Genomic DNA, 144,179 nt, shown 5'->3' on the forward strand with positions numbered 1-144,179 from the left:
AGGCTGTTCCACAAATGTATTGAGATGAGATATAAGGACAATCTTGAAAATGTCTACTTGCGTTTTCAAAGCATTTTAATCTTCATAAACATGAGATCCTATCCTTCCTCATCAAAGGCATTCACTACGAATTTGTCATATTGAACTGCGTTTGGGTTTTATTACTTGAGATCTGGGCATTGTCTTACTAGTACTCAGATTAGGGTTATCTGTTCCAAGTACAAAGGACATCCCTGACTTCTTTAAATAGCACCAGCAAGATGTTAGATATGGAAGTCAGCACACTTATCTTGGAACAAATTCTTTTAATTTTATGTCATTTGGATAGATAAATGCACACTGCTCATAACAACTAACAACGCGGCCAAAACAGAGCAGTCACCTACATTCAGAGAACTGATTCGTGTGATTTGTACGTTTTGAAGTTTCAACATCCCTCCCTCATCCTCCATAAGGAAAGACACCGAGCAGAAGCGTGAAGAAATGATAAGGACCGGCCATCAGTTGCTTCTCATCTGGCCGGACATCAACCATGCCCAATAAGACGAACTGTTGTCACCTAATACGGTTAAGACCCTATTAACCGTAATCAGAAGCATCAAGAACCCAATAAAGTTTCACAGCGCAAGGACAGAGAGAATGTCAGGAGTCTATTCCTTTTTTTACCGTTCTCTCTCAGCCAGCATAACAGTGGAATTTTGGGGAATATTGATCGAATTTTCCCATGAACTATTAAACAACACCCACATTGTCATACTGCAAGGGTAGGGCTAAAGAGATTGTTTTAGCAGTAGTAAGGTGCTCACAGCTATGCTGTCTAGGGGGTAGTGAATGATGGTAACCTTGAGGTCTGTGAGATATTTCTTGATCCTCTAGTAATGCATGAGAAAACTTAGCTAATCGGAATCTATACCCAGGAAGGACCCAGTCACGGATACTAATGATTCATCCAAAGAATCCAGAAACACACATTCATCGTGAAGACTCCGGTCTTCTTCGTCAGGGGTTGTGGGGGAGTGGAAGGGTCAGGGTTGTAGCTCAGTGATAGGAGTACCTGCTTCACATGGAGGGACCCTGAGTTCAGCATGAGTTGGGGATCAAGGAAGACTAGGGGAAGGAGGAGGCAGAGGATCAAACACTGGGAGGGGCCTTCGGGATTTAGGCTCACTAAGCGGGTTAAGTGGTTTATTGGTTTTAGTAGCGAACAAGAAACTCAAACATTCCATTTACAAAGACTCTAGAGCCAGATGCCTGCTAGCTCAGAGAGGCAGAGAAAGCACCCAGATGACCTTCCTCCTCAGCTGACATCCCAAAAGGAAGATCTCTTTCTCCACATCGTCTCAAAACCCCTTCATACTCAATGTTTGGGCCCACAATGGGCTGGGTTCTCCACCATCAATAATTAATTAAGAAAATGTGTTGTGGTCATTATTATTCTGGGTTTTGCTATATCCCCTTGTTCTCTTTTATCTATCCATTAGGGGTTTCTACCCAACTTTGACCACATAATTCCCAAATAAAAGACACAACAGCCTTTAGATTTTTAATAAGCTTAAAAGCACTAGAGCTAGGCAGATGCAAACCCTCTGTGCTAATTTGTCGACGTCACTGTGCTGAACTCTGAGCTATCACTTGCCGTGATGGGATGTTCCTACACCATCAGGCCATGATGGTCCTTACTGCCCCATGGCAATGTCCTTCCTTTACTTCCTCTTCTCCTGGTGGCCCCTGCCTGAGGCCTCAAACCCAAGAACCTTCACTCTACCCTCGTCTCTTCTGCCCAGCCAAGGTTGTAGACATCTTTATTAACCTGTCAAGGATAACGTAGGGAGCAAGATTTACATACTATCATTTGATACATGTGAGGATCTCCTCACCAGCCGGATCTTGGGGGCCAGTACTCAGCATTTAAATACATAGCAGGACCAGGCTAGTCCCCTACATTAACCTTCGTGGAATGGTCAAGAGGTCTGAAACCCCAACCTAGCCAAGCATGGCAGGACACACCATACGGGCTTGGGTTGTCAACAGACAGGAACCCCCAGACAGCAGTCTGAGACTGTTCAGAGATAGGACAACAGAATGTCCTAGAGGCTCCCACAGAACAGTGAAATCAGGGCAAAACCCCTGCTGATAGATACAGCACTTTGCAATCTAAAATACCAATCAGTAGGAATGTCTTTATTAATTTAAATACATATATATTTAATTTATATAAAGAGAAAGGAGAATAGAAGTATATCTGTAATTTCAATTTGAAAGATAATGCATTTTCTGTTGCCAAAAGCAATTTACCCTAGGAAAGATATGTCTGACTTGGCACAGGTAGTCAGCCGTGTGGCAGAATGTAGATTAGAATAAATGGGTTATTTTTTAAGTTATGATCTAGTCAGAGAAGAACCTAGCTACACAGCCAAGGTATTTGTAAATATATTTTGAGTCTGAGTCTTATTTCTGGGAGCATGGGGGGTGGGGGTGGGAAATGAACTAGACGAACTTCTACAAAAATGCCTTACAGGCTTGCACAGCCTGATCTAATAAAGGCATTTTCTTAATTGGGGCTTCTTTCTCTCAGATGTCTCCGTTTTGGGTCAAGTTAACATAAAATTATCCAGCACAAAGAAGATAAATTTCTTCATCATGAGATCTGGAAAAGGTTCTTCTGCTCAGACTATGACTCCAGAAAGTTTCTATCTTGCTGCTCACAGCTGCAGAGCATACTTCCTTTACTCCAGCATTGCTCTGTGAGGTCTCCTGTGGTCCCTGGATACCTTTAGGTCAGCTACTGTGTACTTGAAGGCCAAGCTGCAACACGGTCAGCTCTCATTAAATGGCAAACACTTCTGTAGCAATAACATGAAGAGACTGAAGAAAAGTGTGATTTTTATTCACACCCAAAAGCTGATGAGATATTCTAAAGGCCTAGATCGAATTATCATTCCTCATGTCTGAATATTCTATTCATGGATCAGTGAAATTGGTATACTCACTGTGTTGCTAGACTAAAGATCTTTCATGAAAGTTGAGACCCACTGACAATCATGATCTGATAACTGAAAATTCAAATGTAGCCTAGTGGTGGTAGGAGAGGCAGGCAGATATCTGGGATCTTGAGTCCAGCCTGGTCGACAGAGTACAGAGGCCAAGACAGCTAAGGCTATACAGAGACACCCTGTCTTAAAACGCCAAATAAATAAATAAATAATAAATAAATAAATAAAATGTAGTTATTTTCTTGGGATATAAAGTTGGAAACTTTACTTAAAGCTATGTATATTTTTTAAAGCTATTGCTTTTTCTAATACCAAAATTGTATGGAAATCAAAAGACAAAATAAAAGCATTATTTAATATCAGAATAACAACTTAAAATTATCAAACAAAAATCACATAAGTAAAAAAAAAATCTAATTGAATACTTTTTAAAAATATGGTTGAAACTGGGTGCAATGAATGGCGTGTATCAATAATCCAAAGCTACTGAGATGTCTGAGGTAGGAAACCAAACCTCTTGAGCTCACAAGCCCAAGACCAGCTTAGACATCAAGGTAAGTTGCCATCTAAAAATAAATGCATAAAAATTAAGTAAACACAAATATGTCTTATACAGTATATTTATAGAAGTCCAGCTATTTATAACTCTAATGTACAAAGCCCATCTAGCTGCCAATATCAGAGGATTGTTGTCACCCTTCAACAATGCTACATCTAGCCCTATGTGCAGAAAATGTGAGAGGAACCGTAATTGAAGTGCTGAGAATGGAAAGCCGTCCTCGGCGGTCATGAAGAGACTGTTGGAGACATTCTGCTGTGGTCACAAATAGCTCATGAGAAAATGGGTTTTCAGAACTAGCAGGAAATGATTCCTGACCCAGGAGACTGTTAACATCCTTCCATCCCCTAAACGAAAGGGTTTGATAAGTTTGTTTCATCTTACCTAAGTTCTCTGACCATTGGAATTCCTCTGGCATACTGACCTGGTTTTCACCTCTGCTGTTGGCAGCAGGACAGCCACATGGGCTACAGACAGAGGTATTTTTGTTAGAGGACAGAGGAGAAGCCACATGGGAAGCATTTCACTGAGGCATGGACTGTGCTAGTCATGAAAGCAGATATCTGCAGCTATGGGTCTCGCTATAACCTCCAGAATGGGGGTGGGGATAGGGGGACACAAAGGTGCTTTTGTGTCCTTTAAGATGTTGACTTTGTCTATCTGGGATAAACCAGGTCTCCACAACATGGGTCTTCATACAGAGTTCTCTGCTGTGCAGACCTTAGGGATGAATCTTCCTCATCTCTTTCAAAATCACTAGGTTTAAATCGAGAAAAGTACCAGCCCAAGAATCTTTACAAAACACGGTATGAATAAAAGAAGTTCCCCAGGGGAAAAGGAACAAAGGAATTTAGGAACCAGAAATCATTGGGGCCACTGGGGGCAGGGGAGCAGGGTTGGAAGATACACAAGAATCACTGACTGTGTGTGGCTGTGTAGCACTGGCACTTGCTAAGTGGCAGGCACTGTAGCCTCTTCACTGAATTGCTGATTTTGAGGGATAGCTGATCCCTGAGTAAAGTGACCTTAGAGACTCAGCTTATAGACTATCCTGAGTGGTTGGCATGGAGAATTCAAAGGATATTTAGAAAAAGGAAAATCACGGCCCCACTCAGTCTCAGAAGCAGGTATTAGCCCATCCTATAGTTGACCTGGCAGGCATGCCACACTGTTAACCAATCAGCAAATGACCAGCTTGTGTCTTATCCTACCCCCCCCCAGAGCTATCTGTACATGAGACAGAAGCAAAGCATGAGATAACTCATAACCCAGAATACGCATGGGGGAAAAATGTAATCCTACAATGTTAATCAACTTCTACAATTCCACCCTACCCATTCATTCTTCCCCAGTACATACCATTTCACATTCTTAAAGATATTCACGTTTCGAAGAGGCACACATGGGCTGGGAAGTAACCCAGTCTATGGTAAATAAAATGGACCGAGGGTCCACCCCCCAATACCATTTCCTGGTAACTTCCTCTCCTTCTAGAGGATGCAATGTCCTTTAATTAAATTTCAAAATATGTAGGACATAGGATCCAATGCTAAAGTTGCAAAGGTGACTTAACTGTCTTCCCCCTCAGAGTTCACCAGAAGACACCTTGAAATGCCTTTCTCTCAATATTGAAATGTTCCTTTCTTAAACCCCAGTGGCTAGGACAGGTACAGTTAGATCACCTAGTTACACCATAACCGTCTTAGTTTCTGTGAGTTCGCTCTATGGTATTTATATAAGGTTAAAATCGCCTAATACAGTGGTCTGTGGAACGTGTCTCCATCGTGAAATGATGTATTCCGTGGTTTCTGAGGTAGGGCGTAGAGAACCATCTCCCAGTTGCACTTTGCACAGAATCATAAAGTTCAGAAATGGATGATGGATGTTGAGGTTCTGTGAAATTTATTTAAGAATCTTAAGGATCTCCTGGGAATTGCCTAGTCTGAGAGGGGGGGAAAAACGAGTTTCTAGAAACCAGCAGGTTTTAATGTTTTATTTTTTAATCCTGCTACTTAGCTTCATGAGAATCACAACAGTCAAAAAGCAGATTTCTCCTTTTCCTTTTTCTTTTTGAGCCAGCAGACACTGTGTTGGTTCAATGGGAAAGGAAGCAATTGTCACATTGCCCATAATCCCAAGGACGCCAGAGGTTGCTGTAACAAGTGCTGGCACAGCTGTGGGCTGGCAGGAATTGGGAATCCGGTCATGATTCTGGTCTCCTGTTGGCCTTGTGCTGGCAGTGCAGTCCTTGTTTAAGTACTGTAATGAGCAGAGAGTCACACCTCCCTGTCCTTTGCTGTCCAAAGTGGACATTAACTTGTGCTAAGGTAGCATTTTGAATAGAATGAAATATTCAGAGGAAAGGCCTATTGGCCAGGTCACCATAAATGTGGGCAGAAAATTACTACCCTCTTTTGGTAGCACTTCTAATTTAGACTTTGATGCTGCTGAAGAAGCCCACAAACAGCAAGAATCACCCTTCAGAGTCAAAGGAGAATGAGAGAAAAGGCCCTGGGGCATGAAGAAAAGGTCAGTCTATTTCTAAATAAGCCAATTCATAAAGGTATATCTGTCTAAGCCATTGGAAAACTACAGAAGGCATTTGCTTCACGTTCACGGTACTTTGTAAATGGAGGCTTTTTAATTATATATGCAGGTATAGCCTAATGAATTGAGCAAGAACCGCATCTCTCATCGCAGCAAGGAAGCAGAATGGCTACACAGGCTTAGAATCACAGCAGAGTCACATCCTCTATGGCCTTTCACATATTCAGGTACCTAAATGTACCAGCATGAGTTGCATTAGGGTGAGTCGGAGGCAATCTACTCTGAGTAATATGTCTTCATTTTTCTTTCTATAAGGAAAAAGTTTTCATAGATATATAAGCAAATAGACACACACACACACACACACACACACACACACACACACGACCTTTGGTCTTCAAAGTAAAGAACATGTAAAGCAAGTGTAGTGACACTCCTCTTTAATTCTAGCACTTGGAAGGCAGAGGCAGGCAGGTCTCTGTGAGTTTGAGGCCAGCCTGGTCTATACAGTATTTTCCAGGACAGCCCTGTTTCAAGCAATAAAATAAAATAATAAAACAATCGCAGAGACGATCTTCCATATGTTGTATGTTAGTTACTTTCCCTATCACACACTCCCCATAAAAACTGAAGCCCACATACAGAACATACTTGATTTTCCCTTACGCATTCAGATTAATGATGTCCGAATGAAAGCTGGGCTGTTTTACGAGCTCCTAAATATAACAACCCCTTTAGGCATAACAGTGAGATGAGAGTGGACCCAGGCTATAATGTCACCCACATTTGGAGCCACCAAAGGCTTGCCAGCTACATCAAACATCAATGAATCTCACAGACATAAAACCAAACATTAAAAGTCAGACCAAAGTACACATGCCATGCAACTGCACTTATATAAAGTTTTACAAGCAAAAGAAACTGAGCTAGTATTGGGGGTGTATACTTCAATGATAAAACTATAAATAAAAGCAATACTGTGGTTTCCTCAGCAAGGAACCGGGTGGGGGACAGGGGACGACTGACCAGCAGGGGTGTGAGGGCATGGCTCCAGCAATGGCAATATAAGTAAACTAGGCTTTACTTTGCTATTCAAAAAAATAAATGAAAAAGAAATAAGCTACGCTTGTGGCTATGTGTAATTTTCTACTTGTGTAGAAATCTGACTGTGTGATGTGAAAGCTAGAAATAATTTGCACAACCAATTTTATGTGGGTTTAAAAAAAAAAACGATGGGCTAATGCTCTCTCTGCCATACTAATTCTACTTTTAGGAATCTACCTTACAGGTATTTTATACTCTTTAAAAAGATTTATCCCCAGCTACCATAGTTGCTTATGCTTGTAGTTCTGACACTTGGGATGCTGAAGCAAGAGGTTTGTTTGTCATGAGTTCAATGACAGGCTACAGTGAAAGATGCTATCTCAGAAACAAAAGACTTATCTCTCATGATCTATGGCAAATCACTAGTATTTTGAAAATGCATATAACCTAAAACCCAACAATAAGGAAATGGCTAAAATAAAGTATGTTCACACAGTCAAAACTAAAGAGACATAGAATATAATCATGATTACATATTTTTAAAAGACCTATTCATGAAAACAAGACTTGGAAGCATGCATCAGATATTAAAAGAGCATTTGTAGTGAGATAGTAACTGATTTCTTCTTATTTTAACTGACATCGCTACTTTTCCAAACTTAGAAGTTTCTAACTGGAAATTTACAGTGCACAGCTGTGTGGTATTAGCAGAATTTTTACATAAAACTGTGACTTACCAAAGTCTGCTTATAGTTCAGTGTAGAGTTTGTTACCTTGTATGCTAATCAAGAAATTGAGATATTGAAAGATTTATTGACATAGGAAATAAAGGCTGGGTGGGCATTTCTTTCAAGCGTCCTGTGAGCTACAGAAGGAAGAACTCCTGGAGAAAATGAGGAATCGGAGATGCAGTGCTTAAGTAATTGGGCCCAAGTCACGTGATCACAACGATGAAGGATCAGTGTCTGAAGCCTTATTGACAATTCTGATTTCCAAAACTCATTGGATTATACCATTCACCTGTGCAGAGTTATGTAAACAAGATCAGTTCCAAATAATAGTGGTTACGTTCTTCTAAATAATACAGTATGGACACACAATGGCGCGATCCAATATAGCCAGGCTGAGCCATTCTATCCAGTGATTTCCAGCATGTCAAGAGTGGGGGCAGGAGCAATATAGACACATGTAGGAATCTTTTACAATCCATAGGAAAATGCACACATAAATATGCATGCAAATATATGAGTGGTTTGGGTTTTTAATAATTTGAGGGGGACATGAAATGTATGCAGCTTACTCACATAGCCCAGGTTTGACATTCTGGCAGAAAACTAGAAGACTAGAATTGAGTATGAGAGGCTAGAAAAAGACTGCTTCGGAATACAGGGAATAGCCAAAGCAAACACTTCCCCTCCTAAACTTCCCTACACCCCCTATGATAAAAAGCATAGAAAGGCCCATCTTGTCTGACCTCCATGAACTTTTCCAAGATGGTAGACCTTATTCTCTCCTTCTACTTCCTCAGAGAGTAGAAGTCTTATCAAGAGCTCCTCAAGACCACTGGGTAAATGCTGGTGGCCTTCCACGCTGACTGAAGACAAGGCTGATGGCTCTCTTTGATACTACATTTTCCTCATGTATAGTCTGGACTCAGAAGGATGAAACTAGAAATATAGGATATAAAGCTGATGAGACAGTTCCAGGCACAAGACCAACCTTTCTTGCTCAGATATTCCTTGGCTAGTGAATCTGAGAAAACAAAGAAGAGCCCCAAAGCCCTGACGTGCTCTTTGCCAAGGAGCTCCTAGTACCACTCCAGGCCAGATCATCCGTCATGCTTTAGATTTATCTTTCCCTTCCAACCCCTTATCCCAAAATAGATTCCACGGATTACGACAATAAGCCTCCCACCCACAATCTTTATCTCTGTAAGACTCAAAGGCTGGCTTAAAGTTGGTGTTATTTCGTGTTACAAATCTACCTAGAATTCCACATGCTTAGTGTCACAGCACGGAGATGAGAGATCAGGCTGCTGTCCTTCAAGCCGTGTTCCTTACGTGTCCGTAGCCCAGATCACCTTCTCTCACCACTGAGACAGAGTCACAGGATCCAACTAGGAGACATAGGACAACTCCCAGAGAATCCAGTGAATCTTTGTGAACCCCATCTGATGTACCAGAAACTGTGAGTGAACTGCTTCCAGATATTTTACCTCACCAAACCCTGAATCTCTCATCAAATGAGCAAGACAACTGAGAAGTGAAGAGACCTTCTAAGAAAACATTTGGTTATTGCTTCTTGAGGAATTAGGACATCTAATTCAAGATCTTGCTATGTTTAAGCCTCCTACTCTGACCCACTCCATCTTAGCAGTCAAGGACACTGTTTCCACTAAAAAGCAAAGTCCCTTGACAATGCTTTGGTTGGAGATCTTTTTCAGATTGTTCTCTGTGTGTCTTGAGGACCCAAGTACTGTGACAATGGCTGGCATGACAGTCATAGTTGGGGCTATTGTGCTTGGGAAAGCCACTATCAGAGTGACAAAGGTAAATGATATGCACAAGACTGAACAGGAATTCCCATTTCAGTGCCTGGTTTGGCTCAAGCATGGAAAAATTGATTTGTGTCATGATTCTGAGCTGTCAGATTAAGAAACACAGTTCCATTGGATGGTACTAAAATAACTTTAAGCTAAAGCACAAGATATCTCTGACTACCATCTTCATGTTGTCCTGATTTCTACATTTACTTGTTTTATCATTTCTTCTATGAACCCTAATAACTTAAACATTTTCAAAAAATCAAGAAACTGTTGAAATGTTATGATAAAGAATGACTGAACACTCCTTGATCCCTGTAACTCCTCTTGAGAACTGAGGGAAATGGCGTTCCTTGGAGTTAGGTTGCAGTCATGTGTCTGACAATGGCTGAGGGAACATGTGGGGAGTAACCTCAGCAGCTCTTGAGTCTTGTCATAAGGTCCCAAATGAACATTCCCTTCATCACATGTCCTCTACAGCCAGTGATAGAGCCAAGACCTGGGATGGTTTTCTTGTTTTTGTGTGTTTGCTGTTCTCAGGAAGTCTTGGACCCAGGACCTTGCATTCCACCACAGAACTAATCCCCAGGAAGACCCATGTAGTAAGATAGGCTGATCTAAAGTCAGGAAACAGCAGTTTCTCTGCCAGGCCACTAGGATGGAGATGGGTACATTAGCAGTGTCTATCCTGATTATAGACGAAGAATAGTTATTTTGTTTCACTGTTCAAGGACTGCAAGCAAGACAAGAAGGTAAAACATTTTTTTGAGCCAAAGTTTTGTATTATTATTATTATTTTATTTTTAAGTAGGTACTTTCTTCATTTCATTTCCAATGCTATCCCAAAAGTCCCCCATACCCTCCCCCCCCCCCAAATCCCCTACCCACCCACTCCCACTTCTTGGCCCTGGCGTTCCCCTGTACTGAGGCATATAAAGTTTGCAAGACCAATGGGCCTCTCTTTCCACTGATGACCAACCAGGCCATCTTCTGCTACATATGCAGCTAGAGACAAGAGCTCCGAGGTACTGGTTAGTTCATATTGTTGTTCTACCTATAGGGTTGCAGATCCCTTTAGCTCCTTGGTTAGTTTCTCTAGCTCCTCCACTGGGGGCCCTGTGATCCATCCAATAGCTGACTGTGAGCATCCACTTCTGTGTTTGCTAGACCCCGGCATAGTCTCACAAGAGACAGCTATATCAGGGTCCTTTCAGCAAAATCTTGCTAGTGTATGCAATGGTGTCAGCTTTTGGAGGCTGATTATGGGATGGATCCCCGTTTAAACCCTAGGAAAGAACAATCCACAGCCTTTGAGCTACTGAGCCTCAAGGCATGATAAGGGCTCAGGCAGAATTCCCAACATGACCCACTGTTATCCACTTGTGATTCTACACACTTAGGTTTTTCTATGAAAAGATCCTATTCCTTCTAATATCCTTGAGTTCATTGACTGGAGTCTCTTCCTTGGAACCTAAGAATGTGACCTCTTCGGGGGGGAAAAAAGTTACAATACAATACAGGCTGAACAAGTCATGGAGAACAAGCCAGTAAGCAACATTCCTGGTGTCTACATCAGCTCGGGCCTCCAGGTTCCTGCCCTGACTTCCTTCGTCGATGGACTATGATGTGGTAGTATAAGCCAAATAAACCCTTCCATCCCCCTGCCCTCAAACTTGTTTTTGATCATGGTGTTTTATGAAAGCAATAGTAACCCTCACTAAGACAACCCCCAAAGGGGCAGAAGCAAGAATAATCCAATACCTACTATGTCCAGGGTTCTGGGACAATCTAGAACAGGTTAAGTACACACTGTTTCAAAGTGTGACATATTACTCAAACTCTGCTATAAACAGACATTCCTGGATTGACCACACCATCTCTGGGTCTCCTTCGGATTTACCATAATAGGAATGATCACTCTGGACCATTTTCTAAAATAAATAAATAAATTAATTAAGTATTTTAATGTAACCTTAACCATTCAGAATTGAGTTTTCGGGAGCTAGAGAGTTAAGTAGTTGGGGGCACTTGCTGCTCTTGAGACCTCTGGGTTTTGGTTCTCAGCACCATGTAGAGACTCACAACTATCTCTGATTCCGATTCCAGGGGATTTGATGCCTCCCTCTGGCTTCTGAGGGTACTGCATGCACATGGTGCACACGAACACAGGAAGACAAACATACAGCTCAAAGAAAAAAGAATTTCACTTGAGCTTTCAAGTCTGTCTTTACGGTGTGCTCATTACCGAAGCTCTCTGTTGTCTTTTGGTTATTTCTGTCAGTAGGAGAAGAAAATTATGTAAACTTTAAGCATCATACTTTTAATCTATAGAAATATGAGTAAAGCCAACAGCATCCCTTCCCTCTTCTTCCAAAGTCAAAAGTATAAAATACTTTGAGCCTCTCCCACCCACAATATACCTCGTAGATGTTATCTTGTCATTTCCCTGAGAGATTAGCATTTGGAGTCCACTGTCCTCATGTTTTCAAAGGATCTAAACGTGAGGGAAATGTTAATATAGCACACAGGATTCAAATGAAGATGCAGGCGTCATGAAATCCAGAAGTGATTGTTCCCAACTGTCAGCTCCACACACTTGGTGCTTCTGATAGGCATTAACTCATGGAAATCAATACTTTCCTAAACAGATATTACAAATGTAAAAGTGGGGGGGGGGAAGCCTCCTGCTAGAATCATTGTCTGGTAAAAATTGTATTTATTTTTATTCCTCATACTATGTTTTAAAACTACATCCTTACAAGCTTTTAGTTCCCATTGCAGGAACTGCTGTAGCAGCACCATGCTTTAAATGCTCTGGTCGCCTGCGTGAAGAACTCCCATGGACCCGAGTGGCAGCATTTCATCTGTCCTATCCTTAACGGACCTGTCGGACAGCCTCACAGTCACTGGTGCCCAATGACAGAACAGAGACACCTGTGCATGATCTTTCAAGGACAAACCTGTAGGAAGGTTCTGATCTCTTCTCCTTTGACATCTCCATCCACTCCCCAGCTCCTCAGTAAGTTGGAGAAAGGAACAAAAAGGTGATTATCTACAAACTAATAACCATGTGTTCTCCGAGTCTGCCCCTTTCTTTCACAGGCTGGCGGGGCTGGGGTGGGGTTCTGATATGGGGATCCCATGCTATGGATGTAATTCTTGGGTCAGAAGAGAAGTCAGCAGACTTTTTGTCAAGGGCAAGATATCAAGTAGTCCCAGCTGATGAGACATGAGGTCTTTCTCTGAACTACTCAACTCTGCTGTTAGAGACATGATGTGTACAAAGGAATGTGATGGTGCTACTGTACTTCTGCAAAGCCAGGCAGCAGGCTAGGTCACTTTAGTCACTTGGCTCTAGAGCGGGGGTTCTCAACTGTGGGTCCGAAACCCTTTGCAATCTGAAAGACCTTTTCACAGGGGTTACATATCAGATATTTGCATTACGATTCATAACAGTAGCAGATTTACAGTTACAAAGTAGCAAGGAAATAGTTTTATGGATGGGGGTCACCACCGCATGAGAAACAATATTAAAGGGGCTCAGCATTAGAACAGTTGAGAACCACACTCTAGAGAACTATTCTTGCTGGCCCATTTTGGTTTTTCCTTCCTGTACTAAATTATATTCCATTTTATAGTTTCCTAACTGCTTCGTTTTAAGCACTGTTGCTCAATTTCAATGTATCTCAGTCATTCTAATGGTCCAAGCTTTCTCCAGATCCTACTTCAAATTGTTTTCTTTACTTTCAAAAGGAGCACATAGCCTAAATCAGTGTGGAGAACAAGAGTATGCCACCCCAACATACAATGCTGTCATACAGGTCATTTTGAGCAGAGATTCATGACAACCAACAGATGTAGAAGGAGGCCTTCCTAGGACTTCTCTTACATGAAAAAACAAACATTCTGGAGAAACAAGTGCTCTGACTCCCATTCCTTGACAGGCATGAAAAAGATGGGGAGCCAGTTCAGAGAGACTGACGCCACGATTTCACTCTGACCCAGTCTGGTCTCCAGCCCTCAGTATCCCAGCTATGACCTATAAGCCCACATCCTGACTTCAACTGCTTATCAGTGCCAGGTCCTAAACCCTACTGCAGTTTTCCTTGGGGATCTGGGGAGGGAGGACAGGAAGGTAAGAGAACTACAGTCCACAAATATGTAGTTTTCGGGAAGTTAGATTTCACTTCAGTCCAGGGAAATAATTAAGAGTTGGGTGGGCAGAGCGGTCTTTGCAAGACAAAGATAATTAGGTTTGGAACAAGACCATGTGGAATCAGGAATGGCATCTAGCAGCAATATGTACAAAGAGATCTGGAGGCTAAAAAGGATGCTGTGCATATGAGAGGCCCAGTGGGCAAATACCTCCTTACCTTGGGAGCCGACCATTCCTGGGTGCATGATATGTGCTCATAACAATATGTGCTCATAACGATATGTGCTCATAACGATAGGCCGTTTGCAGAAGCATGACCTCCGGATCTTTCCTGATTAAGTATCTGAAGGCTGACTTCCAAGAGACAGGTATGATTTGCCCCTCTCTTGGATGGAAATTAAACTCAAATATGTGGTCTTGATTATTGCTGTGGAAGGAGAACGGGCAGATTTAAGATGCTCTTACTTCTGCCAAGAGTATCACACTTTCTTTTCCTTCTTTCTTAAAAAAAAAAAAAATATTTTTCCATTCCCGTCTCCAGTTGATGAATAGATTAAAAGGCACTTAGATTTCTGAAACCACTTGGCAGGAGACATTCCCCCAGAAGAGCTGGATGTTTTAAAGATCGGGTTGGTCTCTTTTTATAAACTAGGAAGGGGAAGAATAAAGTTTCCACATTTGTCAGCTTTAGGAACACAATGCCAGTGTAGGGAGCTGACGGCAGTCATGGGTTGCGTTTATGTCTTCTGTGTTTTTCTAAAACACACAAGTAGGTGGCTAAGCCCAAGGGAATGGGGTCTGGAGTCGTGGGTTTACCACATATCTTTCTAGTGGGCAGAGGCCCAGGACAGCTACCTAATTGCAAGGTGACTTTTTGGATGACAATTCATCTGTTAGTCTTGTTTCTGCCGCATCATCTTAATTCTGTAAGAATTTGTTCACAAATGGAAAGGGGACTATGAAAACAATCAGAATCAAACTGGAGTGATCGACTAAGCCCTAAGAAAGTGGAATTGATAAACTATGACGTGGAATTGTGAGGGTGGTCCTCACACGTATTTGCCTGATATCAAAAATGCTCATGAGGAGCCTGCCAAACCACAACTTGGCACACTACTTCTACAAAGATGTTTGTCCAGCAACTGCCCTTTGACTCTGGACTGTGTCCATCGCCAAAAACAGTTATTTCGAAACAATTTACATCACCTTGCCTATTTACATGTAAAACTCCTTGCTTCTGGAATTTACACATAACCCAACATGGCACCCTACACCAGGCTGTAACCCTGCCATCCCTAAGTAAGATCAATGACTTGCCGAGACTTTTCCTCCTCCTCCTCCTCCTCCTCCTCCTCCTCTTCCTTCTGCTGCCTCTGCCTCCTCCTCTTCCTTCTTCTCCTCTTCTTCTCTCCTCCTCCTCCACCTCAGTTTTATTTTTCGATGGAGACATGGTCTCTGGGCAACCCCAATCTGGAACTTGTTATGTAGTCCATGTTGGCCTTAAATTCAGTCTCCCTGCTTCTAAGACCTAGGATCATAAGTGTGCACAACACCCAAGGGTCAATGCTGGTTTATGGATGACATTTTTAAAACATCTTTTTTTTCCTAAATGTTAACTTTTAAAAGGAGTTTGGCAGCATGATTTTGAAGTTTGGCAGCTCCAGCAACCTTCCTGTGGTAGAAGTCGTCTTTTCAGATCCCTCATTACATGGGAGAGGGACTGTGAGGCCAGCTTTGCCCACTAACTCAGCAGCTAACACAGACACTTCTCTGTACTCTCTGAATACTTCAGAGCCTGTGTGTGACGTTCTTTGAGGCAAGGCCTTGCTTTGATTTTTTGGGTTCATTTGTTACTCTTGTAAACCTGCCTTGGCCTCCTAAATGTCTGGGACGCACATACAGGCACGTGGCACCATGCCTGGATTTGAACATTATTTTTATGCTGTTTTCCTTTGAAACCTCTCACTGCCATAGACACACAAAGTGGCAGAGATGGATGCATGGGTGTGAACTTCTCTAAGGGCGTTCAGGATATACCAAAGTGTAGGTATTGGCTGCGCAAGGGACAGCCACTGTTAATTAGCTTAGCACAAACCAGAGGGGCCATTTTGGTGGCTCTCAAAATACACCTCAAAAAGCTACTGAACCCCCCCTCAGTATTTTTCTTTGATAAGTGAGATTAAAGGGTGGCTCTGAAGGTGTCTTTGACAGTGTTATAATCTAATGAGATAAAACCAGAAGCCAGTAGGTTTGTGCAAGGGTTCTGGTACAAGTCCCTTACCGATAAACCAGTTTCCTGGTGGAATTCCTAGAAAACTGTAGTTTTGAGGCGAAAGGGGCAGGGGCTTCAGTAGTTCTCCATGTGCTGAGATTCTTGCTTCTCTTGCCGGCAAGAGGCTTCAGTCAGATTCCGGGGAGAAGGGCTCCTCTTTTCATGCTCCCAGCAGTTTCCCTGTCCTAGTCTGCCTCCCAGCCACAGCCTGAATGATCAAAGCAACAAAGCACACAAGCATATGTCCATCCATGGGGAAGGAACAGGGAATGAAGGAGCAGCCTTCTCTACTTCCACGGAGGCAACAGCTTTCAAAGCAGTGACTCTCCCTTACCATCCCAATCTTAGTGTTTGAGAATACTGGAGAGGTATGTTGCAGAACTGAGATTTCAGATGGACTGGGGATCCCTTCTTAATTTTCTCACTTGTAATTACAGAGCACAGGTTCTTGCTACACAGAACTTCAGCAAACATCAAGGTACTGGGAGCTGGGTACCAGACCCAGAAGTTAAAGATGCTTTCATAATCCACCTCTGCCAGGAATTCTTCACATTGAAATTTTTTCACAACCAAGGGGGTATATGCACACAAAACATAAATAAGTCAAAAATTAATTTTATTGAATCAAGGCATTCATTCAGTACTTAACACAGATTGCAAGAGAACCTCAACACGTAGGGCTGCAAGGGAGAGGGGGAGCAGTTTACATTTTTAATGTAAAATAAAAACCCTAATTGCTACAGATAGTTTGTAAAATTTGTAAAATTCCCCAGACAAGGTCTAGCCAACTTTATTGTTTAGTGATTTTTCCCCCCTTACTTAAAGAATGAAAAGCTAGATGACGTGTGTATTACTGGTTATAACTAATAAATCAGCTTGGAAAAATCGTAAGACAGAAGCATAAATACAATATAAAAAGGCGAGATTTTTAAAATCGTATTATAAGAATATTAACAATAAGTGGAAAAGATACATTAGAGCCAGCATGGTGTTACACTAGTTTGAAACAGAACTGAAAGGCAGACCAAAACCAATGCACGCGGAGGGAAACGGCCTGATTTCAGGAAGTGTGTCCAGTCAGACAACCGCAGAGAAGGGCTGTCGGTGGCTGCGTGGTCCCCTCTGTTACTCGGCCATGCGTCCCAGGCAGAGTGCCCAGCTCAGCAGTTAGGCTTTCTCTAAGGACTTGTAGTACTCTACCAACACAGCCCAGGCCTTGGGGGCCATGAAGCCCTCTGGAGGTTTCTGGCCTTCTCGGGCCAGCTTGCGCATCCTTGTTCCTGAAATAAACTCGAAGTCTTCGTGGCTGAAAGAGAAAAAGGCCAGTTACTTCACTATTTTACAAAGCTAACAGGAAAACACAAGGGGAATTTGTCCCTTCAGTTCATGTTGGGTGACTAGACCAGTGAGAAAAAGCATCGCCTAGGTCTAATGTGTCGCTGAGCTAAGCCACCGCACAATTCTTCAGCTTTAGAGCTAGGAAAAACGGACAAACAAAAACTGAAATTATTATTGAAATCAATTAATGTTTTACAACATCCTTCCCAGCAGGGACATCCTGTACAGCATGGCGGGTGCACTATTTGTCACAGAGAGGAAATGGACGGAAAGAAGCAGCCATGACTCTCAGGCCTACCTGGCTGCCCTTCTCTCTTCTTTTCTCTTAGGTTCAGGGAATTGCCACTGCACAGTCACAGGGCAGGTCCCAAGCCTGCTGGGAACCTCTGGTGCCCTTTTCTAGTCACACCCTATCTTCCTGTCTTGCTCACCTCTTCCCCTCACCCCTAGGAATGCTAAATTAGAATTAGCATTTCTTTTAAGATTTATGTATTTAATGTACAGTGTGAGCACCTGAGTACATCTGCATGCACCACAAATACGCTGCGCCTGCCAAGGCCTGAAGATAACACTGCAGCCCGAGAATCAGAGCTACAGGTGGTTGTTATGGCTGATGGGAACAAACTCAGGCCCTCTGGAAGAGCAGCTAGTGCTCAGAACCACTGAGCCATCTCTCCAGCCCTGGATTCATTTACTATCTATTCTTAAGAAACACAAGGTGGAATCTGCCTAGTGCAGAGGTAACATTTTAGAAAGCTATAATCTGAAAGTCTGAATGCCTCTGGGATACGGCGCAACACACACATGGTAACCACCAACACTGTCCCTTCGATGAAGTACCAAAGGGAAAATAGACATCCTTGTCTTTTAAATGCACAAAAACACATGAAAGCCTATTAGGCCATAAACACGGAGCATCTACAGTTACAGCACATGCTGCTCACCTATAATTTACCTGCTTCCGTCAAAAATGGAACCAACTTAGAAAGCTGGTTAGACCCAGAGAGAGTTCCAGGTCTCTTTCATTACCACCTCTTAAGTAATCTAGTGCCTGCTCTGATTAGAATATTACCATAGGCATCGAATAAAATATTTAAGATGTAATTAGCAGTTATAAATGAAGTTATAAATAAAGGATATTACATATTGTGAACAGTAGTTCTACAGACTGAAGGTTGTGTCCCCCAAGTTCACACTGAAGGCCTGATTGATTCCCAGTGAGACAGAAGTGGGGAGTGGGGCTTTTGGGAGATGACAGGAGTTAGATGAGGTCATGAGAGCAAGGTCCCATGGCCAAACTAACCCATCTCTAAACAAAGAGACTCAGGATCCCCCATGGCCTTTAAGGACATAGCTGGCTTTGTGCAAATAGCTGGTTGGCTGCCTGCAAACAGCTCATGGCCCTCAGATGGCAATCGTCTGCACTTTGATCCTGATAACTGCAATGAAGCCACTCGGACCAGGGCAATTTGTTACAGTGGCCCAAATTCAGTCAGATTCTATAATTCTGTCAAAATATGGAGAAAGAAAGGAGGCAATTTCTGTGACATGATACTGCAGGTCTTTATGCTGCGCTCGCTCACTCTGCCTCCAACGGGATTTTCTATCACAATCAAGTGCCATACAAATTTATCAGTAGTAAGCATGCGTTTGTCCAGTGACAAAACAAACCATCTGTCCATGAGACCAAAAGTGTCTGATCATTCATGCTACACTCTGGAGGCTGAGGCTGGGGGATTGCTACAAGTTCCAGGACAGCCATGGCTAGAAAAGGAGACCCATTCAAAGAAATAGATATATAATAAATAATCGGTAATCGTTTTTTTTCCCTAGTGAGTAAAACTTATTGTTAAGATTTATAAAGTTATTTTAAATCATTTCAAGTATGGTAACCTTAAATTAAGCAGAATCCTCAATTACCAGGACATCTTCCCTGAGAAGCTATTCACTAGGGGCTGCTACAGCACCCTGTCCCCACAGTGGTCACAGGAGCTACTGCCCACCCCGCCCCTGCCCATCCCCTCATGACAGATAAGAGCCGACAGTGCCAGGGACACAGGGCACAGATAGTAAATGTTTACTGACTAGTTTACTGACTAGAGATCAAATACTTTATGATCTTTTCACTGGAGGGGCTCAGTAAACCCTAGGCAAATATGAAGCCATGGAAAGGCAGTGTGCACATGCAGAAGTCTGGCTAGAGCAACAGAATTCTTGTGTTCTTTTTGTTTTTTCAGTTTTTTTTTTTCTTCACAGAACTCTTGCTGTCCTAAGTTTTACAAATGTTTGGGTTTATTTGAGCTATTTTCCTGTTTCCTTTTTCTCTAAATCTGAACTACTTACATTCAGGACCGTTCACAATGATTTCCTCATGACCCCTTCAGATCTAACTTCCTTCAGACCTTGCTTGCCTCCTCTGTGAGGGACCTGGCAGGCCATCTTCCTAGCCTCAGCCATTTGGTCTATCCCACATGCAAGAGCTCTTAGTCGGTCGTTTACTGGAAACAGTTTCTACACAAGATGAACCTTCTTGGTGATCACACTGGACATGTGCCTTCTGCTGTTCTGGTGTGTGCTCAACGTCCAGACTGCTCACGGGGACAGGGGGTCTTACCATCAGTGTTCTTACCATCAGCCTCTAAGCACCAAGGCCACCTGGCAGGACTACACATCTCCTTACCACGATTGTCTTTTCCTAAGACCACCTGATCCTTGCGCCTACATCTACTTTACCTGTTGTTAGATCACTGAGACAACCCAACTCCACGCAGTGACTCTGAGTGACCCACTCCCCTCTGGAGTATGTCTAGGTTTGGGTCTGGAACACAGAGAATGTGAAGCTAAGTGCTCTGACTCATTTAAGCAATGCAGGACGACCGGTGTGGATGCTAACCATTACCAGAAGGCACTGCCTCCCCCTGAACTCCCCATGCCTGGGTGCTCCTCCATTTCTCAGCACTCCTACACAGAAGGCATACACACACTTTGGACCCGATATTTTAAGACCTCTACCCTTCTCAGGTAGAGGACTTTTGAAACGATTATAGAAAATGAGCAAAGATGTCCTGTGAAATGGAAGCATTAGCCAAATGCTGCCTCAAAAAAAAAATTCTAGTAGCTTAAATATGGGGTTCATCTCCCAGTTCTTTGTCTTATAAGAAAAGTAAACTTGGGGGCCAGAGAGATGGCTCAGGTCAAGAGTACTGACTGCCCTTGCAGAGAACCCAGATTCAGTTCCTAGCACCCACATACAGGTTCACAACCATAACTGTGAATGGCCAGCTCCAGGGAATCTGACACCCTCTTCTGGCCTCTGTGTGCAACAGACGTGTGGTATACAGACAGACATGTAGGCCCAACATGCATAAACATGGCAACTTGACCTTAAAGTATTGGCCTCTAAATGGGCTGGCTACTGTGGGTAGTATATAGAAAGTTTATCTCCCCTTTCACATGTAAACTGAAAAGTATTGGCAACATAATTTGTATACTTCTAATACCAGAATGAAAAATGAATTTGAGAAAGTAAGGTTTCAAAGATGTAAAACTCAGTGCTAAGGAAAAGCTCTTGCCAGAGGATGGGGAGAAAGCCAGAATGGCGAGCAGAGGCGAGGGCTTAAAATCTGAAACCCATGGGGGACCCAGGGCACAGCAACCACCGCAACCCACAACTGCAAGTCAGAACTTACAAGTCTCTTCAGGAGGAGAAGTGACCCATGGTGACGAAGGAAAGAGGCCAGTCACACAAATGCCCCACAAGGGGTAAAGGCATGATCTGTTCCCAAGAAAGTAGGATACTTAACAAGTATCCAGGCAGACGAAAAGAAATGTCAGGAAAATGGAAAGAAAGGAGGGGAACAAAGCCCGGAACACAGCAGCCGGAGAAGAGAGTGCGAGCAAGCTCTAGGACAGGCTTTTCCAAGAAGCACAAAAGATAGGCAGGGAGCAGCTGGGAGCTAGAACACCATGGTCCCCACCCTCTCAAAGATGGCCACAAGCACCCGTGTGGGAACAAATCTGTCAGCACAATCAACTGTGTCACCTTCAGGCCAGAGAATACCCATGAGACCTAAGCCAGCTCACCATGACCAGAGGGAAAACTCAGTGTAGCTGAGAAGCATTGTCTCCGTTCCAGAGGATACTCTACCTACAGTTCCCCTGAGGAGACAGAGCTTCTGCTCTGTAAAACTGAAGGTTACCTCCAGGAGTGAGAGCCCGAGTCACACACCAGAACTGCTGGTTCGTGGTTATAAACAAGAGAGCAAGCTGCTCCTAGAAGACTCTGCCTGAACTTCGAGACTGAGAGGAAAAAGCCAGACCAATTAAAGTCCTTTCCTCCTTCCAGAATGCTACACTGTCCAAAATCCAGACTTGCCTGCATTCCTTTTGAAATTGCATTTGTAAGCCAAGGTGCCTGGGCATCTCTTCCTGAACCCCCTTCACACCTTCGCCCTGCATTGCACGCCACAGGCATCTCTGCATCTCGTGAGATGGGAGTTTCTGCTTCCGTACACTGGTGGCTCTCCACCCCGGCTACGGACAGCGCACTGCCCTGGCCTCAGCCCAGCGTGTCTGTCTCCCTTACGTGAGGAAGATGCCAGGTTCAGGGACTTGACCCCAAGAGTCACTGTCTATAATTAAATCAGAGTTTCACAACAGGATGGTTTTATAGAAATAGTTCTATAAAATAAAATCTGGGAGATTTCTAGGATGATCTAAAGTTAGCTCTAAACTTTACCTATGAATAATGAGGAATCGTCCAGAAACAGAAAAGGCCCTTCCCTTCCACAACAGAGGAGTTTAATTTGGGTCGTTTCATAACACCACCAAGCTAACCCTGCACAGCAACCTGGAAAGAAGAAACTCCACGTATGTTTGCCTTTCTTTTTCCCCTGCAAAGCCACTGGATTACAGATTCTTTATAATCTTCAGCAGACAGACAAAACGCTAGCTCTCAAAAACAAAGGGGAAGGGTTGGGACACCAGCGAGGGTAGAGTGAGCTAGCAGCCTCCGTGGAACCATTAACACACTACCCACATGTGGCCAGCAGCTTGAAGGGCTTCAAGGCATGATGACTTCTGGCCACTTGCTGATGGCTGTAAATCTTCATGACCATCTGCTGTCCTTCAGTCCACATCCGCAGCCTGCAGAGCTACAAGGACAATGACCAGCTCTCCACTCAGATAAGAGGAGGGTCAGCAGGAGGGCTTTACCAGCTTTCTCGGGATGCAAATTAGGTGAACAGCAATTCAGAAGAGCAAAAGAGACTTTCTCCCTTGACAGAAATAAAACTAATGATGGTGACTTGTAAGTGGGTCTAATTATTTTTATTCTAATTAATGTCTTATCCAACTTGAAAGTGGGTCATTTATAAACACATCAAAACACTAAAAATTCTTGACACTGTGGTTTAAAATGATCTTTTCCAAACCAGATAAACATTTGTGGCTTTCTTTTAGAGACCAAGAAGCACTGGACAGCATCATATACAATTTTATTTATTATTTTTTCTTATTATTTTCTAACCAAAGACTACATGAAATACATGAAAAGTGTAAATCCAGGGCCCAGGCAGGCGGCTCCACTAGTAAAGGGCTTGCCACACACTTGTCCTTGAGTGTGAGGACCTCACTTTGAACTACTAGGTCCCACATGAGGCCAGCCATGGCAGACCACATCTGCAGGTCCAGTGTTCCTGTGCTAAGACAAGGAGCAGTCAGGAAACTCTCTGGAAGCAGTGCCAAGCAGAACAACAAACAGCCCCTGTCTCAAACAAGGCTGAAAGGCCAGGGCTGTGTGTGTTGTCCTGTGGCTTCTCCATGTGCACCAGTAAGTGTGTGCACCTGCGCTCACACACATGGAGTTCTTTTAAGTTTAATTATTTTGAATCTAATTTTTTCGGGGGGGGAGGGGTTGAGACAAGGTCTCATAATGTAGCCCCGGCCGTCTTAGCCCTATGTGGACCAGACTGGTCTCAAACTCAAAGATATCCACATGCCTCTGCCTCCTGCGTGCTAGGATCAAAGGCCTGTGCCACTACACCCCACTTGAACCTAAATTTATTAACATGTGCTTTCCATCTAGAGCCTCACTCTTTTAATTGGCTTGATTTGCTTATTTATTTATTTATTATTTATTTTTACAGTGTGGACGGTAAGCAGGGTGTGAGTCTCGCCAGCCAAGTGCTATGTTACCGAGCTATAGCCCAGCCAGCATCTGAGTTCACACAATCTTTAACAGAACTCTTCCCAGACATTCAAATCTCAAACTGCTAGGAAGTGCAGGACTTCCCAAGTACCCAGGGCCTAACCCCAAGTCAAACCTTATCTCCACCCAAATTGCTGATCAGCTGACTATAAAATTATTCAGGTAATTTTAATTATGTAAGAATTTTCCCAGCTAGAAGCAAAAAAGTTGGGGAGGGGTGCACTGAGGAGAGATCTGAGGCATTAGAAAGATTTGTGTGGAGCGGAGAAGGCCACATGCTGAGATGGTGAGGCTTCAGGAACTGCTTAAAGTCGCTTCCAGGAGCAGGTGCAATCCTCAGCCAATGGCTAGCAGACAGGGATTCAGATCTGACATCTTCAAGGAAATGAATCACCAGGGGAGGAGACTGCAGAGACAGGAGGCACAGAAGAGCCTGGCCTCGCTAGAGGACAAACATCCTGGTTTTCTGATCTAACCAGCTACACATGTTGTTTTGTACAAAGATTATTATTTTAGCAATATAAAACTGATAATTAGCAACAGAGGGACATTGACACACAGGTTTAAGAGTCCTAGCTCAGAAACCATCGTACTAGGTGGGCTTGCCACTGGAAGGACAAAAGAAAGAAACCTTAAAGATACCTTGAAGGACTGGTACAGCCATCACTCCCAAAATCAAACAGTTTTTCATCTAGGTGGTAAGGGGCCGTCTTCTAGATGGCAAGGGGAGCTTCTAGATGGTAAGGGGTTGTCTTCTATACTTACTGTATACAGTGTAAACTTACTATAAATATAGCGTATAGTCTAAGTATATAGTGTGTATATACTTACTGCCTGATGGGCAGGTTCAATGGCTGAGACTCTCACTGTAGCAGGCCATCAGGCTAAGTACACTCTATCATTACAAACAGGAACAAACTCTGCTAAGATGCAATGATGCCAGGACAGGAACACTTGCCCCTCAACCCCTTCACTTACTCAGCTCCGTGGGCACTTTGTACTCATGTACTCTCCTTCTACAGAGTCTGTTATTTTTATAATCTAAATAGCTTTGCATTTGTCCACCAGAATACAAATATTTGCCCTTTAAAGGAGTAAAAAAGAAAAGAAAAGAAAAGAAAAGAAAAGAAAAGAAAAGAAAAGAAAGGAAAAGGCCAGGGCAGCTGGGGCGCAGGGTCGGCTGACACTCGCCAGCTACCCACAACACCCGCCACAGGATCTTAAGACTTCTGGTGAGTGGAGCACAGCTTCTGCTCCAATCCAAGTGCTCGGGACCTGAGACTGCATTAGTTAGGGAAGCAGAAACCCGCCTGAGTAGGGCCACAGGCCTCATCCGGCCTGATCAGCTCCAGGGTAGCAGGAGAGCAGGGTTGCCTGACACCCGCCAGCTACCCACGACCCCCGCCGCAGGATTTTGGGACTGCTGGTGAGTGGAACACAGCTTCTGCTCCAGTCCAATCACGCGGGACCTGAGACTGCTCTGGTTGGGGAGAGAGAAATCCGGCATACATAGGGCCACAACCCTCCTCCGGTCAGAAAAGCACCGGGGCAGCTGGGGCGCAGGGTCGACTGACACTCGCCAGCTACCCACAACACCCGCCACAGGATCTTAAGACTTCTGGTGAGTGGAGCACAGCTTCTGCTCCAATCCAATTGCGCGGGACCTGAGACTGCATTAGTTAGGGAAGCAGAAACCGGCCTGAGCAGGGCCACAGGCCTCATCCGGCCAGATCAGCGCCAGGGTAGCGGGAGCGCAGGGTTGCCTGACACCCGCCAGCTACCCACGACCCCCGCCGCAGGATTTTGGGACTGCTGGTGAGTGGAGCACAGCTTCTGCTCCAATCCAAGTGCTCGTGCTCAGGACCTGAGACTGCATTAGTTAGGGAAGCAGAAACCTGCCTGAGTAGGGCCACAGGCCTCATCCGGCCGGATCAGCGCCAGGGTAGTGGGAGAGCAGGGTTGCCTGACACCCGCCAGCTACCCACGACCCCCGCCGCAGGATTTTGGGACTGCTGGTGAGTGGAACACAGCTTCTGCTCCAATCTTTAAACAGTGACAACGATAACAACTAACCCCAGAGATTACCAGATGGCGAAAGGTAAACGTAATAATCTTACTAACAGAAACCAAGACCACTCACCATCATCAGAACCCAGCACCCCCACTTCGCCCAATCCAAGGCACCCCAACACACCGGAAAAGCTAGACACGGATTTAAAAGCATATCTCCTGATGATGATAGAGGACTTCAAGAAGGACTTTAATAACACACTTAAAGAAATGCAGGAGAACACTGCTAAACAGGCAGAAGACAATAAAGAGGAAGCACAAAAATCCCTTAAAGAATTGCAGGAGAACACTGCTAAAGAGTTACAAATCCTTAAAGAAAAACAGGATAACATAATCAAACAGGTAGAAGTCCTTACAGAAAAACAGGAAAACACATCCAAACAGATGATGGAAATGAACAAAACCATACTAGACCTAAAAAGGGAAGTAGACACAATAAAGAAAACCCAAAATGAGGCAACACTGGAGATAGAAACCCTAGGAAAGAAATCTGGAACCATAGATACGAGCATCAGCAACAGAATACAAGAGATGGAAGAGAGAATCTCAGGTGCAGAAGATTCCATAGAGAACATCGGCACAACAATCAAGGAAAATGTAAAATGCAAAAAGATCCTAACTCAAAACATCCAAGAAATACAGGACACAATGAGAAGACCAAACCTACGGATAATAGGAGTGGATGAGAATGAAGATTTTCAACTCAAAGGACCAGCAAACATCTTCAACAAAATTATAGAAGAAAACTTCCCAAATCTAAAGAAAGAGATGCCCATGAACATACAAGAAGCCTACAGAACTCCAAATAGTCTGGACCAGAAAAGAAATACCTCCCGACATATTATAATCAGAAAAACAAATGCTCTAAATAAAGATAGAATACTAAAAGCAGTAAGAGAAAAAGGCCAAGTAACATATAAAGGCAAGCCTATCAGAATTACACCAGATTTTTCACCAGAGACTATGAAAGCCAGAAGATCCTGGACGGATGTTATACAGACACTAAAAGAACACAAATTCCAGCCCAGGCTACTATACCCAGACAAACTCTCAATTAACATAGATGGAGAAACCAAAGTATTCCACGACAAAACCAAATTCACACATTATCTCTCCACGAATCCAGCCCTTCAAAGGATAATAACAGAAAAAAACCAATACAAGGACAGGAACCACGCCCTAGAAACAACAAGAAGGTAATCCCTCAACAAACCTAAAAGAAGACAGCCACAAGAATAGAATGCCAACTTTAACAACAAAAATAACAGGAAACAACAATTACTTTTCCTTAATATCTCTTAATATCAATGGACTCAACTCCCCGATAAAAAGACATAGACTAACAAACTGGCTACACAAACAAGACCCAACATTTTGCTGCTTACAGGAAACTCATCTCAGAGAAAAGGATAGACACTACCTCAGAATGAAAGGCTGGAAAACAATTTTCCAAGCAAATGGCATGAAGAAACAAGCTGGAGTAGCCATTCTAATATCTGATAAGATTGACTTCCAACTCAAAGTCATGAAAAAAGACAGGGAGGGACACTTCATACTCATCAAAGGTAAAATCCTCCAAGAGGAACTATCAATCCTGAATGTCTATGCTCCAAATACAAAGGCAGCCACATTCATTAAAGAAACCTTAGTAAATCTCAAAGCACACATTGCACCTCATACAATAATAGTGGGAGACTTCAACACACCACTTTCACCAATGGACAGATCATGGAAACAGAAACTAAACAGGGACACAGTGAAACTAAGAGAAATTATGAATCAAATGGATCTGGCAGATATCTACAGAACATTCTATCCTAAAACAAAAGGATATACCTTCTTCTCAGCACCTCATGGTACCTTCTCCAAAATTGACCACATAATTGGTCACAAAGCAGGCCTCAACAGATACAAAAATATTGAAATTGTCCCATGCATCCTATCAGATCACCATGGACTAAGGCTGATCTTCAATAACAAAATAAATAATAGAAAGCCAACCTTCACGTGGAAACTGAACAACACTCTTCTCAATGATACCTTGGTCAAGGAAGGAATAAAGAAAGAAATTAAGGACTTTTTAGAGTTCAATGAAAATGAAGCCACAACATACCCAAACTTATGGGACGCAATGAAAGCATTTCTAAGAGGAAAACTCATAGCTCTGAGTGCCTCCAAAAGGAAACTAGAGAGAGCACACATTAGCAGCTTGACAACACACCTAAAAGCACTAGAACAAAAGGAAGCAAATTCACCCAAGAGGAGTAGACGGCAGGAAATAATCAAACTCAGGGGTGAAATCAACCAAGTGGAAACAAGAAAAACTATTCAAAGAATCAACCAATCAAGGAGCTGGTTCTTTGAGAAAATCAACAAGATAGATAAACCCTTAGCCAGACTCACTAGAGGGCACAGGGAAAGCATCCTAATTAACAAAATCAGAAATGAAAAAGGAGACATAACAACAGATCCTGAAGACATCCAAAACACCATCAGATCCTTCTACCAAAGGCTATACTCAACAAAACTGGAGAACCTGGATGAAATGGAGAAGTTCCTAGACAGATACCAGGTACCAAAGTTGAATCAAGATCAGGTTAATGATCTAAACAGCCCTATATCCCCCAAAGAAATAGAAGCAGTCATTAATAGTCTCCCAACTAAAAAAAGCCCAGGACCAGATGGGTTTAGTGCAGAGTTCTATCAGACCTTCAAAGAAGATCTAATCCCAGTTCTTCACAAACTATTCCACAAAATAGAAACAGAAGGTACTCTACCCAACTCATTCTATGAAGCCACAATTACTCTGATACCTAAACCACAAAAAGACCCAACAAAGATAGAAAACTTCAGACCAATATCCCTTATGAATATTGATGCAAAAATCCTCAATAAAGTTCTTGCTAACCGAATCCAAGAACACCTCAAAACAATCATCCATCCTGACCAAGTAGGTTTCATCCCAGGGATGCAGGGATGGTTCAATATACGGAAATCCATCAACGTAATCCAGTATATAAACAAACTCAAAGACAAAAACCACATAGTCATCTCGTTAGATGCGGAAAAAGCATTTGACAAGATCCAACACCCATTCATGATAAAAGTCTTGGAAAGATCAGGAATTCAAGGCCCATACCTAAACATGATAAAAGCAATCTACAGCAAACCAGTAGCCAACATCAAAGTAAATGGTCAGAAGCTTGAAGCAATCCCTCTAAAATCAGGGACTAGACAAGGCTGTCCACTTTCTCCATACCTATTCAACATTGTACTTGAAGTCCTAGCCAGAGCAATTCGACAACAAAAGGAGATCAAAGGGATACAAATTGGAAAAGATGAAGTGAAAATATCACTTTTTGCAGATGATATGATAGTATATATAAGTGACCCTAAAAATTCCACCAGAGAACTCCTAAGCCTGATAAACAGCTTCGGTGAAGTAGCTGGATATAAAATTAACTCAAACAAATCAATGGCCTTTCTCTACACAAAGAATAAACAGGCTGAGAAAGAAATTAGGGAAACAACACCCTTCTCAATAGTCACAAATAATATAAAATATCTTGGCGTGACTCTAACTAAGGAAGTGAAAGATCTGTATAATAAAAACTTCAAGTCTCTGAAGAAAGAAATTATAGAAGATCTCAGAAGATGGAAAGATCTCCCATGCTCATGGATTGGCAGGATCAACATTGTAAAAATGGCTATCTTGCCAAAAGCAATCTACAGATTCAATGCAATCCCCATCAAAATTCCAAATCAATTCTTCAACGAATTAGAAAGTGCAATCTGCAAATTCATCTGGAATAACTAAAAACCTAGGATAGCAAAAACTCTTCTCAAGGATAAAAAAACCTCTGGTGGAATCACCATGCGGGACTTAAAGCTCTACTACAGAGCAATTGTGATAAAAACTGCATGGTACTGGTATAGTGACAGACAAATAGACCAATGGAATAGAATTGAAGACCCAGAAATGAACCCACACACCTACGGTCACTTGATCTTCGACAAGGGAGCTAAAAACATCCAGTGGAAGAAAGACAGCATTTTCAACAAATGGTGCTGGCACAACTGGTTGTTAACATGTAGAAGAATGCGAATCGATCCATTCCTATCTCCTTGTACTAAGGTCAAGTCTAAGTGGATCAAGGAACTTCACATAAAACCAGAGACACTGAAACTTATAGAGGAGAAAGTGGGGAAAAGCCTTGAAGATATGGGCACAGGGGAAAAATTCCTGAATAGAACAGTAATGGCTTGTGCTGTAAGATCGAGAATTGACAAGTGGGACCTCATGAAACTACAAAGCTTCTGCAAGGCTAAAGACACCATCAATAAGACAAAAAAACCACCAACAGATTGGGAAAGGATCTTCACCTATCCTAAATCAGATAAGGGACTAATATCCAATATATATAAAGAACTCAAGAAGGTGGACTCCAGAAAGTCAAATAACCCCATTAAAAAATGGGGCTCAGAACTGAACAAAGAATTCTCACCTGAGGAATACCGAATGGCAGAGAAACACCTGAAAAAATGTTCAACATCCTTAATCATCAGGGAAATGCAAATCAAAACAACCCTGAGATTCCACCTCACACCAGTCAGAATGGCTAAGATCAAAAATTCAGGTGACAGCAGATGCTGGCGAGGATGTGGAGAAAGAGGAACACTCCTCCATTGTTGGTGGGATTGCAAGCTTGTACAACCACTCTGGAAATCAGTCTGGCGGTTCCTCAGAAAATTGGACATAGTACTACCGGAGGATCCAGCAATACCTCTCCTGGGCATATATCCAGAAGATGTCCCAACCGGTAAAAAGGACACATGCTCCACTATGTTCATAGCAGCCCTATTTATAATAGCCAGAAGCTGGAAAGAACCCAGATGTCCCTCAACAGAGGAATGGATACAGAAATTATGGTACATTTACACAATGGAGTACTACTCAGCTATTAAAAAGAATGAATTTATGAAATTCCTAGCCAAATGGATGGACCTGGAGGACATCATCTTGAGTGAAGTAACACAATCACAAAAGAACTCACACAATATGTATTCATTGATAAGTGGATATTAGCCCAAAACTTAGGATACCCAAGATATATGATACAATTTGATAAACGCATGAAACTCAAGAAGAATGAAGACCAAAGTGTGGACACTGTGCACCTTCTTAGAATTGGGAACAAAACACCCAGGGAAGGAGTTACAGAGACAAAGTTCGTAGCTGTGATGAAAGGATGGACCATCTAGAGACTGCCATACCCAGGGATCCATCCCATAATCAGCTCCTAAACGCTGACACCATTGCATACACTAGCAAGATTTTGCTGAAAGGACCCAAATATAGCTGTCTCTTGTGAGACGATGCCGGGGCCTAGCAAACACAGGAGTGGATGTTCACAGTCAGCTATTGGATGTATCACAGGGCTCCCAATGGAGAAGCTAGAGAAAGTACCCAAGGAGCTAAAGGGATCTGCAACCCTATTGTTGGAACAACATGATGTACTAACCAGAACCCCGGAGCTCTTGTCTCTAGCTGCATATGTATCAAAAGATGGCCTAGTTGGCCATCAATGGAAAGAGAGGCCCATTGGACTTGCAAACTTTATATGCTCCAATATAGGGGAATGCCAGGGTCAAAAGAATGGGAATGGGTGGGTAGGGAAGTGGGGGGCGCTATGGGGGACTTTTGGGATAGCATTGGAAATGTAATTGAGGAAAATATGTAATAAAAATATTAAAAATCAAAAAAAAATAAAAAAAAATAAAAATGGAAAAAAAAAAAGGAAAAGAAGACCAAATAAACAATAACCTAATAGCTGGTAATATCTGTAATAGGACTGAAATCCTACAACTAGATGTCTCTGAGTCACTTCTAAAGCTAACACAGTTTTCTTGACTTCTTAAACATAAACAGATGACTTTTATCATAATTCCTATTAATAATTATCTTGCATGAAATCTTCAGGATATGTCCCTCCCTAAGCCTTGTCTTACACTACCATTCAATCAATCCAAAAGCTACAAAATCATTAATTACATAAAGGCTGGCATTGAGTAACACCCATTAATCAAACATGGACGAGCTCATATGTGCCTAATTAATAACTGTTTTCTCGCCACATCAAAGACGATCGCCTTCTCACAAAATTTTAATCACTTTCCAACATATTCCCATCAGCTTAATTATATTGGACCACAAATACAGAAAAAAAAATTTAAAACTAAGGCATTTTTAAAGCTTCCCAAGTTAACTTATTAAGATTTGGTAACTCAAAAAAAAAAAAAAAATTCCAAGGAAATGAGCTACTCATGCGACTAACATAGAATTCATCTCTGGAAAATCTTATGAGAACTGATGTAATTATTTAGCTTTTAAATGATTAAAAGAGAAACTTAAAGCGGTACTACACAGATTCGGTCAAACATCAAAGTTATCAGGGGCCTTAGCAGCACATTAATCAACTGCACGCAGATGGGGTCGTGGGTCCGGTGTATGATTAAAGCACTGACCACGCCGAGGGACCACGGGGATGAAACACGTCAGCCCATGAGCTGGAAGAGAGTGGTGTGTTTTTATTTTCCTTGGTTTTCTTCATGTACAGAGACTGTGTGTGTGTATGTGTGTGTGGTGTTGGGGGAGGGGCTCATATGTATGCAGCTGCAAGTGCAGGTGTGTGGGTGTACACGTACACACATACGTCGTACGTACATTATCTGCGTGGCTGCAGAGGTCAGAGGTCAAGCTCAGACACTGTTCCTCAGGAACCATTCACCTTGCTTACCGAGATGAGGACTCTTGCTAGCCTGACTAGAAAAGGCTGAGCTGGTCAGGGGACACAAGAGACCTGTGTCTGTGGACACGCTACCACATCAGGTTTGTTTGGTTTTATTATGATTTATTTTTCATTATGTATGTGTATCTGTCTGTGTGCATATGTGTATGTGCTTGGTGTGCAGATGCCCACAGAAGTCTGAGGTGACAGATCCCCCCAGAAGCTTGAGTTACAGATGGTTATAAGCCACCTGCGGTAGGTGCTAAGAACCCAAGTTGAATCCTCTCTGCAAGAGCAGTGCCTGCTCCTAAAATGCTGAGCTACCTACCCATGCAGCCCCACCACACCGGGCTCTCCACCTGGGTACTGGGGATCAAACGCCACTCTTCATGCTTGCACAGCAAGCGCCTCTACCCATGAAACTGTCTCCCAGGCCCTTGCTCAGTTTTCTTAATGTCACATTATGGGAACTATGCTAAGTTAAAGTGTGTAGACTGGCAGAAGGGATCTGTTTCTCTCTCCTTGCTCACCCTCACCACTACCATAACCCAGTAAGCAAAGTTCACCACAGTTCTCAGAAAAATCAAGTTCCGGAATACTGTACACAAACTGGCCAAACTGCACTTGGGGTAAAAAGCAGAAAGTGCCATACCCCACACCTGCCACTGGCACCACGTGGCTTCCAGGTCTGCAGGAAGGCCCTTCCCCTTCAGGAGCCTGAGTGGGGCTTCAAAGGGGCTGCTGACAGGCAGGTCTCCCACAGACTAAGCAGGGCTCTCTGGTGGAGATTTACATAAATTCATCCACAAAAGGGCAGGACTGTGCCCAAACTGCTTTCACCTTTCTCTGTCATTTCTACTTAGATTTCCAGGGCCTTTTCAGGTAATATAGTTTATCATAATTGATAACATCTTCTTTTAAAAGGCTCTGTGCTATCTCCTTGGAGCTTCACTTTACCATGGTACAATTCTGCATGCATACATACATACATACATGTCCATATACAAATATGTATGTGCATACACAGGCATCTTTAACAAGCCCACATGGTTAGGAACCCAATTTTGTGCTAAGAGTAAAACCATTTACTACTTATTGATTTTTAATTTTTTAAGATGGGGTTTCACGTAGCCCAGGCTGGTCTCCAATTCTCTATATAGTAAGGATGACCCCGAACCACTGGGCCTCCTGTCTCTCCCTTCCAAGCAAGTGCTGGGATAAGAATGTGTGCTTATATGCCTTTTAGAAACAAAAGTGTGTTGTTTTAATTTTTCACAAGATTTCTTTTTCCTTTCCTGTCCCCTCTGTGGCAAAATGGGTCACACTGAATAAGGACACTGGGTCAGGGTTCATATTATTCCTAAACATGAAGCCCATGTAGAAACCCATGGGAAGGGATGCTCCGAATGGAGGTGTCTAAGCCAGTGTCAGCTTTCAGATAGCGCTGTCAGTGCAGCTAAAACTGTTAAGACACAAATTAAAACTGATGATACTCTACGTGAATTATCGGTTTTACTTGTTGACTATGAATTATAATAACTTGTACTAAAAAGGTAAACTAAGAGGTAATCAACAAATTTCGTATGTGTACATTACATACAAACATCAGCCGACGGTGTGTACCTTTAACCCCAGCACTCAGGAGGTAGAGGCAGATGGATCCTGAGTTGAGGCCTGCCTGATCTGCACAGTGTATGCCAGGCCAGCTGGGGCTACGTAGTGAGACGCTGCTGTGAGTGTCACGATCCTGTAGAAGAACTATAGACAGATGTAGGAAGAAATACCTTGTTCCCTGCCCCATTCCACTGATCAAGTATCCCAGGGAACACAGGGAACAAAAGAATTCAGGTCATGTAGCTGAAACAGGACTAGACCCTGCAACTTAGCTTTACACTGCTACTTTAAGTTTAAACAGACACCATCCATGGACAGGAATGATTATAATTCTATCCATCCAAAAGAAATAGACACATACTTAATATTACCATGATGCATGTACACACACGCACACACACATACATGTATGTATATGGTGTGTTTGTATGTATATATATGTGTATATATATGTATACACACACACATACATATATATACATATATACATGTGTGTGTACATGTGTATGTATATGGTGTGTTTGTATGTATATATATGTATACACACACACATACATATACATACATATATACATGTGTGTGTGTGTACATATGTATGAATGCTCATATTGGCCATACTAAGAACTGAACCAAGGCCTTACTTATGTGTGCTAAGAAGCGATCATTGAACTATATCCCAGCCCTTCTGCTTTTTAGTCTGTTTCCTAGGCTATTCTTAAACTTGGGATCCTACTGCCTCAGCCTTCTGATAAGCTGGGACTTCCAGCCTCTGCAACAAGGCCTGGCACTCCAATCGCATAATCTAGAAGTTGCTAGTAATCATACAAACACATAAATATGAATATGCCCCTTAGGACCACACAACAAAGTCCCCCAAAGCACCAACTCTGAAATTAGAGATTCTGAAACTAGATCCAGTATGTATGTATGTATGTATGTATGTATGCATGCATGTATGTATATATGTGGGGAGGGTTTGCTTGTTTGCAAACTTGCTATTATAATGGACTGGCCTCAAACTCAAAGAGCTGCACCTGCCTCTGCCTCCCAAATGCTTAGATGAGAAACTGTGTGCACCACCCCATCCAGCTTAGACCAATGCTAACTTTTACTTCTAGCTCCAGGCCAATGAGAGTTAACTTCCTTAATGTAACTTTTCCTGAGATGGCTCCAACAAAGCCCCCCATCAGAAGTTATAAAGCGCAGACAATGTGCTGAAGCCTTAGAAAACAGCTCGGGCAGCAAAGCTCCTGTCGGTCGGTCGCTCGGTGGGGGAAGGGTAAAACTTACTGCTCAGGGTCATGGTAGTCCATCCGCTTCTTCTTCTTGTTGTAAGCTGCAACTCGGAAGGGAACGATTTCCAAGGTAATCAGGCCCGGGGCCATCGTCAGCACTTTGGCACCATGTGTTGGCTCATAGAGGTCCTTCCCTGTCTCCGGATGAGGCATGCCAGCAGGGTCTCGTCCAACAATATAAAAATTGGCTCCGGCCACCATCCGCGCCCTGCAGTGCCACTGGACCTGGGATAGATGACTGCATGTTAGATAACTACGCTTTGATGACTGTCGAGAGACCATAGATCACAAATGCATGTGTATCTCTGTCAACTGTCCCACTGAGCGGTACCTCCACATATGCCTCATGTCATCACTGCCTGATGGCAGGAAGTCCTGACAAATTTACTGTATCTTCTTGGGGAGCTAGGATTAAAATCAGATCCCCCAAACCAAAATCATAGCTGGGCATGAATATGTATGTGCATATATTTATGGATTGTTTGCATATGAGATACTCAGATGTGCATATATCTGTGTGTAAGGTTTTGCAAACACATAAGAAGCTATTCACAGAGCTCAGGCTTCAGGCTGTAAGGCTACAAGTCAGGATGGAGGCTGAGCCTTGGACAGAAGGAAGGATGTGGGGGCCTTTGAAGGAGTCACGGGGTAGCTTCAGGTCCCAATGGATACTGTACTGGCTGCCAAATACTGGTGTAAAATGTGACCTAATTAAGGAAATACGCAAGAATCCACACAGCAGTGTGTTCCAACTGCCCCTGTTGACATGTCTCTGCTCACTTACACAGAATCTGTTTCTGACACAGTCATTCAACAACCAGAGAATAACTTCCCTGACAGAGAGAAGACCCCACCTCCAACAATACATTACACTCCCTTCCTTAAGGAAAAAACCTAAATGGCAATCCTCATTACAACATATGTTCAGAATATGCCTGTTAATTACTCAAATCCATCCCCCCCTTTTTTTTTAAACTTTCACATAACAGATTTAAGAAAACAAATTATTCTTTCGGAGAGAAAGTTTTGAGGACAAGAGAAAAACTAATTTTCAATTTGCCAACTAATTATTCATATAGATAAAATGATATATCCCTGCCATTTAAAGCATTAGAAAGTAAATTCTTCCCCTCATGGCTCCCACTCCATTCCTAGGATGGAATTTCAGAACCAAGCCATTAAATTTTTATAGACTGGAAAATGAGGAACATCCTGTTGATAGATAACCGCGCAGCCTCAGCAGCTGCTCATTGTTCTGAAGTGCATCTGGGCTACGGAAACAAATCTGGTACCAATGCCTGCTAAACAACCCAGAGAGCCATTAAAGGAGAATCACTGTTTGTATTTTATTATGACAATTTGGCAAATATGTCTTATTGGCAGCCTTGTTCTTGATGTCACTGGAAAAACTGGAAAAATGAGGGTTTTGTATTATTAATATAAGAAAAGTCTTCCTTTAAGGGCTGTAAATAAGCCAAACACACAAGTGAGGCACTGTAGGGAAAGGCACGATGGGACTAGGCCTGGTGCCACTCTTAGAATCCTAGCATTTGGGAGGCAGGGGAAAGAGGACTGTATAGCCTGGGCTACACTGTGAGGTACAGAGTAGCCTGGACTACATAGCAAGACCCTACCTCAAAAAGAAAGGAGGAGAAGAGCAAGGAGGATAGGTAGATTTTCATAAGCTGCTTACATCATGCCAGGTCAGAAACATGGAAACTACTAAAAATATTAAAACAACTGCTATAACTTCTAGTTAATAAACTTCTAGTTAATTCTAGTTAATAAACTTCTAGTTTATGCTGAGAGTAAAGACTGCCCCTTGCTCAGAAGTGGAACTTGGGCCGGGCGTGGTGGCGCACGCCTTTAATCCCAGCACTCGGGAGGCAGAGGCAGGCGGATTTCTGAGTTCGAGGCCAGCCTGGTCTACAAAGTGAGTGCCAGGACAGCCAGGGCTACATAGAGAAACCCTGTCTCGAAAAAACCAAAAAAAAAAAAAAAAAGAAGTGGAACTTGGAGCATCCTGACTCAATCACACATCTCTAGTCACTGTCCACACACAGGCAGAGACCTAGGGGCGGACTCAGCTCTAAGCTGCCCAGAGAGAGCACCGACTGCTGAATACGTACCACAGAGCCTAACGTCTTTACCCTCCCACCCATCATCAGAGGAGGGCTACTTTGAGACCTTTGGCAGCAGCATGCTCTTCTCAAAGAGCATGAAGCCCAAGGGGCAGGTCAAGAAGTTATAAAGGCCATGGAGCCCGGTGGGCATCAGCTATGTGTCTTCCTGGATTTAAAGCTGGCCTAACTTTGGCCAGCTACCCTTGAGCCTGCTAGCCTTGTCTTCAGTGACTAGCTGTATAGCGAGAACATCTGGTCATTGCATACTCCATGATTCTCAGTCCTGTAGTCACACAGGTAGCATCCATGTGTCCTGGCCTGCTATAGGTCCGCTAACCTCACTTGTCTCTCACTTCTGTTCCTTCTCAGCAATCTGTCCACGGACCTGCATGGTGCTCCTCATCCATAAATCCCCAATGGGCAAGCTGTACAAGCTGTACTCAGAGTGGACTTCGGTTCTACACTGAGGCCTTTTTGCGACTGCAATGGTTTCTGGGTACAATTTGACTTTACCACTTTAACTACTGTTCAGCTCTAGGTTTCTCTGACACCCCTTAGCTGAGTTACACTCTCTGGGCTCCAGAAACCTCATGGGTAGAATGGGGATAAAACCTGTGGGTCACATAATGCACACCAAGTGTCAGTTCAGTGCGTGCTTCATACTCAAGACACTCAAAGATGCTATTTCTACTTCCTTTGTGTTATTAACACTCTATAGTCAGACTCCAAGGACCTTCCAAGTCAGGCCAAGGACTGTGCTCTGACGTGAAGCCTATGAATGACAAGTCACCCAGGCTCCCTGCCACATTCCAAGGTCTACGGTTTTCACAGAGATTTATAAACCACTCTTGAGAGATACAGGCAGCGCTTTCATATGGAATCAGGATAGGGATGGTGAGAGCCTGCAGCAAAGTAATTACTCTTTTTCAGTCAGTCAATAATACATACTTTTACATACTGGTATCAGTCAGACACTGAGATATATGATTTACAGGGTAAATTACAGGTTAAATATATAGGGTAATTTATTAATTATTCTATGTACTCCTTATAAAACTGGTAACTAAAACACAGACGGGCCAGGCATGGTGGCATACACCTTTAATCTCAGCACTATGGAGGCAAAATAGGCAGATCTCTGAGTTCAAGGCCAGCCTGGATGTCACAGGGAGTCCCAAGCTAAGTCAAAGCTACATAGTGAGACCCTGTCTAAAAACAAAACAAAACAAAACCCACAGGCATACGTCATTAATAATAATGAGGATGATATCCGAATCTTAGAAAATGTAAGAATGCAGATTATACAAAAACAGCACAGACTATCACTCTACAAGGAGCAAACGCACGAGCTATTCAATAGGAAACTCCACCTCTAAGAAGTGTCTGCCAGAGCCATGACGACTCATTATTTCAGAACTTCTATGAATGGGCTTCCAGTCCGCTTTCAAAACACAGCCAGTTGCGGTTTTCAACTACTGTAATGTTAAACAATACCAGAGACTGGAACTGCAGCGCATGGCTTTGGGACCAGATTGCTAGGGTGCAAATCCCGCCGCCATGGCTTACTACCTGACTTAGAGCAGTTGTTTAACCTCTACCATGAGCCTCTGTAAACAGAGAATAAAAACAGTGCCTGCTCTCTTAGTGTCCTTACAAGGACTAAGCCAACATATGCAAGTCGTCTGGTGAATACAGTGAGAACTCAATAAAACCCAGCTACTAGGGGCTGCAGAGATGGCTCCATGATTAAGATCATGGGCTGCTCTTCCATAGGACACTCGCAGGTGAACTCACAATCGCTGGGTACTCCTGTTCCAGAGGCTCTGACACCCTCTTCTGGATTCCATGTACCCAAAGCATGCACGTGATACATACACATACACAAAAATTTCAGTGGGCTAGGACATTTTATTTCTTAATCACTACCTAGAATTACAGTCATTTATAAGCAATCTCTAATAATTCCTTCTTTAGTGAAAACTGATCCAACATGAAGATCCTTAAGATAGGTTAAGAAACAGCAGTGTTATAGAGAATGTGGCTAAAACGTCAGGATCAGAGGGCAGTAGTGGTTAGCATATGCAAGACAATCCAGAGCTGGGGAGGATACACAACTGTATCCTCACTGTGCGTTGTGAGTTGGCACATCTGCATTAGAAAGGACTGGACACCTCTCCTAAGACCAAACAAATGCGCATTCCTCTCCAGCCATTCTACTCAGCAGTAACCAATAGAGAGTCACTTACAGCAAATACTGAAATCCACACCAGCACGCACACAGAACACCACCCACATAACGCTCAACAGTGTTGCAGGAAGTCACACATCACATGCTGAGAGTGAGCAGTCTCTGTAGTGAGCCAGGGTAAGTGAGAGAAGCCACGCTTAGGAGGCTGTGACATCAGATTCTAGCTAGACCTGTAACAACCAGGCTGGCCTGAACACTGTGGCATCCCAGGTCACTTCAGGAAGGCGACATAAGCATTTGGTCCTCAAGAGTGCAGCCAACAGGTACCCCACAGCTGCCAGCTCTCTTCAGAAACAACCCTGCTGGAGAGAGCAGCAGGTCCAAAGAAGGCACCCTCCTTGGCTGCCAATGTCTAGCCAATATGGCGATGATATCTGTTTCTACGCAACTCAGGGCATCTCTGAAGGACCTCCCAGAACCCTCCCGGGTACAGAGGTTCAGATTCCATTACTCACCACTGTGTGGTTCCGAGCAAGCTATGCAAACTATCTACATGGGTTATCCTCACCTAAAGTGGTGGCTCACGAGCCGAGTTAGTTAATATACTGAACACCAGAGACCGCATGAACTACACCTCAACTTCTCCCTGTACCCCGCCAGCTCCCTTCCTTCTCTTTCCTTCCAAGTGTGACAGCAAGGGCTTTCATGGATCTCCGGAACTCTTGCTATCCAGTGCGCACAACCTTCACCATGAGGGACCAGGACACTCACTGGAAGCAGTGACTACTGTGGGAAGAACAGGTGTGGCTTAGCAGGAAGAAGCAAGAGCTTTTGGATGCTGAGTGTACATTTTCGTTTATTCTAGAAAATTTAGCTTATAGGAACACCTGCAAAATGTGTCCTTTTTTCCTATGTATAGTTCAATATGAAATTAAAATAAGACAAGTTAGAAAATGTACAATAGAATACTTAATCCTACTGTGAATCCTTCAAACACTCACGTGCACATACACACAGTTCAGATGTCTGACAGACTACAACAGAAGCTGGTGCCAAACTGGTTTGGACTAAGGCTGCAGCCCTCAGTACACCCCTTCATCATCAACATGTTCACTGGACTTGTTCTTGTGGGTAGTGACGAGAGCCAGTAAGAGGCCAAGGCAGGTCCTGCCAGAGCTGGTTCAGGACAGGCCATCGCAAAACCTCAGTGCCTGAGAGAACCAGAAGCAAGAAGGCTGCAGTTCTCTCCTTCTTCCTTCTCCCTAAAGACCGCTGAAAGTCCAGCTGACCTGCCCTAAGGCTGGAAGGCTCTCTGGACATGCTCCTTTCTCTAAAGAGAAGGGGAGAAAGAGGAACATAAACGGCGGGCCTCGCTAAGTCACCAGGCCTCTCAGTAGCCACTGAACCTGCACAACTGCGCACCCTTCATCAGATTCAGGCAGACAATATCGAGCCTTCCTTGAACCTCTATTTATAAAGGCTCTCATGTCATGGAAGACTTGAATTCAGTAAATATGTGTGCTCTCCTTATTATGCTAATCTCTTTGTAAGGGATGTCTCAGTCAGGAACCCAGGATGGGTGAAGTGATGGATTCACCACCAACTGCTCAACTGTGCCTTGCAAAGAGGAAGACCTCAGGTATCTTCACTGTTCTTTGTTTTGTGTGTTTGTGTGTGTGTGTGTGTGTGTGTGTGTGTGTGTGTAGTAGGAATTTACTATCCTAACAAGCCCATATAAAAGACACATAATCACATAATCCAGGTATTTTATTTAAAGCCATAAGCCTAGATTGGACAGATCTAGGGCTATACTAACTCACTCCCCAGCTGTAGGTCCCTTGTTACTTGCCATGTGGTTCTGGTCCATAGCAACTTCTTCCTCCTTCATCCTCTCTACCTATAACCCCCTTACTCAAACCTCTGCCTCCCCCCTTACTCCCTCCACTGCCCAATCACAGGCTATGGTCCTTTATTGACCAGTTAAATTGGGGAGAAGGTTCATATGGCATCTCTTTGAGTACACGAGAATCTGCTCATTGAGAACACCCACATCTCAAGGAACCAGTATTTTACATTAGAATACAAGCAGCATCAGACTAACCCACTACTTCTCTGCATCTGTGTCTGTGTGCCTGTGTGAGTGGCTGTGTGTCTGTGTGCCTGTGTGAGTGTCTGTGTGTCTGTTGTTTGTACATATGATGGGGGAAGAGTGAAGCCCATGGGCACACAGAAGGCACAGAAGGATGTCGGATGGTCTGCTCTACCATTCTCTACCCTATTCCTTTATGACAACATCTCGTACTAAATCTAGAGCTAGGCTGGCATCTAGCAAGCTACAGCAATCCTCCTGTCTCCACCCTCCACAGTGCCTAGGTTATTAGCACATATACAGCCATCTCATGCCCATTTTTTTGAATAGGTGCTGGGATCTAAACACATCTTCAAGACATCTCCCCAGCCCCTACTCTCACTTCTGAACCTTCCTGCAGAAGCACAACTGACAGAACTTAAGGCATAAGATCTTTCCGGTTGAAAGCTGAGCATGAGCATGGTGTAGCAGGCTTGCAATCCCAGGACTCTGAAGGGAAACCAGGAGCTCAAAGCCAGCCTTAGCTATATTCTGTGTTTGAAAGGCCAGCTTGGAAAACATGAGACCACGCTCCAAAACCCTGTCTAACTCAGGGAAGGATCTTCTGTTGTTAGCACAGCCTACTTCATTACCAACCCTCCCACCCTTGTTCTTTTAAAGCATTTTTAGTTAACTTACTGAATAAAATCTCACATCAACCCCACCTAAGAATTGCAAAGCAAACAAGACAGGTCCCAAAAATGGAATAGAATTGAAGACCCAGAAATGAACCCACACACCTATGGTCACTTGATCTTCGACAAGGGAGCTAAAACCATCCAGTGGAAGAAAGACAGCATCTTCAACAAATGGTGCTGGCACAACTGGTTGTTATCATGTAGAAGAATGCGAATTGATCCATTCTTATCTCCTTGTACTAAGGTCAAATCTAAGTGGATCAAGGAACTTCACATAAAACCAGAGACACTGAAACTTATAGAGGAGAAAGTGGGGAAAAGCCTTGAAGATATGGGCACAGGGGGAAAATTCCTGAATAGAACAGTTGTGCTGTAAGATCAAGAATTGACAAATGGGACCTCATGAAACTGCAAAGCTTCTGCAAGGCAAAAGACACCGTCAATAAGACAAAAAGACCACCAACAGATTGGGAAAGGATCTTTACCTATTGTAAATCAGATAGGGGACTAATATCCAAAATATATAAAGAACTCAAGAAGGTGGACTCCAGAAAATCAAATAACCCCATTAAAAAATGGGACTCAGAACTGAACAAAGAATTCTTACCTGAGGAATACCGAATGGCAGAGAAGCACCTGAAAAAATGTTCAACATCCTTAATCATCAGGGAAATGCAAATCAAAACAACCCTGAGATTCCACCTCACACCAGTCAGAATGGCTAAGATCAAAAATTCAGGTGACAGCAGATGCTGGCGAGGATGTGGAGAAAGAGGAACATTCCTCCATTGTTGGTGGGATTGCAAGCTTGTACAACCACTCTGGAAATCAGTCTGGCGGTTCCTCAGAAAATTGGACATAGTACCACCAGAGGATCCAGCAATACCTCTCCTGGGCATATATCTAGAAGGTGTCCCAACCGGTAAGAAGGACACATGCTCCACTATGTTCATAGCAGCCTTATTTATAATAGGCAGAAGCTGGAAAGAACCCAGGTGCCCCTCAACAGAGGAATGGATACAGAAAATGTGGTACATTTACACAATGGAGTACTACTCAGCTATTAAAAAGAATGAATTTATGAAATTCATAGCCAAATGGATGGACCTGGAGGGCATCATCTTGAGTGAAGTAACACAATCACAAAGGAACTCACACAATATGTACTCACTGATAAGTGGATATTAGCCCAAAACTTAGGATACCCAAGATATAAGATACAGTTTGCTAAACACATGAAACTCAAGAAGAATGAAAACTGAAGTGTGGACACTATGCCCCTCCTTAGAATTGGGAACAGAACACCCATGGAAGGAGTTACAGAGACAAAGTTTGGAGCTGTGACAAAAGGATGGACCATCTAGAGACTGCCAAAAGAGGAGGCTCATTTTCTTAGCTGGAATTTAATGAGGTCATTGCTCATATACCTACTCCTCCCTGTGATAGTTATGGTTTTTGTGACTGTGATAAACACCAAGCATCTTGGGAAGGTATGGGCTCACAGCTTACACAGCCGGCAGTCCATTATTCAGGAAGTCAGGCCAAGAACTCAGGGCAGGAACCTGGAGACAGGAACTGATGCAGAGGCCTTACTGGGGCTTGCTTAGCCTGCATCCTTTATTACACACGGGACCAACAGCTCACAGTGAACTAGGCCCTCCCGCATCAATCATCAATCAAGAAAATGCCCCACAGGTTTGTCCACAGGCAACCTGGTAGAAATATTTTCTTAACCAAGGTTCCCTCTTCCAAAATGACTACAACATGTGTCAAGCTGGCATAAAACTAGCCAGCACACCACCCTCACCTCATCTGGGCCATCCCCAAACTAGACAACCTCAGATCAAATGACTGGCTTAGAACGATGAGGCTCATGCCCTTGGTACTGGTGGAACACGGTCCAGAAATGGAGTCCTGTAAGGAGGATTCTGTGAGACTCCACAGATGTCTGCTGACCTCGGTTCCTTCAAAACACAGAACTGTTGTTGGAATGTGCTTCGTGCACCTCCCGGGGGTAGTGGAGAGGAGTGAGTTTACCTCAGATTACTCACTATTGCTTGCTGCTGTTATTCAGTTAAATGTTTAAAATGCCCTTCATATGCCTGCCTCTAAGGAAAGACCTGTTCTTGTCACACGCCGCTCGTCCTGGTGATGGAATACAGCTTGAGCTCAATGGGAACTTTACTCACGTGACCATTCTCAACCCTCAGAGTATAAATTGTCTAGGGTCTGAGTGAGGTTGGCTGCTGCTTGAGACTTTAGTCCACCTCTCTGTCGGCTCCCTTCTCCCAGGTCCACCACCTCTAGAGGAGGTTCCAGCTAGGGGAACTACTAAACAACGTGGGAGATGCAAGAACTAAATAGAAGTCATGGAGACACAGCAAACACCCAGGACCCTCTGAGGCCAACTCTAACCATCACCTTACTTCAACGGAAAGAGGAACAACATGGGATGTTTACCACACAGCATTCCGATGCATCAGTGAACACGGGGCCCAAAGAAGAGCCAACTGTGTTCATTTTCTAGCCTGCCGTTTTGTTTGTCCGCTTTTCTTGTGTAAAGTGGTAACAGAGAATCCAACCCCATAAACTTAAGCTCCAATAAAGAGTGTTAGGCTCCATCCCAAATAATCAAATGTCTTGGACTATCTTTTTCAATGTTTGAAGGAGTTTGTATCATTAAATTACTTAGATCTTTTTAAAAATGAGTTTGCCTCTCAGATAAATCTAAGTGCAGTGATAATGTGCAAGCCATTTTTATTGTGAAAACACAAAAGGCTGGTTGGGAAGTTCCCACCCACCACCCCTGAGGTCACTCAAGCTGATTCATTAACTCATTCAGCAAAGATATTTTGAAAGTCTACTCTACTCTACCTCGAAACTGAAATATAATTTTCAGCTCCTTTACATATGGATACAAAAAGATCTCAAACATTCTATTGGACTATGGGGAGAATTCCAAGACCCTGCCCCCATATCAGGGAGCAGATCACTTCCTGATTCAGTCATGTTCCAAATGAAGATGTCTCCTGGGAGCTGGAGAGAGGGCTCAGGAGTTCAGACCCCGTACTGTTCTTCCAGAAGAGTTAAAGTCCCAAGCTCAGTCCCCAGCACCCAGGTTGGGTGGCTGACTGCTGCCTGTACCTCCAGCTCCAGTGGGGGAATCCTAAGCCTCTGGCCACTCCCATAGGCACTGATACTCATCTGCACACACACACAACCTCACACTGACACACACAGGGACACAAAGTTAAAAGTGAACCTTTCAAGAATGTGATGTCCTGCTGCATACATCTCTAAAACCTGGAATGCATTTCACATTCAGACAGATCCATGTACAGGAACTTCTTTGGGACCAGGGGCAAAACAGTTATTTGGCTATTGAAAGTTTTCCTTCCTTATCTAGTTTGGAACTTCTGGTGGGTGAGGAGAGCTTTTAGAGAAAGGGACGTCATAAGGGTCCTGTCCTTGAGGGACCCTGGCCCCTTCCTCTTCTTTTGTCAGGCCACAATGGAAACACTCTGTTCCGCCATTCAATCCCACCACGAAGTGTTATTTTACCAAGGGCCCAGAAGCAACAAGACCAGCCAGTTACAAACTAAAGCACTCAAACCGTGAGCCAAATAAAGCTCTTCTGTTTATGAGTTAATTAGTTCAGGTATCTGTACAGTGAAAACAGCTGGCTTGTGCCCTAAAATCCCGTTAGCTCTTGAAAATTTTAGAAAAAGCAAAACCTCACACTGCTCTGTCCTCTGCTCTGAGCCTCTGTTAAAAGAACAATATTGATGTTGTTATAACTGTATCTGGACCTGGGCTGGTGGATACAAAACAACCTTACGTTGCTACACGGTTCTAGCTTCTGTGTCTTCCTCATAGCCCTGGTTAGAGGGCGTGTTTAGAGGGCGTGGCTAGAAAACGTGGTTAGAGGGCGAGGTTAGAGGGTGTGGTTAGAGGGCGTGGTTAGAGGGGCGTGGTTAGAGGGCATTGCCAACACTAGGAGAAGGAGAGCTCAGCTGCATGTTTGGAACACATCTAGGCATCCAGGAACGGTCAGTAGGTCAGTTGGTGATAATACAATGTTCCCAAGAACGGCTTTAGTTTTACACTGGTATCTTAAAGGCAACCTACCTCGGTTGGCCCAGCATACATCATAGGAGACGGGAAAATGGCCACCACTGTCGTTTCAGGATCCAGGATGCCCTCCTCCAGCACTGCAGCGTGCTGCTTCATACGCCACATCAGAGGGACATCGTCATCCTTCGTCCAGCCACCAAGAGGATGGAGGAGCAGGACAGGGCGCCGGTAGCCCCTCTGCAGAAGCTGCTTGTGGGTGTCCTGCATTAACAGAGCATGTCCGTTGTGCACTGGGTTGCGCAACTGAAATGCAAAGACGGCATCTGCAGAGAGAATTTCCGGAGTTAGGACTTTCCAGCACCACCCGCATGGGGCAAGCCAGGCTTTCCTGGTTGATGCTCACAAGAAGCAAACACACAAGCTCAGAATCACAAACAGGAAAAGCCATGGACTGGTGACTGCTTATTCCAAGACATACACTGTTGCTACAGCCCTTGCTCACCGGACGACATGTGACACGGAAGCCACAGACTCAGGGCGGTTACTCCTGCATTAAGGGAAATGACAACAACTGTCAGGCTCTCTTTTAGCCCTGATTCAACTGTTTTCAACAAGTGTAAATTCAGAGTCAGTGAGTCACTGACCCGTCAAATCCTCCAGAGGCCCTAAAGACCTGAGTTGGGTTACTCATTTTCAAGGGCTTTATAAAGAGAGGCAGAATATGAAGAAAGCTATGGCTTCACTTTTTACTTGCTATCCACATGTAAGCAGAGTCCTCTGAGAAGAGAGCTACTATGTTGTCACCTGACTCTAGACTCAGGATTGCAATATAGCATCAACACTATCTCAGAGGGCCGCTGCTATTACTCAGTTGATGAAAGCTACACCATGAACTGAATTGATTAGCTACTGTCTGCTTACAATCCTGGTTTCACTCCTCCATGCTGGCTGCAGGGGACCTCTTGTCAGAAGCCAGGGTTCTTTGGGATATAGAGTAATCTCACAGAACAGGAAACAATCCAGGCATACGAGCTCTGTGTTTACCCTCCTCTGGACACCTGCTGCATCGCCCCGCCATGATGGCTTGACTCAGACACTAAGTATTTTTTTTACTGTTATTTATTTTTGCTTCTATTAAACATAATAAAAGATTTACCCTTATTATTTTTAATTATGTGCAGTTGTGTACGTCTGTGTAGGGTGTGTGCACATGTGTACAGGTGTCATTGGAGGCCAGAGGTGTAGGTTCCTCCGGAGCTGGAGTGACAGGCAGTTGTGAGCTACCTGACTCAGGGACTGGGAACCAAACACAGGTCATTTTCAAGTGCAGTAGAGCTGTTGACCAACCTCGCCAATCCCACCTCTCACAGTGGGCATCAATTCTGATCCCTCTAGCACCATGACAGGAGCAAGAAAACTGTCACAGATGACTAGGATTTGGGAGATTTTGTCTTGATGTATCTTTTAATATTTCAAGTTTGGGAATATTATCATTATCCTTAGGCATTATCAAATTACCTTTCAAACATCAGTAGGCTGTATTTTTCTAACCCAAAGATGATGTGATATGCCACTAGGTACAAGGTACAGAAAAGTCTTGATAGAAGCATATGAGCACTGAACATTGTTCAGCTTCCATATAGAGGAGGGGCCCAGAACTGATCACTGCTCTCATCTTTTAGGGTCTGTTTGGAATCCTACTTTTACATAGGGACATGCAAGACCCTAAACATCTCAGACCTTCAGCGCTCACCTCAGATCAAGAGGCATTTTTACTTCCTCGCTTAACTATACTTGGACCTCTAGAGTGCTGAAGGCTGCCTGATGCAGGAGCACAGCATCCCCTCTGAGTTTACAGATTTCCTGCTTGAGCATGGCTCTCGCCTGACTCTCACCACTGAGTGGTCTTTTCTGACTGTTCTTCCTTGGCCTTACTCTGCTCCGTTTGCACAAGCAGCTCTGAACCATGAGTGACCTGTACTCTTAGACTGGTCTGAGTTACTACACGAGGAGAGGGCCTGCCAGAAGTCTTCGGCACTTAGGGAAACACAGACTAGCTGACACTGGAGGCAACAGGGCCATGGCCAAGAAGGCAGCCTGTTTGCCCGGACAATTTAACAATACAAGGGTGCAGTGCAGATAAGCCACTAAACAGTAGGAAATTGACAAAGGTTTTCAGCATAGAAGGAAGACCTAAATACAGAACAGAAAAAGACCAAATAGATTATATGACGTGGGCTAGAATTAAAAGTATCAGTGTTTCTTTATGGTTTCTAGCTATGGCAACACAGATACAGGGATACAACACAGATACAGGGATACATATATAAATGAGAGACAGAGACAGAGAGAGAGTATGTAACCAGACCCTGAGATACAGGAGTACTAATTCCAAGATGCCCCACTCGTACCAAACCACAGGGATGCTCCAGTTCCTTATGAGCAATCGTATCGTATTTGTAGGTAACATGAGCACACACTTCTGCTCATGTTACCCCAGTGTCTTCAGGTCACTCCCAGTGGAGAGCAAAACATCAGTGCTATGGGCAGGCAGCAGGCCATATGGTTTAGGGATAGAGTCTGCATCTTCTCAGGAAAGACACAATTTCACTCCTGAGCACTTTTCATCCAGGGTGAGCTGGATCTACAGAGGCAGGACCAGAGGATCAAGAATCGGAGCACCAACATTTGGCAGCGTTTGAGGCAGGCTAAAACTAGCAGGCAACACTGGGGGTGGGTGCTGCTCAGGGTTACAGTGCTTGCCTAGCAGAGCAAGGCCCTGGTCTCAACTGTCAACACATAAAGAATTTCAAAAGGCAGGTAAAAGTAGGATAACAACGGAGTAGTTACAGATCCTGATACATATACAACAAAACACTCATACCCAGACTATTTTTTAAGGACCCTACTAAGAAGGAAAACTGCACGCTTTCGGTAGAAATCAGAGCCAGGGATACCTTCAATGATATTCTTCTGATGAGCCCAGTGCACGTAGGCTAAAGACTTCCCTTACTTGTTGGACAGTGAGGGCTTTGTGCCTGAAAGCCACTCTCAAAGACAGAGATGATGTAAAAACAACAACAGGGGGATGTTAATAATATGAAATCCCAGTCAGCTATTGGATGTATCACAGGGCTCCCAATGGAGAAGCTAGAGAAAGTACCCAAGGAGCTAAAGGGATCTGCAACCCTATTGTTGGAACAACATGATGTACTAACCAGAACCCCGGAGCTCTTGTCTCTAGCTGCATATGTATCGAAAGATGGCCTAGTCAGCCATCAATGGAAAGAGAGGCCCATTGGACTCGCAAACTTTATATGCCCCAATATAGGGGAATGCCAGGGCCAAAAGAATGGGAATGGGTGGGTAGGGAAGTGGGGGGCGCTATGGGGGACTTTTGGGATAGCATTGGAAACGTAATTGAGGAAAATATGTAATAAAAATATTAAAAAAAAATAATAATATGAAATCCCACTTAAAATGTATAGGAATTTTAGCCTTAGAATATTTCTGTAACTTTCAAATTATTTTAAAATTTAAAAATTCAGAATACCCATGATATAACTTACAGACCATATGAAGCTTACCAAGAAGGAAGGCCCAAGTGTGGATACCTCAATCCCACTTAGAAGGGGAACAAAATAATCATGGGAGGCAGAGGGAAGGAGGGCCCTGTGTGGGAGAGGGGAGGGGAAGGGAAGGGAAGGAGGGAGACGAGAGAAGCCCAGAGAGCCATGAGAGTGAATAGAAATATGCAGCAGTGTAAGGTTGGAGAAGGGGAAACCTCTAGAAAGTCCCAGACACCAGGGATATGAGAGGCTCCCAGGACCCAATGGGATGACCTTAGCAGAAATGTCCAATAGTGGGAGATGAAGGAGCTGAAAAGGATTGCAACTCCAATAGGAAGAACAACAATATCAACTAACTGGATCCCTCAGAGCTCTCAGGGACTAAACCACAAACCAAAAAGTATACATGGGCCAGTCCATGGCTCCCACTACATATGTAGCAGAGGACTGCCTTATTTGGCTGAAGTGGGAAGGGAGGTGCTTGGTCCTGTGGAGGCCTGATGCCCCAGAGAAGGGGGATGCTAGAGAGGTGAGATGGGACTGGATGGGTGGGTGGGAAAGCACCCTCTTAGAAGCAAAGGGGATGGGGACGGGGTGGGGGGTTTATGGAGGGAGTACCAGGAAGGAAGACAACATTTGAAACATATATAAATAAAATAATAAAAAATATACATACTTAAAAATAATTTAAAAATCTTTTTAAAAAGCAAAGCAGAAAACTAAGTCAAGAGAAACATCAACAAATGACAATTTGTAGAGCTTATTACGTTTCAAATGAACTTTAGAAAGAGTCACTTGTTTTAAAGACAATACTAGGATATGAATACTAGACATCTGACAGTTTTAAAGTGAATTTATTTTGGGGGTGGAGGGGTGGAGCAGTAGTGCTCTGGCTATGCTGTGGAGGCCTTCACTGTTAAAGAGATGCATACTGAACCATTTAGAGGGGATGACAGGAGAACTGAGATTTGACTCAGAATATGGCGAGCGAGTTCAGAGAGGGCAAGTGTTGGCACAGATGGAAGGCCAGTGACCCTGGCCGCGCGGGGGTGCTGAAGCTGGGTCAGAAGCCTGGGACTCGGCTGTTAGACTGTTATCTCTGCATGTGTTTTAAATTCCCCCAACAACATGCTTTAAAAGGGAAGGCACACATGGAGGATCCAAGGCAGAACTGCTTTTAAATTCAGTTATATAACCCTCACTGCTCCAGTTTATTGAGGCTGCTGCCCACACAGGAAAGCAAACTTGACCCTAGGAAGCCCTGAGGGCATCTGGGGCTTTGCAAGCTGAGGGGCTGTGCTGCAAGCTCTCACCCTAACGCTACAGTGCAATAAGATAAGTTTATGGAATAAGATAGGACAGGCAGAAATAAAACAAAACTCCAGCCAAGAGGAGTGTAGTGGCATCCCTGCTTTCCAGAGGGGGTGATTTGTCCCAGGATTATAAAATCATCCCTTTTGTCAAAGACAGAGGGCACATGGCATGGGACAATCACATTGTATTCTGAGTGCCCCTTAGAAAGGATATTTGTATCAAATATGGGCTGTGAGTACAACGTGAAGTGACCTGTGACATTTTGTAGAAAATCAGCCCAACCACACTGACACAGGAGAGTACGGAAGGTTGAGAGCCTAGATACTAGAGATAAAAGCTCTATAAACATTTCCATGGAAGACAGAACTCTGCCAACCTTCCCGTTCTCTCTACTCCCTTAACAGAGTTGTCCCCCAGGACTAATTCACCTGACAGACCACACCCTGCACACTGTGATGAGGTCCCAAGGGCCAAGGGTACATGTGTGTAGGGCTCTGCATTAGCCACTTGCAGATTTCTGTTAACTGAGAAGAACTTGGCCCTAAGCTCAGATGACCTCTCCTCCTGCCTATTGGTGTTCCCAATATCATCAGAGAGTCAACCCCTGCCTCCGTGTCCCAATCTCCAGTCCTTTTTCATAGTTATGGAGCACAGCCTCTTATCCCACGTCCACCAACAGTCCAGCCCTCCTTTCTTCCTCTGAATGTGCTCAGACCCCAGCATCTCACCACCAGGTCTGGGCTGACTGTTCCCCCTCTCCAGTCTGACAGAGGAGTGGACAAGGACAGCAGAGGTCTGAATGGATGAAAACTCAAGTTCAGACAAGCTCTCCCGGAGGTCACAGTGGGGCGTCTGTGTCCTCAGAAGCCTGCAATTTAGTCAGAGAAATAAAGAGCAGACACTTGGGGGAAGGAATCCAGCTCTCTCAACTCCAGCAGCTCGGCTTGCAGAGAAGGCTGCTGACAGTATGGACAGTCCACAATGGAAGAAAAGAACATGGCTCCCTTTCTTCGCCTCCACACAGAACTATGAGACCACACTCACACAGCTAGCCCATTGCTTTCCACTCTGCCACACAACGAGCAGGAACTTCCTGCCAAATCCCAAAGGCACCCGTGCTTTCTGTCTGTATGCAAGGATCCACCCACTATCCCCAGCCTTACTGTCTGCTAAACAGGGCAACCATTCTTTAGAATAAAAAGCATGAAGTACAGCAGAGAACTCAAGAGGAAACTGTAAATAGACGATTTCAGTAACCCTGTATTTGGTTTTAATGCTTGCTTTTTCCCTAGTCTCTTAGTTATTCTTACATATTTTATTATATTTATATATTTTTATATTATATTATTTTATTTATTATTATATTATTTATATTATATATATTATTATATTATATATATATATTTATATTATATATTTATATTATATTATATTATATATTATATATTATATTTATATTATATATATTATATTTATATTATATATATTATTTATATTACATATATTATTTATATTATATATATTATATTTATTATTATTATATTATATTATATATATTATATATATTATATTTATTATTATTATATTATATTATAATATAATATAATAATATAATATATATTTATATAATATAATAATAATATAATATATTATATTATATTATATTATATTATTATATATATTATATTATATTATTATATATATTATTATATATTTATATTATATATATATTATATATTTTTATATTATATATAATATATTATTATATTTATATATTCTTTACATATTTTACATAATCAAATGTATGTGAAATTTCCAACTCTACGGGGCCATTGGGGTCTAACCACCTGTTTCTCACTTTACACTTGGAGCAGCAGGGTTCACTGCTGAGCTGTGCGAAGCTCTACTGAAATAAGATTCAGGAACTACCCACGCAACCCCCCACCATCAGCTATACTCAATGACTTGTGGTAGCTCAGCCATCTCTCTATGGCCTGACCTCCCAACTCATCAGCTAAGGACACCGTGAAATCATCCCAGTACATTCTGTCTTCCCACTTTAGAATTACTGTCTCACCACACCCCACTCTGTCCATTCGTCATCGCTTTCCCAGCCTCCCATACCACACCTATGTAAAAGGGCCGTTCTTCATGGCAAGTTCTCCCTCCCTGCACTCAGGACTCCTCTCCACCAGGCCAAGAGGCTACACGGTGGAGCCGTTTCCTTGCAGCAAGCGAGAGGGGAGGAATAGAGTGGAAAAAGACCTTTCCAAAGTGTCTTTCACTACTTAGAAAGCAAAGGACAAATGTCAGCATTTCCTGATGTGAAAAACAAGTTGAGTGCCAACTCCCTGCATGTGTGGCCATCGCCACAGGTCATGGGATAACCTGTCCAATGGCATGCCAGGATCTAGTGCCAACAGCTAGATGGTCCAGGCTCTGTACCTGCTGAGTCACTAGGCCAGTGGCGAGTGAGTGACTGACTGACTGACCGACAGAATAAATGAATGAATGAATGAATGAATGAATGAACAAGGAAATGAGCAGGAAAATGTTCCCAAATGTCAGCCATTCTTCCTACCCAAAAGTTACTAACTGTTTTCTTTCCCTAAGCCAGTACAGCAGCCCAACATGACAATATGGATAAGAATCCCACAGCTGCTAGACACCATGCTAGGCACAGGGGCTTTACTCAATGACTTGAGTAAATAGGGTCTTTGAAGGACCTAGAAGAATCTTCCCTCTGCCATCAGGAATGTCATAAATTATTGATCTTCTTGACTTATACTGAGAAACTGGAAAAATAAGGAGGAATCAATAAAACAGTAAGAGGGCACCTGGGTAAATGGAAACGTATTAATTAGCATATTCACAAGCTGGTAGTTTCATATCCCAAAGCATGACAACAACAAGCTGTTATTCTCAAGATGTGAGCTAGGGAGCTCTCACTGTCTCTGAGTGGCTCACTCTCCACACACCATCGCCAGGATAGCTAGGGTCCCTCCGGGCTGACTGCGGCTCCTGGGTCAAGGGTGGAAGGCCCAGCAGGCAACCAGAGGACACAGGAAGAATCAGCTGGAGGAGCCCTGCCAACCTGGAATGCCTGCACGCCATCGCCACAGCGCCCCTCGCTGGGCTTCCTCACAGAACTACGACCTGTACACCTCCCCACACACTCCGCCGCATCTCGCAGTGTCTCCCCACAGCACCGTCTTAGCAACTAGCATCAGGACACAAATCCTGCTAAGCACAGGGCTCACGCCTAGAATCGCAGTACCCAGGAGACTGAGGCAGGAGAATACCAGGAGTTCAAAGGCAACCTAGCTATAGAGTGAGGCCATCTTAAAAAACGAAGGAAGGAAGGAAGGAAGGAAGGAAGGAAGGAAGGGAGGGAGGGAGGGAGGGAGGGAGGGAGGGAGGGAGGGAGGGAGGGAGGGAGGGAGGGAGGGAGGATGAACGGAAGGACGGACAAGGCCTCTACCTCATATTACCAGCCCAATTCCCAGCACTGCATGTGGGTTCCCATGATGGCGCCCATCTCTTCTTCCACACTCCCTTAAATTTAGACCCTCTCCAAAGGACTATCTTATGGCTAGAACCTGCCAGACAGATTCCTCTTACCTGGTTTCTGGTTGCCACACCTCTAGCTAAAGACTTTGCCGTAAGAAAGCATGCTGCCTTCACAGATGTTCTGCTCCTGCCTCCCCAGCCTCCTATAACTGCCCCCAACTTTGTGGAGAATATCCTCCTGGCATCTCTACTCATCCTTTGAAAACAGCGTGGAAGCGTGTAACTCAACAATTCACCAAAGCTCTCACAGCCTGACTGGGGACTCTGCAGCACCATGCTAGCCTGAAAGAAAGCAGGTAGCGCTTTCACTCTGTAACCAGCAGGACACAACACTCCACTCTGTACTGCAGAGTAAATACTAGCAGGCTCTTAGCTGAGTAGGTTGTCAATCATCTGGGTTCCAAGAACCAGCCATTAGGGAAACAGCTCACCTTCCAGTTAGCGATGCAGGCAATAGGGAAATCTTAATTCCAAATGGCCTCTAACAGCCAAACTGTTAGAGCCATGTACACGGGCCCACAATCTATAAGTAACCAAAATACTTAAGATGAGGGGGAGAGGAGGGAAAACAGGTATGAGCAGACACAAGAGACAAAATGAGTGACTACGCCTGCTTTCTCTCTCTTGAACACATCAGTAGACTGGTTGTTACTGGCTTCCTAAGGAATAAACAAGAACTACAAAGTAAACTCCCTCGGTCTGTTGCTTATTTGCCTTGGTCTAAAATGGAAAAGTAAACAAAATAACACCACAAATCTTTGTTGTTTGCTGTAAGGCTAATAACTGGCTCTCAGCTACTTTTAACAAAGTTGCAATCTCTCATTATGCAACAAGTTCCCTAAATGACTTAAAATGTTTGGCCACAAACAGCACAAAACAGATGGAAGAGGAAAAGCTCTAATTGTGAACAATAATTCCCCAATAAGACGTCTCAACAGTGCCAATAACTGACTATATTGATCCAAGATAAAGATTCATATTTTGGCAAAAAACAAACTAAGGAGGAGGTCTCAACAAGTCCTGAATATGTCTCTGCTCACCACCAAAGAAGTGGAAGGAGGGGGAAGGGAGGGGAGGTGAAGGATACGTGAAATTAACTATCTCTTACAGCTGACTATAAGTAGAAAACCCAACTAGAAATGTCTTAAATAATTTAAACATGTAATATCTCTTTAAGCATGAAGTCTGGAGACAGATGACAGAAACCCAACATGACGCACATGTTTGGGAGTCTCATGGACACTGAGTGGCTGCAAGAACTCCAAGTACTGTGTCCTCACTGACAGCACCCAGAACGGGGTAAAGGGGAGGCAAACTGTGTCTTTGTTTGTTTATTGATCATAATCCAGTTTCTTGTCAAGTAGGGCTTTTTTCTAAAAGCTGTCTTTGTCCTTTATAGTTCAGTGGGGTCCCTAAATCTCTTAGGAATATAAGGTTAATTGTGTGTCATTACTGCCTGATACCAGTCATTACTTACATGTCAAATGAGCCCCAGTGTGTCTGAAAGCAGGAAATGAAGCTACACTTAGCCTACTATAATATATTGCACTGAGAAATCATTGGATGTTAAACCACGTGTGATGGCTACTCTTGTTTGCCAACTTGTCTAGATCTAAAATTAACTAAAACCCTTGTGGAAACAACTACTTGGGTTCTTGGACTTCCTTTGGCAGGGAGCCATTGTTGAACTACCTAGACCACAGCTCATATACCATTCTAATAAACCCTTTTAGATAGATAGATATTGACTGACTCATTCTGAGTTTTATTCCTCTAGAGGAACCTGATTAATACACCAAGTGTATGCTTCGAATTCACAGAGAAATCAAGTTCAAAAGGCAAAGAGGGCTTCTACCCTGCAAATGAAGGAGCCAAGCGGAAAATGAGACTGAGCATTGACCAACGCAGGCTGAGCAGAAGCCACTGAGCCCATCAAAAGCTTCTAGGTCAACACTACCTTATGGTCACATGACTCTAAATTCCAGCCCCATACAGCAGGCTCTGGAGTCACAGATATTCCTTCTCTAATCTTCACACCAATACAGCTTCGTGAAGCTAAATGACCAACTACGGCTCATACAGAAACCCAGATAACGTACTCTCTCAGTGTGTGCCAGTGCTGCTCACGGTGAGATCATCTTATCTCATTTCAGTTTTTAAAATAAAACCCTACACCAGGCATGGTGGCACTTGGGAGGCAGAGGCAGGCAAATCTCTGTGCGTTTGAGACCAGCCTGTTCTACACAGTGAGTTCCAGGCTAGCTAGAGCTACAGTGAGAACTTGTTTCAAAGACAGACAGACAGACAGACAGTCAGACAGAAAGGAAGAAGGAAGGAAAGAAAGGAAGGAAAGGAAAGAAAGGGAAAAAGAAAGGAAAGGAAAGGAAAGGAAAGGAAAGGAAAGGAAAGGAAAGGAAAGGAAAGGAAAGGAAAGGAAAGGAAAGGAAAGGAAAGGAAAGGACAGGACCCTATGCATTCGGTCCCATAAGCGCTCTCATCATGGTCACGGAGCCTCTCGGAGGAAAATGAGCTATGAAACTCCCAAATGGTAAGGCAGGACACTACCCACACTCAGAACTCGACACAGCAAGATGACTGCGGGGCTCATGGCTGTCCTGCCTCCACTCCTCTATCATCACCAAGGACAGAGGCTGCAGGCTCTTAGTGTGCATTAGTGATCAGCTAGGTTCCAAGCTGGCAATCACATTCAGCTGCCTCTTCCAGGCCACACCCAGAGTGCCACACAGAGAGCATCAAGGAGTGGTTCTGAGGCTCAGGGCTCTGCCAGTGAACTGACAGAGTGCAGTGACAACGGCAGAACACTGGAGCCTCTAATGGTCCAACCTCATCTACAGGGAATGCTTTTCTCAATGACACACCTTCAGAGCATGGGACGAGGTATCTGGTGCTCGTGAAGCACATCGTTTACCGACACCCGTGTAGGGCGCTTGTGAGGAAATCCTGGAGCAGCTGTGAGTGCAAATCTGCAGAGAACACAGCTTGGCCTTTCTGAACACAGTGATTCACTTCATCCCACCCTCAGACGGTGCAAGCAGTACAGGGTGAGTGCTCTTGAAGCAACTGCTTCCTGGTGCTGCTCAATGCCTGCTTTACCCAAAAAGCCCCTTCTTGTGTCTATTTTTGAAACCTCAGCACTTGGCACATGAGCAGACAAAGATGTACAATACAGGTTAATGGACTAAACACGGTAAGGCGGCATCGCTCCCACATGGGGTCTGTGAGGTACACCACCAGCATGAGGGAGCAGTTCTGATAAAGTCCCCCCTACAGTGCTACTTAGCTTTAACATGTGAGTTCTATAATAAACACCCAATTCACTATTAACGTCCATCTTCCAAACCATATGCAAAGTGTTGAATCGAATTCTAAGGAATATGAAAATGAAACAGACTATAGAGGCCAGGCTTGACTGTCCCTTTCTTTATATATTGCATTGCCTCGCAGGCCAGTGGTCATTATCCAGTTATATACATTTGAGATAGTATTAGGAAAAACTTCTGGAACTTTCTCTCCAAATAACCTCTCTCACAGTAGCTGAGCAGGCTCACATCTTACCAGCATTCATATCTTTAAACTTCTGCTTGAGCTCCGTCGGGGTAAGGCGGGTACTGATCAAGACCATCATTCCAGTAAATCCGGTCCAGGACTTGAAGATCTCCTCCAATCAGCCAATCCCCTTGTTCCAGAACCATCTAGCAGGAAGCAAGAGGAAATCGTTGGCTACAGTAGAAATAAGAGCATTACTCTCATGCAAGCCAACCACAGCTTCTGAAAGCTGGTCTCCATCTTAAAGACCAAGCGAGGCTTAAGAATGCCACGGGAATTAAAGGCACTGAAGAAATAGGATGTTGTAATTTCTTAAAATACTTGTGACATAATGTTTGGATGAATTTCTGAAAAGCAACCAAAAAAATCAAATGATTGCTACTTTCTCAGTTTTAAGAAAAAGAACATTTTTTCCCCGCTGTTCTAGACGCTGGTTGACAGAGCTGGGTAAACCTGTGGGCATCCACCGTGGGCATCTTTCCACTAATGATCACTGACAATCCAGTGTGTGCAAATCTGTCAAGTTCACCGACAAACTCAAGCACAATTCCTCACGTTCTCTGTGCCCTCACTCACCTGGCCCTGCATCTGGAAGTCTGAGCCCACAGGGTCCACACTTACAGGATGCCACTGAACCCACCCTTCCCTGCACTGCGTCGGTTGATGCCTCAATGCACTGCATTTCTTCTAAAGCTCAGAGTCTACTTTAAAACACTAAACGACAGGCAGATACTTGCCTTCCCTGCTGACGTGTCCACACTCAGTGAACAAATGAGGTACTTAGGGGAGATGAAGCATGTGTCTGGCTTTCCACAAGAATACCATGTTGAAGGATAAAAAATATTAAGCTGCCCTGTGTGGGCTCCCACTGCAGCCTGCCTTTGAATTTTCCTTGTGAGAACACAATTACTATCTTTCCCTACCAGCTGGGCAGTGGAAGTGTATGCCTTTAATCTCAGTGCTCAGAAGGCAAAGGCCGGTGAATCTATGTGAGTTCAAGGCCAGCCTGATCTACAGAGTGAGTTCCATGACAGCCAGGGCTACACAGAAAAACTCTGTCTAGGAAAAAAACAAAACCAACCAACCAAACAAACAAACAATAAAAATCTTTCCCTACCACTAGACCAACAGAGAACACAGTAAGCATTTTAACTGTGTGTAAACATTTTAACATTCTGGTATATACACAGAGCTAAGCACAGGTTTAGCATGCTAAGGGCTCTGGATTTAATCCCCAGCATCAAGGGTTTTAAAAGACAACAAAGAGTCACCGAATAAATATTTACATGAACCAAAATGACAAGACCATCTGCTCATTACGCTAATCTAAGATCCAGTCTCAATTCTGCAAAAATTCACAACCCAGAGGAGCAATTAACACACAGGCAATGGCCAGATCACAACACAAACGTTACTGTCAGATGAGTCAAGACCTTGATGTAGGGGTGGTTCTTGCATGTTGTTCCCCACTGTCTGGCACACCGCTCCTCTTTCCGGTGCTCAAAAAATTCAGGATTCCGAAGGATGGCCACGCGGCGGCCCTCATACACCAGAGCGAACGCGGTACAGCCGTCCAGTCTCTCCTTATCCTCGTGCGTAGCTGTCAGAACTATAGGCACTGATAAGTTGATGACGCCTCCTGCAGGATACACACGTGCACAGCTCATTCACTGGGTCTTAGTATAGTCACCTTGTCTCCAGCGACACACCTCAAAGAACAACGTCAATTGTTTTTAAAGGACCCCGGATGGGTGACATGGCTCAGCAGTTCAGGGCACTTGCCACCAAACCCGGCAGAGCTCAGTCCCTGGAACCCACATGGTAGAAGGAATGAACTGACATCCACCAGTTGTCTTCCGTCCTCAACACATGTCTGTGGCATGAATGACTACAGATGCACACAAATGAACATATAAATGCAGTTAATTACTAATTGTGTAATGTAAAAAGTGTTAAAGTACCACCTGAGTACCTGGCACAAGGGCAACTGACTTATTTAGAAAGTTAAAAAAGAAGAAAAGGGAAAAGAAGAGGAAAGGAGGAGGTGAGAGAGAAGGGAAAAGGGAGGAAGGAGGAGGGGGCGGGGATGAAGGACGGGAGAGAGAGGAGGGGAGGAGGGAGAAGGAAATGGGGGAGGAGAGGATGGAGAGGAGGAAGAATAAAAGAAAACAGCAAAGCCAGGGTGTGGTGGTACAGGCCTTTAATCCCAGCACTGGGAAGGCAGAGGCAAATGGATCTCTGTGAGTTCAAGGCCAGCCTGGTCTACAAAGTGGAGGACAGACAGGGCTGCATTGAGAAATGCTGTCAAAAAAACAACAACAAAAAGAACCCATTTAAAAATGGGGTACAGAGCTAAACAAAGAATTTTCAACTGAGGAATATCGAATGGACAAGAAGCACCTAAAGAAATGTTCAACATCTGTGGGAAGCCACATGTGCCGTTGCAGGGTGGCGCTGGCTTCCGCTGGCCACCACGCATACATAGGCAGGAAAGTTCTTTTGCCAAGATGAGGTTTTGAGAATTAACCAAAATTAACCAATCAGATGAGAGACAAGTTAACCAATCAGATGAGAGACAAGTTAACCAACCAGATGTAGGCATGCAAATGAGGCGGTAAGCATAACCCAAGCACAACCAATCCGGGTGTGAGACATGCCTCTCCTAGGCCTATATAAGCAGCACCAGTTCTGGGCTTGGGGTCTCTTCGCCTCTACAATCAAGCTCTCCCAATAAACGTGCGCAGAAGGATCCTGTTGCAGCATCATTCTTGCTGGTGTGCGCAAGAAACATCCTTAGTCATCAGGGAAATGCAAATCAAAACAACCCTGAGATTCCACCTCACACCAGTCAGAATGGCTAAGATAAAAACTCAGATGATAGCAGATGCTGGCGAGGATGTGGAGAAAGAGGAACATTCCTCCATTGCTGGTGGGATTACAAGCTGGTACAACCACTCTGGAAATCAGTTTGGCAGTTCCTCAGAAAATTGGACATAGTACCACCTGAGGACCCAGCTATACCACTCCTGGGCATATATCCAGAAGATGCTCCAACTTGTAATAAGGACACATGCTCCACTATGTTCATAGCAGCCTTATTTATAATAGCCAGAGGCTGGAAAGAACCCAGATGTCCCTCAATAGAGGAATGGATACGGAAAATGTGGTACATTTACACAATGGAATACTACTCAGCTATTAAAATCAATGAATTAATGAAATTCTTAGGCAAATGAATAGAGTGAGGTAATCCAATCGCAAAAGAACACCCATGGTATACACTCACTGATAAGTGGATATTAGCCCAAAAGATCCAAATAACCAGGATACAATTCGCAGACCACATGAAGCTCGAGAAGAAGGAAGACCAAAGTGTGGGTGCTTCTGTCCTTAGAAGGAAAACAAAATACTCACAGGAGCAAATATGGAGACAAAGTGTAGAGCAGAGACTAAAGGAAAGGCCACCCAAAGACTGTCCCACCTGGGGATTTATCCCATATACAGTTACCATACCCAGACACTATTGTGGATGTCAAGAAGTGCATGCTGAAAGGAGCCTGATATGGCTGACTCCTGAGAGGCCCTGCCAGAGCCTTACAAATACAGAGACAGATGTTAGCAGCCAACCATTGGACTGAGCGCAGAGACCCCAATAGAGAAGTTAGAGAAAGGAATGAAGGAGTTGAAAGGGTTTGCCATCCCATAGGAAGAACAAAATACCAACCAACCAGACCCCCCAGAGCTCCCAGGCACTAAGCCATCAACAAAGGAGTACACATGGCTCCAGCTGCATATATAGCAGAGGATGGCCTTGTCATGCACCAATGGGAGTAGAGGTCCTTGGTCCTATGAAGGCTTGATAGATGCCCCAGTGTAGGGGAGTCAAGGGTGGGGAGGTGGGAGGAGGAACACCCTCATAGAAGCAGGGGGAGGGAGGATGTGATAGGGGGTTTCCAGGAGGGTGGGAAATGGGGAAGGAGATAACATTTGAAATGTAAATAAAGAAAATATTAAATAAAAAAGGAAAAAAAGGAACTAACACTATATCACATACTAATTCTTACAAGTCATCTAACTGTCCTTGAGAAAAAAAAATTAATATGGAATTATAAATGTAAAAGAAACAATTTATGAGGCAGGTGGATTTCTGAGTTTGTGACCAGCCTGGTCTTCAAAGTGAGTTCCAGGACAGTCAGGGCTATACAGAGAAACCCTGTCTCGAAAAACAAAACAAAAAGAAACAATTTACGAAGGAAGGTGGCTATCACTATCAAAAATAATCTGTACATCCCATTAAATGAATTAGACCAAGAACTCTATTTCTTTGGAAGGAAAATTAACTCATTAATAAAAAGATTTAAATAACTATGTGTACCCCTGAGTATATCTGCATGACAAAGATATCTACCTTTACTCATTTACTTACGTGTGTGCTGTGTGCATTCGAGTAGGTGTATGCTTAGCCCAGGGGTGGATGCTGGGTGTCATGCTCTATGGCTGCCTTCCACCTTGTTCCCTTGATACAGAGTCTCTCATTACACTGGCATTACAGGAGGGCTGGCTGGCCACCATGCTCCCAGGATCTGCCTTTCCACTTCTTGGTGCTGGGCTCACAGGTACACAGGGCCACGCCCAGCTTTTACAAGGTGTTAGCAATCTGGACTCAGGTTCCTGCTTTACAGCAAGGCTCTTAACCAAGGAGCCACTTACCCAGCCTTCCCCCTTTTTAATTACATTCTTATTACCGTCAGAATCAAACCAATGTCAGCTGTCACTGGCCAAGAAACAAAAGCAGCAATTAGTGGCTCCAATCAATCTAAACTGTGTTCCCAGTGAGCCCAAGGCACCGTCTCCATTCCCATCCTGAGACGATGTGTATGTTTTGTTTTACTCTCGGTTTTTTTGGTGTTGTTTGGTTTGGTTTGGTTTTGTCTTTTGATGTAGATACTCTTTACTGAGCCCTGGAAGTCCTGGAACTGGCTATATATGTAAGGTTGGCTTCAAACTTCAAACTCACTGAGATCTACTTTTCTTGGCCTGTGTTAGGATTAAAGGTATGTGATATGCCACCACACCCATCTGTGTGTGTGTGTGTGTGTGTGTGTGTGTGTGTGTGTGTGTGTGTGTGTGTTTGTGTGTGTGTATGTAAGTCACTATAACATATGATAAAATGTACTGTCAAATTCCTATTTGAATTTATATATTAAAATAATTATACATGTAAAAAATCATGAACAAAAAATATTTGAACAAAAATTGCCAGCCATGAATGAATCTGTATGCGCTTCCAAAATTACTAGGAATTATAAAATTCCTAAAAATTATGACATTACTAGGAATTAAGATGAAAAAGTAATAAGCCAATTTGCATTAAATTCCAGGCTGAGTCAAACAGCTAACTCCAAGAAGGACAATCAACATAATATTTAATCTTTACAGAAAACAAACACAGAAACAAAACAGCCCCTGACTCCACAGGCTGCGGAGAGCAATGGTTCCGGATGTGTGTCCTGATGGGGGCAGCTCGCCACAGTGGGCAGGCTAGCGTGGCACAGGGAAACAATGTGCTTTCAGGATTCACTTTCTGACCTATCTGTCCTTCTTCCCCCACAATGAATAACTCTCATGGGAAGGGAAAGTGGAAATGAGATCCCACGGTTCACTCAAAGTGTTCAGAATGAAAACAGCTTAGTCTTCATGACAGCTCTACTGAGAGGGACACCATGACTACCTTTATGAGACGTGACAAATACTTTAAAGCATGCCATGCCTCCTGCACAAACAACTCAGTTTTAGATGTGGAATATCTTACCGTCCAGAAGACAATCGAAATGAAGGCACTGCAGGTATTCCCTCTCTCTCATGAAGCCGTTCAGCGGAGTCGCCCAACCTTCTGCCAAAACCTGCACCCACTGCATATCCACCTAGTAAATTAGACAGTAAGTAAAAAAAAATGTATTTCCAGTATTTATGAACCCAAGCAGTAAAAACTGATACATTTCAGCTGGAAAGTAATGGAAACAGGCATAGCAGTGATGGTTGTGGATCCTACAAACCGAAGAAAAACTAAGAACTCTAGGAGAACAAGCTTTTCTCTAGCATATTTATAACACATCACCCGACACACTTCTACCAGGACAGCCTCACCAGTGGACCTCAAGCATCAATGTGTGTCAGGCAGCTTATGAGAGGGGTGTTACAACACAGATTGCTAGATGGGCTTGGGGGTGCAAACTTGGGAGAGGTAAGCAGATCTCTGTGATTTTAAGTGTGGCCTGGTATATACCATAAGTCTCCGGCCAGTCAGGCTGTATGCTAAGAGCCTGTCTCAAAGCAAACAAACAAACAAATGCAGATTGCATCACATTTAATTTCCAAGGCAATGGAAATTTTACAATTCTGCCAAGTTCCCAGAACTGTAGACAGTGAAGATCTGAAAACTCCATGCTGATAGTCACTATCCTAAATCAAAAATTACTTTAAACAAAATATTTACAAAAGTCTCTCCCCAGGGCCTTCTCCTTACAAAGATCATTATTGCTTTAACCTCGGGGCCTGTGGTACATCTCCTCAGAGCACTCAAGAACTTTTGAACCGCATATGTCATTCGGCAATGGCTCCCAAACAAGAGAAGGCTGAGCCTTCTCTCATGGCCTGTGTGGAGTAAAACGGAGTCTCACATTTATTCGCAAAGCCTGATGGCCAGTGTGAGCAAGGAGACATGAGGAATTGTACAGCCTCAACTCACAGGAGAAACTGTTTGTGGAGACGCTTTCTCCACTTGCAAGTTCCGCTTTTTAGTTTTCCTAAGCCCATGATACTGGTTATTGCTTGTCTCAACCCTAGCTTTGCAAATTCCCCTTACTTAGTTTTCCTAAGCCCATGATACTGGTTATTGCGTGTCTCCACCCTCGCTGGCCTCTGTGGGGAGCTCAAGGCCTGTACCCCTGCAAAGGTCTTAGGTTGAAGCCTTAGCCTTCCATGACCAGAGAGGACTTGTGAGGAAGCTCATCTTGTGGGTAAACAGAACAGATCTGGGACCTTCTGGACTGAAAGAAGTTTCCATTAGGCGTCCACAATCCAATACACCCACAGATAGCTCTCTCTTTCCCTCTTGTCTGTACAGACTCCCGTTCCTCCACCGCAGCGGCCAGAAAGGCTCTGCTTTATCCCATCTCTCCCTGACACTCATCATCTGAGACCCAACCACGAAAACCCATCAGGACTGACGCCTACCAAAGCCCTCAATACCATGGAAGAATCTTGTCCAGGCTGAGTCCAGTTCTCCATCCTCAGTACTGAGAGGGCACTTCCTTAAGTATTCTAGAATCTTGTTCTTGTGATCGAAGGGCTGAAGGAAAGCCAACTGCTACTCCGTATGCTTATTCTATACCTATGTGGGGTTCTCCTTGTTTTTTTTTTATATGTTTGTAATATATGTAGAAATTGTACAATTTAAAGTTCCCTAAGATTTGAGACTAAGTTAATGGCTTCCTCTCTCATCCTGTCTAGTTTAGCTCAGTGGCTGTTAATTAAGAAAGGCACCCGATGATACCATTAGGCAGAGATATACAACAGAACCATTCCTAATTTGTCCATTTTTCTTCATATAAGGGAGAGTCAAGTGTTGAACAGGAAATTGAGAAACATGTTAAAAGAGTAAAAGTTCATTTTAATTATTATGAATTAGCATTTCTTAATGCTTTAGAAACAATCCTTTCTCTTATGCCTCCCAAATCTCACATTCTCTTTGTCCTTAATATTTCAAAATAAACAAATGTAACTAAAAGCAAATCAAAGTCACGGTAATGTGGGAATATTGTACCCCATTAAACACACTGCCCATCCTTGGGAACTGTGATATACACAACACCCTGACCCTGCTACTGCTACCCTGGCTTCAGACACAAGGCTAAGCCTCCCCCCCACCCCATTCATCATGCTAACAGCTCCGCAGTCGCTTGCTCTAAGAAGCAAAAGAGAACTTACTTTATTGATTTTCAGGGCTGGTAAGGCTTCTGCATCAGTTTTGGCCAAGTGAAGTTTATTCTCTGGCACATACAGCTCTTTCACTTCATAGGAAGCATCCACAGGGACGATGTCCTTCACAGCAACAAGAGGGAAATTAGACATTTCACCCAACAGTGCAGTTAGCCTTAAGAGACCAAGAAAAGTAAGCATTTCTGATGGAAAGGGGGCTTTCGGGCCACATTCCCTCTTCAACTTCTCTAATATTAACTGGTCTACTCCCCAGTAACACCTATGCTCGAGAAGTCAATATCATGTTCCATTATCTAGTGGGAAGGAATGAATTCCTAAATCTACTCTGTGTCACAACAGGCAACTGTAAACAGAGCTGATCTCAGATACAATGCGACAGAGATTTCAAACATGAAACAACCATGAAAAGTCCATTTTCCACGTGTACCTTTAGCCTTAGTGTCACTAAAACACCATTTTATTCATAAAATTAATATCCTAGAGTGAGTCAAATTCCTCTCACAGTCATTGAAAACTAGTATTTTTTGATCCCGCATGAAATAGTCTGGACTTATGCAAAGTTCCAAGTACCCACCTATGACAGTGAGCCAGGCTTCCTTCCTGCTCATCCTCCATGACTGTGCGTGTGAGCACAGAGCAGAGAGAAGCGTTTGTTTGCAGGCATGTGGAAGTGTGTGCATGATACCACATAGCCTCTTAGACTGCTACTAGGAGAGCTTTACAAGGCTTGCTCCTAATATGTTACTGTGCTCTACAGAATTCTAAATAGGTTTGACCACTTTAACTCTTTAACATCAAGTCTGTCAGGTCATTAGCACACAAAATACAACCAACTGTGGGCTTTTCATACATGTGCCCAAGCAATGCTTCATTATTCAAAATAAAAAAAGCTCTCAAGAGAATAAGAGGATACAGCCATCGCCTAGGAAAAAGTCTTTGAAAACAAACAAACAAAAGACTGTTCTCCAAAATAAGCAAGAAATCTTAAAACACAAGAAAAACAAAACCTACGTTCATTGGTTCAAAGAAGGTGGTTTAAATGCACATCCTTTCCAAAGCAACTTACAGATCCAATGCAGTCCCCATAGAACCTCTGACATCCTTGACAGAGGTAGGAAACAAACCTCAAACCAGCAGCAGCAGCAGCTAGAGAGAAAGCCCTGAAAATACACTGATGGCAAATAATCCTATGAAGATGGTCAGCATCACACTATCCCGACCAGAACAGCCAAATACATGGCACAGGATGGCACTACGCACTGGTGAGGAGGGCAGAGCAGGAGCTTATGCCCATGGCCAGTGAGAAACACACAAGAGGCACAGAACCTGTGATGTGTCAGTACACATCAATCCAGAGCAAGAGATGGAGGGGGCTCCCATACAAATGACCGAATGAAAGAAGTCAACCTGCAAAGGCATGATGCCTACTGTACAGCATCGGTGTTATCAGGAAGCTAGCTTCTATTAAAGGAAGTGGCTTTTAACAGCACAAAGCAGCAATCATCAAAGTAATTCAAACCAAAATATTAAGGGAAGAATCAGATTCTCTTTGTGGGCATATGTATGTGTGTGCATGTTCATGTGTGTATGTATGTATGAGAGTACACATGGAAACCATCATCAAGTGTCTTCCTCAGTCACTCTTCATCGTGTGTGTGTGTGTGTGTGTGTGTGTGTGTGTGTGTGTACACCTGTGAGCACTGGGTATATTCTATCACTCCCGCCTTATATTCTGAAATAGGATCTCTCACTGAGCAGGAAGCTCACCATTTTGCCTAGACTGCCTGTGAGATAGCACCCAGGACCCTTCTGTCTCTGCCTCCAGAGTCTTGGCATTGCAGGCCTGTGCTGTTGTGCTTGGCTTTTTACGTAAGAGCTGGAGGTCTAAGCCTTGATCTTCATGCTTGGGTAGCAAGCACTTTTCCATCTCCCCAGCCAGAGAATCAAAGCTCTAAGGAGCCACCCTGCTTATATAGTGACATGCCACATAGCACCTCAGCTAATGGTGGACTGGTATATGATGGCAGTGCCTTAAGTATCTGTAGCCTAGTGACTCTACAGCCACAAAACTGCCTCAGAACACATTTCTCAGAGCACAAATCATTCAAAGTGGCGCCTGGCTGTATTTGGTTCTACAATAAAAGAAAATAACAACAACAACAATAGTGACCCTCTGAAGTGGAAAGTTCTGGTGTCTTTAACAACTCAGTTGTATCACACCATGTTTTTCTGGAAGCTGTCTTGAAAGACAGCATGTGATGTTGTGCTAAAAACAGACACTTGAGGGTGCACAGGATGGTTAGAAAGAATTTAAATGGAACCCCACAGACAGTAAGAGGACACTCTTGCATTGCTACACCATGCAACGCTTCGCTGGCCTTTGCTGGTCTTTGCTGGTCTTCACTGGTTTTCACTTCAGAGAGAAACACACTAAAGAACTTCTTGTGGTATTTCGGCTGATTCTGGTCGCTTCTACTGACTCTCACCAATTTGGTGGAGCCTTGCTGTTTCTACTGGATCGTGTCACCGCTACTGATTCCTGTCTGGTGTTTGTTATTGAACTGGACTGCTGGTATCCAGACAACAAAGACTGGAATTTCCCAAAGAAACTACTCTACACAGGTCCACAACACCCATTTCATATCAACCTTCCTTTCCCCTACCTCTGCTCAGTGGGTTAGAAGGGAGGCTGAAGCATTCAAAATCCCTAAGTAAAGTAGGTTTTAGAAAATCTAAGCCTACAACCCTCCCTGAGCCCAGGGATGGGGGTGGGGTGGGAAACTGGAAACCCTCTGAGTCCATGCAGTATTAGGGCACCAGGACCAGCTGCAGGAAGGCTGACCTACTGTGTTTGGGGTGATTCGATGCTTATGTAATTTTGGGGATGGAGGTCAAAATATCCAGGATGAGCAAATGTCATTGGCTGAAGGCTAATGGTACCAAAATGCCTCATTAGCATGGGGAAGCATTCCAGGAATCTCAGGTTTTTTATTGGGAGAAAGGAAGTTGAACCTGTAATCCTAACCATGGCTTTCTGTAGGTAGAGACAGGAACGGTAGTTGAAATCCCCAAACAACATCAGAAAGGGGGAAGCCCTGCCAATGAAGGGAGTCCTCCATATTGCACTGAACTCAGAAGGCTATCTGGGCAATGGTAGACTTAGACCTTAATCAGCAGGACAAATAACAATAATAATAACAATAAAAATTATTATTATTCACATATCTACACCAAAAGAGCACATAGAGACAGGATGTACCAATTTAAGCAATCTCTATGGGGTATAAGAATCTAGACAGTATTAGTGGCTTACAGCACTATTTTCTCAGATACTCTGCTCCCACAATGGTACGACAGAATTCACTTCAATCAGGTGACAAAACCTGACTTCTCCTATGGTTATATTCAAGGAGGCCTCTGACCTTCTTATAATAAACCCAAAAGTAAGAAAGACTACACATACAGGAGAAGAACTAACAAAATCCAAAACAACAGCCAGCCCAGCCCACCGCACCACTCCTGGAACACAGCAGCATCTCTCGGAAGCATGTGTGTAAGGCACAAACTGCCCAGCTACCTTCCTAAGCCTCCCAGACCTTCCATGTTTTCTAGTAGAAAGTTATTATTTATATTTCCTGAGGAGAAATACTATATCAAGTCATTAAAGAAAGAAAAAAGTGAACCAAGGTAGCCCAGCTCATTCAGCTGCCTCTAGTTTGACTTGGTGGATTTCACACACAACCATATACTCATAAGGTAAGCTACTTCTCCACATAGATAAAGCCACAACAAAGTGAGTATGTGTGTGTGTGTGTGTGTGTGTGTGTGTGTGTGTGTGTCGGAGTGTGTCGGGGTGTGTCGGTATGTGTGTCAGGGTGTGTGTGTGTGTCGGTGTGTGTCAGTGTGTGTGTGTGTGTGTGTATGTTATGTGTCGGTGTGTGTGTATGTCGGTGTGTGTCAGTGTGTGTGTGTCGGTGTGTGTCAGTGTGTGTGTCGGTGTGTGTGTGTGTGTGTCAGTGTCCAGGGGCGGAGGAGAAGCTTCAGGTCAGCGGTTTATACAGAATGCCTAACTTCAAGAATGTATCTAAAGGAAATCGCACACAGCAGGAAAAGTAGACGATCCTTCTTTAAAGGCAGATAGGTAGCGTAGACTCTGCTCTGAATGTGGACTTTCAGTGAGAAAGGTGTGTTGGTAGGAGCTGGGAGTGGGCACAGTGAAACACCCTAAATCCTTCCATGTCACTTGTCTAGTACACTATTTAACTGCTCTCTGCCATGGGCACATTATAGGGTAAATGGCCTGTTGTCAGTCTCTACCAAGCCTGTGAAAGTCCAGAAACCCCTGTCCCTGAGGGACAGCAGGATCCACCTCAACCAGCTGAACACACCCGACATGTTCAGTTGGATATGCAAGGCCCCAAAGTCACATTAAGCCATACATATTCTTGGCAGCTGCAACATAGAGAACCAAAATCCTCCACTGAGAAATGAACGCTGAAAGTATCAATTACATAAAAGGCCAGGTACTCATTAGGCTTCTGTAAAGACAATTACCGTAAAGTTCACAGAAAGGACACAGAAGTCAGTAAACTAGTCACGAAATATAAGGGACACATTTTCAAACCAAAAGGAGATGGAAGGTAGCAGGACACTACACGTCAGTTATTCCTGATGTTCTTACTGCTACTGTAGCGACAGAAGAAAAGATATGAACATTCTTTACCTAAGGATCTGCGATCTGTGCCCCAATTCTAAATGCACAGCCTTGAGTGGACTTCCTCACCACACGGCCTGGTGCCTCTATTCCCCGACCACTTAAAAAAGATCCAGACACACACTCTCCAGGGCTGTTGTGAGAATGAGGTGGCATGGTGTCTGAACTGAGAGGCTAGCCTTTACAGGGATACGTACTGCCCTAAAGGCTTCCCATGGACTTGTTCATTTGTCCTGAGACCTGCCTATCAAGGCGTGAGAAACCATCACTGTCTGCCCCTCTACAAATGAGGGCTCTAAGGCTGGAGACATTAGCACATGCCCACTGTACGCCTTCCAGTGCACTTAGCACACCGGTAATAAATGATGGTGATGGTGATGTTCCCTGTGCCTGTACATGCTAGGGTCTGGCTTGAGCTCCTCACGTCAGTCCATTCGCTCACAGAATTCACAGTAACCTCCAAAGCAGGTACTATTTCTAATGACTAATTAAAAAATGATGCCAGAAATAAAGTCAGTTCTCCAAGGCCAAAAAAATCAATTGATAGGTGTTAGAGTTGGAACTCCAGCTACAAAATTATCCTTTAGAGTTCCCCCATTAAAACTAAGCTATGAAACTTTACCAAATGCCTTGTTATAATTTACTCTCAAAAATAAATTCTGTTAAACATTAATAATTCTAAGGGTTTCTAGTTTGTGTAAAATCTTTCAGCGCACTGATAATGTTCTTCACAAAAAAGCTTGTCAGCACTTGCGTTTGGCCTGGAAAAGTTCTCTTGATGAGATATGAACAGCTGTAAACCTACTTGTTCAAGCCCTCTTGCAGTGCGCGTACAGAGAGCTTCCCTCCTCTGCCATGGCCTTGGAGCTCTTGGCACTTGGAAGATCAGAGTACACCGTGTGGGAAGAAATGCCGTGGGGTGTCCACAAAGCCAGTCTCAGCCCCACCCTGGGAAGAGCCACTCTCCAGTTGCTTGTTTTGCCATTTCTTTGCTGTATTACACGGTGGAAGGGTTGGGGAGGGCACCTGGGGGGGGGGGTTACTGAAACTCTCCCCTTCTCCCATTTATTGGTGGATAACTGTCAACAATCTAGAGAGGTCAGAAGAAAGGCACTCAGTAAACGTCTTTCCAACTCCATCTGATACAATAAGTACTTCTAATTTCTAGCTGGTTTCCTCAGCCAGCAACCCAAGATGCAGCTCCCAAAAATCAATGACTCATAGCAGTATGACCGGCCCACTGCGATGTTCCAAGCACATGGCTGAAGCTGTTGGAGTAGTACTCTTTCCTCAAACAGGGGCAAGCCCTCTTCAGAAACACAACGGAGAAGGTGTCTGCAGTCACCTGACTCTGCTTGCCTGAACACAGCAAGATCTTGCAAAGGAGCCAGTGTTCCTACAACTAAAAGGCTCCTCTGACCAGACCACATCAGCCCACAAACACACAAATGATCTGTGGGGAAAGCTGAGTGTCTCCAAGGTGACTAGGGAGAAGCAGAGATAACACAAGTGACTCCAAATGACGTCAGAAAGGAATTCAGTCACCAACACTGTGCTTCAGCATAGATGCAAGTTTAGTCATATGCTGCCTTCAAATGTCAACATGGAGGCGATAGTTATGTTTTCAAAATCAAGACGGAAAATATTTTTATTTTTCCACCGAAGTAATTTTTCATCACATGCATTCAACAAAATTCTTCCCTTTGCAGATTCATATCTAACGATATTTTAAATGGATTTTAGCCTTACGATATGGTATACATTTCTTCTGGAGGATAACCAATGCTAAATAAAAGATCAAGAGATTGCTTCTGCTGGAGAGATGGCTCAGTGGGTAAGAGAACTGACTGCTCTTCTGAAGGTCCTGAGTTCAAACCCCAGCAACCACGAGGTGGCTCACAACCAGCTGTAATGCGATCTGACGCCCTCTTCTGGTGTATCTGAAGTCAGCAACAGCGTCCTTACGTATAATAATAAATAAATCTTTTAAAAACAAAAAAGAGTTTGCTTCCATTTTCTTCTGAAAAGATGAAGTGAATGCTTCTAGAATGAATACAAACACCATGAGCATGGGGGAGCACTCCAGGGGAGCACCAAGCACCTGCTCCTGAGCACGGGGGCGGGGGGATGACTCCAGGGGAGTACCAAGTACCTGCTCCTGAGCAAGGGGGAGCACTCCAGGGGAGCACCAAGCACCTGCTCCTGAGCAAGGGGGAGCACTCCAGGGGAGCACCAAGCACCTGCTCCTGAGCATGGGGATGACTCCAGGGGAGCACTAAGCACCTGCTCCGTGGAGGTGAGCCCTACGAAGTCTGTGTAGAGCCGAGGCAACTACTTAACAGAAGTACAAAGTGAACCTTAAAAGTGCAGACACAGGGCTGGAGAGCCAGCTCGGTGGCTCAGAGCCCTGGCTGCTCTTCCACGGGATCTGGATTCAATCCCCAGCATCCACATGGCCGCTCACAGCCATCTGTAGCTACAGTTTCAGGGGATCCGATGCCGCCTTCTGGTCTCTGCAGGCACGAGGCACACACATGGTGCACAGACAGGGTTGCAGACAAAACACCCATATACATATTTTTTTTTAATTTTAAATGCAGACACAGCCAGTTTCTACCACATTCTAATCCAAACCTCAGTCTCTAAAACCAGCACTAAACACCCAAAAGGACTGATACTTGTTCGAAGTGAGACTGGCTACCTAAGGGACAGAACGTGGAGTCCCTGCCACATGAATTGATTGTTTTATCTAGGACTCCTTAGGATTTCCACAGACTCACCTAGCTATCAGAAACACCATGCTACTCTTATCATTCACATAATCCACTGTATTTCAGCAAATTTCCTTTCAAACAAAGAACAACAACAACAACAACAACAACAACAAACAGATGGCTAGCCAGAGAAAGTCTTCACCTAGACACCTCGCCCATCTAAGAGGGCCCCATGTTCTAGTGTGAGAGAAATAGGGACTCAGGCTGCCCAAGTGTCCAAGCAGAGCTCAGTGAACAGTTCACACATTTGCCCATAATGAGAGAGGGCTGCGTTTTATACCTTCAAGTACAGAAATATTAGATGCTACGAATTTTAAATACTTATTCAATTTAAAAGATGGACACCCCATTTCTTTTTTAATTGACTAAACACTACCTCAGACTGACGGATGCTACACCCACATCCTTGTTCGGGCAACTGTTTTCTGCTTGGAAACTGGTGAGCACGGCGCTCCATCATCACCTAGAACTAGCGATTCTGGTCCTCTCATTTGACTCTCCCTGTAGAAGCCCGAGCGTGTTAACAGACAGTGGTTCCACGCTTCAAGGCTTTTTCTCTATGTATCTGCTGCACTTTCGTCTGGAGCCAGATCTGCCCAGCAGATTGAATGCCGGGGCCCGTTCACATTTTCATGCAACTATTAAGTTTCTATCGTCTCAACTACATGCATCCAAAGCACGAGCAAACGACATCCTGGCAGCACTTTAAAACCGAGCTCCGGAGTCTGGTTTTTATGTGCAGAATAAAATCCATTTAGAGCACTAACCCACCATTTTGTAAGAAGACAAACCTTTAAATAATTTATAGCACTAGTAAATCCAGAGTTCCTGGTAGATTTAAAAACAGCATTTAAAATATCACTTTAGATTAAAACCAGCGGCAAGAAGCCTACTGCCTTGTGTTCTCACAGGCCAAGTTAAAATGCAATACTAGCAGGCCATCTAGTGACCACTCAAGGGGTAGTGGAAAGAAAAGACAAAGCCACCCGCTTACTTGTCTTCTATAGTCTTGAATAAATGCTTGCTTGAATCAAGTTAAGAAAACAACAGTCCTCGGATAAGGGATGAGACGTATATTTTTATGTGAGTGACTGTATGGAGCAACCAGACGGGAAGAGAAATTAGAACCTAAAGTACTCACATAAAAAAGACCTCATGGCTGTAATACCCCACTTTTCTTGAACATGCAAAATAAATATTTATCTTCCTTGGTGACAGTAAATTAAGAATACCAGTTAAAGATGGGCGGTGGTGGCACAAACCTTTAATCCCAGCACTCTGGAGGCACAGGCTGGAGGATCTCTGAGAGTTGTAGGCCAGCCTGGTCTCTACAGAATGAGTTCCAGGACAGCCAGAGCTGCACAGAAGAACTCTGTCTCAGAAAACTGAAAATAAAATAAAACAGGTAGAAGTCATTTTATGAGAGTCTCCCCAGAATAGTGGTTTTAAAAAAAAACAAAAGACAGAAAACAAAATCTGCCACTACTGTTCCCATGGGCACAGCCTTCTAAACTCCTTCATTCTCTCAAAAGTCCCAGGAGGTGCTAGCCTCTTCTCTCTACCCAAAGCCACAGCACAATGCAAAACCCATTGTATATTTGGTCTTTGTCCCCAGTTCCTAGCACAGAACTATGAGCTTTGAATCTGCTAAGTGGTAACATCTTTCATATGGAGAAATTCATGGCTGATGTCTCCTGGACAGTTTCAGGATTGGGTTTTGTCAGCAGGATCACCTTGTTCACAGGCTGGTATCCTGCAGCCTCACCTCCAGCCTACTCCACTAGTCACTGCCCAGAGGAAGCCTCCGTAAGTACCCCCTAAACGATGGAGTTCAAAGGCTTCTGGGCCGCTCTACATGCAGAGGTGCTAAAACAGAGAGCCAAAAGAAGGCATGGAAACTTGGTTCACTATGCCCCACACTACCCTATACATCCCATCCATAAAGCTAGCTCTTCCTGAATTGATAATAAACCAGCAACAATCAATACTCTTCCGAGTCATTCTGACCAATTACAGAGCATGAAGAGAGGCACCCCAAGTTATATAAGCAGCTGGCAGAGAGTGGGTGACTCAGACAACTGCACTCATGACTCATATCTCAACAAGCAATGTTCTGAGGCTGGGCCTTAACCTGTGATCCAGGAAGGATCAGAACTGACTTGAACTCTTGGGAGACTCGGATGATACCAGAGGTAAGAGCATTGGCATCTGTGAGGAAAAATAAACAAAGCCCCTAAGAACTGACCCTGAGGCAGGCACAAAGTTTCCTTAGTTTATTTCAGAAATGAAGTTGTCATTATAAAGAGCATCTTATTAGGATTCCAACAAAGAGGAGCTTCTGTGGATGTGATAACAGGAGCGGCCTGCCGCAGGCGACTGCTGCCGCACAGCCAGCAGCCCTGCACAAAACCACCTGTGCAAGCCTATCTGCCCACCTGTACAAGCCTATCTGCCCACCTGTGCAAGCCTATCATCTGCCATCCATGTTAATGATCCGTGCAGCCTAAAACAACGGTGTCGAAAAGACCTTTAAAGCCTCCTCACTTAGCCCTTAAAAATCCACACCTTTCATCATAGCACTCTGGAGGCAGAGGCAGAGGCAAGCAGGTCTCTTCAAGTTCAAAGCCAACCTAGTCTACATAGCAAGTTCGAGGTCAGCCAGGAAGACTTTATCTTAAATAAATAAATAAATAAATAAATAGTAAATCTCGCAGGTACATCCCTCAGTAGTTAATAATGCTTGCTGCTCTTAGAGGACGCAAGGTCAGTTTCTGGGCATTCATGCTGGGCAGCAAACACACACACACACACACACACGCGCACACAACACACACAAATAAACCTGTAAACAAAAATAGCCCACAAAGACCTTACTTCCCATATTATAGAACATTTCACATCATCTAGATTCAAACTTGAGAAGTTTCTTTCACTGAGTGAGTTTTTTTCCCAAGTCAGGCAGTACTATCCTTGATTTTTCTCTAGAGTGCCTTTAAAAGACTCTAACAGTATTCAGTCTTTGTAAGATCAATGAAAACCCATCTGCACTCAGGAATCAACCATCAAGGGATGTGAAAGGGAATCAGATAAAAGAGTCATATTTCATCCAATATTCAGATTTCATATTTGTCCCCAGGTCCTAGCACAGAACTATGAGCTTTGAATCTCCTAAGTGGTAACATCTTTCATATGGAGAGATTCATGGTTGATGTCTCCTGGACAGTTTCAGGATTGGGTTTTGTCAGCAGAAGGATTACCTTGTCTGCAGGCAGGTAATCTTGTTTATCTTGCAGCCTCACCTCTAGCCTACTCCACTAGTCACTGCCTACAGGAAGCCTCCGTAAGTACCCCCTAAACGATGGAGTTCAAAGGCTTCTGGGCCGCTCTACATGCAGAGGTGCTAAAACATCTCTGGGAGTAATACAGAATTTAGAAATGATGACCCACTAGAAAGACCTAAGTGTGGGCTGCAGCATCCACCCTGTGACAACACCGAGCCCACCTGACCCAACTATTCTGAGACTACATCACAAACCTGACCCTGCTTCTCCTCAGTAAAACGGTGATGTTACAATCACTCCTGGGGGTGGGGGGGTGTTGAGCCTATTGTGAACTGGTCAGGTTGACTTCCTCTGCTCTGAGTCACTCACTGCTGCACCCCACCCGCTCAGCCCCTCCACCCTCCGTCTATTTGAGATCCCACTCTGCGTTCTCCCCTAAGCACCTCTGGAAAAATCTCGCCAACTTCTCTGCAGTCATCCTGAAGGTGAGTTGCATGTCTATACCTGGCTGGATGGTTAGACAGGGTGTGCATTGTACCAAACTGGCCTGTCCATGGGAAAGCAGTGCGCGTCCCACCAACTAAGAAGTATGACCTGCCAGCTGTTCACTGCCTTCTCCATGTGCCCTGAGAAGTGTGACCTGCCAGCTGTTCACTGCCTTCTCCATGTGCCCTGAGAAGTGTGACCTGCCAGCTGTTCACTGCCTTCTCCATGTGCCCTGAGAAGTGTGACCTGCCAGCTGTTCACTGCCTTCTCCATGTGCCCTGAGAAGTGTGACCTGCCAGCTGTTCACTGCCTTCTCCATGTGCCCTGAGAAGTGTGACCTGCCAGCTGTTCACTGCCTTCTCCATGTGCCCTGAGAAGTGTGACCTGCCTGCTGTTCACTGCCTTCTCCATGTGCCCTGAGAAGTGTGACCTGCCAGCTGTTCACTGCCTTCTCCATGTGCCCTGAGGCTTCCTTGAGATTCAACTTTACTAGGAAGCAATCAAAGAGAATTCATGTCACAACAGATGTAGTTTTGCCCATCTGTATCTCCCTCTGATAGTAATTTTAAGTGTTACACCATGCTACAAAAGAAGAAACATAAACTAATTTAAACATGGCTATCTTGTCTACACACTATAAACTAAATAGGAGTAGCGGAGACCAAACATGCAGGTCCATAAAGCGACAGTACTGCTTGGCTGGCCGCCGCATCCCAGTGTTTGCTGCAGTGTGCACCACACATGGCTCTGAGCGTTCTCCAGGCAACGAGATTCACCACCCACAGCAGAGGTCTTTCTCCCCAAACAAGGCTGATGCCAAGAGGGCATAATTATAGTAACATGGCGTTAGGATTTCTTCTCTGTGGTCACCCTACTTTATGATAAGAAACAGTCTTCATGAGGAAACTTCTGTCCTAAACTCATACAACCAGATAACTTTGGTAGACATCGTGTAATGATTAGCTTTAAGTGTAATGAGAAGACTCCTAAAAATAAGGACAGAGATACATTAAAATCACCATGAAATCCCCAGATGCGTAAGCCAACACAGCCATAAGCAAATCTCGTAATTTCTGTGAAGTACTACCAAGATACTGTGTGGGTGAAATGAGACAGCACACAAAAAGAGCTGAGTGCAAAGATCTCTTATGAAGACGCCACAGAAACTGGGGGGGGGGGTGTAGGGGGGGAGGAGCTCTCTGATTAAGAGCACTGGCTGTTTTTCCAAAGGACCTGGGTTTGAATCCCAGCACCCAATGTTAATGACAGCTAACAACTGTCTATAACTCTAGTTCCGGGGCATTCTAGCATCCAAGAGCATTGCATGGATATGGTACAGGCATATATGCAAGCAAAACACCCATACATATACAATAAAAAATAAGCAAATCTTTAATTTAAAACAAAATACAGGAAAGAAGGCGTTATAAGATAAGCTAAGAGAGAAAAGGGGGCACTGCCCCCTGGAGGTCAGGAAAAAAAAAACAGAGCACTTTAAAGACAAAGCACTACATGTGTGCTCTTTATAACACACAGCAGATGTCAGAGACTGCTCTGTGCTTCTCTGTGAGGCATCAGGTGAAAGTGTCCAATCAGCACCCTGTCTGGCAAGTATAATACACATAAAAAGGATGATCAATACAGCCTCTAATTAGGATGGCATCATTAGGAAGAAGGCATGAACGAAGACTGCAGAGACTACGGTAGAAAGAGAAAGGAGGAGGAGGAGGGGGAGGCGCATGCTGTGGTAGAATACATAATGGTAGCTCATACAAAGCTCGCCTCTCAGAGCCAAACCAGGAGGAAGTCTCGACACAAACCACTACCACCATAATAATAATAATAACAATAATTGATTACAAGTAAGTAAGAAAAAAATTGATCAATAAAGAAAAAGAAAATATTTAGACTAAACTTCCGAGAGATGATTCTATGGATGACCTATGATGAAATAAAAGGCACAGAGTAAAAGCCATGGTCACAAGATCACAGTGGCACTGACCCTGTCCTGTGAGCACTGAGGGCATTAGTGGAAAACTTCACATGGCCTATTTGGTATTTGGCTGAACGGTGTGTGGGACTCTGTGTCATTCCCAGGCTTGGGACCACAGTATCTTCACAGAACAGACATTTAAGGACAGCATAAGTCATCCTCCTCCTTGCTTTAAAAGGGGGCTGGGGGTCAGCAGCAGCTGAGGCATGAGGCTGATTTATGCAGGCAAAGCATGAACTCCGAAGAATGCTATTCTAAGTGAGGAAGAAGTCAAAGAAAAGAGGACAGGAGGAGCACCAGCAGTAGGCAATCCACACTGAGCTTAGCATTCCCCATAAGTGGGTGGCCACCCTCCGTGTCTGTGGCCCCCACAGGAGTGTCTGTCTGTGCGGTTCCCCAGGATTCTGTAAAACATTCAACACCTGCTGGTTAGACATAAAAGATAAAAATTATAAAGTTAGACTACGCCCAACTTTTTAACTTTCATCTGACAACACTGAGGTAAAGCAACGTAAGCTCAACGTAGACAAATATAAGTAGGTCCCATACTGAGCATGAGGAGTAGCTGGCCCTGGAGAAGCTGGTAATTACTAACTAAACTCAGCCCTTCTCCACCAACCGCATGACAGATACATGAAGTCACATCCATAGCATAAGCAGGTTCAGCCTTTAGCACTCCCACATGTGGCCAAGTTCACCTGTGAGAGCCATGCCACCAAATGATGAGACAGACAGAAACAACAGTAATAAAAGTCACAGAGTCACAATGGCTTACTGAAGGTACTTTTAGGTTGGGCCACACTCGTAGCTACCCAGGACCACAGACTGAACAGACCTGGTCTTTTAAAATTAAGGGCAGGGAGCGGCTAGCTTGGTGGTGTAGCTCCTTTGGGCAGAGTGACTGACTATCATGCACAAAACGCTGGGTTCAGTCCCAGGAGCACATAAGCCAGGCACGGCAGTGGTGCACACCTGAAAGCCTAGCACTCAAGAGACAGAAGAAAAAAGTCCAGGGTCATCCTTAGTTCTGTAACAGTAAAATGCCAGCATGAACATCAGGTGAATCTTGCCTCCAGAAACAAACAAAGAGTAACAAAAAGAACTACTATCTCAGCCAGTGGGATGGCTCAGCAGATTAAGGCGCCTGCTGCCAAGCCTGACAGACCGAGTTCAATCCCCAGAACCCACACAGGGAGAACAAATACAGAAAACTGACTTCTGACTTCCACAAGTGCTCCACGGCACATACCTACCCATACACACACACACACACACACACACAAAAAAAAAAAAAAAAAAAAAAACAATAAATGAATAAATAAATGTAATTAAGATGAATAAATAAATGAATAAATGAATAAATAAATGTAATTAATTATCTCAGTCCTTGCTATGATAAAGTTATGAGATAACCAAAGGGTGAAAACCACCCAAAGTCAAGGGCTGACACCACCAAGCTAGATCCAGAAATGACCTACCAAGAGTTCCATCATCAATAAGGACATTAAGTGGTGACTCAAACTGCAACCTAACTGATTCACAGGATGGAGTGGAACTCGGGCAGCGTACCCGAATACATAGAGGACTTCAACAGAGATATATATGCTAGGAAAAAGGGCAAATGATGACAAGATTGGTTTTGTTTTCTGTATGTGGTTTGTTTTAAATGTTCCAGGTTGGGGGTTGTTTATTTGTTTTGTGTTTGTTTTCTTTGCTTGCTTGCTTGTTTGTTTCTGTAATGTGTATGAGTGGTCGGTTGGTTGGTTGGTTGGTTTTTGTATGTGTATGAATGCTTTGCCCAGCACACATGTCTATGTACAACATACGGTACCCTTAGAGGCCAGAAGAGGGCATCAGATTCCCTGGCACTGGAGTGTCAGCTGTGGGCCTCTGTATGAGTGCTGGAAATCAATAAACAGGTCAACATAGTAGGTACAATATGGAGAAACTTAAAAACAGATGAACTCAAAGCTAAAATATGAGCTGGGGAAAGAAAGCAGGGGATCTGTGGAGCAGGGTCTCGCTGTTTGGCATACGGCTCTGGCTAGCTGGAGTCCCTGTTGGGGAAGAGGTGCTGTTGCCAAAGACACAGAGAGTCTGGCTAGAGTGGTGGTTACACCCACTGACAACACCGCAGCTACACACTCAAAAGCTATGGCACGTCAATTAAAGACACATTCAAAACAAATGACCACCAATTTTCAAAGGTCAATGAAGTGTGAGGCAGGGTGGCACATCTGCCTGTAATCTCAGCACTGGGAAAGCAGAGGCAAGTCGGAGGCCAGCCTGGTCTACACAGTGAGTTCTAGGCCAGCCAGGGCTACACAGCAAAAGCCTGTCTCAGATAAATAAACTGACTGACCGTGGAGGGACATCTGTACAAGACTGCTAGAAAGAATTCCACCCGGCAAAACTGCCTTTCGAAGACGAGGCAGAGGAAGACTCTCCAAAAGGAATCTTTCAAACACTCCTCTCAGCCTCCAGACACGCCATGAACCTGAATCGTGGCCTCTAACACATTCCTCAGGAGTCTCGTGCTCCTGTTTCTTCTTTGACCTGCGATGCAAAGCCCCAAGGACGGAATCCTGGCTGACTAACCTCTCTGCCTTGCTAGTGTCTGGGTCGGTCAGTAACGACAGGAATTGGGTTTTGATTACTATATGCTTGGTAGAAAGTGAGGAATGGCTGCCGGGACCACTGTGGAGAGACGAGGGGAGCTGAGGGCTGAGGACAGAAGTTAGTTAACAGGAAACTTAGGACCAGAAGATGACTGATCCCCAGCCTGGTCTACAGAGCGAGCTCCAGGACAGCCAGGGCTACACAGAGAATCCCTGCCTCAGGGAAAACAATATTAGAAGGAAAGTCTTATGCTAACTACCTCGACTATAATACAGAAAACTTCAAAGGTGAAACATATATATTTGGGCAGAGGACTGAGTGAGAGACTATAGACGAGAGGTCAGAATTTTGTACATAAAAAGGAATCCCAAACTCCACTGTCCGGTTAGGACAGAAGAGGGGATGATGACACATCCCCTCCCCGCTTGCTTCCGACATGGGAGAAGTGGCCAACAACCGTAAGGACAGATGACAAGCAGATGAAAGAAACACCAACCCGCCAAGTTCCATCACCCACACAATGGCTGCGTCCTCTCCAGCTAAAGTGAACTATGGGACAGTGGACTCAAAGAAGAGGTAGCCGGTAGATTAGTGGAAAGAAAAACTACTTCTAAACGTGAATAAAATCCACGGGAACCATATATCTGTTATCCAGCCCCAGTGCCTCTGATGGCTCCATGTATGCCCGGGAGCCAGGGAGAGACACTTAAAACCAGCAGCCCTCTCTCTGCAGGTCCTTGCTCGACCGTCTAGCAGGAAGTGCATCACCATGTTGAGGGAGGTGTATACTTGTCAAATACCTCAGGAAATGTAACAACTCGGTGTGCCTCAACACAAGCAGTCTAACGTCACGTCATGCAGCAGACTAAGTGCAGGAAAGTTAATGATGATAAAAGATCCTGTGACTCACAGCTTTTCTGACATTTATAATAACTGGGATATTTCATGTATTGTGTATGTCCCAAAATGCTAACATAACAGCATACAGGAAGTTACTGACTTTTATAAAGATTTGAAACACACACTTCTCGGTCAGGTCGTTTTTTTAGAGGCCACGTTAACAGGCGGTTTTCTCCTCCTCATCCTCCTTCTCTTACCCGTTCCTGAAGAAGCTCCACAACCTGCTGGACGCAGTCGTTGACGTCACAGGAATCTGTTTTCAGCACCAGCTCCGGGGCCTCGGGTTTCTCATACTCAGAATCGATCCCAGTGAAGCCTGTAAAGGAGGCAGACGACAGACGGGGGCAGAAATGTAAAGAGTGTATATTTCCTCTGTGCCAACCTGCACTGAAGTTCAGGCTTACTAAGCGCTGCCCTGCCGTGGCATTATGGTACCGATGCCTTTCTTGGGAGAGTTCTAATTAAACATTATTTCTTCTCTACACATACAGTCAATTCTCATTACTCACTATAGCAATGTCCAATAAAGTCATCACAAATACTAATGAAGTGAACACTGGCACACGTCTCCTTGGTGATGCAGGTCAGGTTCCCACCAGCCTCGGGTGTCCTGTGCATTTCTGTCTGAAGGCAGCTTATTGACCGTATTGGAACACTTACCCTGACCTCCCAATGAGTAACAGGGCCTAACAACCTGAGTTCACTCTCAGGACCCGCACTGTGGAAGGAAAGAGCCAACTCCTACAGTTGTCCTCTGGCCTACACTCACATGCCTGATGAGAAATAACTGTACTACAGAATAGAAATGCTACACAGCATTCTCAACACTGAGAGTCATTTTAAACATCACTCAGAAACTACAGGAAAATGTAAAATGACCTGTCTGCTTTCTTGCCCCACCCCCGCCCCCAACATCAGTTTCTCCAAGTTGGCAACCTGTTTGTTCCTTCTGAGTCAGGAAGGTGCCAGCTTAGTGTGTGGGAGTGACAACTGCCAGTGATCTCTCTATCAGCTGGGCCCTGAGGCAGCAAGGTCCAGCATCAGTTTTGCCTGCAAGACTAGACACCATCAGGGCAGGCAGCATTTCCCTCAGCCACTTATTCCCAGGCCCAAATACAGTAGAGAAATGGATAGCACACATTCTCCTCCTCAATTTCTGTTTATCTTTCCTGAGCCAAAAACTGAATACCCAAATCTAGAATGCAGAACTTCCACAATGGTCCCAGGCTACTGGACCTTGTTGGGAAGGCCAGCAGGTTACCTGCATGAATCGCCCCTACAGAATAATTACTGTATAATCGACCTTCAGTGCTTTATTAAGGCCAGTATGGCGTGTTTCTATGAATGCTGACAGAATCAACACAGTAACAAACACAACAGCAAAGATGTGCTCTACATTTCCCCTTCAATGCCTAACATATCATACACACTGACACTGTGAACAGCCCACAAAAGCTAAGCATAGAGTCAGAAATAGGTAAATTCAAATTTAAAAATCTTAGAGGCTGAATAAAGAGCCTTACCAACTACTACGACATAAAAACAGGACATTCTCCTCACATAAAGATCCTTACACTTCAGGCATCTTCCCAACGGGTATGGGACATCTCACACTTTCATGATGTGACAGAGACAGCAGAGGTAGCGATGGCTGATAACCTAATACTAGATTCCTAAATATATAAAGTGGGTTTTCAGCACAACCTCTCAAAGTCCCAGCTCTCTCAACCAGCTCAGGTCATTTCTCACTCCCAATTTCTTAGGCAAGAGTTATCAGTTCTGGGGACAGGAGAGACAGATCAGTGATTAAGACCATAGGATGTTCTTGTAGAAAATCAGAGTTCAGTTCCCAGCACCTATGCCAGCTCCAGAGGATCAAATGCCTCCAGCCTCCACAGGCACCTGCACGGACACGCACAGACATGCACACACACACACACACACACACACAGAAATACAAATTTAATTTAAAAGAAAGGCACATCAGATGAACACGCAAAAGCATGAACTATCTGGACAAAGGAACCCTGAAGAAAACGATGCTTGCCTTTTATCTCCCCTGCCCGCGCCTTCTTGTAGAGGCCTTTGACATCCCTCTGCTCACAAACATGCAGAGGAGCGTCGACAAAAACTTCAAAGAAGGGCAAGCTTGCACCCTCATGAATCTGCCTTGCGTTGTTGCGATCCTTCGGGGAAAAAAGGAGACATTCACGGAAACAGTAAGTGATCAATAAAACGTGATCAACAAAACGTCGGATGTCCTGACATCAAGGATGGTGTAAGGGACTCTGTAGTACCTTAGTTTGTTTACATGTGTATATGTATCTGCATATGTGTATGTTTGTGTGTGTCTGTGTGTGTGTGTCTGTGTGTGCATCTGTGTGTGTCTGTGTGTGTGTCTGTGTGTCTGTGTGTGTGTGTCTGCATGTGCGTGTGTGTGTGTCTGTGTGTGTGTGTCTGCATGTGCGTGTGTGTGTGCGAAGGTCTGCGTGTGTGTGTGTGTGTGTGTGTGTGTGTGTTAAGACTGAAACAATTCAGCTAATGGCTTCATCTCAAGAACTTTGCTACACCCCAGGGTGTTTTAATAGCAAGTTTTACCCAAACTGGATTTACTCAGAAAAATCACAGCACATAATTGTTTTTAAAGTTATTTGTATTATAAGGAAATTAAAAAAAAAAAGTTGAACCTAGCCTCAAAACACAGGCCAGTGTTTAAATTTCTTTTTGCCTGATACCACGCTTTCAATAATATAAGCAGCACCTAATGGCATAAAGGCTCCATACCTGTGTGTAAGGCGATATAAAGCTTGTGATACACACTAAGCCAGCATCTGCAAACAGCTTCGCCACCTCAGCTATGCGGCGAACGTTCTCTTCTCTGTCCTCAGGACTGAAGCCGAGGTTCTTATTGAGTCCTTGGCGGATGTTGTCACCATCCAAAGTGTAGCACGGAATGCCGTGGCATACCAGGTACTCCTCCAGAGCCATGCTCACGGTCGTCTTCCCTGCTCCGGACAATCCTGGAGGGAACAGTCCAAGCAAATTCCACGTGCAGTGAGAACCAAGAGTAAGGACAAGAGATTACATTTGTTACTCTCAGCACCAGTGTCTCAGAAACATCTTACCATCATCCCTTTAAGATTGACCTTTTACCTACTCAAAATATCTACACGCATCTAGGGTTTCCTTATGATTTAGGGGATGGGGTCTGGATATATTGTTCTTAAGCATCTATCTTTGATAACTTAACCCAGAAATCATTAATAAGCCCCAAAACTTATTAACCAATTTCTGTGCCATATCTAGTAGGTGTATTCACTTGGCCACATGCCACATTTTTACAGTCAAATGCCAAGTTACATATAACAACAAGGAAAGGAAAAGGAAGGCGAAAAGTGACTGCAGTTCCTCCATGTTCCAGGATCTTATAAACCATGATAAACCACTGGGGCGTCAATTCATAAAATAACTATTCTGACCAGAAATTCTAATTTCCATTCCCTGGACTCTCATGACTAGGAAAAAGCAAACATTTATATACAAACACTTCCCCACCCTGGAGCCTGTAATTACATATCAGAGTCAAGAGAACAGTAAGACAAGAGATGAATGTGGACGGCTAGCATGCTAATGACTTAGAACAAAATCATGGCAATGAGGGCTAAAGAAAAGAGACTGGCACACTGGGCGGATGTCTAGAGGGGCAGCCACTTTAGTGCATTAGCAGACCCTGTTTCCCCAAAGACAGCTACAACAGGATAGCCTACCCTACAAGCTCCTCTACAGTGTGCCCTGCCACTGTCCCCTCAACACAAACTATCTCAGGGCACCCTCTTAAGTCTGGGCTGGCTGAGGGACTCACTGTAGCCAAATATATATACATTGTGAACTATATATATTACAGCCTTCCAAGGCTAAGCTAGACGTGGATCTGTGACTTGTCTGTGTTGGATGAACTTGCAGATGCCAGCTAGAGAACACAGTGAGACCAGTCTGCTGCAGAGATCACCAGCTTGTTCCAGTCAATCAGCTGAGCTCCCACCTAACAAGGACGCCTAACAAGGTCACTGCAGCCAAAGGACCTTGACTATAACCAAGGGAGACTGGGGGGGGGGGGGGGAACAGCCCTGGAGTCCCTTGAATTCAGCCTTCGCAGTGCTGAGTCACCAGAGGCCACTCGCCATCCCACTCCCCGAGGCTTTGGGTGACTGTGATCCAACAGCAGGGAAGAGGTGAAGACAGGAGGGCGGAGGGCTCAGCTACTTTTCCAGCTGCTTTTGTTTGGCTGTTGTTGTTGTTGTTGTTTCCTTGGTTGGTTGTTTTGTTTTGTTTTGTTTTGTTTTATTTTATTGAGTCACGGTTTTGCCACAGATCCCAGGATGGCTTGAAACTCACTTTATAGTCCACATCAGCACTGAATGCTGAGCGAGCCTCCTGCCTCAGCCTCCTGGGTGTGAGGACTAAACGTGGAGATTATGCTCAGGATTTTTATCAGTTTTAAATATTGTTTGAGAACCACGTGCTGGCAGGAAAAAAAATCTGAAATTCTAAGTTTTGTGTTCAAAACAGATAACCATAATTATAACAGAAGAGCCTGCTTACACAGTCTAGGAGTACATACAGACTTAAAGAATAAACACTGCTGAAAAACGAGAGGCTGAAAGAAAAAGGCAGGAAAAAAAAAATCAACATATGTAAAGCACTTACGCTTCTACAAAGCTAAAGAAGGCAAAATGGCTGTACCATCCTCCCCACCAGGTACTCACGGCCACCAGGACCTCAGACTGCGACTGTAACTGCACACAGTCCCTGCGCCCCAAACTCAGTATTTGTCCTTGTAAGGAGAGACTGAAACAGTATGTCTATAAACCATGGAAGGGCAGTGATTTCTAGATGACCCAGATGCCAGGAAAGGAGTGGACAGATGCCACCGACCGCCCAGAACTGTGACTGGCTTGCAGATCAAGAGTGGCTGTTGCTTGAAGCCACTGGTTTCAGATAACCCGTTACAATGGCTCTAGGAACTAGACTCCAGCCAATGTAAAAACACTTCCCAAGAAACATTATCTAAGTGCAATCGGGTCAACTAAATGTCTCCAGAAAAGGGACCTGAACTAGCATCAGGACATTTTCTAGGGAAGCAACTAAACACAAGAAAGAAATCTCTTTTAAATTTCAATTTGGTTTATGGTGGCTATGTGGGACCTGTGCCATGTGGAGAGCAGGACGTGACATCCTGGTATGGGGATGAGCATCCTCCCTCCAGCCGCTGCTGATCTGCCCTTACGCAGTGGTTTATGGTATTGGGGAGGAGGGCCCCCTACACCGGACACAATGTTTGAGGAAAACCCCAGAAGTAGTTGTAAGTGGAATGTGGATTTCAGTTTCCTAGAAAACCCAAGCAATGGACCTGAGCACCTCATGGGAATACTGAGAGCCACTACTCCCAGGGAAGGGCGCAACTTGTGTCTGGTCCCCATACCTCACGGTTCCTGCCATTACCTGTCCCTGTGTTGATTCCTATGTGCCCACTGGCACCTAGGTACCCATGGCCCTGTTCCATTTCGAGTCACCCACTGAGGTCATCTTCTAGTCTTGTCATTGCTGTCGTGTGATACAGTCTTGCTACATGTTTCAGGCTGACCCTGAACTCACTCCTGGGGTTCCAGGCCCGCACCACCACACCCACTCATTGCTCTCTTGACCATACCTGTCAGCCAAACTGTGCAACCACGGAAGCCACCTCTGGTCCCTACCACCTGCCCTCTCTTATTCCTGCTGACATGGTGGGCTTGATAGGTGACGTTGGTTGCTCTCTGCATCCCCTAGAAAAAAGGGAAAGGAAAACAATAGCTCTAGATCACACAAGTCCTTTAAAAAGTCGACATCTAATAACAGATAAACATAAAATCAGCACCCCTTATAGGATGCCAAATGCAAGGAAAAGCTAAAATCACTTTCAATTTCTTCAACGCACTTCTATAATGTTTAGCATCTAACATTTACAGCCAACTTAATCCTCACAGCAACCCAGTGACATGGGTACTCTAGCTACTGCAGTTTTATGGAAGGCATTAAACTTGAGAAAACTTAATAAATAATTTGCCCAAGATCTCATAACCAGGAGTAGAATCTGGAATATTCCAGCACTCATTGTTTTCACACACTTATTTAGTCAATCATTCATTTAACCAGCAATTACTAAGGTCTGTCCAGGATGGCAAGTAAATAAAGTTTCCACCCTGAATGGCCTTATATTTAGCTGGGAAGTCAACCAAACCTCATTAAAAAGAAAGCAGAGTAGAAGAGAAAGGGAGAGTGTAGGAGGAGTGCTTCCTTCAGCAGAATGGTAAAGGCAGCGGCTCCTAAAGGCAGGGCTGCAAGGCACATTCACCTGCACCTAACTAAGACACACCCTTCCCTCATATCCCCTTCAACTCCTGACAACCACCACACACACACACACACCTTCATGGCATCTTCATACCATGTGTAAATGACGCTCGGCTCCTACCCTCCCCACACACCGCTCCTTCACTAGTGCCCTCTCTTCCCCCAGTTAACATCACCTCTCCTTTACTTCTGCCTGGAATTCTCGCTATTCCCTACCTCCCTGAAGATCTCTCTTTTATGATCTACTTTCTAGTTCTGTAAGCTATGAATAAAAGTGTATATATATATATATATATATATATATATATATATATACACACACACACACATACACACACACACACGCACATACACACACATACACACACACACACGCACACACACGCACATACACACACATACACACACACACGCACACACACACACATACACACACATACACACACATACACACACACATACACACACACACGCACACACACGCACATACACACACATACACACACACACGCACACACACGCACATACACACACACACACGCACACACACGCACACACACGCACATACACACACATACACACACACATACACACACACATACACACACGCACACACACGCACATACACACACATACACACACACACGCACACACACGCACATACAGACAAAATGTGCTTACAATTTTAACTTTCGGTGCAAGAGAAAATCTAAAGTATTTGTGTGAAGCTGGCTTATTTTACAGAAGATAATGATTATCAATTTCATCTGTTTTCCTGCAAATGTAAGAGTTATATTTTTCTTTTCTTTTCTTTTTATTTTTTATTAGATATTTTCTTTATTCACATTTCAAATGTTATCCCCTTTCCTAGTTTCCCCTCCAAAAATCCCCTATCTCCTCCCCTTTCCCCCCGCTCCCCAACCCACCCACTCCCGCTTCCTGGCCCAGGCATTCCCCTACACTGGGGCATAGAACCTTCACAGGACCAAGGGCCTCTCCTCCCATTGATGACCAACTAGGCCATCCTCTGCTACACATGCAGCTGGAGCCATGGGTCCCTCCATGTGTTTTCTTTGATTGGTGGTTTAGTCCCTGGGAACTCTGGGGGTACTGGTTAGTTCATATTGTTGTTCCTCCTAGGGGGCTGCAAACCCCTTCAGCTCCTTGGGTACTTTCTCTACCTCCTTCATTGGGGACCCTGTGCTTTGTCTAATGGATGACTGTGAGCATCCACTTCTGTATTTGGCAGGCAATGGCAGAGCCTCTCATGAGACAGCTATATCAGGCTCCTGTTAGCAACCTCTTGTTGGCATCTGCAATAGTGTCTGGGTTTGGTGGTTGTTTATGGGATGGATCCCCAGGTGGGGCAGTCTCTGGATGGTCACTCCTTCAGTCTCTGCTCTGAACTTTGTTTCTGTAACTCCTTCCATGGGTATTTTGTTCCCCATTCTAAGAAGGAGCAAAGTGTCCACACTTTGGTCTTCCTTCTTCTTAAGTTTCATGTGTTTTGCAAATTGTATTTTGGGTATTCTGAGCTTCTGGGCTAATATCAGCTTATCAGTGAGTGCATATTGTGTGTGTTCTTTTGTGACTGGGTTACCTCACTTAGGATGATATCCTCCAGATCCATTCATTTGTCTAAGAATTTCATAAATTCATTGTTTTCAATAGCTGAATAGTACTCCATTATGTAAATGCACCACATTTTCTTGTATCCATTCCTCCGTTGAAGGACATCTGGGTTCTTTCCAGCTTCTGGATATTATAAATAAGGCTGCTATGAACATAGTGGAGCATGTGTCCTTATTACAAGTTGGAGCATCTTCTGGATATATGCCCAGGAGTGGTATTGCTGGATCTTATATTTTTCCTTATGGCTGTATAAAACCCTATTGTACACATGGACCACATTTTCTTCATCCATTTATCTGCTGAAGAACATCTGGGATGGTTTCATTTCCTGGCTTATTGTGACTAGTCAGCACACACACACACACACACACACACACACACGATGCCCAATGTCTATGAAATGTATTGACTCTGGCTCTGAAACTATAACCAAGAGTAGTGTGTTGGCTAGCATTATGTCAACCTGACAAAACCTAGTCATTAAGAAGAGAACCTCAGCTGAAGCTCTGACTCCCCATAAGATCAGACTGTAGAGTGTTTTGTTAACTAGTGGTTAAGTAACACTGTGGTGGTAGCACAGTGGGCTGGTGGTCCTGGGTTCTATAAAAAAGCAGGCTGAGCAAGCCAGGAACAAGCCAGTAAACAGTGCTCCTCCACGGCTTCTGCAGCAGCTCTTGCCTGCCCTGTTTGAGTTCAATGATGGCACGGATAACCTTTCCTCCCCAAGTTGCTTCTGGTCATAGTGTTTCATCAGAGCGGAGAAACCCTAACTTTAAGTAGTACAACCAGAAAGCCAAAAAAAACAAACCCCTGGGCAATGGAGAGACTACGGCGAAGCATCTGGGAAGAGAGTGGGGCGGGGACATTCGGAAGGAGACATCACCAGAGTTCAGCTGGAGCATGGAGACCCTAAGTTCAGGATTTATGGAGATTTTAGATGGAACATAGCAAAATTAGGTTAGAGGATTAGAACAGAAGTATAATGCCTAGTTATTGTGCTTTTAAGTTGTAAACAAATCTCTCTGTCGTTATTTGGGAACTAGCTAGGGTTAAGAAAAACTGCTGCCATATTAAGTTCCTGCCTACATTTAAAATAATATTATTTGTTACAACTAAGTTCTTCCTGAGCTTAGATTCAGGGTAACACAGGAGTCATAGAGTGACTGTGTCCTTCTGTTTTATGAAAGATTTGTGGGTCACTGGTTAGCTCTTCATTAAAGGTTCATCAGTAACTCCATGTAGACCCAGTCTTTGTTGGGAGGTTTTTATTACTGCTTTAACTCACTGACTGCTAAGGAGCTGCTTACTTACATTGCTTATATCTTCTTGATTAGCCATCAGAAATACCTATCTGAAGGTGAGAGTGGGGAACTGAAATCTCCCACTACTATTCTATCAAGACCAATTTGACTATGTCCATCAGTGTTTATAAAATTGTAAGCCCCAATGTTTGGTGCATATGTATTAACAAAAGCTGCTACAGTCAGTCCAACATTGTGGCAAGCTTGGAATCTAGGCTGCAAAATACTACATGGGGCTAGCTTAGGTGTGGAGACCACCTACAGGTCCCAACCTGGACACTGGGGCTGCAGGAACTTAACAAGGGCTGGATTTGACTTGCATGAGTTCCGTGTTAGTTTAGACTACACCAGATGCTCATTCAGTCTCCTTGTCCCAAGCAGACAGTATTTAGATTTAGTATTTAGTATTTAGTATTTAGATGGCATCAGATGCTCATTCAGGAGAGAGATACTGTCTCAAGCAGACAGTATCTCTCTCCAAGATGTGCTGCGTGAATCAGGAGAGTGTGTAGAGAATACAAAATCATCCCCCTGCCTTACTGCCATTTATCTTTTCTTACTCTATGCTATGCTCACGTGCTATGGTACCTCACGTGACTTCTGTGGTTCTTGAAGGTCATTCTGCATATGGTGTTGTTCATCTTTTACCAGAGAACAACCACTTGAAACTCCTGCTATCCTGCTGATATCCACCAATCACTACATTTCTTATCTTTCTGGGACACTGCCTCATGGACACCAGACTGGCTCTGAACTCACCAGGTCGTCAAGGATGGCCTTGAACTCCTGATACTCCCACTTCTACCTCATCAAAGCTGACAGAATAGACAGAAGCTATCACTCCTGAATTTGTTTGCAATCTTTATTTATGTACATGTGAGTGTACCTGTGTGTGCAGGACCCTGTAGAGACAAGAAGATGACGTCAGATCCCACGGAGCTGGAGTTATAGGCAGTTGTAACCCAGCCAGTGTGGATGCTGGGAACCAAACTTAAGTCCTCTGGGAGAACCAGAGCTCTCTTAAATAGCTAAGCCATCTCTCCAGCCTGAGACTATATTTAAGGAATCAATTTCCACCCAGATCGTCTCTGTGTACTCTTCTCCAGATGCTGTTAATAAAAGAGCCTGAAGGAAAGGCTGTCGTCCCACTTTGCCTTTCATCATCACGCACAGGGAAAGCATCTCCTGCCCAAGTGACTTTCACTGCTCATTGCCCTGAGGTAGGAAACCTCCAGAGGCCAAAGGAACAATGTGAAAATTCTTTTCATGAGCATTCCACAAGAGCTACACCCTTCTTCCACCAATTTGACTAAAAGCTGTACTCCCAATAAAATTATACTAGATATATTAGTATGTTACATTATACTACATAATAATCACCTATGGAAATCTGTATGGGGATCTGGATGCATTGCTGAAGGAGAGGAAGCTTGGCAGCTATGCATTCATTTCAAGCCTGAGAAGTTCCAGACGTGGATCCCGGCCTCTCGGCCTGCCTTCCGTGAAAAGCAGAGAACCTCTCTATCATGGGCTCCCATCAGTGCTGCCCAGAAGGGAGCTAGGTGTCTGCCGGAAAGGAATGAAGAGGGTAGTCCAAGGTAAACTTCCTCCACTCGCCAAACCTGTTTGACTTGCCCATTTTGTGTTGGGATGTTTCCAAGCCACTTTGCTCCTAGACAAGAAGAGACCTGTATCTAATGTGTTTTACTGTGTTTTGTTCCTATGAAATATTTCCTTCTTTTTCTTATTAAATTTGAGGTCAACCACATAAAAAATTACCCAACAAACTATATACTCATGAAGTTAATGGATGTTAGAAAGTGCAAGATACATAGAAACTAGCTCACTCAATCACTAAAGAGAATGTCACCTGCTGGTTTCTTGCCTACTATATTGAAAATGATTCTGGCAGAAAACTTGGGTAGTCTGGGTACAAGAAAGTTTTTGTTTACATATACTTGATACTTTTCACATTTAAAAATAAATCTGAAGCCAGGAGTGGCAGTTCACACACCTGTAATCCACACCCAGAGAGGTAGAGGCAAGTAGTTAGGAGTTTAAGACAAGCCTCAGTCACACAGAAAGTGTGATGCCAGCATAGACTACATCAGACCTTATCAAAACAAGGAAACAGATTTTAAAAAAAAAAAGTAGCTATTAAAATAAACAAATCTGAATTTGGAGAAGTCCAAAGCAGCCAAGTAAAGATGTCCATTACTCACCTTATCTACAAGAAAGAACCAAAATTATAAACAAATAAAGAGCTCCAAGTTCAACCTAAGTGACTAAAGAGGGACCCAGGAGCTCATCAAGGCAGAGGTGGGAACCCAGTAAGACACAGACCTGGTGTGCAGGGCAAAGAACAAAGCCTAAGGTAAACCTGGCCCTGGAACTAAGGAGAAAGGATGATGGGAGAGTCCAACTACTCCACCATCAAGACACCAACAATTCCAGCCACACGACAGTACCACGGTCATCACAGATTTGAACCTAGCCTGAAGGGCTGCATGAAGTCCACAGTAAATCTCAGCGTTAGAAAAGACCCTAACACTGCCCATCACACCTCCAGAACCACCGCTGCCTGCTGCCAGGCTGAAAGGAGCCACTGCTGAAGTCCGTCCCCCTTGGGTGCAAAAGTTTCTACATCTCACCATCTCTGGTATTGCTGGGGCCTCTAAGATGAAAGGGTGAGTCCGGGAACCCTAACGAGCTAGGCTTCATCACTTACCACCAATATAACAACTAGAGAATTGCAAGGATATTTACTCAGTGTGGTTACAATGGGGAGAGGATGAAAGGCCCAGGGACCCCTGAGTCCATCTTCTGGGGACGAATAGGACATCTGGGATTAAACAAGGGGCAGGAGGTATATATAAGCTAACAGGACCTGATCAAGATGTGGTCCAGCCCATCCCTAACCTATTACTGTCCTGGCTCCAGTCTCTCCCACAGTGCAACCTCTCTAACCCAGCTTTGTACTTGTGGTCTCAGAACACAAGTCCACGGAGTTCCCTGTACCAGAGCGGGACAGGTGGCCCACAGTATGATGTGTCACTGCTGAGACCTGAAGAACCAAGGATCTTGTACCTTGGAGTGTGAGACCTATGCAGCTAGCCCCCCACTGTTACCACTAGTGTTGCTCCCTGAAGGGCTTAAAGACATGCCTTCTGTGTCCATAATTCCCATTGCTGGAGATCCCCAATGCTAGGCCCGTGGACATGGCCCCAGCACTGTGCCTGACTACCAGAGACACAACTGCAACCAGTACTCAGTACTCAACATCCATGGAAACCTCCAGCCACCACCATATCCACTGCTCTATTACGGTGATTCCACAATCGCCCATGGAGACTCGACTTCAACATCAATGACTATTGAGAGCTAGTAATCCTTGATTTTGAAAGTTCCTTGTGATGGTAAATATTTAGTAGCAGCCTTGGCCTCTACCCAACAGATATCAGAAGCATCATCCCCTCAATGACACAAAAAAAAAAAAAAAGAAAGAAAGAAAAAATAAGAAAGAGACAGGGGAAGAAAAGAAGAAGAAGAAGAAGAAGAAGAAGAAGAAGAAGAAGAAGAAGAAGAAGAAGAAGAAGAAGACGAAGACGACGAAGAAGATGAAGAAGAAGAAGAAGAAGAAGAAGAAGAAGAGGAGGAGGAGGAGGAGGAGACAGACAGACCTCCAGAATTGCTAACCACCCTAAAGGTGGCAAAAATCTCACCCAGTTGACAATCACTGAGAAGAGAATCTGCCTCAAAATGTACTGTCGTAGAAACATGTGGGATACTTCAAAGGTTAAAAAAAGCTACCATGCTAAAAGGAAAGCCAACACAGCTAGACACCCTGTGCCACACTGCCCCAAAACAAAACTGCAGAGTGGAAATGACTCTGGAAATGCCTTGCCCTGGGAAGAAAGTAAAAAGACACAAATACATAGAGAAGGAGAATAAAAGAAAAGAGGGGGCAGTGGTTCCAAGGCTAGACTTAGAGCTCCCACAGATGGAAAGTTCTAGGCTGGAGTGATCACCAGCTACACTTACAGCACTAGATACGTGGTCAGTACCACTAAGGAACTGGGTGTGTTATGTAATGAAGTTGCCACGTGTGGTTAGTGGCTACCATACTAGACAACAAAGACCCTTCCAAACATTACTGTCACCTTTTTAAACATTAGTCAGCCTTCCATGACTGTAACAGAAATCAATACAGTCTCCTGGATTTCAGGAGCTTCAGGCCACAGTCCCTGGGACCCACTGCTCTGGGCACTAATGGTGAAGACATGAGAAACAAGATGCCCACCACGTGGCATCTGGGAAGTGGGCAGGATTCCAACCGCCCCTTCAAGAATGCCCCCAAAGACCAGACTTCCTCCCACCAGAACCTTGTAAAGGTTCTACCACCTACCAACAGCACATGGGCTGGCAACCAGTCACTGACACATGGGCCTCTGGAGGATATTTATGCAAACCACATTAGTCAGCATTCAAAGTGTGCTTCTTGGTCGAATTTGAGCTTTCCCTTTTCTCTGGGTACTTCCTATAACATCAGCTCCCAGACTGTAGACTTAAGAAGACCAACACCTGTCCCAGCCTAGATGGAGGACAATGTTTCCTGTGTCCCACCTAAGCCTGAGTCACTCTGTACCATCTCAGCCCTCCTCCACCTCCAGAATGGGATGCTGGCCTTCTGAGAGGACCAGAGCAGTACAGAACAACATGACAAATGTACAATTAGTCATTGATTTGGTTGTCTCTCAAGTTGAAGGTGAGACCCACCAGAGCAGAATTCCTTTTGGCCCTTCTGCCTCTGCACACCCAGGATGAGGAACAGAGGCAAAAACAAAGCAGGTATTAAACATTTGATTAATTATTATTAAATAGTAGCAAGAACAGTACTCAACAGTGCTGAGGACCACAGAGTCTTTAACCTTTGACCTATGGATCCTCTGTACCCTTGACATATGTATAATTTAGCCTGGCTATGATGGTTGTTTTGTCCGTATTACAGATGAGAGAGATGAAGCACAGATGAGTTCAGGGATTGTGCCCAGGACTGTACAGATGGTTAAGGGACAGAACTTCAATCTAAACCTTTCCATATATGTCGTTCATTTCCTTACTTAAACAGACTAAAGATTTATGTTGTCAAGAGCATCCGAGCTACTCTACACCCTACCCGTCTACCTTCTGGCCACATGGGAGTTCAGCAGATACAAACATCTCTAATGAAATATGTCAACAGGATACAGGATACAGGATAGCATCACCACATACGGAGCTGTACAAGCAATTCAACCCAGGAGCAAAGGAGTATGGAAAAGGTCCACATGGCGACATACTTAAGGTCAAATAGCCCAAAGCTCTGAAGCTCCTCACTAAAGGGCCGTCCAGGCAGCCCAGGCAGCAGCAAACTACAAAATCCTAAGGATGTGATGTGTAAAAAGGAAGATGTGCTGAGCTGCAGGGCTTTGGGGAGTGCTGGGAGACAGAATCAGGAAACCAGAATGTGGCTACCTATGTATGGTTCAGAATCTCCTGCTCCATTTCAGACTTCTCTGAGGGAAGAATGGTAACAAACTCTAACAAGAAGATGCCCTTGTACAACCCAGTCCAGCATAAAGCTAACGTGAGCAGGGGGTTCAGCTGGATACGATTCTACGGAAGGGTGACACTTGAGTCTCAAACAAGCAGCCCCAAGCTTCCCAGAGTCAAGTGACAGGTTACAAAGGGCAGAGGGAAACTGTCCCCATTGCAGGAAAGATTGTATCAACTAGAGAATGACATGTGTTACATTTCAGACTGACATCAAAGGAGGCTCCTGTAGAAAACGGACTCTTGGCTTCCCTTTACTACACCTGTTGGTATATGGTAACAGCTGAACAACTGTGCTTCCTCCCTTCAGGACACTACATTCTCTTACCTCTTACTTAAGACTTCTGTGAAGCAATTTCTTTTTCCTGCTCCTCAGCAGAATGCAGTGTCTAAAGCTTAGAACCTGCTCTCAATATGTTAATTAACACCCTAAGTCCTGCTCAAAGCTACTCCTAGCCTAGCCTAGTTTAATACCTGTAACAACGTACCCAGGTCCCAGAGAGCAGGTGCGAAGTGCCTACCCAGAGCTAAGATGTGTGATAAATGCCAAATACCCTCCAGACGGGTACATACAAAAAAGGCTTAAAGCATCAGTAACTTTACACTGATCACAAATAGCACTGAGCTTGTATGTATATTAAAAATAAAAATCCAGCCGGGCGTTGGTGGCGCACGCCTTTAATCCCAGCACTCAGGAGGCAGAGGCAGGCGGATTTCTGAGTTCGAGGCCAGCCTGATCTACAGAGTGAGTTCCAGGACAGCCAGGGCTACACAGAGAAACCCTGTCTCGAAAAAACAAAAACAAAAAAAACAAAAACAACAACAAAAAAATATATATATACATATATATATAAATTCAGTGAAAATATCTGGGCTATATTAAGCTAAACAAATCGTATTATTGACATCTAATTTATATTTCTCCACTTATTTTTATGTCTTTTTCTTTTAAGTTATACAGGTGATTCAATTTCTCTGAACACAAAATTACAATTTCAGCTAAGGCTGTCCCTTCAGATACAGGCTTAGAATTCCAGTTGCCACCTTAACAACTCTGTCCCTCAGTTTCCTCATTTATAAAATGGAGATGCTACATGTGGTAACTCTATGAGTTCTGGGACAGCACGTGGACACATTCAGGGTCCTGGTTTTAAACCCCATCCACGGAAACACTGCAAAAACTCAACAAGTGAACATAGATACAACATTTCAGCCTATCTCCCAACGTCTCAGATGAAAACTTCAGGACATCTTTTAATGTCTCTCTCCTGGTCATCGCCTCAGTCTAGTCTGGTCCTTCCTGTCTGTTCTTTCCTGCTTTTAGCTAGCCATTCAACTGTTCACACTGGATTGGCCAACAAGAATACCTTAAACAGTGTGGCTATGTCAACCAGGCTTCTAGTCTGCCAACTTAATCCTCACGATGGCACAGTAGGTACCTGCATTTCCTCTGCAAACCAGCCTTCCTGGATTGCCCGTTTTATGAAATGAGAACATTAACATTAAGAGTGCATAGATTTTTTTACACTCACACCCATCGGATGAGTTACATGTGTTAGGGGAAGTCATTCTATTAGAGACTGGAAAAAAAGAAAAGTTCAGAAAAATTTTAAAAATTCTAGCTCCATTCCAAATCTCCTAGAAAAATCACCCTAACTCTTTAGCCAAAAATTTACATTATACAACCCTGCTCCACCCCATCTTTATCTCTGCTCCCCAACAAAAACTCCCTTCAGTAGTCAAACATGTCCCTGCTCAGGGATGTGATGGCTCCACCCACTTCAGAAATATGAGGTTCTCCATAAACTCATAAAAATCCCTGGGGCCAAACTAACCTTGCCTCTAAACTGCAATAAAACTCCTATCTTAGGCCACTCACTATGGCCCATAAAAACATATGCCCTTAACAATCAGTTGCCATGAGCAAAGCAAACCCTGAGCCCTATGGTTTTTTATAGCTGTCAAGTATGGGTCTCTACATAGCAAACGATGTAATACATAAATGAATTAGGGCAGCAGAAGAGTTGGCTCAGCAGTTTAGAGCACTCTCTCTTACAAAGGATCCCCAGAACACACACAATGGTGGCTCACAACTACCTGTAACTGCAGCCCGAAGGGTCCAACACACCCTTCTGCAACACCAGGCACACTCCTGGTGCATACACATACACACAGGCAAAACACTCAGACTCATAAAATAACAAAGTGATTTTTAAATAAATGACTTATAGACAGACAGTATTACTGAAACTTTTTTTAAATACTCCAATTTAGTCAACTTACCTCCCTAACCGTGAAATCCTGTTAGCAACAATAGTGACGCCGAATCCGAGTTTCAGAGCAATGGTTTCGTTGCTCTTTCACCTTCGTTATCTTCTCTATTCAGAAAGACAATCCTGAGAAGGGCACACTGTTACACCCTCCAGTCACCTGAGATTCAGAGTGGAGTGACTGTCCTCAAGATCACCCAACTTACAAACGGCAAGGCTGGGACTGGAGCCCACGACAGGAGTCTGTCCCTTCCAACCTCCTAATCTCCCTTTTATCTCACATCCCTCTCACCTTCTAAGAAGTTAAGGTAAAGGATGAAAGAAGACAGAATTCTTGAATCTGACAGCAGACATGGCAAATCAATGACTTCAAAAGAACACTAGCCTGAAACAGCATTTTTTTTTTATTTTTACTTTCTCTCCTGACTCACCAAGGGCAGGTGATGATTTGTAAATCATCACCTGTAATTAAACTTCATGATCCTGTTACCTGAGGAATAAAAGAAAAAAAAAAAAAAAATCCGTCTAACGCTGAAGCAGGGCCTTTGCAGCCTCCAAAGTTGGATGGTCTCCAGCTTCGCGCTTACCATCTTAGCGGCCACCACCAATGAATAAACTACAGAAGGAAACGACCCTCTGAAGCCATAGTACTCAGCCAATGAAGCCTACTGGTACTCGCTGCTCAATGTTAGAAACAATCTTCCCACACCTAACTGTCACCAGGAATCGAGTCTTTAAAAGTATGTCTGTGTCAGACATTCCAATTTAAAACAGAGACACAAAGAACCTCAGTCCTGCAGTCCCGATCCATGAATGGCCACATTGTTATTCTCTCAGCACACTGCAACTCAGAAACGTAAGGACTCGGAGACCGACCCAAACCTGGGCCAAGCACACCCGGAACGTGCAGAGGCGCCTCCGTCTGCCTCCGCCGCAGCCCTCCGCCTCGCCAGCCTAGGGGACAGCTCCGGGCCTGGACTCGCCTTCACGGGCCGCCGCCGCCCGGGTCCCCGCCCCCGGCTCCCGCAGGATGCACCGGCAGCCCGCGGTTCCCACAGCCACCCACGCTCCGGCCTGCGGCCACCACTCACCCAGTTCTGCGCGTTATTGCTCAGCTTGACTTTCTTGCACAGACTCCCAGGAATCTCCATGGCCGCGGAGCGCGGATGCACTGCTGCTGAGAGCCCGGGAGCCGAGCAGTGGGAGGGAGGCCGAGGGGCGGGGCGGAGCAGGGAGAAGGGGCGGGGCCTGCACCCGGGGCTCCGGCGCGCGCTGACGTGCGCTCCAGCTAGTGATCTCCTCGGCTGGAGCTAGGCGTCTGAGCAGCGTGGAGGGCGGGGCAAAGCGGGAGGCGTGGGGTCGAGACCTCAACATCCAATCATCAGGAGGGGCGCTTGAAGCTCCCGCCTTGACCCAGGGCGAGGGGCGTGGTCTGAGGGTTTGATGGAGAGAGCCTTCAGATGCTGAGCACGCGCAGTGAGCGAGCAGGAGCGACGCCTGCAGAGCTGGGCGTGGGAGACGCTCCCTAGAGCTGAGGCTGGTAGGGGAAGAAGCTGACGTGGGCTCCTGCTGCTCTCTAGCTTTTCTTCCGCAAACACAGCATAGGCTCGATGTGTGCACTTGTCAACTAGGCCGACTTTGATGTTTCCCAGCCCTGCAAAAAAGTAGAATTACTTAAGTGAATTCACCATTACATGTTGCTCATCGCTTTGCAATCCTACTCCGTGCACAATGTTTTTGACATCAATTGTATCTCATCAAGGATTAGAAAGTATTTGTAAGGTGACGCCTTTCCCACTTGGAGAGCCACTTTCTATCAGGAAATTTCTATGCAGTGTTTGTTGCCGCTGACTAGCCACAAAGGGGCTTCTCTAGTACTTGCTACTCATAGAGGACTGAAATCCAGGTTCCCTGGTACGCAAGGCGGAATGCTCACCTATAAAGCGCATTTTCAACCACATATAGTCCATGACCAGTTGGTAAAAGAATGGGGCTGGGAGGGGGAGGCCTTCTCCAGGAGTTATAACCCTTCGCACTCATCCCCATAACTTTAAGCTCACCATAACCATAACCACAACCATCCGCAGTCTCACAAAATTTAGCTGCTTACTCTGCTACTGTCAGTGATGACACACACACACACCCCAATCATCAACACTTGAGGCTTGCTTGCATAGCCTATTGCTAGCAAGTCAGTCCCTATTTGCTCCACTGACAAGGTCTCAAATTAATCTCCCTCCTCCACGTCTAACAGGAGTCGTCATTGCACAGATACACGCACACACACACACTACACACACACATACACACCACACACAGAGAGAGACGCACACAACATGTATTCCCCGTCACTCTTCTGCCACCCTCTCTGTTCTCAAGAGTGTCAGACAGGTACTTCTAAAATGCAAATCAGATCTTAGTCCTCCACCATTTAAAATGTCTTGATTGCTTGCTTATTTTGTCTTTCTTTCCTTCTTTCTTTCTTTCTTTCTTTCTTTCTTTCTTTCGTTCTTCCTGGTTCGTTTGTTTTTGTGTTCTTGAGTCAGGGTGTCTCTGTATAGCCCTGGCTGTCCTGAAATTCACTCTGTAAACCAGGCTGGCCTCAAACCTCTCACTCCTGAGTGCTGGGATTAAAGGCGTGCTCCATCCTTTAGCTCTATCTAGGGGATTCTTAATCTAATAGTATATAGGACTGAATTTCAATACAATTCTAAATTCTGCTAATAACAGTCACAAGAATGAGACTAAAAGACTAAAAATAAGGACAATGATAAACAAGAAAATGTGGACAAAGGCCAATCGCATATATTTATGAAAATGTCATAAAGAAACCTATTCTTTTGTATGCACCTAAAAAAAATAATTGTTTTCTTTTAAAAGATTCTAAGTTTCAGACTAAGGTGGTGGGGGAGTGCCACCTGGAACCAGCCATTTCTCAGAGAGCCCCCATTCCTGCTCAAGGGAAATCGTGCATAGATACAGCTTGAGCCATGGGTGTCCTCCTAATTGACTGTAAATTGGTCCTTACAGCTAAACTCTGTTGAAGTGTTTGCACGTCAAAAAGGCCACAATGAGAAGACTAAAGGGACAGCTACAAAATAAAAGGGACTACCGGGTGTGTTTAAGTTCCAGTGCTTATAAACATATTTTAAGAACAAATCCTTGAGAGATGCTGTTGAACCAACGTTTTACTTTGATGTGTAGCAGTGCTTTTCCAACCGTATGATAGTGCACCATCCAGGTGTCCAAAAAGCAAGAGCCAGATGAATGCCTGATACCTACGTTGAGCCACTGAGCATAATTTAACTGTCAAATCTTTGTGGTCTCTATCATGGAAGGTGACTCAAGCTCATGTCCTGGGCGGTAGTTTGGACATGGTTGAGTCCTGCTTCCTGATAGCATCTCAAATCCATGTCACGGAAACCTCTTCCAAGAGAGGTTTCGCTATAGTTTCCCTCTTAACCAGAGACACCTGAGAGGAAGTTTTTCTTTGTACTTATAAATTACCCTGACCGTACTTCTTCCCAGTTACTCAGAACCCCCTGTGAATATGTCAACGATGCTAAGGTTTTCTCACTTGGACTGGTGAGAGTACAGATTCTTTCTGGGTCATTTCTCCTTGGACATTTGTAAGTGGCATTTCTCTGACTAGATTTGGCTCCTTCCCCTTGCTCTTGCCCAGGTGGACTTTGCGATCTCTGGAGCTCACTTTTCAAGTCTCTCTCCCTCCATCTCTGCTGTTCTGTCTTACAGTTCCATCTCTTTAGTTCAGATAAAGTTGGTCTCTGCCCTGGCTCCGCCTCCCTGGACAATGGTCGGGACAGCTAATAGGCTGGGGCTAGGACTTAGTTTACATTCCCATTGTTCCTGGAGTTTTAAAGAAAGTCATTGGTTCCTAGAGGCCCAGCAGGGAATCACCTGCCACAATACACCAATTTAAGTAATGCTGAAAAAGCAATGGCGATTAAGTCAGTGTGGCCTGTTGGGGGAGAGGAATATATAAATCGCTATGGTAACCCCCATGGTTTCTCTTTTGGCAGTGATGTGCAATTTTAAGTTTAAGTAGAGGTTAAGTATAGCTTTAGGTTGGAGGCAGGGGGAAGAATGTGGCTTAGGTGACCATGATCTCAATTCTGGTTCTGCAAGGGGACCAGAATCAGTTCTCCTTGCCTAAAGAGAACAATCTGGTACCCATAAGATTTCTCTGGCTCCAGTGACTATCCATCATAGATAGTTTGTTTAGTTTTTTTTTTTTTTTAATGTGGGATGTGGCCTATCCTTTGATGCACTACTGTTCCACCCTAGATGACTTCAGGATTAGGACAGTGGCTCCTAACCTTTGTCCCTTGAGCCTTGAAGGAAAATGAGATAGATTAGATCTCAAAGGGGTTAGATGAACATTCCTGGAGTGATTAACAGAGCTACAGCCAGAAATTAAACAGGCTAAACAGTAAAGGGGACAGACACAAAGTGAAACTAGATATGCTAAGCTTTCAGCCTGCGTTTAGTGACCCTATAAGCCCAGGGAGAAGACCATGCCTTTTAGCAAAAGTGGCGTCTAATGGGTGTTCACTATCTGATATTACTGCTCAGTCCTGCCTGCTACCCAGGCTCGGAAAACTGTCTCCTACCTTTGTTGGGTTTTTCTAGCTGTATCAGGTGAAAGCGCATCCAGTCTCTGCTACCTTCTCCACATAGAAACAAAAGATGCTTTTAAAAGTCATTATGGATGTTTCTTTTTTGTGTGTGCCCCTTTGTAGTAATAATAATCATTTTCAATCTTAAAATCTACCACTTCATTGTACTTCCCTAAACAATGTAACTTAGTCTCTATTAAGTTCCAGGCTTGCCCTGGTTATACAGTAAGACCTTATCTTAAGAAACAAAGCTGAGACGGATGGAGCTGGGTGATCAAGTCACTCACCACAGGAGTACCAGATAACAGTTCTCATGTTGTGATGTTGGTGTGATGAAACTGAACAGTACGTAAAGAGGTGGATGGCACTGGACGGAAACTGAAACTCAGGCAAGGTGAGAGAAAACTGAAATATTTTATGCAGCCTTGTATGCAAATATATCTCTTCTGTCTGTCAGCTGGTAGGCTGTCAGAACACATGCCTACCTCAAAGATACTGGATTTCCAGTGCTTACAGTGGTCACAAACAAGAAGATGCTTTCTAATGTTGTTTCCAATAAAAAGATCCAGGGCTCCGTGAGGAAATGACTCGTTCTGGGAATGTGAAGGAAACCATATAAGATGAACTAGAGCGTATTTTACTTAGAAAATAAGAAAATGCAGGGCTGGGGATAGAGTTCAGTGGGCAAGGTATTCAACTAGCCCGAAATTCAATCTTAGCACTTTGTAAACTGGGTGTTATGTGTGGGATATATACGGGGGACAGGACAGGACATAATCCCAGCACGAAAGATGGGGAGACAGGAGAATCAGAAATTCAAAGTCATTCTTAGCTAAATGGTCAGTTTTAAGTCAGCCTGGGGTACGTGAAACATTGTTCAGGAAGAAAGAAAAGAAAGAGAAGGCATGGGAGAAGGGAAGAGAAGAATGTTTACATCAAGACACCCACCATTGTCTTAGTCAGGGTTTCTATTCCTGCACAAAACACTATGACCAAGAAGCAAGTTGTGAAGGAAAGGGTTTATTCAGCTCACACTTCCGCATTGCTGTTCATCACCAAAGGAAGTCAGGACTGGAACTCAAGCAGGTCAGGAAGCAGGAGCTAATGCAGAGGCCATGGAGGGATGTTCCTCACTGGCTTGCTTCCCCTGGCTTGCTCAGCCTACTCTCTTATAGAACCCAAGACTACCAGCCCAGGGATGGCTCCACCCACAATGGGCCCTCCCCTCTTGATCACTAACTGAGAAAATGCCCCATAGCTGAATCTCGTGGAGGCATTTCCCCAACTGAAGCTCCTTTCTCTGTGATAACTCCAGCCCATGTCAAGTTGACACACAAAACCAACGAGTACAACCATCTTACAAGGATCTGTCTAAGAAACACAGGCGCAGACTGAGAGAGCTCCAGTGGCCAAAGTTGAAAACATTTAAGCAGCAAATACTGTGGTGTTGGAATGTAATAAAACAAACACCTGTGAGTCTGCTGATGCCCGGAAGAGGCTGAAGGAGTTAATGGAGAAGGAGGAAACCTCAAGTGCGGAATTCTAAATAGTTAGAGCCTCTGAAGGAGCAGGAACACAGCCCTCTGGCCCTTACTGGGAGCTGTGTGAGCTTCTCCCATAGAGTGCTTTATAGAAGCAAAGCAGGAAAGGGTAACTTGACTGTGATGAAACAGGCAGAGTGCACTGGAGCCAGGGCGAGTGAACTGTGAGGTTGCTGGTAGATAGCCTTCATAGAGTAAATGATGATTTCTCTGTTATTTCCTCCTCTGTGACCAGATCATGTTTTCAGGATTATCATTATACTACTAATACAATATATATAATAATAATAATAAATCATATTCCAAATAGTAGGCTGTAGCCTCCCCAGCCTGAAGCGGACTGGCACAGACCTCGTCGCCACTGAGGTAGGGCCACCTGCAATGCAGCTTTCCGACTTGGTTGGCTCCTTTTGAAGTGACAACTGCCCTGCTCATCTGCTACCTGCCGAGAGGCTGAACCTGTCTTCCTGAGACATTCCTGAATAAGCAACCAGCCTGGTGACCAAGTGCTGACAGAATGGCTCCAGGCACCAAGAATGGACTGGCGGGGAGGATGGGCCTTCCCCCTCATAAGCACGGTCTCCTAGTATACTCTTGGGCCTTGATCAGAGATATTTTTGTCTTGGCTTCATTATCTTTTCTCACAGTCTAAGTCTCTTTCAGCCCCAGCCTGCCTTCCAGAAATACCCGGTTCATGTAAGCCGCGGTTCGGCTTACAACAGTAGACTAAGCTACAAAATCCCTAACAAATAGTCCTCAGAATTCTCAAGGCCATCAGAAACACTGGAAAACTCAGAAGTCGGAACACTCCAGAGAAGGCTGCAGAGACAAGACAAAACCAAAAAAGAAAATAAAGAAAAAGAAAAACAAAATAAGGTGATGCTCTAGATAGGATCCTAGAAGACAATGAGAAATCATCAGATGGCTCTGCGGTTAACAGCCCTTGCTGCTCATCCAGAGGCTCCAAGTTCTTAGCATCCACATCAGGCCACTAACAACCATCTGTAGCTAACTTCTCCAGAGGACCCAACGCCTTCGTCTGCACATACCTACACCCATAGGCACACACATCACATAAATACACATAAATACACAATTTAAAATAATGAAAATAAGTATGCCTGGGGGGTTGTTTTGGTTTTAATCATGTCTTTATTTGTTGAGATTATAATATATCATTTCCTCCTTTTCTCTTTACTCCCTGTCTTAGTCAGGGCTTCACTGCTGTGAAGAGACACTGTGACCAAGGTGCCTTATATTTTAATTAGACAATATTTTAATTAGAGCTGGTTAACAGGTTCAAAAGTTCACTCCATTATCATCACAGCAGAAAGCATGGCATCTTCCAGGCAGGCATGGTGCTGGAGGAACTGAGAGTTCTTGTTCTAAAGGCAAGCAGGAGGAGACTGTCTTCCAGACAGCTAGGAGGAGGGTCTCAAAGCCTACCCTGACAGTGACACACTTCCTCCAACAAGGCCACACCTCCTAATAGTGCCACTCCCTAGGACAAGCATATTCAAATCACCACATTCCACTCCCTGGCACCCATAGGCTTTTTCAAACACATGAGCCTATGGGCGCCCTACCTACCTATAGAATAATGCAAAGTATATTTAGTTCAACTTCAAAAATCCCCATAGACTATCACAGTCTCATCAATGTTTAAAAAGTCCAAAGTTCAAAGTCTTTTCTGAGGTTCATGCGGTCTTTTAACTGTCATCCTCTATTAAAATCAAAATAAAAAAAAAACCAATCATATACTTCCAACATATCAAAGCACAGGACATACATTACCATTCCAAAACCTCACGGCGAGGAAATACTGGATCAAAGCAAGACCAAAAACCAGCTGGGAAAACTCCAACCTTCAAGTCTCCATGACCAATGTCAAAGAGTTCTTTAGATCCCCTCCTTTCATGCTTGTTGACTGCTGTTAGCAAATTTAGCATTCAGCAGCAACACACTTCTTTCTCTTTGGCTGGTTCCACTCCCTGTTAGCAGCTTTCCTCAGCAGGTATCCCAGGCATGTCTAAGATCTTGGGATCCCCAAGACAACTTCAACTTTACAGCTTCTTGATCCAGCGTCTGGGATCTACATATGATCTTCTGGGCTCCTCTAAAGGGAGCGTCAGTCACTTCTCCAGCTCTACCCTCTGTAGCACTCTGACTTCTGGTTGACTTTACTCTATTGCTGCTGCTGTTCTTGGTAATCATCCCATGGTACTTGCATCTCCAATTTGATGGAGTCTTCTGCTGCAACTAGGTTCCACCAATAGCCTCTCATAGGCTCTCTTCATGGTGCTAAGCCTCAACTTCTTTGCATGACCCCTTCAGTCCTGGGCCTTCAACTGCAACTGAGGCTGCACCATTACCAGTGGCCTTCCCTGGTCTCTCACAGTGCTAGCTTTCTGTTCTCCATGACGCCTTCATGCCTTCAAAACCAGTATTACTTGGGTGGCTCTTACATATTACACAAGTAGAGCTGCAGCACGAGGCACAACCTTGGCTATCTCTGGAACACAGCTCCTTAAAGCTCTCAGAAAACACCTCCCAGAAAATTTCACCTCAGTAATGCTGGTCTCTTCTTAATCACCATTGATTTCTTAGCTCTGGCAAACCAGCATCAATTATCCCAGTAGTCTCTTCTGTTCTTGACTCTAAAGCCAGAGCCACATGACTGAAGCTGTCAAGTTCTGCTGCTTGCTGGAGCTGTACCATGTTCACCTTGCCCTATACATTATCATCAGCTTTCTTCTTTTCAACTTCTTCACTGCCTACACTTGGCTGTCCTGAAACGTGCTCTGTAAATTGACCTTGAACTCAAGAGATCTGCATGACTCTGACTCCCAAATACTGCGATTAAAGGCATATACCACCATGCCTGAGCCAAGGCTTTTCATAGCCACTGTTCCTCAAGATCCAGATCAGAGGCCTGTGTCTTTCAGCCTCAAGATCTAGATCACAAGCATTCCCTCAACTTCTGGATTGTAGTTCATTCCAGATTAAAAGTCCAAATGAAAACAATAGCCAGGTAATAACATCTAATGTGACATAACCACTCCTTGTTCAATTGCAAACACAAATAATAAGCTTTGCTAGATGGATCTTGCCCCAAGGTCACCACTCCCATAATCTGTCTAATATCCTTGAACACAGGATTTAGCTCCATTTCACTTTCTGGTGCCTCTTTAATACTTGAATCATACATTTTGTATTTTTTCTTTTTAATCTTGCTACACTTTGTCAAAACACACTTTACGAGAGTAAACCAGAGGACAAAGTCCACGCTGGGCTTTTCTGAGACGTCCTTTGTCAATGCAATTAGTCTGATACTCTTCACCTAGCCTTAGCCTCAGGCAGATTCTTCAAACAAGGGCAAAAAGCATCCACATTCTTCACCAAAATCGCACAATAGTCTCTAGGCCACATAATGAAATTGTTCTCCTCTGAAACTACTTAAGCCCTGTCTGCACAGTTCAACTCACCCTGAGCACCAATGGTGTCCATATTCCCACTAGGATGGCCCATTAGTCTCCACTTAAAGCATTGCACTGCCTCCCAAATCCAAAGTCCGCAAATCCACATTCCACCAAACAAAAACATGGTCAGGCCTATCACAGCAATCTCCCACTCCTGGTACCAACTTCTGTCTTAGTTAGGGTTTTACTGCTGTGAAGAGACATCATGACCAAGACAACTCTTATAAGCAATAACATTTGATTGGGGCTGGCTCATAGGTTCAGAGGTTCAGTCCATTATCATCATGACAGGAAGCATGGCAGTGTCCAGGCAGACATAGTGCGGGAGGAACTGAGAGTTCTTGTTCCAAAGGCAAACAAGAGGAGACTGTCTTCCAGGCAGCTAGGACAAGGGCCTCAAAGCCCACCTCCACAGGAAGACACTTCCTCCAACAAGGCCGCACCTACTCCAAAAAGGCCACACCTCCTAATAGTATCACTTCCTGGGCCATGCTTATTTAAACCACCACACTCCCTTCAAACTCTTCCATATATTGTATTTTTTTCATTAATTGTTGTTACATGTGTGTGTGTGTGCATGTGTATGTATGTTCTTTAACATATAAATACAACCGGCTCAGTCCGTAGAATATTGCATATATGTTTTCAGAGCTGACCATTTTGTACTGCAGAGACAATTGGTATGCTCTTCCCTGGGGAAGGCTATTTCTCCCCGTCTCAGTATTCCTTAGTTGCAGATAGTTCTTTGTGTAGGGTTGAGGCCTCTTGACCTTTCCCCTTTCCTCATTAGCCTGTCCATTGATGTCATCCTTGTTCAACTCATGTTAAACAGCCATGTTATTGAGACTTTATGGGTGTAGCTTTGGACACGATGTTCCTAGGAGGTACAGCAAACTCCCTGTTCCTCCAGCTCTTACAGTCTTTGCTCAATCTCTCCTGGAGGGACCCCTGAGCCTTAGGCACAGGAGATGTGTTGTAGATGTATCCACTGGGATTAAGCTCCACAACTCTGCATTTTGATTGGTTTTCATTTTCTGTAACTGTCTCTGTCTATTGCAAAGAGAAGTTTCCTTGATGAGAAGCGAGGGATACACTTATCTGTGGGCATCACGACAAATATTTAGAATATAGCTGGCCATTGTGCTGGTTCAGAGAAGTGGCAGTTGTTGCTTCTTCTCCAAGATCCATGAATTCACTAACCCTGAGAAGTTGATAAAATTTCCATTATCAGGCATGATTTCCTGCTTGTTAATCAGGTATTACATCCAACTAGACAGCTGTTGGTTGCTACCAAGGTACGCATATGACTGTACCCCTAGGGTTATCCAGCCAAGCTGGTGGTTGATCTGGTTCACAGGTGTCACAGCTGGGTAGGACCACTGGTTGCTTCCTTCCGTGGAAGCTTGGATGCTGCCTGCTGGTCTCTTGAGAGCTCGTGGTCAGGGAGGAGGCACTTGGGTCAGTTTCAGCTCAGGGACCTCTGAGCTTTGTGTGTGAAATGCATGGAAATTCAGCTAAGGAAATCACAACCAACATGCTTTAATTCATGGCAGTACAGGGCTGGAGAGATGACGATGACTCAGCCAGTAAGGTTGCTCGCTGCTTTTCTAAGTGACCACAGTTTGGTTTCTAGCACCGCTGCAGGCTTCTCACAACCTCCTGTATCACCAGCTTCAGCAGATCCAGAACCTTCTTCTGAACTGCATGGGCACCAAACTAAAAAGGTTTTCTGTCTCTGTCTATCTGTCTGTCTGTCTGTCTCTCCCATCTCTCTCTCTCTCTCTCTCTCTCTCTCTTACACACACACATTTACACACACATATATTCACAAACACATGCATATCTACACACACCTATACACACACATACCTTTCTATACATTAATCTTAACAGAAAGAAGAAGGAAAGGTGTCAGACAGCTTGGCCCTCCATAACTCAAGGCAATAGAGCGCATTCACAAAAGTATAAAAGCGTGACAAACATGCTCAGCTTTGGTACCAAGCTCAAACTGAAAATAAAGTACAGGACACTTTGAATATACATTAATAAGCAGTTCGCCCCTAAAATACTTGTATATGTGCTGTAGTAAGAAGTTTAGACAATTATCCAAGTAAAATTGTATCCTTATCATTTATTTTTTTATTTGATTGGTTATTACTTTTACTATCATGATCTGAAAAACCTCCCCCAGTTGTTTCTTTTTCCCTTTGGCCTGCTTGCTCTGCGACAAACAGACAGACAGACAGACGCGCAGACAGGTTTTGCTCGGGGCATCCTCACTATGCATCCAAATCCTGCAGCAGCCTGCTCTCCTCTGCAGAGGGTGAGCATCAGCCTCTTGAGTGGCAGTGGTGGACTCCTTCTCAGCTACTCTTACCTCTCTTTGTGGTCACTACCTCATTACCAATGCCATGGGTGTCCTCGCTGCTAGCTGCTAAGAGAGGCAAGTACCTTTATGTGTAAGCTCTCTGAATGCTTAACAAACAATGGTTAGAGGTCAGTAAACAAACTAATTATTTAAAAGTAATGAACATTTAACATAGAGGTTTTTTCCTCTCACTCAAAATACGTAAGTGACCAAAGCTACTGTTTTTGCATCATTCTAAAGACTTGATTCCTGGTGCTGAGGAAATGAATGTCAATACAACGCTTGCCACACAAACATAAGGACCTGAGTTCAAACCCCCATTTGAAGCTAAGCGCAGCTCCATATCTGTAACCTCTGTGTTGTGGGGGCAGAGACAGGAAGGAGGATACCTAGAGCTTGCTGGCCAGCCACAATGAGCTCCAAGTTCATTAAGAAACCCTATCTCCAAAGATAGCCTGACAGTGACTGAAGAAAGCTCTGACACTAACCTCTGCCCTCCACATCCATGTTACACAAGCATACATATACACCAGCATGAACAAATGCCCACAAACATCACACACATGCACACACACAACAGTTAAAAGTAAAAGATTGATTCTTCACCTATTTGCTCATCCTCAAGTACTCTGGACATTTGGCATTTTCTCTACATCATCCTACATAGCAGAAATGCATACCTTTAGTAACTTGTTATTTTCTTTCCGTAATTTTTAAGACATGGCTCAATCACCTTGATGGTTTCTGTCTTTAGCTAAGCATTGTTGTGCACGCCTGTAACCCCAACATTAGTAGAATATGGCAGGGATAGCATGAGGCTGGTCTGATCTACAGAGCCAGGCCCTTCTCTAGGAAAGCAGGAGGTAAGTTACAAAGGAGGAGGGAGGAGGAGAAGGGGAGTGCAAAATATGGAGGGACAAGAGAAAAGAGGTAGGGGAGTGAGGGAGAGGGAGGGAAGAGTAAAGGAGGAACCAAGGGAGAAGAGAAAAGAAATTCTTGATCTCTGGTTCTGTATTCAAATTTCAGTCAAGAGTCTATCTACATTTTGAAATAATGAGTTTCGGTTATGGGGAATTTTACAGAGTAAGTTCTAAAGTTGGACGCTAGATGGCAGTGTCTGTAAACTTCACTCTTTCCTGGGACTTGGTGTCTGGTAGTGGCAAATGCTGTTTAGGTTTCCTGTGGATTCAATGGCTTATTTGTGCTTTGTTTTGGTTCCAGTGGTGTATAAAAATGTGTGATTATTTAGGCTGTTAATCCTTTTATGTTGTTTCTTTTAAAAGATCAAATAATTTTTTGAGGCAAGGTTTTCTATGTGTGGGTAACACAGGCTGGTCTAGAGCTCACTGGTGTATAGCACAGGTTAGAGAGGCGCTCACGGTATAAACCAGGTTGTTCTTGAACTCACAGCAATCCTCCTACCTCAGACTCCCAAGTGCAAAGATTACTACTGTAGGCCACCAAACCTAGAAAAAATATCAAATGAATTTTTTTATTAGCCTACAAACTCTACAGTGCTTTATTCTTAAAAGTCGGTTCTTTTCATGTTTTGTACGATCATTAACTTTCATACTTAAATATTTTCTGACTTTTTCTTAAAATAAATGTAATTTGTGTCACTTTAAATAGGTTTAGGGTGTTTTGAAATAACTAAACCTTTTTGATTTGAGATCACAGAGGTGCATAAGAGTGAAAAGACACACTTCTCCCCATTTAATATATTGTATTACAAGAGCTTGAACACAGAGAGTAGAAAATAAAGTGGGATACTTCTTTGAAATGTAATTATTCTAAGCACGCACACCTTCAATTGTAGATCTCTAGAGACTGAGACAGAAGGACATCAGAGCAAGGCCAGCCTAGGCTAGGTAGTAAGACCCTGTATCCACAAATAAATGAAGTAATAAACTCATGGTTCTAGGAGTTTTCTGTCTACTTACTAGGAAATTAAACTGTCACCTGGCATTGAATCCAGAGTAAACGTAATCAATTAAAGAAAATATATTTTATGATAGTTAAAGCAAAGAGTCTCCGGAATGAACTATAAGCCAGCCACAATTCAATGTTTGCCTTTATAAGAGTTGCCTTGGTCATGGTGTCTGTTCACTTTAGCCTCAGGAAGATAAGGGTTAAAAGGAGCTACATTTTTCACCAAAATGTTACAAAAGCCATCTTTAGGCCACACACTAAAATTCTTTTCCTCTGAAACCTCTAGAGCCAGGCCTCCACAGTTCAAATCAGCCTCAGCACCAATGTCTTCCATGTTCCCACTGGGATGGCCCATTAAGTCCCACTTAACGCATTCCACTGTTTTCCAAATTCAAAGTACCAAAGTCTACATTCTTCTAAACAAAAACATGATCAGGCCTATTACAGCAATACCCTAGTCCCTGTCTTAGGGTTTCCATCACTATGAAGAGACACCATGACCAAGGCAAACATTTAATCGGGGCTAGCTTACAGGTTCAGAGGTTCAGTCCAGTATCATCATGGCAGGAGCATGGCAGCATCCAGGCAGGCATGGCGATTAAGGAACTGAGAGTTCTCCATCTTCATCCAAAGGAAGTCAGGAGCAGACTGTTTTTCAGGTAGCTAGAAGGGTCTCAAAGCCCATCCCCACAGTGACACACTCCCTCCAACAAGGCCACACCTCCTAGTAATGCCACTCCCTGGACCAAGTGTGTTCAAACCACCACACTACCAAAAGCAATCTACAGCTTCAATGAAATTCCCATCAACATTCCAACACAATTCTTTACAGACCTTGAAAGAACAATATTCAACTTCATATGGAAAAACCAAGACAAACAAACAAAACCAAGATAGCTAAAAACAATCTGTATAATAACAGGACTTCTAGAGGTATCACCATCCCTGATTTCAAGCTATATATACTACAGAGCAATAGTAATAAAGCCACATGGTACTGGCATAAAGCAGATAGGTTAATCAAGGAAATAGAATGGAAGAACAAGAATTAAATACACACACCTATGAACACTTGATTGTTGACAAAGAAGCCAAAACTATACAATGGAAAAAAGAAAGCATCTTCAACAAATGGTGCTGGTCTAACTAGATGTCTCCATGTAGAAGAATGCAAATAGAACCACATTATCACCCTGCATAAAACTCAAGTCCCAGTGGATCAAAGGCCTCAACATAAAACCAGATACACTAAATCTACTTGAAGAAAAAAGTGTAGAATAGCCTTGAATGCGTTGGTACCGGAGACAATTTCCTAAACAAAACACTAAGAGCTCAGGCAGTAAGATCAACAAGTAACAAATGGGACCTCATGAAACTGAAAAGCTTCTATAAGGCAAAGGACAAAACACCAGTCTACCGAACCGAAAAAGGTCTTCACCAGCCCTACATCTGACAGAGGGCTGACATCTAAAATATATTTTTAAAAAACTAGACATCAACAAACCAAATAACCCAATTGAAACATGGGGTACATATCTAAACAGAATTCTGGGTAGAGGAATCTCTAATGTCTGACAAGCACTTAAAGAGATGTTCAGCATCCTTACTCACCAGGGAAATACAAATCAAATGCATCAGAATGACTAAGATCAAAACCTCAAGGAGCAGCCCATGTTGGCGAGGATGCAGAGCAAGGAACACTCCTCCGTCGCTGCTGGGAACGCAAATGTAAACAGCCACGTTGGAAATCAATCAGGCAGTTTCTCAGGAAATAGGGAATAGTTTTACCTTAAGGCCCAGCTATATCACTCCTGGGCATCTACCCAAACGAAACTCCACCATCCCACAAGAACACTTGCTCAACTCTGTTCACAGCAGCTTTCTTCCTAATAGCCAGAAACTGGAAACCACCTAGATGTCCCTCAACTGAAGAATGGATACAAGAATGGCACATTTACACAAGGGCATATTACTTGGCCATTAAAAACAATGATGCATCAATGATATTTGCAGGCAAATGGATGGAACTAGAAAACATCATCCTGAGGGAGGTAACCCAAACCCAGAAAGACAAACATGGTATGTATTCACTTATAAGTGGGTATTAGCCATAAAGTACAAGATAACCATGGTACAAACCACAGACCCACAGAAGCTCACTATCAAGGAGGGCCTAAGACTGGACGAAGAGGGATGCTTCAATCTCACTGAGAAAGAGAATAGATTAGACACCAGGGGTGGATAGATAGAGGGGGACTGGCTAGGAGAGAGGTTGGGGTGGGAACAAGAGAGTTGAAGTGAGGGGAGGACAGAGGGAGAGACAACTGGAGGAACGGCATCTCTGGGATAAGCTAGAAACCTAGGACAATAGAAACTCCCAGGACTCTTGAGGATGACCTTAGCTAAGATTCTTAGCAGTGGGGGATATGGAGCCTGAACTGGCCATCTCCTGTAACCAGGCAAGATGTACAATGGAGGGATTTGGAAACCAACCCAGTCACAAAACCTTCGACCCACAATTGGTCCTGCCTACAAGATGTGCAGGGGTAGAAGATTGAGCAGACTTTGAGGGATGGGCCAACCAATGACTGGCCAAGCTTGAAACCCATCCCATAAGAGGGAGGCAACCCTTGGCACTATTAATGATAATTCTGCTATCCTTGCAGACAGAAGCCTAGCATATCTGTCATCAGAGAGGCTTCACACAGCAACTGATGAAAACTGATGCAGAGACCCAGACCCAAACATCAGAAGGAGCTTAGGGAATCCCTTGGAAGAGGGGGAGGAAGAATTGTAAGAGCCAGAGGGACTAAGGACACCGCAAGAAAACCTACAGAATCAACTAACCTAGGTCCATAGGGGCACTTAGAGACTGAACTGCCAACCAGAGAACATGCATGGGACAGACCTAGGCCCTCTGCACATATGTAACAGATGTGCAGCTTGGTCTTCATGTCCCTAACAGCAGGAACAGGGACTGCCTCTGACGACATTGCCAGCCTTTAGATCTCTTTCCCCTATGTGGGCTGCCTTGTGCAGACTCAATAGAAGATGTACCTAGTCTTACTGCAACTTGATATGCCAAGGCTGGTTGATATCCCTGGAAGACCTCCCCTTTCCCGCAAGTGGATTGGGGGATGAGGGGAGGGAGAGAGGGAGGGACTTGGAGAGGAGAGAGAGGAAGCTGGGATTGGGATGTAAATAAATAACTTCATCAATTAAAAGAATAAAAAGATAACTTGCATCTCTGTGAGTACCTATAGCCCTTCTTAGATGATCTGTGAATGTGTCCTTGTGGTGCCCTCGGCTATTGGCTCCTACAATCCTTCCTCCCCATCTTCTGCAGGGTTCCCTGGCTCTGCCTAGTGTTTGGCTATGGTTCTCTGCATCTGTTCCCATCAGTTGCTGGATGCTGACTCTCTGAGGACAACTGGGCTAGGCACTGATCTATGAGTACAGCAGAACAGCATTAGCAATTACTTCATTGATTTTTTTTCCCCAGTCATGTTTGGTTCTATCCTGGGTCTCTGGCCTGTCCAGCCTCTGGTTCCTGGCCATCCAGACAGTGTCAGGTGTGGGCTCCTTCCCTCTCATGGTGTGGGCCTGGAGCTGGACCAGTTACTGGTTGACTACTCTCACTTGGTTTGAGCCACTGTTACCCCAGAATTTCTTGCAGGTAAGACAAATTGTAGGTTTAAAGTTCTGTGGCTGGGCTGTTCCAGTCCCATCCTGTATGGGTCTGAGCTAGATCTCTGCATTATGGTTGTGTAGCTGGGTGTTCTTGTGGGACTCCCAACAGTGGGACTAGGGCTGTCTCTGATTCTTTTGCCTCCTCTTAGGACTCTTTTCCTCCTATTGGGTTACCCCATTCAACCTTGATATGAGTGTTTGTGCCTAGTTTTATTGTAATTTGTTAGGCCATGATTGGTTGATATCCCTGGAAAGCCTGCTTTTTTTTTTTTTTTTTTTTTTAAAGAGAAGCAGAGGAGGAATGGATCTGGAGAAGAGGAGAGGAGGGAGGGGATGGGAAGAATGGAGGGATAGGAAAGTACAGTCAGGATGTAATAGATGGAAGAAAATTTTAAAAATAAAATACCAGGCTTGTTTTTAAAGACAAGAAAAAGTAAAGCAAAGACAAAAGCTTAAAAAGAAAAAGAACTTTTTTGTTGTTTTTGGAGACAGGGTCTCTCTGTGTAGACCAGGTCTGCCTCCCAAGTGCTGGGATTAAAGGCTTGTCCCACCATGCCCTGCAAGAATGTTATTATTTCACATGGAGATAATAGCTCATATAAATATCCTAACCTTAAGGAATAGACACATGTTTTCCATAAAGTCGATATGAAAAATTCAGTTGCATTTCTAAAAAAAAAAGTAATAAGCACTCTAAATTTCTCTGATGTAATAACATATAAGGCATAACTTAAATAGTGATCCCATTTAAATAGCTCAAAAGTAAATTATCTAAAAATATATCTAATAAAACATTAATAAAAGCCATGAAACTTTACTGTAAGATACTCATGTGAGAACTGTTTTCTTCATGGCAATAGAATCCTAATTAAAAGAAAAAGAGTCCTAAGAAAGTCATCCAGTTCTCTCAAAATGACTGGAATATAATTCCAATCAAATTATAAGCGTAACTTACATTTCTGTAACAGATTCTTAAGTTTCTCTGAGGTAAGAATGTCTGAGATAATTATATTGTTTTATGCTGTGGTTTGAATATGCGTGGCCCAGGGTGTGGCACTTTTAGGAGATGTGGCCTTATTGGAATAGGTGTGGCCTTGCTGGAGGAAGTGTATCACTGTGGAGGTGGGCTTTGAGACCCTCCTCCTAGATGCCTGGAAGCCAGTCTCCTCCTGTTGGCCTTTGGAACAAGATCTCTCAGTTCCTCCCCCACTATGCCTGCCTGGACACTGCCATGCTTCCTGTCATAATGGTAATGGACTGAACCTCTAAAACTGTAAGCCAGCCCCAATTAAATGTTGTCCTTTATAAGAGTTGCCTTGATCATGGTGTCTCTTCTCAGCACCCTAACTAAGACAGTTTGCTTTTTTATTGCCTGGACAAGATACCTGAGCTAAATAACTCTGAAGGAGTTATTTATTGTGACTCCAGGGTTAGAGGATTCAGCCCATGTCACTTGGCCTCCAATCCCTGCAGCCTGAAGTGGACCTCGGTGAGCATTGTGGAGCAAAAGCACACAATGGAGCAAAGGCTATGGTCACCAGGAGCAGAGGAAGAGCAAGGGGCTGTGAAGGAAATACCCCAAGCACCCAACCCTTCAGCTAGATTCTTGTTGCGGCCTGCCCGCAGTCCACAACACGAACGGTTCAACTGAGAATGGCAGTTCCCTGAAAAGAGAGGAATCTAGACGGGGCGGAAGAAAAAATGGAGCTAAGACAACATTCTGATCAAAGCTCAATTTTACTATTTTCAGACACTCAGTTATAAAGGAAGGGGGAGGGAACCCAATATCCCGCCAAGTAACTCAGGGTCCAGTAGCAGGACGAACACGTGTGTGCCTCCAGGCAGCAAAGGCAGGTTCCAGCAGTAGGCGTGGCAGGACGAATGAGCAGGAAGCTCCACCCTTGAGCAAGCAGGTTCCAGGCTGGGGGAAGGGAGGCCACATCTCCTCCCATTAGTTAACAAAACAAAACAAACAAACAAAAAAAAAAGAGGTTGGCCTGAGACAGAAAAATTATTTATGTTCAATAGTTCTGCCTGAGTTCTTAGGGCTAAAGAAAAAACCTGTTTCCGTGGGATTCCCTAACTTTTCTAATGGTAAACTGTATTTGGCTAAGACTGTCTTTATTATCCTAGTAAACCACTAACAGAATAGGCTCTGACTTTATAATGCTAATTAGTGCTGAATAGGTAACTACCTGTTTGCATTTTAAGTAGGGCGTTGGAACCCTGGCTGAGTTTAACTAAACAAATTTAGAATAACACTGAGCTAATATTCCTCCGCAATTTTTGATGGCAGGCGGGGAAACAGGGAGAAGGGGTAAGACCAGCTCTTTAGTACAAGGCCAGTTGGCTTTTTTATTTGGGTGGGAGGCAGTGAAAGGCTTGCCCTTACGACAGTAAGGTCTCCAACCTCTCTCCCCCCTATTAATTAAGTTTAAATAGGCAATGCTTAACAGAGGTGATCAAATGATTTTTTTCATCCATAGATGAGTGGGCCTTTAACCTTGACTTGGGTGGACATTGACCTGATTCCTCCCGTGAGTGTTATAACAACTCACATCTGTGGCTCTTGGTATCTTTTGGGGAGGGGAGGCAGAGCCTTAGGTATTTTTGGTTTTTAGCTGGAGTCAGATACCAACCTCTTTCAAATCAGGTGTGTCGCACAGGGAACTCAGAAACGGTCAAGCTGGACCTTCCCCCGCAGTAATCTCCTGCGCCAAGCGGTACCCATACTGTATTCATATGATTATGAATCAGTAGCGAAGTTCTGAGCTATGCGCGGTCTCTATATGAGACTTGTCAACCTCAGATTTAGCAAGGCCTAGAAGAGAATTATGTCATTATTAACACCATGGATTGTGGTTAAAATAGGAGCTGGAGGTCTTTCCTCTTCATCCCTGTTATTCTCTAGCCTGAGGAACTAAGGACACCTTGCAGTAACAGCAAGGGTGAAAAGCCAGAGGCCAGCTAAGGGACTAAGCCCATCTCTATCAAAATAAGAACTAATCTCTGTAAATATATGAAATTTCTACTTCCCTAGCTCTCCTGGTAAATCTAAATCTTATCTCAGGCTGAAAGCCACGTGCTGGGATGTCCTTGGAAGGGAGATTAGCAGTACCACCTGTTTGCTCTTAGGGGCGGAGAACCGGAGAATGTGGATTGACCTGCTTGAGAAAAGGAAGAAATCTAAACAATGAGAGAGTAGCACTGTAAATTTTCTGTTTGGAGAAGTCAAGGTACTTTATTTAGATGCACATTGTAAAACTAAAGCTAATCTCCGGCCTCCTGTAGGGGATTTGGCTCAGAGGAAAACAGTTTCTGGGAGCTTCCACTCCCAGCTGAATTCTAAGCACAAGAGGAATTTTAGTCTTTAGAATGATACTTACGAGAAGAGACAGAATCTGTGTTTACCTGACGAATTAATCTCTCTGGTAGCCACCGTGCTCCATCTTCATCTTGTGAAAAAACACAAACCGAGCCTCTTTCCCAGATTAGAACTGGATCTGGACCCTTCCATTTATTAGTCAGGGCGTCCTTCCATTTTACCAATGCATAAGAATTAGAAGTAACTGGGTGCCAGTGGCGTTCCGCTGCAGACTGACCTTTAATGTCAGTTTGCAAAAAGTTTAGGACAAATAAGGTGAAGGCAAGATGAGCCTTTGGTGACCTTGGGGGAAATGCTCTGAATTAACTTTGCTAGGTAATTTAGAATATAGGAATTTCTATTAATTGAACTGAATATTAGACCAGTCTAAGATTGAGTTAGAATGGCTGGTCACACTGAAGAAGAGTGAAAAATCATTATGACTCTATTAAATGACTAATTTTACTAAGTCTGAATATACAGTCTCTGATGTACTATTGCCATAAAGTTAAAAGGCTAGAAGCTAGTCTAAACTGGAAAAATGACAAGCAAGGATGGATCTAAAACATGAATTTAATCTTTTAGTCCTTTTAATCAGGACACTGAGTTAACTTACCTGTCAGCTCAGCACACGAATTACCAATATGCTTCTGTAGAGTTCTGTGGAGAGAACCTGTTTTTCCCTTTCCTAATAAGGTAGCTGTTTTAGGATCAATCTATAAGCCAATAAGTAGACCCTTTTAAAATACTAAAAAGCATTTATTAAATTTGACATTTTAATCTCAAATTTTGAAAATAAAGGTATGTTTTAAATAGTGTGCATGTAAATGCACTAAATAGTATATATGGGGATACAATTTTTCTCTTTTGTCTTTTAAGAGGTTAAAGATTAAAATTTTACAATATCTAATCTTTTGAATTAATAACTTGTTGGACAAAACATTTAAATATTTGGCTGTAAAGGGGCAGTGACTAATTGCACTTTCAATCTTTTTTTTTTTTAGGGAACGGTTGTAACTAGAAAGCTTGAAAAGTTATTAAGAGTCACATGTGCATAATTTATTTATTTATTAACTAGAAATATGTATAAGCAATTGTAAATTTGAGAATAAATAGTATCTGAGGGACGAACAATTTTAAGTAATTATGAGCTCAGAGATATAGCATTGACTATTAATATATAAATTAAGGTTTGATTGTTCAGCATTTTAAAACACCATCTACAGCACACAACCAGATTATTTGTGTTGGGAACAGGGGCAACTGTGTGTCTTAAGACTTTGCCCCACAGCAGCTAGTTGGGCCCACGTGGGCCAACGATTGGCTGGGAGGATGAGAAAAATGACTTTACAATAATGATTTTTCTGGCCGAAGAATTGTCTTGGGCACAACTAATTTTTAATTACCAATTAACAACAATTATAAAAGCTTTCTTTATTTTTTGTAAAACCTTTTGTAGTAAACTAAAACACTAAATAATAAAAGGATACTGTCTCTGAATCTTTTGGGTGAGAGCAAGGATTTAAGGTAAACTTCCCTTGAGAAGCATTAGTTAATAAAATACTTTCCACTTAGGAAACAATATATACTGAAAGATTAAAACTTTTGGCTTCTTGTAAAGAAGCAGAAACAATAAACATTTTTCTTACATAATGTAAAGCTATATTAGCCATACGTAGAGGTAAAATTTTCTAGTGATTACCAGTTTACTAGAAGCAAAAATCTTTGAATTTAAGCATTATTTTAAACATCTGAATAGATCTGTAACACTGTTAAAAAGAAATTTTCTTGAACACAGGGAAAAACTTTTTTAGGCATTGTTTGTAAAACAAAAGAAAGGGCCACAAGCCGCTCTGGGGCTGCCCAGAGCCCTGTATTGACTCAAAGGTAAAATACTTTTTAATCTGAGCATTAATCTTAAATTTGCAATCAAACTGCAAGCTGCAGTCAATGGAACAATGGCAGTTTTAACCATAATTTTTAAGTTTTTGTGCAAGGTTAGGATAATACCTACAACTTTGGGAAAGCAAAACCTATGTTTAAAACAATTTATCACTGTTAAAATCAATATTAGAAGCATTACTATCATATTACAAAGTTTGGATATCAATTAATACCTATGAATACCTATTAAAGCAAGCTTTAACGCTTTAATAAAGAGGCATTGCTTTATATCTTATCTTAAATTTTACTATTTAGGATAGGAACCACATTAATCATTATCTAAACTAGAAATATCTTAAGAGACTCAGCCTCTGAAGCTTAATCTCAAACTCTAACTCGCTTAGCAGTGTGTCCCTATGAGTAGCACCTCCCGAAGTGGTGACTATAGGTGAAGCGGGAGATTCGCAAGAGGACCAATTCTCATTAAGGTAATGGGCAATTCCTCTATCTGAGTGATTTTTGTTAAAAGTCAGTCCATCATCAGAGTTTCCACATTTATCAATTTTTGAGTTAAGAAGATCTTTTTCTGAGGAGGCCTTCTCTGATAGGCACTCCTCCTGAGATACCGCAAGCTCCGCCTGAGGGCGATTTAGCCCTGGAGAAGTTGCATCTTTTATAGCATCATTTACAAACGCCCAGAGACCTAGGGTAAAATTATCTGTCTGAGCGATATTCAAGGCCTCACCTGTGGCCTCCCTTCCCCCAGCCTGGAACCTGCCTGCTCAAGGGTGGAGCTACCGGCTCATTCGTCCTGCCACGCCCACTGCTGGAACCTGCCTTTGCTGCCTGGAGGCACACACGTGTTCGTCCTGCTACTGGACCCTGAGTTACTTGGCGGGAAGTTGGGTTCCCTCCCCCTTCCTTTATAACTGAGTGTCTGGAATTAGTAAAATGGAGCTTTGATCAGAATGTTGTCTTAGCTCCATTCATTCTTCTGCCCCGTCTAGATTCCTCTCTTTTCAGGGACCTGCCATTCTCAGTTGAACCGTTCGTGTTGTGGACTGCGGGCAGGCCGCAACACTCACCAACTTTCTCCCAGGTTCCACAATCTATCGTTTCTTCTTCCTTGAAACATGGACAACAGCTATCTATCTTATCTAAAAAATTTCTTACTAATTGTACTCCAAGCCTTACTCCTCTGGCCTGAAACAACTCCTGAAAACTAAAAACAACCGCCTGATCCATGACTTTAAACCCTTCCTTCTTCCACCTAAGCAGCTTTCTAAAAAGCTGCGGCACACCGCCTGTCTCCATATCTAGTTCCGATTAACGAGCTGCTGACCCCAAGCAGAAACAGTGTTGGGTTAGCACTGATTCAAACTTGATTCGTATCCTACCGCATCCTCAGCAACACTTTACAAAACTAAAATTTTAGGCTAGCGCTAGCATGTGTACCTGTCCGTTGCTCCGATGCTCCGATACGAAGATCCTTTCCTTTCTTGTGGAGCTCCACAAAGCAGTCGTTTCTCTTAGCATCCCTCTGCCATTCTTCAGGTCCCAGTTCTGGCGCCAACTGTTGCGGCCTGCCCGCAGGCCACAACACGAACGGTTCAACTGAGAATGGCAGTTCGATCCGAAAAGAGAGGAATCTAGACGGGGTGGAAGAAAAAATGGAGCTAAGACAACATTCTGATCAAAGCTCAATTTTACTAATTTCAGACACTCAGTTATAAAGGAAGGGGGAGGGAACCCAATATCCCGCCAAGTAACTCAGGGTCCAGTAGCAGGACGAACACGTGTGTGCCTCCAGGCAGCAAAGGCAGGTTCCAGCAGTAGGCGTGGCAGGACGAATGAGCAGGAAGCTCCACCCTTGAGCAAGCAGGTTCCAGGCTGGGGGAAGGGAGGCCACAGATTCTCCACACCCTAAGTTTTCATCCCCTCTCAGAAATGCCCCAACTGAGGACCAAGCCTTCTACTCATCCCAGCTATAATAATAATCTCCAGCCAAAAGAAAGAATCTTCAGCCAGACATGCTATCTCACACGTATAATTCCAGCACTTCTGAAGCTGAAACAGCAGGTTTGCCACCAAAGGCGACCCAACCAGATGCCACCCTACCTGCTCCCATCTGTGTGTGTGTGTGTGTGTGTGTGTGTGTGTGTGTGTGTGTGTGTGGTATGTGTGTGTGTGTGTGGTGTGTATGTATGTGTGTGTGGTATGTGTGTGTGGTATGTGTGTGTGTGTGTGTGTGTGGTGTGTGAATGTGTGGTATGTGTGTGTGTGTGGTGTGTGTGTGTGTGTGTGTGTGTGTGTGTGTGGTGTGTGTATGTGTGTGTGTGGTATGTGTGTGTGGTGTGTGTATGTGGTGTGTGTGTGTGTGTGTGTGTGTGTGTGGTGTGTATGTGTGTATATATACACTACGAAAGCTGTATCTTTTTTTTAATTAGGTAATTTCCTCAATTACATTTCCAATGCTATCCAAAAAGTCCCCAAAAGACTCCCCCCCCAGTCCCCCACCCACCCACCCCCACCCCTTGGCCCTGGCATTCCCCTGTACTGGGGCATATAAAGTTGGCAAGTCCAATGGGCCTCTCTTTCCAGTGATGGCCAACTAGGCCATTTTTTGATACAAATGCAGCTAGAGACAAGAGCTCTGGGGTACTGGTTAGTTCATAATAATGATCCACCTATGAGGTTGCAGTTCCCTTTAGCTCCTTGGGTACTTTCTCTAGCTCCTCCATTGGGGGCCCTGTGATCCATCCAATAGCTGACTGTGAGCATCCACTTCTGTGTTTGCTAGGCCCCGGCATTGTCTCACAAGAGACAGCTATATCTGGGTCCTTTCAGCAAAATCTTGCTAGTGTATGCAATGGTGTCAGCGTTTAGAAGCTGATTATGGGATGGATCCCTGGATATGGCAGTCTTTAGATGGTCCATCCTTTCTTCACAGCTCCAAACTTTATCTCTGTAACTCTTTCCATGGGTGTTTTGTTCCCAATTCCAAGAAGGGGCACAGTGTCCACACTTTGGTCTTCATTCTTCTTGAGTTTCATGCGTTTAACAAATTGTATCTTATATCTTGGGTATCCTAAGTTTTGGGCTAATATCCACTTATCAGTGAATACATATTGTGTGAGTTCTTTTGTGATTGTGTTACTTCACTCAAGATGATGCCCTCCAGGTCCATCCATTTGGCTAGGAATTTCATAAATTCATTCTTTTTAATAGCTGAGTAGTACTCCATTGTGTAAATGTACCATAATTTCCTGTATCCATTCCTCTGTTGAGGGACATCTGGGTTCTTTCCAGCTTCTGGCTATTATAAATAGGGCTGCTATGAACATAGTGGAGCATGTGTCCTTTTTACCGGTTGGGACATCTTCTGGATATATGCCCAGGAGAGGTATTGCTGGATCCTCCGGTAGTACTATGTCCAATTTTCTGAGGAACCGCCAGACTGATTTCCAGAGTGGTTGTACAAGCTTGCAATCCCACCAACAATGGAGGAGCGTTCCTCTTTCTCCACATCCTCGCCAGCATCTGCTGTCACCTGAATTTTTGATCTTAGCCATTCTGACTGGTGTGAGGTGGAATCTCAGGGTTGTTTTGATTTGCATTTCCCTGATGATTAAGGATGTTGAACATTTTTTCAGGTGCTTCTCTGCCATTCGGTATTCCTCAGGTGAGAATTCTTTGTTCAGTTCTGAGCCCCATTTTTTAATGGGGTTATTTGACTTTCTGGAGTCCACCTTCTTGAGTTCTTTATATATATTGGATATTAGTCCCTTATCTGATTTAGGATAGGTGAAGATCCTTTCCCAATCTGTTGGTGGTTTTTTTGTCTTATTGATGGTGTCTTTAGCCTTACAGAAGCTTTGTAGTTTCATGAGGTCCCACTTGTCAATTCTCGATCTTACAGCACAAGCCATTACTGTTCTATTCAGGAATTTGTCCCCTGTGCCCATATCTTCAAGGCTTTTCCCCACTTTCTCCTCTATAAGTTTCAGTGTCTCTGGTTTTATGTGAAGTTCCTTGATCCACTTAGACTTGACCTTAGTACAAGGAGATAGGAATGGATCGATTCGCATTCTTCTACATGTTAACAACCAGTTGTGTCAGCACCATTTGCTGAAAATGCTGTCTTTCTTCCACTGGATATTTTTAGCTCCCTTGTCGAAGATCAAGTGACCGTAGGTGTGTGGGTTCATTTCGGGGTCTTCAATTCTATTCCATTGGTCTATTTGTCTGTCACTATACCAGTACCATGCAGTTTTTATCACAATTGCTCTGTAGTAGAGCTTTAGGTCCGGCATGGTGATTCCACCAGAGGTTCTTTTATCCTTGAGAAGAGTTTTTGCTATCCTAGGTTTTTTGTTATTCCAGATGAATTTGCAGATTGCACTTTCTAATTCGTTGAAGAATTGATTTGGAATTTTGATGGGGATTGCATTGAATCTGTAGATTGCTTTTGGCAAGATAGCCATTTTTACAATGTTGATCCTGCCAATCCATGAGCATGGGAGATCTTTCCATCTTCTGAGATCTTCTATAATTTCTTTCTTCAGAGACTTGAAGTTTTTATTATACAGATCTTTCACTTCCTTAGTTAGAGTCACGCCAAGATATTTTATATTATTTGTGACTATTGAGAAGGGTGTTGTTTCCCTAATTTCTTTCTCAGCCTGTTTATTCTTTGTGTAGAGAAAGGCCATTGATTTGTTTGAGTTAATTTTATATCCAGCTACTTCACCGAAGCTGTTTATCAGGCTTAGGAGTTCTCTGGTGGAATTTTTAGGGTCACTTATATATACTATCATATCATCTGCAAAAAGTGATATTTTGACTTCATCTTTTCCAATTTGTATCCCTTTGATCTCCTTTTGTTGTTGAATTGCTCTGGCTAGGACTTCAAGTACAATGTTGAATAGGTATGGAGAAAGTGGACAGCCTTGTCTAGTCCCTGATTTTAGAGGGATTGCTTCAAGCTTCTCACCATTTACTTTGATGTTGGCTACTGGTTTGCTGTAGATTGCTTTTATCATGTTTAGGTATGGGCCTTGAATTCCTGATCTTTCCAAGACTTTTATCATGAATGGGTGTTGGATCTTGTCAAATGCTTTTTCCGCATCTAAGGAGATGACCATGTGGTTTTTGTCTTTGAGTTTGTTTATATACTGGATTACGTTGATGGATTTCCGTATATTGAACCATCCCTGCATCCCTGGGATGAAACCTACTTGGTCAGGATGGATGATTGTTTTGATGTGTTCTTGGATTCGGTTAGCAAGAACTTTATTGAGGATTTTTGCATCAATATTCATAAGGGATATTGGTCTGAAGTTTTCTATCTTTGTTGGGTCTTTTTGTGGTTTAGGTATCAGAGTAATTGTGGCTTCATAGAATGAGTTGGGCAGAGTACCTTCTGTTTCTATTTTGTGGAATAGTTTGTGAAGAACTGGGATTAGATCTTCTTTGAAGGTTTGATAGAACTCTGCACTAAACCCATCTGGTCCTGGGCTTTTCTTGGTTGGGAGACTATTAATGACTGCTTCTATTTCTTTAGGGGATATGGGACTGTTTAGATCATTAACCTGATCTTGATTTAACTTTGGTACCTGGTATCTGTCTAGAAACTTCTCCATTTCATCCAGGTTCTCCAGTTTTGTTGAGTATAGCCTTTTGTAGAATGATCTGATGGTGTTTTGGATTTCTTCAGGGTCTGTTGTTATGTCTCCTTTTTCATTTCTGATTTTGTTAATTAGAGTACTTTCCCTATGCCCTCTAGTGAGTCTAGCTAAGGGTTTATCTATCTTGTTGATTTTCTCAAAGAACCAGCTCCTCGATTGGTTGATTCTTTGAATTGTTCTTCTTGTTTCCACTTGGTTGATTTCACCCCTGAGTTTGATTATTTCCTGCCGTCTACTCCTCTTGGGTGAATTTGCTTCCTTTCGTTCTAGAGCTTTTAGGTGTGTTGTCAAGCTGCTAATGTGTGCTCTCTCTAGTTTCTTTTTGGAGGCACTCAGAGCTATGAGTTTTCCTCTTAGAAATGCTTTCAGTGTGTCCCATAAGTTTGGGTATGTTGTGGCTTCATTTTCATTAAACTCCAAAAAGTCCTTAATTTCTTTCTTTATTCCTTCCTTGACCAAGGTATCATTGAGAAGAGTGTTGTTCAGTTTCCACGTGAAGGTTGGCTTTCTATTATTTATTTTGTTATTGAAGATCAGTCTTAGTCCATGGTGATCTGATAGGGTGCATGGGACAATTTCAATATTTTTGTATATGTTGAGGCTTGTTTTGTGACCAATTATGTGGTCAATTTTGGAGAAGGTACCGTGAGGTGCTGAGAAGAAGGTATATCCTTTCGTTTTAGGATAAAATGTTCTGTAGATATCTGTCAGATCCATTTGTTTCATAACCTCTGTTAGTTTCTCTGTGTCCCTGTTTAGTTTCTGTTTCCATGATCTGTCCATTGGTGAAAGTGGTGTGTTGAAGTCTCCCACTATTATTGTGTGAGGTGCAATGTGTGCTTTGAGCTTTACTAAAGTATCTTTAATGAATGAGGCTGCCCTTGTATTTGGCGCATAGATATTCAGAATTGATAGTTCCTCTTGGAGGATTTTACCTTTGATGAGAATGAAGTGCCCTTCCTTGTCTTTTTTGATGACTTTGGGTTGGAAGTCAATCTTATCAGATATTATAATGGCTACTCCAGCTTGTTTCTTCCTACCATTTGCTTGGAAAATTGTTTTCCAGCCTTTCATTCTGAGGTAGTGTCTATCATTTTCTCTGAGATGAGTTTCCTGTAAGCAGCAAAATGTTGGGTCCTGTTTCTGTAGCCAGCCTGTTAGTCTATGTCTTTTTATTGGGGAGTTGAGTCCATTGATATTAAGAGATATTAGGGAGAAGTAATTGTTGCTTCCTTTTATTTTTGTTGTTAGAGTTGGTGTTCTGTTTTTGTGGCTGTCTTCTTTTAGGTTTGTTGAGGGATTACCTTCTTGCTTTTTCTATGACGTGGTTTCCGTCCTTGTATTATCCTTTTTTGTTATTATCCTTTTTTGTTATTATCCTTTTTCTGTTATTATCCTTTGAAGTGCTGGATTCGTGGAAAGATAATGTGTGAATTTGGTTTTATCGTGGAATACTTTGGTTTCTCCATTTATGGTAATTGAGAGTTTGGCTGGGTATAGTAGCTTGGGCTGGAAATTGTGTTCTCTTAGTTTCTGTATAACATCTGTCCAGGCCCTTCTGGCTTTCATAGTCTCTGGTGAAAAATCCGGTGTAATTCTGATAGGCTTGCCTTTATATGTTACTTGACCTTTTCCCTTACTGCTTTTAGTATTCTATCTTTATTTAGTGCATTTGTTGTTCTGATTATTATGTGTCGGAAGGAATTTCTTTTCTGGTCCAGTCTATTTGGAGTTCTGTAAGCTTCTTGTATGTTCATGGGCATCTCTTTCTTTAGATTTGGGAAGTTTTCTTCTATAATTTTGTTGAAGATGTTTGCTGGTCCTTTGAGTTGAAAATCTTCATTCTCATCTACTCCTATTATCCGTAGGTTTGGTCTTCTCATTTTGTCCTGGATTTCCTGGATATTTTGAGTTAGGATCTTTTTGGATTTTGTATTTTCTTTGATTGTCGTGCCGATGTTCTCTATGGAGTCTTCTGCACCTGAGATTCTCTCTTCCATCTCTTGTATTCTGTTGCTGATGCTCGTATCTATGGTTCCAGATTTCTTTCCTAGTGTTTCTATCTCCAGTGTTGCCTCAATTTGCATTTTCTTCATTGTTTCTACTTCCCTTTTTAGGTCTTGGATGGTTTTATTCAATTCCATCACCTGTTTGGTCTGGTTTTCCTGCAATTCTTTAATGGATTTTTGTGCTTCCTCTTTAATGTCTTCTACCTGTTTAGCAGTGTTCTCCTGCAATTCTTTAAGGGATTTTTGTGCTTCCTCTTTAATGTCTTCTACCTGTTTAGCAGTGTTCTCCTGCAATTCTTTAAGGGATTTTTGTACTTCCTCTTTAATGTCTTCTACCTCTTTAGCAGTGTTCTCCTGCAATTCTTTAAGGGATTTTTGTGCTTCCTCTTTAATGTCTTCTACCTGTTTACCAGTGTTCTTTTGTATTTCTTTAAGTGTGTTATTAAAGTCCTTCTTGATGTCCTCTACCATCATCGTGAGATATGCTTTTAGAACGGGGTCTAGCTTTTCCAGTGTGTTGGGGTGCCCTGGACTGGGCGAAGTTGGAGTGCTGGGTTCTGATGATGGTGAGTGGTCTTGGTTTCTGTTAGTAAGATTATTACGTTTACCTTTCGCCATCTGGTAATCTCTGGGATTAGTTGTTATTGTTGTCACTGTTTAAAGACTGGAGCAGACTCTGTGTTCCACTCACCAGAAGTCTTAAGATCCTGTGGTGGGTGTTGTGGGTAGCTGGCGGGTGTCAGCCGACCCTGCGCTCTAGCTACCCAGGTGCTGGTCAGACCCGAAGAGGCTTGTGGCCCTACTCAGGCCGGTTTTCTGCTTCCCTAACTAATGCAGTCTCAGGTCCCGCGCGCAATTGGATTGGAGCAGAAGCTGTGTTCCACTCACCAGAAGTCTTAAGATCCTGTAGCAGGTGTTGTGGGTAGCTGGCGAGTGTCAGCTGACCCTGTGCCCTAGATACCCCGGTGCTGGTCTGACCGGAAGAGCACGAAAACTATATCTTATGAAAGAAAGAGAAGCGGCAGAGTGGGTATGAGTCTCTACCTCAGGAACTTTGTGCCCCTGGGGCATCTGGCCTTGAATATGTTTCTCTCTGTGTGCTTGAGGTTTGTCAACTGGAAAATGGGGAATAAAATGGTCCACTGTGTAGGTCTGTTGGAACACACTTGGCAACGAGAGCTCGTTAAATGGTAGCTGTTGTTATTACTGTATTTTCTCTGGCAAAGCAGTTTTCCGAAGAAGACATAAAGAATTGTCTGTGCCTACTCATCATAGACAAAGCAGGACAGACCAAAGAAGAGAATGTGTCCAAGTGTGACTCGGTGAGCCAAGGTGTTCATTGTGGTGACTTATATGGGATAACTCAAGGCAGTTAGTTACACTATGGAAGAGTCCTATGCGCAGCCAACATGACTCACCCAAGGATTCCGAGGAACTGAGGTGGCTGCCTTAGGATTGGGTCCCAGCAGCGTAGGTGACTAGTAAAAATGTTCTCAGCATTGAAGAGTCCCAAGGGCAACTGTCAGACACCTACACTACTGAAGAGTCCCACTCCATTGCTTACCTCCTATACAAGCCCGGGATAAGGCATGGCCTTCTGGTCCTTCAGAAAGTTCTAGAGCCCCTTGGGCTCCAGCTCCAGGGAGTCCTGTGAGCATGTGCCCTCCTCCACATAGAGAGCGTAATAGGCCAGTTCTCAAAGAGGTCTTCTGTGGATGATCACTGTTCAAGATGGCAACAGTTACATCCAGCCCCCAGAAAAGAGCTACGTTGTACAGTCACGAAGCTAGGGCTTGACGAAAGTGATAAGGATTATTAAAATAATCCTTCCTAGTCAGTTGGTAGGAAAATTATCTAGAAATAACGTCACAGGCCAGATTTGACATCTCAGGATAAACTGAGGCCGGCAGCAAAAGGGGGTATAGCCTTGATGATCGGGCCGTGCTGTAAGCCTCTGGAGGCCTCTCCTCTCCTCTCCTCTCCTCTCCTCTCCTCTCCTCTCCTCTCCTCTCCTCTCCTCTCCTCTGTAAGCCTCTGGAGGCCCACCGACAGTGACAGGTGATTTACAGGTCAGTACTACTGAACAAAGCTAAATGATCCGGGGCAGGCAAAAATACCCAGCGAGAAACGCTGAACTCTTTCAACTCTTAAGTGTACACACGATAGGCAGACAGACACAAATGCATCTCATGGATGGAGCAGAGCCCCAGCAGCCACACTGTATTTCTTCTCTCTGGCTTTTTTATACCTTCTTGGATAAAAGTTCTTTATAAAATCACCTCACAGATAAAATGTTACACAAAAGGGAAGTTCCAGAAGGATGTTGATAGTAAGCTCAAAGTAGTGTTTCAATCTATAAGCTCATTTTAAATTCAAAGCAAGTTTCCCATGGCCTCCTTCTGCTATGATGCACACCTGTGACCTCATCCCGGACCTGACCTAGAATGAATGTTTTCCCTGGATCACGAGTTTGTCCCAAACCTACTTCTCTTCTTAGTGTAATTATGACAGCTCATTGTATCCCGTATTATGCAGCCTTTACTTATATTTCTATGAGGGAGCCCACTCTATTCTTGATTCAAACTTTATTGCATCTTTCTGGCAAAACAACGAAAACCATCTCCTTAAACTTTCTTCCTACAATACTTTAATCAAATCAGGAATTCTATAAAGTCATGATTTCATCTTAACAGCATTAATTCATGAACGTCCATCTTCATGTTGATCTGCAAGAAATTTGCCCAATGGGGTGGGCTAATGCCCAAGACTCGTTAGACTATGTAATAGTAACAGGAAAGGCACATCAGCAGAGAGAGGCAATCCTGGGAGAAGTCTCTGGGGCTGTGCCTCTCCAGAGGGCGCCCATCGAAGCCATGCAAATAACAGCACCATCTCCAGGAAACTCACTTGCTTGCCATAGATGGCTTTTCTAGATGGCTTCTGTCAAAATAAAAATTATTGTAATGTTTGAAATCATTAGGTAGTTATAGCACCCAGAGGCTCTACCTGTCATCTCCCAACTCACTACACTCTGGAAGTAAGAGACTTGAAAAAATTAGACATTTGTATGGAAAGGGAGAGGAATGTCCCACAGAGAGAGCATCCCGCAGGGAGCACTGCATCTGGGATGGTGTCAAGGTTGTGAGCTTCTCTGTAAATTTTTGAGGAAGGAGACATTTCTGGGGAGAAATAGAAAGCATAAAAGATTGTCTTGATTTCCTAGATTAACTAGAGGAGTGTCTCAAAGCAGCCTGATGGGACCATTTCCTTCCGTGGAGTAAGGGAATCTGTTCACAATTTTGGTGTGAAAGAAAAAAAATTAATCCTGCATAGCATAGCACAGCACACACAGAGAGACAGACACACACACAGACACCAACACACACACACATGGCGGGGGTGAGTGAGGGAGAGAGGGAGAAAGAGGGAGAGAGAGAGAGAGAGAGAGAGAGAGAGAGAGAGAGAGAGAGAGAGAACACAATCTCTTCATTCAAGGATAGCTTTCGGTCAGGGATGTAGAAGAACTGAATGAACGTTTACCTTTTCAGAATCAATCGACTTATGAAAATGGAGATGCACAGACAGCTGCTTAATCTGGTTAAACTTAAGACTGTAGGTACAGAAGAACAAATATAGCCAGAAAGCTGTAAGGAAACCTCTGTTTTACATTACATTACAGACCACGTTCCCTGTGCATGGAGGAGAGACAGCCTATCTAACACCAGAAATGATAGCCAATGAAACACTAGGCTCAGCTCCACGCCATGGGAAATATTGGTGGTCACTTGTTTCTGTTTTTAATTTAAGCATTTGTGATTTATAATCAATATCACCTGCCACATAATCTTGTTTCATATCACTGTGATACATATTAACTAACATGGCACTGCCCTCTCCTTTGCCCTCTATTTCTTTCCATACACTACACAGGAGCAATTCCAGGGATGACCGCAGATATGAGAGTAAGGGGATTATAAGGAAATTCATTGCAAAATTCCTTAGAGCTACAACGTGTAAGAATTAAAAACCCAATCAGTGTCTTGTTTTTACTCTAAGAGCTTTGCCACAGGCCTTATTCTCTGCAGATGCTGGAGTCTGAAGGCGGAGTTGTCATGCTAAGTTGCCCAGGATAGCTTGGAATTCACTGCGTAGCCTCAGTAAGCTTTGAATCTACAATCCTCCTGTCCAGTTGGAATTATAGGCCTGTAACCACCAAGACTAATCTACATGTGTGTGTTTATAATAGGTTTGCATAATTTATAATCATTTTAGAGTGTGTGTTTTATTATATAGTATTTTCATTAATTTTTGTACAATATATTTGGATCATGGTCTCCCCTCCCCCACCTCTTTAACAGGTCTTTTTCACCTCGTTTTCCACCCAGTTTCATGTTCTTTCTCTTTCTCTTTCTCTCTCTACCTCTCTCTTTAAAAAAATGAAAAAGCCAAAACAAAACAAAAAGTACACACACACACACTCACACACATCCCAAAACAAAAACACAATCAAACAAAACATAGGGTTCATTTTGTGTCTGTCCGCTATACCTGGGGCCTGCCTGGAGCATGCTTGGTACACCCAATGACACTAGATTGGAGGAAACTCATTTTCCCTTTGCCAGAGGTATCAACTGCAAATAGCTTCTTGGGTAGATATAGGCCCTTGTGTGCTAGGACCCTGTCAGGCTTGAACCTGTGCAAGTCTGTATGGTCAGGCCACTTGCATGTCAGTCCTGATGTTTCTAGAGGAGACTATCTCCTTGGTACCATCAACCACAGCAGGCTCTTACAGTCTCCCCACTTCCTCGTCCTCATAGATCCTTGAGCACTATCCCTGGTCCTTGGGGACTGAGCACTCCAAAGTCTCTCATTCTTTGCACACTGGTCACTTATGGGTCTTTGTTAATTACCATCTGCTACAAGAAGCCTCTCTGATGAGGGTTTAGAAGGATGCACTGATCTACAAATATGGCAATATGCCATTTACCAAATCAAAAGGTTTTCCCCTAGGCCTATCTATCGCCTGTCTTGTCTCAGGGCTTTGGCCTCTTTTCCCATCTGACTGAAGTGGGCCTTATATCCAATCAAAAAGTCATTGGCTACTCCCATAACATTCGTGCCACACGTGTAGCAGTGTGTCTTGCAGGCAAGTCACGCTTGTAGGTTGCAGAGTTTGTATCTGGGTAATATTGATGACCTTTCTCCTCCAGTCATATGCAGGGTATCTTCTACCAGCATGAATTCTAGTCAGTAGGTGTGAAGCTTCTAGTTGGACAACTCAACTTTTCTGTGACATTAAGTGAGTGTTGTTTTCAGCAAAATGGTCTTACTATCAGGAGCAACTACTAGCCTTGGTAACAGCCTGTGCTGTTTGGGAACGAGGTTCATGACTCAAGATGGCACTGGAGGTTTTCCTTAGCGGCTAAGATATCTCGTTGGAGTCTTGTTTCCCGCATTATACATTCGCGCTATTTAAGTGTCGTTAATATATATATATATTAGGAAGTTTCTACATCTGTAGATTTCCATGTGGCTTCTCAAATTCCTTTTAGTGTTAATTGTTTCTCTCCATACTCTCCCCTTTACCCTGGCCTCCCGGAATCTCCCTTCCCACTCTGCTTCTCCTGCCTCTACTTCCCACGTGTGGGGATTACAAGTATGTAGCGCCACACTTGTTTTATGCAATGCTGGAGAACTGAGTCTAAGGTCTCACCCATTCTTGACGAGCACTCTACCAACTGGGCTACAACCCCTGCCCTCATAGTAAACTCTTGACTGTGACTGTATAATGTGAAGTTAGGCAGGGAGGGAAATTCTTTACTTTCTCTGTCTCGGTATTCCCTGGCTGATCACAACTATGTTGCTATTGTTAGTTTCTTTTAACAGAAAAATGTAAGTCCTAGAAGTGAAACTCTTCAGGGAATTGTTGCTCATCTCCAAAGACACCCTCACCGCCACAGCTCCAGATCTGCAGGAGACTGAGCAGCCCAGCCAGGTAGGAGTCCTCTCTCGAGGGCAAAGAGAACGCAGTGTACTCTGAGATTGGATGCATTCTGGACTCAGTGAGCTCCTTGGGCAAACAGAAGTTAGCTTTGCATCATCACGGCCTGGCAACGCTCTGCATAAACAGGGATGAGAAGAGCAATCAAAACTCTACTCTTTGCCCTCTGAGATCCTGAAGGGTCTCACAGATCGGCAAAAGTTTCTATGAATTCTCATATTTAGACTCATTTCTTCTAGATTTTATTAGTTTTTTTAAACACTCTATTACTTTATAGAAACTAGAATGCCAACAAAGACACAATCCAATTTATTTTTTGTTTGTTTGTTTGTTTTTCAAGACGGGGTTTCCCTGTGTAGCCCTGGTTGTCCTGGCACTAGCTCTGTAGACCAGGCTGACTTTGAACTCACAGAGATCCACCTGGGCTGGGATTAAAGGTGTCTACAACCACCACCTGGAACAATCAAATTCCTAACTGATATTTTTTATTTAAATTTTTAGAAAAGCATGAAATAATTTAAGTGGAATATAGTAAGGTTTCCCTCAAACGGCAGAGAAGCACTTGAAGAAATATTCTATATCCTTAGTCATCTGGGAAATGTAAATCAAAATAACTTTGAAATCCCACCTCACACCTGTGAGAATGGTTGAGATCAGCACTTGGGAGGCAGAGGGAGGCAGATTTCTGAGTTCGAGGCCAGCCTGGTCTAAAGAGTGAGTGCCAGGACAGCCAGGGCTACACAGAGAAACCCTGTCTCAAAAAAAACCAAAACCAAAACCAAACAAAACAAACAAACAAACAAAACAAACACACACACAAGTGACAGCTCATGCTGGGGAGCACGTGGAGCAAGGGGAGCACTCCTCCACTGCTGGGAGTGAAAAACCTATACAGCCACTTTGGAAATCAATATGGTGGTTATTCAGAAAATTAGGAATCCATCTACCTTAAGACCCAGCTATATCATACCTGGGCATATACCCAATGGATGCTCTATCATACCACAAGGACATTTGCTCAACTATGTTCACTGGATGTATTCATAATAGCCAGAAACTAGAAAAAAAATGGATAAAGAAAATGTGGTGGATTTACACAAATGGAGTATTAGTTTTTTGTTTAAAAAAATATCATGAGCATTGGAAATGTAAATGAGGAAAATACCTAATAAAAAATATCATTAAAATTGTAGGGAAATTGATGGAACTAGAAAAAAAATCATCTTAAGTGAGGTAACCCAAACTCAAAAGGACATGCATGATATGAACTCACTTATAAATGGATATTAGCTGTAAATTAAAGGATAATCATGCTACAGTCTACAGACACAGAGAGGCAATGTAACAAGGAGGGCTCAAGAAGGAACTCATGAATCTCCCTGGGAAGAGGAAAATAGAATAGATTTCGAAGATGGACTGGCAGGTGGATGGGGATGAGATCAGGACTGAACAGGTTGTAAGGGATCGTGGAAGAAAGTACTGGGAAAGACTACTGGAATTGGGGAGCAAGGTAGGAACCTAGGGTGATGCAAACTCCCAGGAATTTACAAAAGTATCTCTAGGGGGAATTCCTAGTAACGGAGGATATGAAGCCTGAACTGGTCATCTTTTATAACCAGGCAAGTCTTCCCAGAGAAGGATTAGGACACCAACCCAGCCACAAAACCTTCAACCTACAATTTGTCCTGCCTACAAAATGTGCTGGGGTAAAGGTGGCACAGAACTTGTGGGAGTGGCCAACTGGTCCAGCTGGAGACCCCAGCCATGAGAGGGATAGTTCAGAGACCTAGGATAGAACCAGACATGACTGACAAAAAAAAAAATCAATGAAATGATTTCTAATAATATTCTGCTAAACTCATAGGCCTGAGCCTAGCATAGCTGTCATCAGAGAGGCTTCATCCAGCAACTCATGGGAACAGATTCAAAGAGGTGAATAACAGAATGCTGTAAGGGTATGCCTCTAAATTCTATGTCTCACATGCCAGAAGCAGCCCTCTATCCCATTATTAAAACAAAAAGATATCTTCTGACTACTGTCCCTTGAAGGGCAAAAGGGGTCCCTGTTGGGAGCTGATTGTAATGGAATAATATTCAACTGCCAAAAAATAATGGACTATTCTTATATGCATTTATAAAACAATTTCCAAGATAAAACAATAAATAACAATGGAAGATACAAAATTGCACGTGCATTATTATATGCCAGTACTGTAATGATCAAAAGCCTAGGCTTTGGATCTGAGTCACCTGGAATAAAATCTTGGCTCTTTTGAACCAGTTAGGTAGGTTGTTTAAACAGTTACTCGGTTACTAGATTCCTTTGTCTTAAAGGGGCCTATGATTAAGGACATTGTATAAATCATGTGTGAGGATTAAGTGAGATACTCAGAATGTCTAGCATAGATGTTATAATGTTTGATCGTCATTCTTACCATCATATGTGAGAAAACAGTGTTGATAGAGCATGTCTGGAAAGACACATGACAGAAATGATAGCCAGGTCATGGAATGGCTAGAAGAACAGGAGACATGTGTATTCTATGGGGTACCCTTTGGTGCAGTTGGAGTTTTTCTAGTATTGACTATTTGAACAGCTTCAAGAAGATAATTCAGTTCAAAGATGCATACGCCTACACCCTTTTTTAAAAGCACCTTGAAACATGTGAGTAACCATTTCCTTCTCTCAAGAGCACCATGTAAAGGTCCCTACTGCTGGAGAACAAGTAGAAGCCAACTGTGCTTCATTCCCAGTCACTTATAACCTTACTGGATGAGTATATTTATCTTAGATTGAACTCAATGGTCAAGAAATAAGGCAAACTACCAAAAGGCTTAAAAGAATGTATAGCCTTATGATGTGGAATGGGGAAGTTAGTTAAGATGAGTGTGTCTCACTCTTGTAAATACCTCCACTAGCATAATTCTTACTGATGCACGGTGAAACTGAGTTTAACAAGTCATGGTAGCAGTTTATAAGCACACTCAGGTTTAAGAGTGACAAAGAGGCATCTGTTTGACAGTGTTTATAACTACAAGGAACTACAAGAAAAAAAAACACTTTTAAAAGATCATGGGGCCTCCTGAAGCACACTCCTTAATAAGTTCTATGTCTTGTCAAAGAATAAAAGTTAGTGGGAAGATCTAGGCTATCTCAGTTTCTGGTCCAGCGTGTAAAGAGTTTAGTAGCTGTTACTCTGACCTCACCACGATTTTTAAAAAGCAAAGTAAAAGCTGGATAAACTGGGAAAAGTCAACAACTCTTCTTCTATCCATAGAACAAGTAAGGTTGGTACTAAAGCATGCCTGGTGCCGGATATCTGATCACACTGTGAACCCCGAGATTGTGTTGTTCACTGGGAAAACCTGTTTCTAGCTGTGGTATGGCTCAGCCCTTAGCATACACCTTTAATCCCACTGGCTGGAATACAGACATGCCCTTGGTACTCATTTTTAATCCCAAACAATGAAGGTAAAGTTAATTTGTGGAAGGAAGCTCCCGTGTTTGAAAGTGATGTCTGAGTGGCAGACAAAGTGACGAATCAGAGAAAGATTTGACAGAATAGGAAATGCCCAACTCTCACCAGAAGAGAGAGGAAAGAGAAGCGACATAAGAGGGAGCAGGGCAGAGGAAAGGAAGTAGGAGGCAGTATTACCAGGAGAGTGTTACAGAGACAGGCTGAAGAGAGAACAAACCAGACATAGGTGAAGACAGAATGAACCAGAGAATGAGGAGCCAGAAGATCAGAACAGATTGCCAAAGTTAGTATAAGACCGAGCAGTGCAAAAAGTCAGAGGCTGAAAGAGAAGCCAGATTGAGGCAGTCAGCTTGGAGAGTAGCTTGAGCCAGAATGGCTGAGCTGAACCAGCCAGCTAGAGTACAGAAAGAACTAGAAAGGATGGGCTTATTCAGCAGTAAGTCTCAGAGACTGAAAACACTCTAGGCCTAGATAAGATCGTATGCAGGCTAGAAGCTCTGGGACTAGGCATAGGTTAGCAGACAGAGGCAGTAAGCCTCCGACACAACAGTTACTACAGGAGAACAAGAGTTACATTTACACACCACCCTTATAATTGGAGATCCAGACAGATGGAGAGAAACGCAGCTTACTGGGGACTAAAAAAACCACACTAGAAACCTCTTATAAAACTAGTACAGGATGACATGATCCATATAGAAAACCCAGAAGAATCATCGAAAACACTCGTGGACCTAAGAAGCAACATGGCGAGGGTTCAGAATACAAGGTCGGTGTGCAACAGGCAATCGGTTTTAGGCACTAGCAATGAGTTAATAGACATAGACGCTTAAAGAAAGCACAATGCAATGTCATTTATGTTAGCATCCCCAAAATAAGATATTTAGGCATACATGTAACAAAATTTACATACTGGTATAAGGAAAAATGGTATCAAAGAAAAATTAAGTGGAGAGATGTTGTTCTATGTTCATAAAAATTTGGTATTTTTCAAATATAGTGACTCAAAGCCAAACATTAGCTGGAGCTTGGGGTGTCTTGTGGAAGAGTTGGGGGAAGGACTAAGGAACCTGAAAAGGACAGGGACTCTACAGGAAGACCACAGTCAACTAACCTGGACCCTTGGGACCTCCCAGAGACTGAACCACCAAAGAACAAGCACGGGCTGGACGTAAGCCCTCCAAATATGTGGCAGATGTGCATCTTGGTCTTCATGAGGGTCCCCCAACAGCTGGAGCGGGGGCTGTCCCTGACTCTGTTGCCTGCCTGTGGATCTTGTTCCCCTAACTGGGCTGCCTTGTCTCACCTCAGTGGGAAAGGATGTCCCTAGTCTTGCAGTGACTTGATGTGCCAGGATGGGGTGATATACCAGGGTAGTCCCCCTTCTCAGAGGAGAAGAGGAGGGGGAAGGAGCTGTGTGAGGGAGGACTGAAAGGAGAGGAGGGCTGTCTGATATTGGAATGTAAAGGTGACTATATACATACAAACATACATACATACATACATACATAATTTTAAAAAAAACTCAGTAGTTTCTAAGATTTCAGCTTTTGAAGGCGGGCATGGTGGCGCATGCCTTTAATCCCAGCCCTTGGGAGGCAGAGGCAGGAGGGTTTATGAGTTCGAGGCCAGCCTGGTCTACAGAGTAAGTTCCAGGACAGCCAGGGCTACACAGAGAAACCCTGTCTCAAAAAACAAAACAAACAAACAAACAAAAAGATTTCAGCTTTTCAAAACTTGATCTATAGATTCTGCTTAATCCCAGTCAATATCCCAACACGTTATTCTATGGGTATGAACAACCCGATTCACAAGTTTAAACACAATGACAGAAAGCTTGTCGGCTCTCTGCCGGCAGTCCGGGGAAGAGGAGAGAACCCCATCCAGTTTAGTCTCTCCAGGGCTGAGCAGGATGGTGAGTCTGTCAAAGCAGGAACTAGTTTTGTTGTATCAGTCTTTTGTTTATATAGGGTTGAAGGAGGAGGTGGGGATTTTTGGTGAGGTGAGATGATGTAGGGAATGGGGAAGGGTGATGGAGGATATGGGGAGACTGACAGGGCCAATAAAGTTATTCTACATCAGTGGTAGCTAGGCAAAGGCAGGCTTAAGCAGGTCGTGCTGAGTCACTCCAGTATGGAAGTGAGCAAGACAGGTCTCTAAACTCGAGCAAAGGCTCAGGCTTCCTCACTAGGCCTCAGTATCTGTGGCCCAATAAGGCCCAACAAAAGCTCATAAGAGTCAGCTAACTGTTAAAGAACAACACAACACAACCCCAACACTTACTAGAAGCCACAGTCATGAAAGTTTCTAAATGATTTCACAGGCCTTGTAAGAAGGTCACCCAGATGTACTATGGCTCCATTGTCCTCCCTTCCAAATGTCCCTGGGCCACTGCTTAGACACAGGCATTCAGGGACCACAGAAGGGGGCAGTCACAGGATTCCCTCTCTCCATGTGTTCAGTGATGATCCTCTATCCCTGGTCTCTGTTCTCATGATCTTCAGAGTCCTTCTACCATGGAGGAGAGACGGGTAGGCAGGCAGCCTCCTTGACTACTACATGCTCTATAACCAAAGCACTGGCTCTCTCAGTGAGAGAGACAGCAGGACTTGGAATTCCAGGCAAGAATGGCCCAGCAAGTGTTGTAGGTCAGTCAACTTGCTCAGCATCCCCCTCCCCCTTCTCACCTATGACTCTGGGGTCCTCATACACTAAAGGGACTGTTGGAGGGGTGTCACTGATCTTTTTGTAGCATGAAGTGCCTTTTATTAAATCTCATTTTTATTCTATAGCTTTGCCTCGATCATAGCACCAAATAAGCACTAACCTCATAATCCTTTCATTGCTGTTATTGTCAAGCTATGGTAACCCCTTGTTTACTGTTCAAACGTACAACTAAGTCTTCCAACACAGACCATGAAGTTGCTGTTACAGGGGAGGTTAGATCTCTCTTACTAATGTTCCCACAGCTAGAACAATGTTAAATCACAGATTGCATGCATTTTTTCCAAAGAAAAGTCATAGCATGGTACACACACACACACACACACACATACACACACACGCAGAGTAACTGAAGCTCCCAGCTTTAGACTCTGCAGATTTGGATAGGGCTTTGCTTATAGATAGCCTGTCAATTCCCAAGTTTAAAGATTCCTTAATCTATCTAAAAAATAGCCATGGGGAGGAAATGCTAGCTGGGCAATATTAACCACTTTCTCCTCAGGGAACACTCCACAGGGCTTAGACGTGAAATTTATCTTCACTAGTCACAGATCCTTTGCCAAACCCATTTGAAAGCCATTCATTTGGGAGGTTGTTTTGATCAATCTAGTTTGCAGCCAAGGCATCTTTCCCGTCCTGTAATCAAAATTTAGAGTACAAAGCAAGCAGAACTGGATCCCAGGCAGGAAAAGACAAATAAGAACCAACCCTTGCGGGAGAAAAAAAACAAACAAAAAAAACCACTGATCGTAGCACAACACAAATGAAAATGCACTCTAAGATTCCAAATTATGTTTACGTAAAAGGCCCAGAACCTTTTTTTTTTTACCTTCC

At 43.7% G+C, this 144,179-nt stretch overlaps 1 protein-coding gene across 1 annotated transcript; it reads right to left on the reverse strand.

Annotated features, from left to right (window-relative positions):
• Positions 1–16,712: 16,712 nt before the first annotated feature.
• Papss1 (3'-phosphoadenosine 5'-phosphosulfate synthase 1) lies at positions 16,713–101,776 on the reverse strand. The gene is given in 13 exon segments (XM_021157472.3): positions 16,713–17,419; positions 35,422–35,651; positions 46,632–46,900; positions 58,607–58,655; positions 58,657–58,743; positions 60,031–60,236; positions 64,410–64,521; positions 66,587–66,700; positions 83,563–83,681; positions 85,413–85,551; positions 86,150–86,385; positions 89,076–89,190; positions 101,645–101,776. Coding segments are annotated over 13 exon segments (1,875 nt in total). The 5' UTR covers positions 101,705–101,776; the 3' UTR covers positions 16,713–17,280.
• Between the last annotated feature and the right edge of the window lie 42,403 nt (positions 101,777–144,179).

This window comes from Mus caroli, unplaced genomic scaffold (genome assembly GCF_978045245.1).
Source record: "Mus caroli unplaced genomic scaffold, Mus_caroli_1 scaffold_3, whole genome shotgun sequence".
Lineage (NCBI taxonomy): Eukaryota > Metazoa > Chordata > Mammalia > Rodentia > Muridae > Mus > Mus caroli.